General features: G+C 43.0%; 1 protein-coding gene across 2 annotated transcripts; it reads left to right on the top strand.

Moving 5' to 3' along the window:
- Positions 1-26,933: 26,933 nt before the first annotated feature.
- Positions 26,934-130,472, top strand: SLC66A2 (solute carrier family 66 member 2). 2 transcript variants are annotated; one of them, XM_044293429.1, is made up of 6 exons: positions 26,934-27,047; positions 29,349-29,676; positions 32,730-32,863; positions 48,768-48,821; positions 70,144-70,360; positions 127,706-130,472. In XM_044293429.1, the coding sequence occupies exons 2-6, from the start codon at positions 29,474-29,476 to the stop codon at positions 127,911-127,913; spliced, it is 816 nt and encodes a 271-aa protein (XP_044149364.1). In that variant the 5' UTR covers positions 26,934-27,047; positions 29,349-29,473; the 3' UTR covers positions 127,914-130,472. The 2 variants fall into 2 exon arrangements, with proteins under 2 accessions (XP_044149364.1, XP_044149365.1); XM_044293430.1 differs by lacking the exon at positions 48,768-48,821.
- Positions 130,473-131,626: the final 1,154 nt, after the last annotated feature.

Below are 131,626 nucleotides of genomic sequence, written 5' to 3'. Positions count from 1 at the left end.
AAACCTTTTAGGCTAGTTTCACACCTCCTTGGTGTGAAACTCCAGCTTGGCTGTTCCGGCAGACAAACGGCCAGACATGAACCACAGCATTCAGCAGTTTGTGTCTGGCTGGTTCTCTGCTTGTGTGCCGAAATGCCAACAAATCTCTGCCGGTGCCCATTCTGTCCGCATCCAGCAATGCCTGATCCGGTGAATTCAGGCTGTTCTCTGCCGGAATTCACACCGGAGGTGTGAAAGCAGCCTTAGGACTCATGCACACGGCTGTTGGTTGGCTGTTCCGTGCACTTTGTGGTCCCCAATGCACAGGCAATATCCATGCGGATTCTGCAGACTGATCCAGACCCATTCAAATTGATGGGTATTGATATTTTTTTGCGGAGCGGAGGCACAGAGAGAAACCCCATGGAAGCATGTCGTAGTGAATGGGTCCGCATCAGTGATGCAGGGTCTACACAGCCAATGCCAGTGTACTGCGGGCCACAATACGGGCATGGCCAGGCAACAGCCGTATGCATGAGCCCTTAAAGGGAACCTGTCACTGGGATTTTGTGTATAGAGCTGAGGACATGAGTTGCTAGATGGCCGCTAGCACATCTGCAATACCCAGTCCCCATAGCTCTGTGTGCTTTTATTGTGTAAAAATAAGGATTCAATACATATGCAAATTAACCTGAGATGAGTCCTGTATGTGAGATGAGTCGGGGACAGGACCCATCTCAGGTTAATTTGCATATGTATCAAATCGTTTTTTTCACACAATAAAAGCACACAGAGCTATGGGGACTGGATATTGCGGATGTGCTAGCAGCCATCTAGCAACTCATGTCCTCAGCTCTATACACTAAATTCTGGTGACAGGTTCCCTTTAAGCTCCGAATGTTCCTCCACAGAGGGAGTTTCCAGTTGCAACCATTGATAGGCAGGAGTTTAGTGAGCAAAATTGCCACCATTACACTTGATGACTGACCTATGACTTTAATGTGATTGTTACATTCTAAATCTCTGATGCAGGCTATCATTGCGTTCCAAAAAGAGACTGCATTACCTCATGCAGTGAAATGTGTCTTCCCTTACATCCTAACGAGCAGCACAATAATGGGGTATTTCTGCCCCTGTGTATTAGTAGGACAGATGGAATTTTTAACTTAGTCAAATTTAATTACCAATTAGAGACCGCCTGATCTAGCATATCTAGCCCCTCCTACCATGTGTTTTTTCGGTACTGTGTGGACCTGGACATATGGTTTGCGTATGGCATGGAGATTACACTACATGTTGAACTTACGGTTATCAGAAGAGACTGTTCTGTGGAAGTCTATTTTGAGTTCCACCACACGAGAGCCCTCCCTATGGGGATACTTCTTGTTAATTCCCTATTTTTGTGCTTCTGGTTAAGATGTAAGGGAATTGTTGATTTCTAATATTAATATGTTTTTCATTAGTCCTAACAGCAGCACAACCTCTATAGTACTCCACAGAAATGCCTCATTATTGTGCTGATGTTAAGACTAAGGGAAAACAGATTAACGTTAGAAATCAACAATTCTCCATGCTGGACACATTTGGGACAAACTATTAAGACAGTTTAGAGCCGGTTCATGTGGAGGAATATTAAAAGGTGTATATTGCACTATGAATATCTAGAAAATTAGATTGCCTCCACTGTTCATAAACGACTGCCTTTTTAATTTTCATGAGCCCTTCCAAAACCTTCTGAGGCATTTCTTTGTCACTCAGAATGGTATTCCTGGCCCTAAAAACGGAATGCGATACTGCCTCAGAAATACATTTCATGAGACCCCCATATAACACTGTTCTCTTTGCTTAAAAAGACACCATCAATAATTTTGTCACTCATATTAGTAGCCTATGACAATATTGTGTAAGCAAAGCACATAGGTCACATTTTGGGCCCATGCACACGGCTGTGTCCGTTTTTGTACCACCGATCAACAAAACACAGACCCTGGCTGTGTGCTTGAGCCCTAAGTGTGATATGATTTGCCCACAGTCTCAGTTCAGTCTTTAACGGGTATGTGATCTGCATGTTGCATGTCCTATCTTTTGCAACCCGGAAGCACTCGCAAAACGGACACTGTAGTGTGCATGGAGTCTTAGTGGCATCAATTCAAAATCCTGAAACTCGTCCAAAATTCTCCAATACCTGAAATCACATGATGTATTCTCCAAAAACAGAAGAATATCAGCAAAAAGTGTCAAGCGAACCCCAAGGCGGCTTTCACATCACCGTTTAGCTTTATTTTCTGATATGTCAGAAAAATAAATAAATCTGATCCTTTCATTTGAGCATCCGTTTATGGCCTCCATGCAGGACTTTTATTTCCATCTAAAATAGCGAATTTGTGACAAAAATAGATGCAAAATGACCACAATGGATGCTCAAATGAAAGGATCCGATTTCTATTTTCTGTTCTGACGTATCAGAAAAACGGAAAACTAAACTGGTGTGAACACGGCCTTACATGCACATCATTTGTAAAGACCAGAATACCCCTAAATATGTGTTCCGAAGCTAGCCTTTACTTGTCACATTGGTCATTTTTTAACTGCTGCAAAACAGGCACTATGGCTGGGTAAAAAAAAAAAAAAAAAAGCATCTTTTTAACAAATTCTGTTCTCCTCTAATGATAGTACCCTCTAGCTTTACATGGAAAAAAAAATAAAAAAATGGTAGACAAAATCAAGAAAAAGTGTATATTTTAATGAACAACAACCCAAAACAGAGGCACAAAACATTTGATAGAGGTAGCTGTATATTAAAATTCACTGCAGACAGCCAAAAATATACTGGAAACGTGTGCACAAAGCAGATTGCGCAATCTCTGTAAAGTGTGTAATATGTTGAAATAGCAGCATTTAAGAAAAATTGTATAAAACTTTTAAATACAATAAAAAATTAATTGCAAGTGAAATTCTTCTGATCTGTGTCAATGCTGGGGGAAAAAGAAAAAAAATAGGTAAATTAAAAAGGGACACTAAAGGCTGAAAATACTTAAATAACACAAACGCCTCAGCAGGTGGACAGGCGATTGCCGGGAGGGAACGCTTTCCTCCTGACAACAGTCTGAGTGATGGGGGTGTCTAATACACACTTAAAGGGGTCTCATCTCAGATAATGAGGGCATATCGCTATGATATGCCCCCATTGTCTTATAGGTGCGAGTCCCAGCGGAACGGAGCCCCGCAAGGTGGCAGCTGGAGGACTCCGGTCCGGCCACCACCAACTGGTCTCCCCATAGAAGTGAATGGGAGCGCACCTTGCATGACCGGCCAATGCTCCCATTCACTTCGCTTGGCTATTTTCGGCGGTCCCATAGAAAATGAATGGAGGGTGGCTGTGCAGTGCACCCTCCAACACTTTCGGGACTCCGTTCTCGATATAGGTGCGGGTCCTAGCGATATGTCCCCATCGTCTGTGAGGAGAATAACCCCTTTAAGGCTTTAGGCTGAGTTCACATCACTGTTTAGATTTTGAGCATCAGTTACGATCAGTTTGTGTCTCTTCCACCAGAGATCAGTTATTTTTGATGGGAGAAAGTCCTGCATGCAGGAAATCTGCCTCTGATAACAGCTCGTATTTGTTTGCATTAACGGCACCAAATACACTCCAGATAGTGTCTTACACATCAGTGTAGTTTCCCATTGACCTCCAATGGGGAACACGGCTAAAATACACTTCAAGTGACAAGCCCCTTCTAGAAAATTTTTTGAAAACATCCATGTCAAAAGTGCCCTAGTGCACCTACAGTATTTCTGATTGAAGTCAATGGGAAGCTGTTTGTAGGGACCGTTGACAGGTAACTTTTTTATTATGGGGTCCAGGTTAGGACTATAGAGGTTGTTGGCTCCAAAGCCGAACAACTGTTTTAATTTTACTCTGTGTAAAGAAAAGTTATACAAATACACTTTCTGTATCAATCTCTCAGATCTCTGCTTGGTGTCATTTCACCCTACAATGGATCTGTCCTGGTCATATGATGGTCACAAAGCAACTCTGTTCGATACAAGCCACTGATGCGATTACAGGAACGGGCCATGCTGCCTTGTGTCCATCACGTGATCACGAGGGATTTCCTTTCACTTTTGCTGCACATCTCTATGTTGGACACATAAGGCTACTTTCACACTCGAGTTTTGGCTTTCCGTTTGTGAGATCCGTTCAGGGCTCTCACAAGCGGTCCAAAACTGATCAGTTTTCATTCTGAATGGAAAAGGATCCGCTCAGAATGCATCAGTTCAGTCTCCATTCCGCTTTTGGTGTCTGTCTGATGAAACTGAGCCAAACGGATCCGTCCTGGCACACAATGTACGTCAATGGGGACGGATCCGTTTTCAATGACACAATCTGGCACAACAGAAACCGGATCCGTCCTCCATTGACTTTTAAATGGTGTTCAAGACGGATCTGTCTTGGCTATGTTAAAGATAATACAAACGGATCCGTTCTGAACGGATGCAGATGGTTGTATTATATGAACAGATCCGTCCATGACGGCTCCGCACAAACCGTGAGTGTGAAAGTAGCCTTACTTGTAAGCTAAAAATAAATAAATAGTTACCGCAACTTCATCCGTGTTTTCTATGCCTGCTTGAGTCATAAGGTCACTGACGTCCTTCTGTAGTTTTTCAATGTTAGAACCCATGTCATCCAGTGAGACGTTCAGGAAAATAACATTGAATATTGCATAACTAGTAGAAAATATATATCGAAGATAAAACTGGAAAGGAGAATGTGATACAAAATAAGCCTTTTCATTCTACCAACAAAGATATAGGTCAACTTGCCGTCCTGTATAATATTCCTATTGAAGAGATTCTCCAGTCAGATATCAATGAAGAACAGTGACACCAGTCATCTAAAAGTTAGAAAGTTAAAGAGGACCCATCACCGCTCCTGACATGCCTATCTTAATAGCTTCATGCATTCCCCATGTAATAACAATTCTGGAACATCTATTCTTATGTCTGTATGTTGTCCCATTCCTTTATGATTTTTACTAGAAGTTATGAATTAATTACTACCAGTCTGCAGTAAGGGTACAGAGGGGTGGTAACTAGTTAGAGGGTGTGCACAGTCTAAAAATGGCAGCACTGATTGGATACAGTGAGTCTGTGTAGGGACACCCCCCCAACTGGTTACCTCCCCTCTGTACCCTTACTGCAGACTGCTTACCATTCATTCATAACTTCTAGTAGAAATAAGAAAGGAATGGCACAACACAGAGCCATAAGAATAGATGCTGCAGAATTGTTATTACACAGGGAATGCATGAAGCTATTAAAACAGACATGTCAGGAGGGGCGACAGGTGCTCTTTAAATGGATTTTCTAGGATTAGAAAACAAATAGTCTTTTTTTCTGGAATCAGTGCCACATGAGCTAATACCAGGCAAAGCCTTTTATCATCATCTACGTGAAGGGGGTTAAACTGTAATACCAGACATAGCCCATGAACAGACGTGGTGTTATTTCTAGAATAAACAAAAAATATTATTTTTGCCAATTCTGTGAAAAAAACAACAACATTACAAATGTCAACATAAAAGGATATTCCTATGTGTTAGGTGATCGGACATCGATTGGAATCGTTCCTGGAGGTTCTTTAAAAGGTTCTCGGCCTGAAAGGTAAAAACAGAAATCACGGCCATGCCAATGATCGGCTGATGACACATTATAGTCTAGAAGTGAAGGTTCATGTATTGAGGACTTTCCAGATGGCAAGTTCTGTTTCTTTTGTAAAGATAAAGCGATTGTTCAGGCATAGGCACCTACTGGATGTGACATCGGGCATGGAGAGATACAACTAGGTTCCTTCAGCAACTGTCTGATGCCCAGCGTGTGGTTGACACTCTGCACACCCACCAGTCTCTTCTTACGCTGCCTTCCAATGTGTCAATGATTGTGATGGCAGGATCAGAAAAATGTTACATTGCTAATAGGCAACAGAATGAGTCCGCTCTCCATTTTGGATTTATTTAGGTGAATTAAAAATGACCCAATGCCTACTCGTTCGCTCTTTGCTGCCTTGGATCATAAAAATTACATATCAACCCCAAACTATCCTAGCATGCCATTTATATTACTATTGGCCAGGGGCGGACTGGGAACTGAAAGTGGATCTTTCACTAGTGTACAAACTAAAAACTAACTAGATCAGTGGGCAGAGCGGCGCCCAGGGGTCCCCCTGCACTTACTAGTATGCCTGGGCGCCGCTCCGTTTGCCCGGTATAGGCTCCGGTGTCCACAGCTCCGTCTGTTGTAGTGGACTGATTTTTTGTATGAGGCGTGTCCCTTGCTGCAGCGCTGGCCAGGTACATGATTCTCACACCGTTAATTACCACAGAGAGCTCATTATGTACCTGGCCAGCGGCAGAGAGAAGGGCTCGGGCGACCACCTGTGCATCGGCCCACCGGAAAATTTCCCTGTAGGATTTATGGCCAATCTGCCCCTTCACTAACCTAGATCACCAGTAACATGGCTTATGGCTGATCACATACATGTGCCGCGGGTGTCTGCTATTTTAAATAGCAGAAACCCGGCGGCTATAGCGCCCGCTGCACGTGTGCAAGCGGGCACCATGTTTAAAGACTGGACTTCCGCCGTACATGTACGGTGGAGGTCATGAAGGGGTTAAGAGGGATTGTCTCAGTTCAGCAAGTGGCATTTATCATGTAGACAAAGTTAATACAAGGCACTTACTACTGTATTGCGATTGTCCATATTGGTTACTTTGCTGGCTGGACTCATTTTACCATCACATTATACACTGCTAGTTTCCATGGTTACGACCTGCAATCCAGCAACAGTGGCCGTGCTGGCATATTATAGAAAAAAGCACTAGACTCTCTGGTGACTAAGACCATAGGAACCCACATAGGCCGGAGCTTTTTCCTATAGCGTGCAAGCGCGTCCAGCAATGCTGGATTGAAGGGTGGTCGTAACCATGGAAACGAGCAGTGTATAATGTGACTGAAAAATGAATCCAGCCAGCAAAGGAGGCAACATGGATAATAACAATACATTAGTAAACGCCTTATATTAACTATCTGTACATGATAAATGCCATTTGCTGAAGTGAGACTACCCCTTTAAGGTGCCCCAGTTTATAAATTCTGGGCAGGCACACAGAGCAGAGCCAGACTTAAAGGGGACTTGTCACCTCAAAAACACATATAAAACTGCCAGCATTACCCTATAGTAGATTGATCCGGTAGTCTGATGCTCAGTGGCTTAAAAAAAAAAAAATGATATTTTTAGCGCCATCAGCGCTATCTTGCCGGTCAGCTTCAAGTCAAGGTAAGCATTCCCCTAACCGTCCCCTCTCTTGTTTGATTGACTGCCTGAAGTGCGGCCGGGATCGCAGAAGTCTCATGCAGGTGCGGTGCGCTGCTGAAAGCCGGCAAACGCCGGCAGCCGGAGACGGGATCACGCCATACCAAGAAGACTTCTGGCTGTCAATCCAACAAGAGAAGGGACGGTTAGGGGCATGCTTACCTTGACTTGAAGCTGACCGGCAAGATAGCGCTGATGGCGCTACAAATATCAGGGTTTTTTTAAGCCACTGAGCATCAGACTACCGGATCAAACATATGATTATGAACAGACTGGGGGCTACTATAGGGTAATGCTGGCAGTTTTATATGCGTTTTTGAGGTGACCGGTTCCCTTTAAAACTGAGACAAAAACAACCTTAAAGGGGTTATCCCATCTTTGACAATGGGGGCATATCGCAAGGATATGCCCCCATTGTCTGATAGGTGCGGGTCCCACCGATGGGACCCGCACCTACAAGGAGAACTGAGCAGAGAAAGTGGAGGAGGGCGCACTGCGCATGCGCAGCCGCCCTCCATTCATTTCTACGGAGCCGCCGAAAATAGCCGAGCACTGGCTCGGCTATTTCCGTCGGCCCCATAGAAATGAATGGGAGCGTTGGTCGCGCATGTGCGGTGCGCTCCCATTCACTTCAATGGGAGAGGCGGGGAGCTGTGCCTGGTGGTGGTCGGACCCTGGGAAACCCGGGGTCCTCCAGCCACAACTCTCCCCGGCTCCGTTCTCGTTGTAGGTGCGGGTCCCAGAGGTGGGACCCGCACCTATCAGACAATGGGGGCATATCCTTGCGATATGCCCCCATTGTCTAAGATGGGATAACCCCTTTAAATGATAAATGACCCCCTATATGTATTTGGTGTCGCTGTACTCGTACTGAAGAATAAAGTTATCATGTTATTTATGACGAAAAAATGTATAACGTAAGAACTAGGGATGAGCGAACTTGTGATTTCAGGTTCAGGTTATCTAAGAATTCCGTTATGGATTCCGCTACCACAGAATATAACTTATGGTCCGTGGTAGCGAAATCAATAATGGAATTCTTAGATAACCCGAACCTTGGACGCCGAACTTAAAAACACAAGTTCGCTCAACACTAGTTCTTATGTAATAACGTAATTACGTATCGCTGTTTTTCCCCCCATCTCCCTCTCAGAAAGAATTAATACAGTTGATAGATAAGTTATGTGTAATGCCATTAAAAACTACAACTTGTCCTGCAAAAGGCAAGCCCTCATACGGCTACAATACTGTAACTGCACAAAACCGGGGGCACACTGGAAAATAAAGAATAGCAGAGTTGTTCAGGTGACATTTGCACATGTATTATGTCAGCCTGCTAACAGTGACAAGCGTGGTGACAGAAACCCTTTAAGTAGAAAAACACACATATCTTGCTGTGGCTGGAAGATAGTGTTACATTTCTATTGCTCCCAGGTTACATACTATTACAATGCACACATATCATTATACACAGTCACCCCACCTCCTGCCATATGGATTCCCCTGGACGAGCTCATGGACATTCTCCCACCCTGAGATCACATAGAATCCTAATACAAAGCTCCACAGACTGTCACAAGCAAACTTACAAACTCAGAGAGATCCTGGGGGGTTTTGGGGTCGTTGTCAGCCATGGTCTGGGTGAGCAGCAATGCCTGCAGTGACGCTGGACTCCCCCCTCCTTATCTGCTGGGAGGACGCGTCTACAAACAGCAGGAACAATAGCCGAGCAACTGCCATAGAAACTTCTGCACCAATGAGGAGCGCGCGGAAGACACGCCCCTACCTGTCAGGACGGCCACGCCCTCCCTGGAAGCCTGCACCCTGCACCCTGCGCGCTGTGGAATGTGAAGCCAACCGTCTGTGCAGAGTTTCCGGGGGATTCCTTTTCAGGACGTGGATGTAACATTATGCTGATAGTAATCCTAAAGTATAGTTATTCAAGGAATGGAATAGTAAGACTGTACTTCAAGGCGCATCAAATGCCAACCTAACTATTGATGAAGCCGATGACTGCTCACTGTGCTTTATTCCAATAATACTGGGTTGGCAATCGGTTATGAGCTGAAGTGGTTAAAGGGATTGTCTAGAATATTATGATTGATGGCTAATTATCCTCAAGGTTAGGCTGTCAATATCTGATCGGTGGGGTCTAACACTCTGCAACCCTGCCGATCGTCGCATCCACATCTCTATAGGATAAAAAGAGGTGACAGAATCCCTTTAAATAAATGGGCACAGAGTTACCGGCGTGGTAATGAAGACGAATGGAGTGCTGGACAACTGCAGGGGAGGCCGGACATCCAGTCTGACCGGCACTACAAGGTGACAATGCAGCAATATATCCATGTGTGTAATGTATGTAGTGCAGGGTGTGATCTACACACATCACGTACATCTCACACTGATGTATGTAGTGCAGGGTGTGATCTACACACATCACGTACATCTCACACTGATGTATGTAGTGCAGGGTGTGATCTACACACATCACGTACATCTCACACTCATGTATGTAGTGCAGGGTGTGATCTACACACATCACGTACATCTCACACTGATGTATGTAGTGCAGGGTGTGATTTACACACATCACGTACATCTCACACTGATGTATGTAGTGGGGGGTGTGATCTACACACATCACGTACATCTCACACTGATGTATGTAGTGCAGGGTGTGATCTACACACATCACGTACATCTCACACTGATGTATGTAGTGCAGGGTGAGATCTACACACATCACGTACATCTCACACTGATGTATGTAGTGCAGGGTGAGATCTACACACATCACGTACATCTCACACTGATGTATGTAGTGCAGGGTGAGATCTACACACATCACGTACATCTCACACTGATGTATGTAGTGCAGGGTGAGATCTACACACATCACGTACATCTCACACTGATGTATGTAGTGCAGGGTGTGATCTACACACATCACGTACATCTCACACTGATGTATGTAGTGCAGGGTGTGATCTACACACATCACGTACATCTCACACTGATGTATGTAGTGCAGGGTGTGATCTACACACATCACGTACATCTCACACTGATGTATGTAGTGCAGGGTGTGATCTACACACATCACGTACATCTCACACTGATGTATGTGCTGCAGGGTGAGATCTACACACATCACGTAAATCTCACACTGATGTATGTAGTGCAGGGTGTGATCTACACACATCACGTACATCTCACACTCATGTATGTAGTGCAGGGTGAGATCTACACACATCACGTACATCTCACACTGATGTATGTAGTGCAGGGTGAGATCTACACACATCACGTACATCTCACACTGATGTATGTAGTGCAGGGTGAGATCTACACACATCACATACATCTCACACTGATGTATGTAGTGCAGGGTGAGATCTACACACATCACGTACATCTCACACTGATGTATGTAGTGCAGGGTGTGATCTACACACATCACATACATCTCACACTGATGTATGTAGTGCAGGGTGAGATCTACACACATCACGTACATCTCACACTGATGTATGTAGTGCAGGGTGAGATCTACACACATCACGTACATCTCACACTGATGTATGTAGTGCAGGGTGAGATCTACACACATCACGTACATCTCACACTGATGTATGTAGTGCAGGGTGAGATCTACACACATCACGTACATCTCACACTGATGTATGTAGTGCAGGGTGTGATCTACACACATCACGTACATCTCACACTCATGTATGTAGTGCAGGGTGAGATCGACACACATCACGTACATCTCACACTGATGTATGTAGTGCAGGGTGAGATCTACACACATCACGTACATCTCACACTGATGTATGTAGTGCAGGGTGAGATCGACACACATCACGTACATCTCACACTCATGTATGTAGTGCAGGGTGAGATCTACACACATCACGTACATCTCACACTGATGTATGTAGTGCAGGGTGAGATCGACACACATCACGTACATCTCACACTGATGTATGTAGTGCAGGGAGAGATCTACACACATCACGTACATCTCACACTGATGTATGTAGTGCAGGGTGAGATCTACACACATCACGTACATCTCACACTGATGTATGTAGTGCAGGGTGAGATCTACACACATCACGTACATCTCACACTGATGTATGTAGTGCAGGGTGTGATCTACACACATCACGTACATCTCACACTGATGTATGTAGTGCAGGGTGTGATCTACACACATCACGTACATCTCACACTGATGTATGTAGTGCAGGGTGAGATCTACACACATCACGTACATCTCACACTGATGTATGTAGTGCAGGGTGAGATCTACACACATCACGTACATCTCACACTGATGTATGTAGTGCAGGGTGAGATCTACACACATCACGTACATCTCACACTGATGTATGTAGTGCAGGGTGTGATCTACACACATCACGTACATCTCACACTGATGTATGTAGTGCAGGGTGTGATCTACACACATCACGTACATCTCACACTGATGTATGTAGTGCAGGGTGTGATCTACACACATCACGTACATCTCACACTGATGTATGTAGTGCAGGGTGTGATCTACACACATCACGTACATCTCACACTCATGTATGTAGTGCAGGGTGAGATCTACACACATCACGTACATCTCACACTGATGTATGTAGTGCAGGGTGAGATCTACACACATCACGTACATCTCACACTGATGTATGTAGTGCAGGGTGAGATCTACACACATCACATACATCTCACACTGATGTATGTAGTGCAGGGTGAGATGGGTCGCATCCGCTATTTGCGGTTCGCAGCACAGGCACTGAGCCAGTCTGATTGTGTGCATAAAAAAATTGGAAGATTATGGAAAACGCCATACGTGCGCCATAGTTTTCAACTTTTGAAGCTTCTGACCACTTTTCTAAAGTGGCAAGAGGCGGGGCTTAGCAGGAGGGGTTGCTTAGCACGGCCCGGCAGATTTACTACTATACCTTATGCTAGAAACTGGCGGAAACTATAGCTGAAGTCTACTTCGGCTTACCAAGGACCAGAGGTCGCGTTACATTTTTTCCGGAAGAGTAAAAATACTCCTCTTACCATTTTTGAGGAGTATTTTTAGCCGAGGAGGAGTACGAAAGTTGAAGTCATTTTATTGTTTTAAAACTTTTTTTATTGTTTTATCAGCAATAAAAACATACTCATTGACACTCGGATGTAAATGACATAAGTCTGAGACACAGATACAAGATGTCGTAATGCGTATTAGAAATAATGGACATTCTCCACATTCCGGTAACATATCCAAGTATAAGAAATAGGTCATCACGTAAATTCAGAACATTCAGTGAACATCCACATACAAAACAAGTAGTAGTGGACAAACACAGGTAAGCGGGGTGAGGTAAGATAAAGGGAAAAGTAGCGGGGGGTAAAACAAGTACCGTATACAGACGTGGACAAAATTGTTGGTACCCTTTGGTCAATGAAAGAAAAAGTCACAATGGTCACAGAAATAACTTTAATCTGACAAAAGTAATAATAAATTAAAATTCTATAAATGTTAACCAATGAAAGTCAGACATTGTTTTTCAACCATGCTTCAACAGAATTATGTAAAAAAATAAACTCATGAAACAGGCATGGACAAAAATGATGGTACCCCTAACTTAATATTTTGTTGCGCAACCTTTTGAGGCAATCACTGCAATCAAACGCTTCCTGTAACTGTCAATGAGACATCTGCACCTCTCAGCAGGTATTTTGGCCCACTCCTCATGAGCAAACTGCTCCAGTTGTGTCCGGTTTGAAGGGTGCCTTTTCCAGACTGCATGTTTCAGCTCCTTCCAAAGATGCTCAATAGGATTGAGGTCAGGGCTCATAGAAGGCCACTTTAGAATAGTCCAATTTTTTCCTCTTAGCCATTCTTGGGTGTTTTTAGCGGTGTGTTTTGGGTCATTGTCCTGTTGCAAGACCCATGACCTGCGACTGAGACCAAGCTTTCTGACACTGGCTAGTACATTTCTCTCTAGAATTCCTTGATAGTCTTGAGATTTCATTGTACCCTGCACAGATTCAAGACACCCTGTGCCAGACGCAGCAAAGCAGCCCCAGAACATAACAGAGCCTCCTCCATGTTTCACAGTAGGGACAGTGTTCTTTTCTTGATATGCTTCATTTTTTCGTCTGTGAACATACAGCTGATGTGCCTTGGCAAAAACTTCGATTTTTGTCTCATCTGTCCACAGGACATTCTCCCAGAAGCTTTGTGGCTTGTCAACATGTAGTTTGGCATATTCCAGTCTTGCTTTTTTATGATTCGTTTTCAACAATGGTGTCCTCCTTGGTCGTCTCCCATGTAGTCCACTTTGGCTCAAACAACGACGGATGGTGCGATCTGACACTGATGTTCCTTGAGCATGAAGTTCACCTTGAATCTCTTTAGAAGTCTTTCTAGGCTCTTTTGTTACCATTCGGATTATCCGTCTCTTAGATTTGTCATCAATTTTCCTCCTGCGGCCACGTCCAGGGAGGTTGGCTACAGTCCCATGGATCTTAAACTTATGAATAATATGTGCAACTGTACTCACAGGAACATCTAGTTGCTTGGAGATGGTCTTATAGCCTTTACCTTTAACATGCTTGTCTATAATTTTCTTTCTGATCTCTTGAGACAGCTCTTTCCTTTGCTTCCTCTGGTCCATGTCGAGTGTGGTACACACCATATCACCAAACAACACAGTGATTACCTGGAGCCATATATATAGGCCCAATGGCTGATTACAAGGTTGTAGACACCTGTGATGCTAATTAGTGGACACACCTTGAATTAACATGTCCCTTTGGTCACATTATGTTCTGTGTTTTCTAGGGGTACCATCATTTTTGTCCATGCCTGTTTCATGAGTTTATTTTTTTACATAATTCTGTTGAAGCATGGTTGAAAAACAATGTCTGACTTTCATTGGTTAACATTTATAGAATTTTAATTTATTATTACTTTTGTCAGATTAAAGTTATTTCTGTGACCATTGTGACTTTTTCTTTCATTGACCAAAGGGTACCAACAATTTTGTCCACGTCTGTATACTCGAGTATAAGACGAGTTTTTGGGCACATATTTTTGTGCTCAAAAAGCCCCCTCGTCTTATACTCGAGTCTATCTTACTTTGTCTTTGCTCCGGTAATAGCAGGCAGTGCGGGGGGCGGCGCTCACTCACTGACGTCACGCGCCTGCGCTGCCTAGTGGGAGCAGGCGCGTGACGTCAGTGAGTGAGCGCCGCTCCCCGCACTGCCTGCTATTACCGGAGCAACGATAAAGTAAGATAACCAAAGAATACTGATAAAGAATACATCAGTGTGAGATGTACGTGATGTGTGTAGATCTCACCCTGCACTACATACATCAGTGTGAGATGTACGTGATGTGTGTAGATCTCACCCTGCACTACATACATCAGTGTGAGATGTACGTGATGTGTGTAGATCTCACCCTGCACTACATACATCAGTGTGAGATGTACGTGATGTGTGTAGATCTCACCCTGCACTACATACATCAGTGTGAGATGTACGTGATGTGTGTCGATCTCACCCTGCACTACATACATCAGTGTGAGATGTACGTGATGTGTGTAGATCTCACCCTGCACTACATACATGAGTGTGAGATGTACGTGATGTGTGTAGATCTCACCCTGCACTACATACATCAGTGTGAGATGTACGTGATGTGTGTAGATCACACCCTGCACTACATACATCAGTGTGAGATGTACGTGATGTGTGTCGATCTCACCCTGCACTACATACATCAGTGTGAGATGTACGTGATGTGTGTCGATCTCACCCTGCACTACATACATCAGTGTGAGATGTACGTGATGTGTGTAGATCTCACCCTGCACTACATACATCAGTGTGAGATGTACGTGATGTGTGTAGATCTCACCCTGCACTACATACATCAGTGTGAGATGTATGTGATGTGTGTAGATCTCACCCTGCACTACATACATCAGTGTGAGATGTACGTGATGTGTGTAGATCTCACCCTGCACTACATACATCAGTGTGAGATGTACGTGATGTGTGTCGATCTCACCCTGCACTACATACATCAGTGTGAGATGTACGTGATGTGTGTAGATCTCACCCTGCACTACATACATCAGTGTGAGATGTATGTGATGTGTGTAGATCACACCCTGCACTACATACATCAGTGTGAGATGTACGTGAAATCCATCACTGCTGGATTTCAGGGTGGTCGTAACCATGGAAACGAGCAGTGCATAATGTTATGGAAAAATGAATCCAGCCAGCAGAGGGGGCAATATGGACAATCACAATACACTAGTAAGTGCCTTGTATTAACTTTCTCTACATGATAAATGCTATTTGCTGAAGTAAGACGACCCCTTTAAAGAGATGTTCCTTTTGTTACAAGTTATCCTCTTTCCACAGGATATGGGGATAACAATTACCTTCAGTTTGGGGCTAGTTGACTAGCTTTAAGGATCAGAACTTTGATCGAGCAGCCGATAAATAATGTGAAAAGAATGACGGCTAGGGTTCAGCTTTATTCATGTAAAAAAATTGTGCAGTATGTAACAGATATTTTGTATCTTTATGTCAAACCTTGTAAATTTTTCATGACTCAGTAACATGCTTTTGGAATGAAAATTGATAAAAGTTAATAAAGATTATATTATAAAAAAAAAAAAAAAAAGTAAGTACGGAGGCTCTGTACCCCTGCAGCCCACATTGCTCGGCCATCTCTAGAACTCCAATAGAAATGAATGGAGCAGGCCACGCACATGTGCGTCCGACTAATCTGTTCTTTTCAGATGGGCTGCAGGGGGTACGGGGCGACCATTCTCGTGATCGGTGGAAGTCCCAGCGGAAGGATAGGGGATAACTTGTAACAACCCTTTAAGGTTCCATTCACATGACTGTATATTTGGTCCCCATCCGATCCTAATTTTTTGCAGATCGCACATGGACCCATTAATTTCTAGGGGTCCGCAAAAATAATTGACAGCACACCATGTACTCTCCCTACCCGTATGTCTGTTCCACAGTCCCGCAAAAAATATAGAACATGTTCTGTTCTTGTCCGTTTTGTGGACGAGAATAGGCACTATGAAAATGGGTCCGCAAAAAAAACTGATGCAACACAGACCTCATCCATATTTTTTAGGGATCCGTGTTTTGCAAAACGTTACACGGACACCATCCGCATGTATTTTGCACAACACAAATCCGCAAAAAATACGGGTGATAGACCCATTGTAACAATGCCTATTCTTGTCCGCAAAACAAACAAGAATAGGACATATCTGTAAAGAATAAATCAAGGCAACTGGACGTACTGTAGATTTCTTGAAAACCTTTCACTCGTTCTTCCAACGAGCTTTCTCAATTCTGAGCGACTGTACAAGAACTATCTGGGAATAAATATGTAATTGAAGTTTACATCAGTTACATATTTATTCCCAGATAATTCTTGTACAGTCACTCAGAATTGAGAAAGCTCGTTGGAAGAACGAGTGAAACGTTTTCAAGAAATCTACAGTACGTCCAGTTGCCTTGATTTATTCTTTACAGATATATACCATGACCTGGATAAATGAGAACCTTCACAGACAAGAATAGGACATGTTCTATATTTTTAGCGGGACCGCAGAAAAGACATATAGATGTGGACCCTTAGAAATGAATGGGTCTGCATCCACTCTGCAAAAAATGTACCGTATTTTTCGCCCTATAAGACGCACCAGCCCATAAGACGCACCTAGGTTTTTGGGGAGGAAAATAAGAGAAAAAATATTTTTACCAAAAGGTGTGCTTTTGGTGGGTTTGGAACTAATGGTGGTCCGTGGATGGCACTGTTATGGGGGATCTGTGAAGGACACTTATGGGGGGATCTGTGGATGACGCACTGTTATGGGGGGATCTGTGGATGACAGACACTGTTATGGGGGGTTCTGTGGATGACGGACACTGTTATGGGGGATCTGTGGATGACGGACACTGTTATGGGGGGATCTGTGGATGACGGACACTTTTATGGGGGGTTCTGTGGATGACGGACACTGTTATGGGGGATCTGTGGCTTGCACTGTTACAGGGGGATCTGTGGCTGGCACTGTTACAGGGGGGATCTGTGGCTGGCACTGTTACAGGGGGGATCCACAGACCCCCCCCACCCCATAACAGTGCCATCCACAGACCCCCCAGCCCATAACAGTGCCATCCACAGACCCCCACCCCTAAACTGTGCTATCCACGGATGTTCCCCATAAAACTGTCATCCACAGACCCCCCCCCGCCGCTCCAGTATACAAATATAAAATGTCTTATTCAATTAAAAGTGATTAAACATGCCCCCTCACTCCTAATATTACCGTACACCGCTATTGCCGGCCCCCAGCTCCTCCTGCCAGTCCCTCCCCGCTCGCTCGTACATCGCAGCCAGCGATGTAAAAATGTCAGCATTCGCCCCATAAGACAAGGGGGTGCGTCTTATGGGGCGAAGAATATGGTAGATCGGATGCGGAACAAAAATACGGCCTTAGGCCTCTTTTACACAAACAATACGGATTGGCTCCTGATGCGTTCAGTGAAACTCCACATCAGTTTTATTCTGCGGGCGATTGCGTTCAGTTTTTTCCATGCGGGTGCAAGTCAAAATTAAATTTGGCAGAAGCAGCACTTATTGTTTACCCACATCCCTTTGATGCATTTTATTTTTTCCAATTTGTGACACATCGGAAAATAAGGGTGGGTTCACATCACGTCTTTCCCATCGTATACGTTAAATGGATGCCTCAGACTGATCCAATACAGAGGCATCAGCTCACCATAGAGTTCTATTGGGAAAAAAAAAAGTATATGTTTTTGTTACTGGACTGTGCAGGATACAAGAACGTGGTGCGCTGCGTTTTTGTATCCTATGTTTTGGAACTTATACGTTAAACGGAGGCATAAAACGTGATGTGAACCCACCCTAAGGCCTTGTTCACATTTCTGCTTTTCACTGACGTGTGCTGTCCGCATTTTCTGCGGACAGCACATGTACCTATTGATTTAAATGTGTCTTTTCTCATTTCAGTACTTTATTACTGACCGTGGATCAATTAAAAAATCACGGGGACATGCACTACTTTGATCCGTGATGCAGACCAAGCATGCCCATTAAAGTATATGGGTCCGTGAAAATCACTGACACATATCCGTGTGTCTAATAGGAGATTCTTTGTAAATTAATTTTAAGCTGAGCAACCTCAGTGAGCTACGGATGACACACGGATGGTAAAAACGGACTCACGGACCAACCACGGATCCTTCACAGACATCTTTACAGATGAAAGACACTTTTTTTCATGGACATGACACCGACACAGAAATGTGAACGAGGCCTAAGGGCTCATGTATACAGCCGTTGCTCGGCCGTTCTGTCCATTGGCGACCGCAATTTGTGGTCCCCAGTGTACGGACACTACTGTCCGGCTGCCACAATGGATCCAGACCCATTCAACTTGAATGGGTCCGTAAGCCGTCCGCACAGCAAAAAAATAGAACAAGTTCTATTTTATTTGCAGTGCGGAGCCACGGAGAGGAACCCCACAGAAGCATACCATAGTGCTTTGCCTCCGTTCCGCACTGCACCTTGGGATTCAAGTGAATGGGTCTGCATCCGTGATGAGGTGAGCACACGGCCGGTGCCGCTATATGGGCCTCGGCCGATGAGGCCTAAGGCTCCTTTCACACCTGCGTTCAGGTGTCCGCTCGTGAGCTCCGTTTGAAGGGGCTCACAAGCGGCCCTGAGCGCAGCCGTCTGGCCCTAATGCATTCTCAGTGGAGGCGGATCCACTGAGAATGCATCCGCCTGCCAGCGCTCAGCCTCCGCTCCGCTCAGTGAGAGGACACCTGAACGCTGCAAGCAGCGTTCGGGTGTCCGTCTGGCCGTGCGGAGGCGAGCGGATCCGTTCCGACTTATAATGGAAGACAATGGGGACGGATCCGCTTGAAGATGACACCATATGGCTCAATCTTCAAGCGGATCCGTCCCCCATTGACTTTCAATGTAAAGTCTGAACGGATCCGCTCAGGCTACTTTCACACTTAGAAAATTTTTCTAAGTTATAATGCAGACGGATCCGTTCTGAACGGAGCCACCGTCTGCATTAATATGAGCGGATCCGTTCAGAACGGATCCGATCGAACGCTAGTGTGACAGTAGCCTAAGAAGTAAAAATGGCACAAGTCACTTTTTTTTTAACCTGTGCCCCAATGTGAAGTTTTTTTTTCTTTAATAAACCAACTACTGTATTTTCCTGCGTATAAGACTACTTTTTAACACATTAAAATCTTCTCAAAAGTCAGGGGTCATCTTATAGGCCGGGTGTCGTCTTATATGCCTGTATACGGTGTGCTGAAACTTACTTCCTAGCCAGACTGGAGAAGCTGTCCTTCTCCAGCTTCAGGGACAGGCGCCCTCTAGCTGAGCCACCGTGCGCTGCATCCTGGCCAGCCGCTCCTGAAACAGCCCCCTCTTCCTGCTCTCAATGGTTTTCTCATGCCAGCAGTATCACATTGCGTACTACCGCTCAGATCGTCTTGAAGACAGGGAGAGCTGACCCACCCAATCCAAGCAGGCTTTGTATGCAGTGTGCACAAAAAATACCGGTACATCGCTTGCCGTGATTGGCTGGTTGTTGTATACTGGGTTGGATTGGCGATTCTGGGGGAAGGCAGGGGGGGAGCAGGAGCATCTGCACTTCAGCCAATTCTAATGTTGGAACGGCGGATCTCTAATGAAGTTTGGTGTGCATCTTCTCTGTGGTGCGAAAGGGGAGCAGATACATGTGGTGGTGAATACAGTACAGCACCAGTACAGTATACAAATGGCTAACAGTCAAGACCCCATCATGGCTCTACCAGCAAGAAGAAAGAAATATGAAGCCAGTTTCAAACTTGAAGTTGTAAACTTTGCCATGGAACATAATAACTGCGCTGCTGCAAGACAATATGGAGTAACAGAAAAGATGGTTCGGGACTGGAAAGCAAATGAAAAAGCATTAATGAGTATGCCAAGGGGTAAGTGTGCATTAAGAAGAGGCAGAACTCGAAAAACATGTAGCAGACATGGTGAATGTCCATCACCAAAACGGTTGTGTAGTGACACGAAATAAAATACGTTTGTTTGCACTTCAGTGGCCAAATCTAACCCAGATCACAGCGACAGATTTAAGGCCACTGTATCCTGGTGTACTAGATTCTTGGAAAGGCATAATATGGTACTGAGGCAAAAGACGAAAATTGCACAACAATTACCTGCAGATCTTGATGCCAAAGTAAATAGTGTTGGAGGGGTAGTCTTAGGCCTTGTTCACACGTCAGTGTTTAGTCAGTGATTTCCATCAGTGATTTGTGAGCCAAAACCAGGTGCAACTCTAAACACAGAACAGGAGCAGATCTTTCCCTTCTACCTCATGTCTGTGGAGGCTCCACTTCTGGTTTTGGCTCACAAATCACTGATGGAAATCACTGACCAAACACTGAAGTGTGAACGAGGCCTTAGGGCTCTTTCACACCTGCGTTATAGTCTTCCGGCATAGAGTTCCGTCGTCGGGGCTCTATGCCGGAAGAATACTGATCAGGATTTTCCTAATGCATTCTGAATGGACAGTCCGTCCTTCAGGATGTCTTCCGTTCCGGAACGGAACGTTTTTTGGCCGCAGCAAATAGCGCAGCATGCTGCGCTTTTTGCTCCGGCCAAAAATCCGGAACACTTGCCGCAAAGCCGGATCCGGAATGAATGCCCATTGAAAGGCATTGATCCGGATCCGGCCTTAAGCTAAACGTCGTTTCGGCGCATTGCCGGATGCGACGTTTAGCTTTTTCTCAATGGTTACCATGGCTGCCGGGACACTAAAGTCCTGGCAGCCATGGTAAAGTGTAGTGGGGAGCGGGGGAGCAGCATACTTACCGTCCGTGCGGCTCCCGGGGCGCTCCAGAGTGACGTCAGGGCGCCCCAAGCGCATGGATCACGTGATCGCATGGACACGTCACCCATGCGCATGGGGCGCTCTGACGTCATTCTGGAGCGCCCCGGGAGCCGCACGGATGGTAAGTATGCTGCTCCCCCGGTCCCCACTACTACTATGGCAACCAGGACTTTAATAGCGTCCTGGGTGCCATAGTAACACTGAAAACATTTTGAAGACGGATCCGTCTTCAAATGCTTTCAGTACACTTGCGTTTTTCCGGATCCGGCGTGTAATTCCGGCAAGTGGAGTACACGCCGGATCCGGACAACACAAGTGTGAAAGAGGCCTTATACGGCGAGTATACCCCAACCCCTATATTTTAACTGGAAAAGTTGGGGGTCGTCTTATACGCCGGAAAATACGATAACACTGCTCAAAAGTGGATATCAAATATTTTCCTAGAAAAAAATAAAAATACACCAACATTTTGTATAGAATGTGAATTCCCCCTGAAGATGGACATTGCATTGCTATATAGATCTGTTTTGCTGAAGCTGCCATTACTTGGTATGACTTCTGTGGTAGCCATGGAGATATTTTGTGCTCCTGAAGAACATCCAAGCTTTGATGATGACACACCTCAGTAGAGCAGGATGAACCTGCTCAGTAATAATCCAGGAGTGACCCATATCGCATTTTACTAATGAGCCAATGAGAATGTCCTATAAATATTAAGCATTAGGCGACGTTCACAGTAGAGTTAGAAAATCCGGCAGAGGAACAGGCAATTCTTAGTAAGGCACGTGTCACCAAATAATTGCAGTTAGCCCAGGAGACGAGCCAAAGCAGAGCATGGGAGTGGTAGTGGCTTTCGCTGTTACAGTAAATCACAGTGGCTTTCTTCACACCGTTGCTCCCTAGGGCCGTACAGTGACCGGAGGAGACACCCTTTCTCCCCGTGGGGTACAACCTGGTTTTGGGGCTCCTGTCTGATCGTAGTTGGGATGCCTGTGATGATAGGTGCAAGGCAGAGCGCAATGGCCACGATATGCCAAGCCAAGCCAGAGGTAGGATAAATGTCTCTCTTTACAAGAGTGCAAAATGGGAGTTGTAGTACATCCAATTATAGCAGACACAGTTCCTACAATATACAGTACAATTCTTCCCAGATAATGATGTATGGATTTAGGCAAGGGTGGGAGTCATGGCCCTCTTTCCTCTTCATCCCGCTAAAGCCTCCTCCAACAGAAACGATGGTGGGCAGTAGTACTTGAGGAATGGTTGCTCTAATATCCACTACAAGATGCAGGGTTTTGAATGTACCTCTGTCCAGGTCTGAAGGGTGTCTTAACAGTGTCTCTCACGGTAGTAAAGTCTTAACAGCTTTTGGTAGCAGGTTACCTTACCGACTCCAATGCTCAGCCATGCAGATTCTAAGTTCTCCAATTCTCTCCTCACCAGTATCTGTACCGGTTCATACAGTACAGCACCAGTACATACAGTACAGTATACTCCTTTGTTTTTCTCAGTCTCCCCTTCTGTAGATCTTGCCGAGATCTATTAGTCTCTGTAGATTTTGGTCCTGAGAAGAGGAAGCACAAGGCAACAGCCTCCTCTCTCTCTGAACTCTCCCTAGAACTACTCTTAGGCCTCTTTCACACGGGCGCCATGTTTTTGGCCCGGATAAGATGCGAGTGCATTGCGGGAAAATGCACGATTTATCCGCGCGAGTGCAAAACATTGTAATGCGTTTTGCACACGCGTGAGAAAATTTGGCATCTTTGGTACCCAAACCCGAACCCGGACTTCTTCACAGAAGTTCAGTTTTGGGTTAAGTGTTGGGTAGATTATATTATTTTCCCTTATAACATAGTTATAAGGGAAAATAATAGCATTCTTAATACAGAATGCATAGTACAATAGGGCTGGAGGGGTTAAAAAAATAAATATTTTAACTCACCTTAATCCACTTGCTCGCTGCCTGGCTTCTCTTCTGTCTTCTTCTTTGCTGTGCACAGGAATAGGACCTTTGATGACGTCGCTGCGCTCATCACATGGTCCATCACATGATCCATCACCATGGTGCGATTTTCACGCAGCCCCATTCACTTCTATGGGGCCTGCATTGCGTGGAAAACGCACAAAGAGGAGCATGCTGCGATTTTCACGCAACGCACAAGTGATGCGTGAAAATCACCACTCATGTGCACAGGCCCATAGAAATGAATGGGTCTGGATTCAGTGCGGGTGCAATGCGTTCACCTCACGCATTGCACCCGCGCGGAAATCTTGCCCGTGTAAAGGGGACCTTAACCTAAGGGTACAGCAGCCACCACCTATCTTCTTACAATGGCTGAGATAGGATGACCTCCCCAATGCCCGTGCCCCTTATATAGGTTACACTTAACCTGTTCCCCGGCACTCGCGTCGCTCCTGATCCACGCACGGCCGCTGCAGAGATGCAGAGGCAGCCGTGCAGGGATCAGAAGCAACGCGGGTACCAGGGAACGAGGTAAGTATGACCCATATGAGGGGCATTAGGGGGGTCATTATAGGGGTTGGATAACCCCTTTAACCCTGGCCATGCCATCCATACCACTTTTCCACATTTTTTCCACGTTACACCTACAATCAAATGTATTTTATTAGGATTTTATGTGATAGACCAACACAAAGTAGCAAGTAATTGTGAAGTGTAAAGAACATGATACATGGTTTTCAAAACATTTTAAAAATACAAATCTGGAAAGTGTGGTGTGCATTTGTGCTCACCCTGAGTCAATACTTTGTAGGACCACCTTTCGCTGCCATTACAGCTGCAAGTCTTTTGGAGTATGAATCTACCAGCTTTGCACAGCTAGAGGCTGAAAGTTTTGCCCATAATTCTTAAAAAAAAATAGCTCAAGCTCCACCAGGTTGGACGGAGAGCGTCCGTGAACAGCAATTTTCAAGTCTTTCCACAGATTCTCAATGGGATTCAGGTCTGGACTTTGACTGGGCCATTCTAACACATAAATATGCTTTGATCTAAACCCCTCCATTGTAACTCTGGTTGTACCCCTGCCAATCAGCTGTTTGAAGAGGACATGGCATTTCAGTGAGTGGTGCAACCTCCTCACAGCGTACCAACCACAGTGCTGTACATTGTGTACTGGCTGTGATTGGTATTACAACTTAGCCCCATTCACTTGAATGTGACGTCACTGGCCTACGGAGAGGTTGCGGTGCCTAATGGAGAGCTGCTGAATCTTCTGGTGGGGATTCCGACCCCCACTGATCTGATATTGATGGCCCTTCCTGAGGGCAGACCATCAATACTGAACTATTTTATTATGGTCAGTGGCCAAAAGCCCCTATTTTTAAGGACTGTTTGAGATTTTATGGTCTGGCAACCAGTATACTGGTCAATAACATCAGCAGATGCAGATTACGTGCTGTGCTATTTTGGCCATCAAATGTAACAGCACAGTGGCTCAGTGGCTAGCTCCTCCGGGTACTCTGCTTTCCTCCCACACTCCAAAGACATACTGGTAGGGAACTTAGATTGTGAGCCCCATTGGGGACAGTGTGATGCCAATGTGGTCTCTGTAGCAGTGTGAACGGAGCCTCTGATTACGTGACCAGTGGTTTGCCATTGCAATAAATTCAGGACATTGCCTTGCACTCATAGTATTGTTAGGGGGGAATAAGCTTCCAATTTCACGAATGCTGACATCATCAAAGCTCACAAGACAATTGCAGCAAGCTATCGAGAATGGGAAGAACTGAGTGAGGGCACATTTTTTTTGCAGCCCGTACGTGGAACATTCACTTCAATGGGGCCGCAGAAACAACGGAAATGACTCCGTGTCCGTTTTGCAAAAAAATAAAACATGTCCTATTATTGTCCACATTACAGACAAGGATAGGACTGTATTATTAGGGGCCGGACGTCCGGCAAAATGTGAAATAAACACGGCCGGTATCCATTTTTTTTTTTTTTTCAGATCAGCAATTTGTGGACCGCAAAACACCAACGGTCATGTGCATGATCCCTGATTCAATGCAAAACTAAGGGAAGAATTTACCATTCCTCCCACACTGGCGTAAAAAAGTTGCAAATAGTGTGTTTGCAACTGTTTACATGCCACTTGTGAAAATTTGGTCGCAAGTGGCATTTCTCCACTGCCCTTGCCACTTTGACGAAAAGGTGGTGTGATTGCTAGAATGAGAAGGGCTCACATATCAGGCTCTCTCCTCGCTGCAAGAGAGGAGGCGAGACAGACTCAATAGAAAGGCCATGCGAGCGCTTCTCTCTCCTCGTTCTAGCGACCAGTGGAGGTCTCAGCACTCAGACCCCCATTGATGTCTCTGAAAACTCAGTGAACTTAAACAGGGTTTTCCGAGACGTAAATACTGATGATAGGTCATCAGTATCTGATCGTGGGGTCAGACACTCGGGACCCCCGTTGATTAGCTGGTTGAGAAGGCACCAATACTCCTGTGTCCCGGTCTTCTCTGCGCTCAGCAAGAACGGCGTTGTACATTGTATAGCAGCTGTGCTTGGTATCGCACTCATCCCCATTCACTTCTATGGGACTGACCGATGAACGTGACGTCACTGGTGCCTTCTGAAACAGCTGATCGGTGGGGGTGCCGGTGTAATGTTATACTTCCCTACTTCGTGATATTTCCCTACCCTCGTCACTTCCGGTTGCAGCGGAAATGACGTGAGGAGGTGTGCAGTGCCGCGCAGGCGCACAACGACGGGTTAGGGAAATTTCACAGCAGAGTGCGCATGCACCGGGAGCCTCGCCAGCGGTTAGGGTAGGGAAAAATTATGGGCCAGTGCGCAGGCGCGGTGATCGGATGGATGTTCTCAGCTGGACACCAGCTGACACTGAGCCTCACCAGCAGTTAGGGAAGGGAAAAATTACGTACAGGCCAGTGCTTTTTCCCTACCCTAACTGCTGGTGAGGCTGCCCACGCATGCGTAGTGTCGGCCGGTGTCCAGCTGAGAACATCCATCCGATCACCGCGCCTGTGCACTGGTCCATAATTTTTCCCTACCCTAACCAGCGGCGAGCCTCCCGGCGCATGCGCACTCCGCTGTGAAAATTCCCTAACCCATCGTTGCGCAACTGTGCGGCGCTGCAGGCATGCGCACTCTGCTGTGAAATTTCCCTAACCTGTCGTTGTGCGCCTGCGCGGCGCTGAACACCTCCTCACGTCATGTCCGGTGCGACCAGAAGTGACGAGGGTAGGGAAATCTCACGAAGTAGGGAAGTATAACGTTACACCGGGTATTGGACCCCGAACCGATCACATACTGATGACCTATCCTGAGGAAATGTCTCAGAAAGCTCCCCTGCATGTAATAAGCTTTATTTACATAACTATGAAGCTCCCCTCTAATTTAAAGTTACAAATCCAGTTACCCTGCATAATTATTTAAAGGACAAGAAAACAAGCAGTTACCATGGCCACCTTATCAGACTGGCGAGCCGCCCCCCGCCCCGACACCCAGCTATGTAGCCACGTGTGACTGCCACACGTCACCCCAGCACACACACCTAAACTGCCCACTTCCTCTGTTTACCGGCGCTGGTTGTGACGTCACAGCTGCGCGGCCACGCCCTCCCCCCGGGGTTCCAATCAATGTGCTGGCTGCTGGGTCGCTGGGACAGATACAGTGTTAGTGCTGCCCGGAGGATGACAGCTCGCACCAGGTAAACGGCGGGCTGGGGAGCGGGTGTCAGCTGGAGGAGGGCCCCCCCCCGGCTGAGTGAGTGTTGTGGTGGGACATGCGCAGGGTCCTGTGACAGCAGTGTTTGGGATACATGGGCTCCTCTGAGGTTTAGGTCACGTGATATCTGGGCTTTGTGGTAACCCCTGTCATATCACATAGGTATTGTAATAGGCTTAAAGGGGGGTTCTGCCCAGGACTCAGAACAAGTAATAATCTAGCAGGCATGCTCAACCTGCGGCCCTCCAGCTGTTGCAAAACTACAACTCCCAGCATGAGCATGGTGGGAGTTGTAGTTTTACACAGCTGGAGGGCCGCAGGTTGAGCATGCCTGAATGGGGACACCTAGGCAGCACGGGCGCAGCTGTGGGGGGCTTGATTCGGCTTTGCTGTCTAGAGCCATGCTCTACCCATGGGCAGTGTTATCTTACCAACAACTTGAGGTTCTTGCCACTTTTCTTCCCTAAAAAGGACAGGAAGCTGAATATTAGATAAGTGACCGCTTCTCCTGCTCTTAGGGGTACATGAGCTACTGGGAGGAGGCCCCGTTTTGATTTCTGCTCTGAGGCCTCACACCTGATACAATGTTTCCCCACTGCAGACACGGATGGCTTATTTCTAACATACACAGTCAGTGTTTCATTGATGGGGCCCCTTCCAATTCCTAAAACAAAGGGGCCGTAGGGTCTTCTTGCCGGGTGCCTGTCACAGCACAGCCCCCATGTAAGTGTATGGAGAAATGTCCAGTTCATATGCAGCGCTGGTATAGTGGCGGTGCCATGCAGGACCTATGGCAGACATGTCATTATTGCTTATGGCGCATTAACCTCTTAATTGTCGCAGTTCAGGCGATTTTCTATGGGTTGGATGTCCTCATTTCAGCAGATTATCTGTGTGGAAGTGACAGGATTATCTGTCTATTGGGCAAGTCAGCAGGAAATCTATACATCTGTGCCCTCCCTGTACAGTGCAATGTTCAGTGTGACGGGTTAGTCGGTAATACTTGTCCGCTGTAGATAAGGTCCAGCTTTCCTGACGTCTGTTTTAGTAAATACTTGTGTTTCTCATGAAAAAAATCAAATAAAAACAATACTGGAGCATCTTTTCTTCTAACTTTGCTTTGTGTCGGTCCTCTGTTATTCCTCTTAGAAATTGCTGAATGCATTGATTGCTTCCAGTTGTCCACAGTCGGTGCTGACAGTTGCAGACTGTGTAAAGACACATTTATATGGGTCCAAAAACCATGGCCTATGCTTGGGATTTTTTTTTGTTATGTCCTCGACAGGGCTGACATGTCAGTTTTAGTAACTACGGTACTTGCATTCTCCATGTAATATCAATTCTGGAGCATCTATTGTTTTTACTCCAAGTTGTACCGTTCCTGATTTATCCTGCTAGAAGTTTACAAGTCTATTGCCAGCAGTCTGCAGTAAAGGTACTGCTGGGTGTTACTAGTAGTGGGTGTGTCTGACTCAATGAGTGCTGCTGGTGTCAGACTGCGGGGACACCTCCCCAACTGGTAACACCCATCTGTACCTTTAGTCAGCAGCTTGCAGTATTCATAAACTTCTAGTAGAAATAACAGAAGACTGGCACATCATTGAGTCATGAGAAAAGATGCTCCAGAAGTGTTGTTACTTGGGGAATACAAGTAGTTATTACAATAGACATGTCAGAAGAAGTAACCGCTCCTCTTTAGACTTTGTCTTCTATGTTTCAGCAACATTAGGCCTATTGCACACACGACCGTAGGTGGCCCGTGCTGTGGACCGCATATACGGATCCGTAATATACATGGGCGCCGTTCTGTGGGTATTCCGCATCACGGATGCAGACCCATTCACTTCAATGGGTCTGGAGATGCGAAATGGTGCTTCCGTGGGGTTTCGTCCCGTACTTCTGTTCCGCAAAAAGATAGAACATGTCCCATCTTTTTGCAGAATGAGCGGATCGCGGACCCATTAAAGTGAATGGGTCCTCGATCCGCTGCGGCTGCCCCACAGTTGGTGTTCGTGCAGCACGGCCACGGGGCCCACACGTTTGTGTGTAGGAGGTGGCCAGTGACCGTCATTTTAAGTAGGTCAGTGGCCCCAGTGAGCTAATCTTTGCTGTAAATCTGGAGCAGCAGATGGTGTTATCTCCCCCATGACTGAGATTATATCAATATAAAGGATAATTGACTTAGTTATTGATTAACTGAGCGGTTAGTCTAAAAAACGGATCACCGTGTCATCTATGTGAATGCAATGCTGAGTGTAAAATATTTATTGTTTCTTCTCCCTAGGTATCATCATGGGGTGTAGCATTTGGAAGCAGTTTGGACGTCTCCAGTAATCTTGGCTTATAACCTCTGCTGGCCAGGGAGAAGCCAGATAAAGTTGAAGGAGTGATAGACGCACCTCAGGCACGATGGAGGAGGAAGGGACAGAATGGCTTGTATTCGCTGTGCATAGGCTCGTCTCTTGGGGGGCATCAGCTGCCATGATATTTGGCGGAATCGTGCCATATATACCCCAGTATAGAGACATAAGAAGAACCCAGAACGCAGATGGCTTCTCAGTTTACGTTTGTCTCATGCTCTTAGTAGCGAACATCTTGAGGATATTGTTTTGGTAAGTGACCTAAAGGCATCGGACAGGTAAATACTGCCATTATCAAGGTGAAGAAATCCTTACCTGCAGGGGTGGACTGGCCATAAACCCTACAGGGAAATGTCCTAGTGGACCAATGCCCGGGGGGCACCTGAGCCCTCTTCACTACCGCTGGCCAGGTTGATATCAATCTGATGCTCTTAGCATTAATTAATGCTGGTAGCATCAGATACTTATGCATGAGACCAACAACAGCGGGTGTCCTCCTGTACTCACCTGTATCGCTGTCCTCAGAACGGTACCACAATACTGTGGTGAGGGCAGCAGTATTTTATGCTTCACTGTGGTATTTGGTTCTGCTGGGGCGGTATTTTGTGCTGCACTACTGTATTACAGGCTCCGTCTAAGTCTGTTGGCCCTGCCTACTTGTGCTGCCCTGTCTTCTATCAATTTGGCCCACCTACAACATGGAGACACTTTTAGTTTTTTTTTCCAGGGCCTCTTTAAGTTCCCAGTTATTTAATTTTTATTTCACTGTGTACTGATCAGGGGCAAGCACCCCGAAACAGCTGTCTACGGATGGATATTTGGCTTGGCTATTTTCCCTTGGCATGTTCCAAGGCTTTTTTTTTTAAAGTCGGTGGGTGGAGATTAGCTGCCATTCACTTCACACACAGAAAGTAGAGGAGAATTTGCTTCATAACTTTCATAGTCACTCAGAATCAGCTCCAGGATCATGGAGGACATTACAGGGAAGTACTGACCTGTATGGATGTGAATATAGCAGACTGAGATAGTAACTGTGTATTTAGCTGTGCAGTCTCTCTAACTGTGTGTCTCTCACTAATTTCCTGCTCACTCCACCTCTCCTTTTTCCATAGACTTGTATGGGGTGATCTAATCTGATCCTTAGTGAGAAAGCAGCCATTCTTGACTTGCCAAAATTGATTATTTATTAATTTCAGAGACCATACGGGGCATTTATCAAAGCTATTACGGCACTATTATGGCATATAAAAGTTTGTGTTTATTGCCACTAAAGGAGCAGCGGGGCCTATTGCAGCCAATGATTTGCTATACCTAGAGTTATAGCTCAAGTCTATGCCAACTAGGGGCATGGTCTGCCAGAAATGCCCTAATAGGCATCTGCCTCTTAATAAAGTAGACACACCTTAAACCAGGGCAGGGGAACAAGAGCAGCATATGGGAATGCCAATCTTGATAACTCTCCCCCAAAGTAATTTTACAAATGGGGGGGCAGCTGATAACTCTAGAACAAGACAAGGCACTTTTCTCTGATAAGATATATTACAAAGTTTTTTTTATGTCCTCTTGCATTATTGATTTCTGCAAAGTTGTGTGAAAAGTTGGTGACCATTTAATGCTGTTCTCATTAAATAAATAAATCTCTGTCACACAACCGTAGGCTGTGTTCGTACATGGCAGAATTGTGTTGCAAGCATGCCAGCGATTTTTCTTTATTTTAATTTTTTTAAGCTTGCTCATTCTTGTGTGGAATTGTTGCAGATTGACATCTGAACTTCAGGGGTTATACCCATCACACTGGTGGCATATCGTTAGGACCCACGTCTTGGACCCTATCTGACATTGGTGCCGTATCCTAGTGATATGCCACCAAAGTCAAATAAATGAGCAATTCCCTTTACCTACTGCCCTGATATAAAGGTGAAGGCCTGGCTTCTCATGCATGTACATGTATATCTGGTCTGCGTCTTGATGTTTGCACAACGGCCTGTTGTGTCCTTGCATGGAAAAGGGTCACAGTGACCTGTTGAAAATACCTGTATTTTGGACGTGATTTGGTATTATTAGCTGTGTTGTGTTCTCTCTTTTTTACGGATCACATGTAGACATAATCTGCTTGACAGGTTGAGTTAGGCTTTGTAGCACATAATGTTTCTATCTTCTGTCGCAGTGTATATGACGGAGGCCTGTGATGGGTGCTGTACAGACTCGTCAGACATAGGCTCCTCTTTCAAAGAACATATACTGTATGGTATAATTTTTGTTGAGTTGGCCCTGGTGTAGGAAAAATACAGTCTGCTGCGCTTTCCTATAGGCTACATTCACACGACCGTCAGTGTTTTGTGGTCCGCAAATTGTGGATCCACAAAACATGGCCGTCGCCATATAGAAAATGCCTATTCTTGTCCACAATTGCAGCCAAGAATAGGACATGCTCTATCTTTCTTGCGGGGCCGAGGAGCTGAATTACGGATGCGGACAGCACACGGTGTGCTGTTCGCATCTTTTGCGGCCCCGTTGAAATGAACGGGTCCGCACCCGTTCTGCAATTTTGCAGACCCATTAATACGGTCGTGTGAATGATGGGGTTAGAAAATTGACCTGTCGTGTTTTTTTATCCTCCACTGGGTGAATGGGATCAACAGATATGTGTTATGCATTCATGGGGAACTTTTCCCAAATTGGCCCCTCACCCAGTCACTAGAACTGGGGCCGTGTTCCCAGTTTAAATGAAGCGGCAGACCCCTTAAATAATTATAATGTAATTGTGAGTAATAGATCCCCATTGGTTTATGTTTTGTCTAAGACATGTTTTATTGTCAAATCCGTTTTTTGGATGGAAAAAAAAGTCAAACAGGACTTTTTCTGTCCAAAAAAGCTACATTTTATATAACTTCTGAATGGTCTAGAGAGGAACAGAGAACTGATGTGAACTCAGCTTTACAGATACTATAAACTTGAATGACCTTGAACATTTCCCTGGTACATCACGGACACTATTTTTGGGCTGGATTACGATCACATTAGTTAAAAAGGTTTTGCCTGCTTAGCCAGTCTGTGGCCATGGCGGGGACCTGTATCAGCCAGTGATTGTCTGAGAGGGAGCTTCATATGTGTCGAGAAGGGACCAGAAAGTAGAGACCAGCGGGCACCGGCTAAGCATTGGAAAAAGAGCAGTGAGATAAGTATCAATTCTTTTGCATTGACCCGCCGGGCAACCCCTTTGAATTTGACATCTGGTTTTTAGAATTAATTGCATGACTTCCAATCCTTAATAAAAAAAACATCTTTTTTTTCCCCCCCATTAGGTTTGGACGTCATTTTGAGTCCCCTCTCCTTTGGCAGAGCATCATTATGATTGTTACTATGCTGCTGATGCTGCAACTGTGTACAGAAGTCCGAGTGGCAAATGATCTGACCACAAAGCGTCGCTTATTCACAGGTTGGTGATTCGGCCTGCACACTTGGGTATACTGGGAATTGTGTTGGATCACTTGATAACCTGAACATATCTTGTTTGTCTTATAAGAAATTTGGCAATTCATTTTATATTGTTGAATGGTCCATATTTTAGGTTTTTATGTGCATGTATAAAATACCTTTTTCAGGAGTATAGAGTGCTCTGTAGGCTTGCATTCAACCTTTTCTTTATCAGTCCACAGTATGCGTCTTCTTTTTGTTGACGGTTGTTTAATCTGTGTTTTTAGGTGACAAAAAAATGTATTTTATATTTGACAGTGGGCAGGAAAAGCTACCCTGCTATGTGTCATGTCAGAGGCAGGGGAAAAGTAAGAAGACATTGAGCCACCTTTGGAGACATTTTTTATTCTCTGGCAGAAAAAGTGCAAAAAGATAGGAGCCTTGGCTGCCTGGCTTCTGGGATTTAGTAGTGTCCCCTGATAATGACTACACAAGTTCTATAAGACTCGTTATACCGATCCCAGTATATGATTGTTACCATCTTGTTGCTGAGAAGGAAAAATGATATATTCTCCATTTAGCATTCCAATTTTTGAGAAAACTCAGTGTTGTGCCGTTACCTGGTAGATCCCTGTAATGGCTGTGGGGGTATTTATGATGAGGCAGTACATTAAAGTGAAACTGTCTAATTTTTTATTTTTTTTTCTTCTAATGTGCAGGGGCAGTGATGCTGAACACTTTTGTAATATACTTTAATTACTGAAATCATAAATTTCTATTAGGGCTCATTCACACGACTGTATGAAAGGGTCCGCACCCATTCCGCAAAATTGCGGACCTATTTGTTTCAATGGGGCCGCAAAAGATGTGAACAGCACACCGTGTGCTGTCCGCATTCGTAATTCCGTTCCGCGGCCCTGCAAAAAAATATAGAGCTTGTCCACAACTGCGGACAAGAATAGTCATTTTCTATGATGGTGGAGGTAATGTGCGGAACGCACCCCATCCCCTTGACATGGACCTCCATAGGGGCCCGCCCGCTTAACAGTGACCTCAACAGCACCCGCCCCCTAGCACTGACCATAGGTTACAGTCTCTAACTGTGACCTCCACCATTCCCAGCCTCCTTAACAGTGACCTCCACAGTACCCAGTCTCTTTAACAGTGATTTCCACAACACCCCGTCCCCTTAACACTGACCTCTATAGCGGACCGTCTCCTTAACCGTGACCTCCCCAGCAGCCTGCCCCTAGGGTTGCCAGAGGTCGGGTTTTAGGCCAGACAGTCCGGCTTTCAGACTCCCTGTCCTCCATCTGGTGCAGGGCCTGGATGGACACAGGGATGTTCTTTTGAACAGCTCACCCTGACAGCAGCACTGTGCTGTCTGAGCGTAAGCTATAGGGAGAAAGTCACCCTCCCACCCCTGCAGCTGACAGAAGTTGATTTTTACCTTAATTTTTTTCAATCCCCGTTGGCCGCAAAGTGGGCGTGGCTTAGTGTGACCTTGGGCGGGGTTTTTAAGTCCGTCTTTTGAGGGTGGCCTGAATAGCCACTACGGATCGACCGATATTGATATATATTATTTTTTTGAGCCGATAATCTGTGAACTTTCAGGCCGATAGCCCATAATTTATACCAATATATTACTTGGTAGTCACTGAGGTGGTGGAAATTTGCATTTGGCACTAGTATATTATAAATGTACGGTAAATTATAAATGAATAAAGCATACACACACACACACACACACACACACACTCGGCTTTATATATTAGATATGTGGATAGAGGCAGTGAGGGCAGCAGCAGTCAGTGTGGAGCAGGGAGTGTTGCTAAGGCACAAAATAGGCTACTTTAGAGCTAATTTCTAATAGAAATGTACAATTTCAGTAATCAAAATATATTACAAAAAATGCTCAGTATCACTGCCTCTACACATTACAGAAAAAAGAAAAAAAAAAAATGACATTTACACTTTAAATCTACGGGCCAAATTGCTAAAAGACTACGTTAGAAATTGTAAATACATCTTCCTGTACCTAAATTACCCATCGAAAACCAAGATGTATCTACTGATTAATGCAGGAGGGGTCATTCTCTCTTGCTGACTGAATTTTGTACCTCTTGATGGATTTAGTAAAACAATTTAACGACTTATTAGTGTCAAAAATAATGTCCTATGACACCTAATAGTTGATGTCATAGAATCTATCTGTTAAAGTAGTTTCTTCATAATGTTTGTACTCTGTATAGCACAGTGGTACTATGCGTCACACAGTCTTATTCTACGTTGCACAGTGGCCACCTACGTCGCACATAGTAATAATAACTGCATACTGCATCACACATTACCATTTTGTCACATAGTAAGTGTACAGTATTTTGTCACACTTACTAACAGTGCGTCATACAATTACATTTTTGGCACACAAGAAGTGTATTCATGTTGTGATACAATAACAGTCAGCAGTATATTATGTGTCACACACTAGTGTTCTGTGTCACCCATTAAAAACAGTGTATGGAGCCATTAGATCAGGGATGTCAAACTCGTGGCCCTCCAGCTGTTGCAAAACTACAACTCCCATCATGCCTGGGCATACTACAGCTATCAGGGAATGATGGGAGTTGTAGTTTTGCAACATCTGGAGGGCCATGAGTTTGACATCCATGCATTAGATGGTAGTCACACCATACCTGTGTCACACAGCCAGACAGAATCCCTTTTCAGGATACTGGAATCCCTTTCTGTAAGACATTCCACGAGAGAGAAAGCATCGCATTCCGTAAGACTGAAATCCCTTTTTGTGCAGCGGCAGAATGCGCTTTTGTGAGAAATTCTGTGTGACTGAATCACCTTCTGTGTGACAAAATCCCCTTTTGTGATACATTTTGTGCGACTGAATCTGCTTATGTGAGACATTCCATGGATCAGAATCCGCTTTTGTGAGACATTTTGTGTGATGGAATCGGCTTTTGTGAGTCATTCCTGTTTGATGGAAACTGCTGATGTAGGCTGGTTTCACACGGGCGTTGCAGGAAAATGTGCGGGTGCGTTGCGGGAACACACGCGATTGCAAAACATTGTAATGCGTTTTGCACTCGCATGAGAAAAATCGCACATGTTTGGTACCCAAACATGTACCTTGGGATCGGTGTTCTGTAGATTGCTATTATTTTCCCTTATAACCATGTTATAAGGGAAAATAATACATTCTGAATACAGAATGCATAGTAAAATAGCGTTGGAGGGGTTAAAATAAATAATTTAACTCACCTTAATCCACTTGATCGCGCAGCCGACATCTCCTTCTGTCTTCATCTTAGCTGTGTGCAGTAACAGGACCTGTGGTGACGTCACTACGGTCATCACATGATCCATCACATGATCTTTTACCATGGTGATGGATCATGTGATGACCGGAGTGACGTCACCACAGGTCCTGGTTACTGCACACAGCTAAGATAAAGACAGAAGGAGATGCCGGCTGCGCGATCAAGTGGATTAAGGTGAGTTAAAAAATATTTTTTTTTAACCCCTCCAGCGCTATTTTACTATACATTCTGTATTTAGAATGCTATTATTTTCCCTTATAACCATGTTATAAGAGAAAATAATAATGATCGGGTCTCCATCCCGATCGTCTCCTAGCAACCGTGCGTGAAAATCGCACCGCTTCCGCACTTGCTTGCGGATGCTTGCGATTTTCACGCAACCCCATTCATTTCTATGGGGCCTGCGTTACGTAAAAAACGCAGAATATAGAGCATGCTGCGATTTTCACGCAACGCACAAGTGATGCGTGAAAATCACCGCTCATGTGAACAGCCCCATAGAAATGAATGGGTCGGGTTTCAGTGCGTGTGCAATGCGTTCATCTCGTGCATCGCGTCCGCGCGGAATACTCGCCCGTGTGAAAGGGGTCTAAGACATTCCATGTGACAGAATCCGCTTTTGTAAGACATTTTCTGTGACAGAATTCCTTTTTGTGCGACAAAATCCCCTTTTGTGAGAATTTCTTTTGCAATGGAATCCCCTTTGTATTGAAGAAGATGGGTTTGCACTGCGGTTTGCACATGGTGCACGCATCCAGGGAAGGCGTCCCACTTGTATATAGTGAAGAAGGACCGACACTCACTTTCTTGATGATATGAAGAGACGTTTATTCAAGGCATAATAGCATCATCAGTGACTAGTTTCGGCTCAAGACTTGAATAAACATCTCTTCATATCATCAAGAAAGTGAGTGCCGGTTCTTCTTCGCTATATACTAGTGGAATCCCTTTTCTGAGACGTTCCGTGCGACAGAATCCACTTTTGTGAGACATTCCATGTGATGGAATCCCCTTCTGTGCAATGGAATATCCTTTTGTGAGACATTTCCTGTCATGGAATCCCCTTTTATTAGATATTTTGTGTGATGGAATCCGCTTTTGTGAGACTTTCCTTTGCAATGGAAAACCCTTTTGTGAGACATTCCATGCAACAGATTTCTTTTTTGTGAGACATTTCGTGTGACAGAATCCCCTTCTGTCTGACAAAATACCCTTTTGTGAGATATCCTTGTGGGACACAAGCTGTTTTTGGGAGACATTCCTTGCAACAGAATCCACTTTTGGTAGACAATATGTGCAAACAAATCTGTTTTTGTGAGACATTTCATGTGATGGAATCCCTCTCTGTGTGAAAATATCAGCTTTTTTTGAGACTTTTCGCACGATGGAATCTGCGTTTGTGAGCCATTTCGTTTGATGGAATCCTCTTCTGTGACATGGAATCTCTTTTTGTGAGACGTGTGCAAAAAAAATTCCCTTTTTGTAAGACATTTCTTGTGACTGAATCCTTAGTGCATCAAAATTCCCATTTAGTGAGACATTCCTGTGCAAAGGAACCCTCCTTTGTGTGAGACATTCCATGCAACGGAATCTGCTTTTGTGAGACATTCCATGCAGTGGAATCTCCTTTTGTGAGACATTTTGTGCAACTGAATTCAACCTTTGTGAGACATTCCTGTGGAACTGCACTCCCTTCTTTTTAGACTGAATCCCATGCCCCAAAATGGAATTGCGTGCTGTGGGGCATTCTGTGAACATGCATGATATTTTGTGAGATGGAATCCCATTTTGTGATGTAATCTGTTTTTGTGAATTCCATTTCATGAGGCAATGCATTCTGTAAGAGAGGATCTCATTTTGTGAAGAAATAACATTTGGTGAGACAATGCCTTTGGGATTCACTTATGGAAGAAAAAGAAGGCATTGTCTCATGGAGTGTGAGATGGATTTCCATGCTGTGCGATATTCTTTGAGATGCAGTCTTTTTTGGTGAGATTGGGTCCCTTTCCGTGAGGAAAAAAAGTATTGTGATCTGTGAGATCACATGCTGCTGAAAATTCCATGAAAGAGCATCCCTGAGGTAGTATATTTTTATTTTGTTTTTAATTTTTTTACATGAGACGATATCTTTCTGTGACCCCTTACATGAAAAGTTATGTTTTTCCATGAGGTGGAATCCCATTCCTTGAGAGATTATTACTTGAGAAATTCTGTGAGAGGGAATCCCTTTCTGGAATGGGGGCATTTTGTGTGTCAGAATCCCTGTCACTCTGACGGAATCCCATTCTGTGAAATTGGATCCCTTTTTTTGGGGCAATCTATTTTTGCGAATTCTGTGATTTCCTCTCATGACATAACAGTGGATCCTCATGGGATCCCAATTCATCGGATGGTATTGCTTTCTGTCAGGTAATCTGAGAACTGTGAGAGGGAATCACTTTCTGAGGGGCAATCTGTTTTTGTGAAGGATTATGTGAGAGATGGTCTCCGTTCCGTGAGACTGCCTTTTTGTGAAACATTACATGAGAGAATTTTTTATTTTGTGAGGAAGAATCCCATTCCATAAAGCAGTCCCTTTTGTGAAACATACCATTTCACTGAAGCACTTTTTGTTAAATGTTCAGAGAGAATCCTATTTTGACTGGTGCAATCCAATTCTTGAGTAAGAGAGATTCCCATTCCATGTGATTAAATCTTTTGTTGAGAAACATTTCCAGAGAGAATTGGATTCTCTCATGGAATGTTTCACATAAAGGCAGAGCGTCACGGAACGGGTGCCTCTCGTGAAATCCCAATTCATCAGACGATCTCACTTGTCAGGCAGTCTCTTTTTGCAAAACATTCTGTGAGAGGGAATCCCATTCCATGAGAGGTATTCCCATTCACTGGGATGGAATCACTTTCCATGGGACAATCTGTTTTTGTGAAACATTTCAGGAATTCTGTCAGCAGGTGGAAACTGGTTCTTGAGAGAGAATCCTGTTCTGTGTGACAGAATCTCTTGTTGAGAAACATTTACTGAGAGAGTATCCCATCCTGTGAGAGAGAAGCCTGTTCTATCTGATGAAATCCCTTTTTGTCAGAATGCCTTGAGGCAGAATACTTTTCCGTGAAACATTCTATGAGACTGAATTCCATTTTGTGAGACCTAATTCCTTTCCATGAGATATTCCGTGGCACAGAATCCCATTTGGTGAGAGAATCCCTTTCTGTGAAAGATTCCGTGAGAGGCAATTCCATGCCTTGTTGCGAAATCCCGTTCTGTCAAGCATTCCGTGAGATAGGGGGCCCCTGCATAAGACAATCCAGTTTAATGAATGTGCATTCCATTCCGTCAGAGAATAAGAATCTAATTTCATGAGACGGAATGCTTTTCTGTGATGCATTCTGTAAAATGGAACCCCTATGCCCAAGACATAACCATTTTTTTGGAGACAAATTCTGCTTTTATGAGAATTCTTATAAGGCTGGGTGCCCTTTTCACCAGACAGACAGTGGTGCGCCCAGCCTTTCTGCTGCCTGAGGCAAAAACTGAAACAATGGGGGACGGATCCGTTTGAAATTGAGCCATATTGTGTCAACTTCAAACGGATCCATCCCCATTGACTTACATTGTAAGTCTGGACGGATCTGTTTGGCTCCGCACGGCCAGGCGGACACCCGAACGCTGCAAGCAGCTTTCGGGTGTCCGCCTGCTGAGCGGAGGCCAAACGGTGCCGTACGGATGCATTTGGGGCCGCTTGTGAGAGCCTTCAAACGGAACTCGCAAGCGGAGCCCGAACGCTAGTGTGAAAGTATTAAAACAATATTTGGTTTTACTAATATTTTCTTTATATTTTGAGGCAGAATATACAGACCTGTCAACTAGATGTTCATTTTATATATAATATATTCTATATTATATAAAATAGCTTGTGTAATTTTGTGACAGGCTATCATTTTTTTTACAGCAAACATCGTTGTCACAGAATAGCGTTTTCGGACACAAATTCGATTTTGTTACACTAAGTACAATTTTGTCAAACAGAATCCACTTGTGACTGTGGCACAGAATCCTCTGCTTTTGTACTTCACAGTATTGCATCAGCTGTACCACACAAGTATATTGTTAGAGATCTATCAGGACAGGCATGTTCTTCGCTGGTCTCGATATCCCCAGCTCTGCCAGAAGATGCGCCCTATTTATGACAAGGTGCACGCCTCGTCCCAAATTAGGTGCATCCTCTGGCAGTCCATGTGCCTAAACAGAAATCAACGACCGCTCAGAGCTGCCGTAGATTTCTAGTTTCATTTGTGCCTGAAAACTGTCAAAAATGAATATAAATGGTGGACCTTCCCACCCTTGTCACGCCCCTTTTAGAGAAATTGGCGAGGGCAGCAAAATGAGATGCAACTATTTCTTTTAAAACCCGAGTTGAAGAACCCCAGTATATTTCGGAATTGTAGAGGTTAATAGATAAGGGCTATATGATCCTGTTTCTGGGGAAAAGAAATATAGAATATTCTAATAATAGCTGGGAGGGCTTGTCTGTTTTAACCATTGGTTTGAGGGCACTTTAAACAATCCAATAAAGGTTATATTTTAAAGATTAACGGCCAGAAACAGGATCATAATTTTTTTTTTACGTCGCAAACACATAGTTTGTGACTTTTTAAAGCCACCTTTTAGGCAGAAGGGAGATGATAAATCTCCCCTGTATATTTATAAAGGTATAAAGCTATAAAGAGGACCCATCACCCCTCCTGACATGCCTATTTTAATAGCTTCATGCATTCCCCATGTAATAACAATTCTGGAGCATCTATTCTTATGGCTCTATGTTGTGCCGTTCCTATTATTTCTACTAGAAGTTATATATGAATTGCTAGCAGTCTGCAGTAAGGGTACAGAGGGGAGGTAACCAGTTGGGGGTGTGTCCCTGCACAGTCTCACTTTATCCAATCAGTGCTGCCATTGTCGGGCTGTGCAGGTACACCACCCCAACTGGTTACCACCCCTCTGCACCCTTACTGAATGCTAAGGCTTCGTTCACATCACCGTTCAGCCTTTCCGTTCTCTTGCGCCGTTTAGGAGCAGGAGAACGGAAAGGACGGATTCAGCACATAACTGAGCCGAACGGAGCCTAAGGACCCCATAGACTATAATGGGGTCCGTTATGTTTCCACTCAGAAGATGATTTTGAAGCGGAGACAAAAGTCCTGCACACACTACTTTTGTCTCCGCTCCAAAATCATCTTCTGAACGGAAACATAATGGACCCCATTATAGTCTGTGGGGCCCTAACGGCTCTGTTGGGCGTCAGTTATGTGCCTTCTCTGTCCTTTCCGTTCTCCTGCTCCTAAACGGCGCAAGAGAACGGAAAGGCTGAACGGTGATGTGAACGAAGCCTAATGGCAATTCATATATAACTTCTAGTAGAAATAATAAAGGAATGGCACAACATAGAGCCATAAGAATAGATGTTCCAGAATTGTTATTACATGGGGAATGCATGGAGCTATTACAACAGACATGTCAGGAGCGGTGACAGGTCCTCTTTAATTAGACATGCTTATTGTGTATTTACAAAATGTACTTTTTAGTACCAAATGATTTGTAAAGAAATTGTCCTGTCTACATAACATGGATTTTGCAGTCTGTGATTGTAAACCATAGGCATGATCTGTTTGTAGAAAAGATGGTGCTGCATCTTCTATAGCAGAGATCAGCAACCTTAGGCACTCCAGCTGCTAAGAAACTACAACTCCCAGCATGCTCACTTACTTGGCTGTTCTTGTAACGCCCATAGTTGTGAAAGGAGGATTCTGGAGTTGTAGTTTCAGAACAGCTGGATTGCCGGAGTTTGCTGATACCTTATAGAGCATGCGAGGGAGCATCTGGATCGGCCTACACATGGATTTGTTTATCATCTTCTTCCATGGAAATGCATAGGTTTGCTTAGTAGAAAATATGAAATACTTTGAGATGCACTGTCCTTTGTGTTTAACAGCCTGAATTTGGGTGGACAGAGGTCATCATTGTCACTTTGCATAAACATCCACACACAGAGTAGAAAAGGAAAGCTTCTTTTATTATAGTTCAAGCTTATAGACAAAAGGTGTGATGGTTTTTTGTCAAACAGACCTTCTTAAGACCTTCTGATTACCAAGAGTCTGGTACATGAGAGTCCAGGAGATATGAAATGGCAGCAATGTAATCGCCAGTATTGGCCTGATTGCGGGATCAGACTACACAGGCTTCGCTTGTAGTCTGTACCCATGGAGACACAGAATTGTAATCTCTGAAGGACAAAATGTTTCCTGTCTTGGCTGTATTAACCCCTTGACGACCCAGGATGAGAATGCTCGTCCTCAATCGCCGGCACTTATCGATCGAGGGCGGGCGCTCTCGTTCTGCAGTCCTCCCCCGATCAGTAGTAGAGATCCGGCGGTTACTGACAGCCGGATCCCTGCTGCATCCACCAGCATCGGCGATAACGCCGATGCCGGTGGATTAACTCCTCATATGCCACGGTCAGCGCTGACCGCGGCATATGGGAGGTTTGTGCTCCCTCACCTCATGCATCGAATCCCCGCTCTGCTGTGGCGGGGACTCGATGGTTGCCATGGCAGCCCCAAGCCATTACAAGGCTTGGGGCCTGTCATGTACGGAAGCCTAAGAGGCCCAGCCCCCAGGCTGGGTCTCTTAGGCAACTGTTAGCATCTTACAGTGTAAGACACTAACAGTTCAATGCAACACAATACAGATGTATTGTGCTGTATTGAAACAAGGATCAGACCCTGTCCCATAGTGGTACAAAAAAAAAAGTTTAATTAAAATTAAAGTTTTACAAAAAAATAGTTTCAAGTAAAAAAAAAAAAGCGTCATTTTCCAAAACAATTGTAAAACAAAAATTGTCAAGAAAATAGAGAAAAGACATATAGACATATTAGGTATCGACGCGTCCGTATCGACCAGCTCTATAAACATATCACATGACCTAATCCCTCAGATGAACACCGTAAAAAATAAAAACTGTGCTAAATACCTTTGTCACCTTCCATCACAAAAAGTACAACAGCAAGCGATCAAAAAGGCGTACGCCCACCAAAATAGTACCAATCTAACCGTCACCTCATCCTGTAAAAAATGAGCCCCTACCTGAGACAATCGCCCAAAAAATAAAAAAACTATGGTTTAGAATATGTAGACACTAAAACGCTGTTATTGTGTAAAACTTACATAAATAAAAACATAAATAAAAAAAGTATACATATTAGGTATCGCCGCGTCCGTATCGACCAGCTCTATAAAAATATCACATGACCTAACCCCTCCGATGAACACTGTAAAAAATAAAAAATGAAAACTGTGCTAAATAAACCATTTTTTGTCACCTTACATCACAAAAAGTGTAATAGCAAGCGATCAAAAAGTCATATGCATCCCAAAATAGTGCCAATAAAACCGTCATCTCATCCCGCAAAAATCATACCCTACCCAAGATAATCGCCCAAAAAAAGGAAAAAAATATGTCTCTCAGACTATGGAGACACTAAAACATGATATATATTTTTTTTTAATCATTGTGTAAAACTTACATAAATAAATTGTATACATATTAGGTATCGCCGCATCCGTGATGACCTGCTCTATAAAAATACCACATGATCTAACCTGTCAGATGAATGTTGTAAATAAAAAAAATTAAAAAAGCTATTTCTTGTTACCTTGCCTCACAAAAAGTGTAATATAGAGCAACCAAAAATCATATGTACCCTAAACTAGTACCAACAAAACTTCCACCCTATCCCGTAGTTTCTAAAATGGGGTCACTTTTTTGGAGTTTCTACTCTAGGGGTGCATCAGGTGGGCTTCAAATGGGACATGGTGTAAAAAAAAAACCCCCCCCAAAAAAAAAGTCTAGCAAAATCTGCCTTCCAAAAACCGTATGGCATTCCTTTCCTTCTGCGCCCTGCCGGGTGCCTGTACAGCAGTTTACGACCACATATGGGGTGTTTCTGTAAACTGCAGAATCAGGGCCATAAACATTGAGTTTTGTTTGGCTGTTAATCCTTGCTTTGTTACTGGAAAAAATGGATTAAAAATTTGAAATTGTATCTCTATTTTCCATTAATTCTTGTGTAATTCATTTGTAAAATCTGTTTTGAGTACCTTGAGGGGTGTAGTTTCTTAGATGTGGTCGCTTTTATGGTATTTCTACTCTAGGGGTGCATCAGGGGTTCTTCAAATGTGACAGGGTGTCATAAATAAAGGCTATCAAAATCTGCCTTCCAGAAACCATATGGCGTTCCTTTTTCTTGTGCGCCCTGTTGTTTGGTCATACAGCGGTTTACAACCACATATGGGCTGTTTCTGTAAACTACAGAATCAGGGCCATAAATATTGAGTTTTGTTTGGCTGTTAACCCTTGCTTTGTAAGTAAATTTTGAAATTGTATCTCTATTTTCCATTAATTCTTGTAGAACAGCTAAAGGGTTAACAACGTTTGTAAAAATCGGTTTTGAATACCTTGAGGGGTGTCGTTTCTAGAATGGGGTCATTTTTGGGTGGTTTCTATCATGTAAGCTTCACAAATTGACTTCAGACCTGAACTGGTCCTTAAAAAGTTGGTTTTAGAAAGTTTCTGAGAAATTTTAAGATTTACTTCTAAGCCTTGTAACGTCCCCCAAAAATAAAATGTCATTCCCAAAATGATCCTAACATGAAGAAGACATATAGGAAATGTAAAGTACCGTATTTTTCGCCGTATAAGACGCACCGGCGTATAAGACGCACCTAGGTTTTTGGGGAGGAAAATAAGAAAAAAAATATTTTGAACTAATTGTGGTCTGTGGGTGATGCACTGTTATGGGGATCTGTGGATGACGCACTGTTATGGGGGATCTGTGGGTGACACTTATAGGGGATCCTCTCTGGATGGCGCTGTTATGAGGATCTGTGTATGACAGTTATGGAGGGGATCTGTGGATGACACATATATAGCATCTTATGCTATGTGTCATCCACAGATCCCCTCCATAAGTGTGGGGGTCGCATTTGCTTTTATAATGGGGGTGGGGGTCGCATCTGCATTTATAATGACAGCGGGGCCCGTGCAGTGACTGTATTCTACTACACGGGCCCCGCTTACTGTACAATCATATCCCTAATACCGTAGTTAATTCTTGTGTGCACTGCATGTAAAAGCATAATGAGCGATGATGAGCGCTATTACTTACAATTAGAAGCGCTTGCCGTTCGGAGCAGGGAGGAGGGAGGAGGGAGGAGGCAGGCCGGGAGGACGGGCGCTGGCAGTGTGAGTCATACGTCACGCGCCTGCGCCGCCTGCTTCATGAATGAAGCAGGCGGCGTGGGCGCATGACGGATGACTCACACTGCCAGCGCCCGTCCTCCCGGCCTGCCTCCTCCCTCCTCCCTCCTCCCTGCTCCGAACGGCAAGCGCTTCTAATTGTAAGTAATAGCGCTCATCATCGCTCATTATGCTTTTACATGCAGTGCACACAAGAATTAACTACGGTATTAGGGATATGATTGTACAGTAAGCGGGGCCCGTGTAGTAGAATACAGTCACTGCACGGGCCCCGCTGTCATTATAAATGCAGACGCCGGCCCCCAGCCCCTCCTCCCTCACAGCTGATATACCCGCCGCACGGCATCGCGGCGGGTGTATCATTGAAAACTAAGCAAAATCGGCTACATTCGCCGTATAAGACGCACTGCTATTTCCCCCCCACTTTTGGGGGGGAAAAAGTGCGTCTTATACGGCGAAAAATACGGTAATAACTATTTTTTGTATTATAGAAGTAGAGAAATTGAAACTTGGAAATTTGCTAATTTTTCCAAATTTTTGGCAAATTTGGTATTTTTGACTCCATTTTACCAGTGTCATGAAGTACAATATGTGACGAAAAAACAATCTCAGAATGGCCTGGAAAAGTCAAAGCGTTTTAAAGTTATCACCACATAAAGTGACACTGGTCAGAATTGAAAAAAAAAAAATGGCCTGGTCCTGAAGGTGAAAATGAGCCCGGTCCTTAAGGGGTTAAAATATGGAAGCATCTTTTTTGTGCTGGTTGTCATTTGTATATAAATTTGTATTTTCCACAACTCCCTGGCCTACAGTTGATGTAGACCTTGGCAGCTCTTCTTTATCCAAATGCACCCTATACTCTGGACTTTTTTCTCCAATAAAAAAAAAGACTTGCAATCGGGAACAGAATGGACCATTAGAGTCATTGAGATCTGTTTGGCTCTGTTCTGGTCAGTTATGTGGCAAATCCAGCACTTTTCGTTGTGTTCCTATAAGCAGAACAACAGAAATCAGTAGTACAAGTGTGAAAGAGGCCTAAAATTGTACTTGCTTTTGCAGCTGCTGCTTGGCACTGATTACTGCTGCTTAGCTTACTGATAAGGCTACTTTCACACTCGCGTTTTGGCTTTCCGTTTGAGATCTGTTTCAGGGCTCTCACAAGCGGTCAAAAACGGATCAGTTTTGCCCTAATGCATTCTGAATGGAAAAGGATCTGCTCAGAATGCATCAGTTTGTCTCCGTTCAGTCACCAGCTTATGAAGGTCTGTTTGCTGTCCGCCTGACGAAGCGGAGCCAAACTGATCCGTCCTGGCACACAATGTAAGTCAATGGGGACGGATCTGTCTTCTCTGGCACAATAGAAAACGGATCCGTCAGTTATTTACTTTTAATGGTGTTCAAGACTGATCCGTCATGGCTATAGAAGACATAATACAACTGTATCCGTTCATGACGGATGCATGTGGTTGTATTATTTTAACTGAAGCGTTTTTGCAGATCCATGACGGATCCGCAAAAAACTGTAGTGTGAAAGTAGCCTAAGCCGTGTAACCAAGCTATGTTTAGAATCCTGTTTTCAGCAAAGTTGTATGGAATACGAGTCCGCGTGAGATCATTGAAGTGAATGGGGCTGAGCTGCGATATCAAGCACTGCCACTATACAATGTATGGTGCTGTGCTTGGTTTGCTGAAGAGAAGGCCGCAGCACTACTGTGAGCGCCAGTGCCTTCTCAAACAGCTGATCGGCAGGGGTCCTGACCCCCACCAATCGGTTACTGATGACCTATTTAGAGGATAGCAATAAACAAAGTGTAGAAGCAGCACCACTTGGTCCTTGTTGATGTATCCTAATAGATGCAACAGCCTCACCAAAGGCCGGAAATATATGGATAAATGCAGGCGGTATCAGCAGCATCTCACATCATCGACTTTAATTTGGACTTCAAAGCAACAATACACATAGCAACGTTTCGGCTGATATACAGCCTTTGTCAAGCCTATTCACATTGTGTTACATCCATATATTCATGGTAAAAACAAGTGCGCCACCCCATCCAGATTATCCAATAACAGGTAATGGTATATTTAGAGGATAGGTCATCAGTATAAGGGCTCATTCACACGACCGTGCCGTGTTTTGCGGTCTACAAATTGCGCATCTGCAAAACACGGATGATGCTCGTGTGCCTTCCACAAATTGCGGAAAAGAACAGATGGCCCTTTTTAGAAATGCCTATTATTGTCTGCAAAAGGGACAAGAATAGGACATGATCTATAATTTTTGCGGGGCCACGGAATGGAGAAACGGATACGGACAGCACACTGTCTGCATCTTTTGCGGCCCCATTGAAGTAAATGGGTCCGCACCCGAGCCACAAAAAATGCGTCTCAAATGCGGAACCAAAGCACAGTCGTGTGAATGAGCCCTAAAACTCCGGGAAGCCCCTTTTAATTCAAGAAATATGGCTTCAAAAATATATTCTAATGTCAATCTTATTTTCATTTTTATTTGTACTTGATTGAGGCCCATCTAGTGGCTTCATATGCAATATCTTTTTATCATTCGTAGTTTTAATATGTGATCAAGAATGAAGTGCTATCTCTGTTTTTTCGGAAATATTCTTAAAAGTCTGAGAAGCAGGGCTTACATGATGATTGCTGAACTGCCTGCTGTTCTAACACACTGAAATATTCTAGTAGAAAAAAACTGATTATATCACATCAGTCAGCTCAATGGTTGATCGGTCATGTGGCGTAGACATAATGACCACGAGGAATTGCAGTAAGCTGCCACTTGTGCCACCTGCTGTGAAACTTTCCACCTAGCTACAGCTCAGCGGTGACCCTTACAAGGTCAGGGTACAAGCTGTGAAGAGCGCCATGTGAAGGTGATTATATATTGCTCTCGGCTTGTTTGTTTTCTCCAGAAGGTTTGACACTTGTCTTGTAACCCATTAACGCACATTCCTAAGTGCATCTACATTACAATGGCCTATAATGATCTTTGATGGTCAGCGTGGAGTGTCTACCTCCTCATCAACTGTATTAATTACAGTAATAAATGTGATTGTGGATGAGGTGCCACAATAATGGGCATTACAGTTCTTCTGCTCCATGAAGATCAATCTTTGCTTCCAATTCCGTGGTCCTCGTGTAGAGTTATATTGAGTCATGAACCTTGACTAGAGCAATGAAGAAGCCGCTAGTTGTTTCTAAACACTGTATCAATGCTTTGTTTTTCTTCTTCTTTCTTTTCCTTTTCTTTTGCTGTTTTTAGCTTCAGATAGTAAGGATGAAGAATTCAAAACTCATCCCAAGAGATGCTTTCTGGGTATGTACTCTCAGCACCCACCTTGCATGAGAATGTACCCACCCTTCTGCCTTTCTGTAAACTGTGTTAACACAGTTGTCACATTGTCACTTTTCATTTATTACGTTCATCTTTCTCCTACCTAATAATTTTCACTTGCTCATGAGTAATTAATGAATTAAATTGGTGTTCCTGGGAGATTTTTGCAAAATATAACAATGAATCAGTCCTCACCTGCCCCAACCCCCTGCTGCTGCTGTTCTGCCACTGCATCCGTCCCCACTGCTCTGCGCTTCCTGGACGCGCAAGGAAAGAGTCAGCTTAGCCAATCAAAAGGGGTTGACTAGAACCCGCACCTATCTCTAGAACGGAGCCCGTGAAATGAAGTGGAGCATAATGCACATGCACAGCCACCCTCCATTCATTTCTGTGGGACTGGCTTGACTATTTTCTTCAGCCCCAAAGAAGTGAACGGAGCGATGGCTGTGCTTGTGCGGTGCACTTTCCATTCATTTCTATGGGACTTCAATTTTCAGCACTCCCATAGAAATGAATGGAGAGAAGCCACGTATGCCCTGTCCACTCTCCTTTACTTTGCGGGTCCGTTCTAGAGATAGTTTTGGGATCCGCACCTGTTAGATATTGGGAGCATATCCAACGGGCTAAGCAGGCCTTCCTAGTGATTTTAGCGCTGTCTGGTCGGGACAGGAAGTGCAAAGCAGTTAGAAATCATTGGAGGCGAGTTCATTTTAATTTTCAGGGCTTGTTTATTGCTTTAGGAATATATCTTCTTTGTGTGTATTTGTTATCCGTGAATTGGCCATCTGGTTGCAACAGCTTTTGAATTGACATCTGGATATTGACAAGTGGGGGCAGGATGATGATGTTGGATTTGGTAAAAAAAAATTGTCAGGTATCTAAAATGCAGATAGACTGGATACTGTTTACATCAATTGTAACATGGTTTGTAATAGCATTTTGAGCATTAACCCTTCATCCAGCAGTATCATCTATCACATGTTGACATATATAGACACTTCTACTGCACACCTTGATGAACAACTAATGCCAAAAATGTTGCCACAATTGATGTACCACAGATGTGTTATGTGTGCCATGGAATAGCAAAGTATACTGTACATCTAGAAGTTCACCTTCACACCCTACTAAATGTAAATGTCATCGGCCTCTGTGATTGATATAATAATTGATAACTTGAAATGTTAGGATTGTCTTGTGGATTCCAACCTACATGACCATTGATTTACCTGTCCTTCCAGAAGGTGCAGAAGCTTATGTATTAGAAGGTATTGACAGCCCAATAAACTTAAGTCACCCCAGGTGTCCTCAAACTTCCACCCAAAGGATAGTTAATTTGCTGTTAGTCCATTACCGGTAAGTTCAGCATGGAGACAACACAAGGATCAGCGTTGTGACACTACTGTCTACTGCGACATGTCTGAGGAACAGCTTCCTTTCTCAAGCTTCAAATTACATTTCAAGCAATTAGTAGTACAGGTCAAAAAAGAGATTGAACAGTCAAGAATAGCAACAATCTGGCTGTGTTTTGTCTTTGCATGCTCAGTTTGGGATAGGATTGTGTTCCTCTGAAACGTTACAACAGTAGCTTGCTATGATGCTCTCTCCACTCTTCATGGCTTCTCAATATTGTACTTGGATGCAAGTTTGATGACACTAGGGCCGACTATTACATTTATTGAGCTGCCAATGCCATGTTTGTGTTAGAGGAATTTTCCGATCCTTAGATACTGAGGATCAGCCATCAATATCAGAATAGTGGGAGTCTGACATCCCGTGCCCCACCGAATAGCTGCTTCAGGCAGCTGCTTGTGCAGCAAACTATACAGTTGGTGGAGCAGAAGGTTCTTTCCACTGTGTAGTGGTCATGCTGGGTACTTCAAGATAATAGGAGCTGAGCTGCAGTATGCCCACGTCGGAAACCGGAGAGCGGATGGAGTCAGAAGACTATGTCCAGTGTGCAGTGATCATACCAGGGTCCTGAAGCTCAGTTGCCATTCAGGTTAAAGGGCATCTATCAGCAGAGTTATACCTACAAAACTGTCTGACCTTTTGAATATGCACTTGGCAGCTGAAGGCATTTGTGTTGGTCCCATGTTCATATGTGTCCGCATTGCTGAGAAACATGAAGTTCTAAGATATGCAAATGAGTCTATAGGAGCAACGGGGGCGTTGTCATTACACCTAGAGGCTCAGCTCTTTGCAACTGCAACGCCCTTTGCACTTTGACAGGGCCAGGCAGTGTAAACATGATCACGCCTGCCTGGCCCTGTCAATCAAAGTGGAGAGGGCACGGCAGTAACGGCAAGCCCCCCCTAAAGGCTCATTTCCATATATTAAAACATAGTTTTTCTCAGCAATGCAGGCACATATGAACATGGGACCAACACAGATGATGCCCTTTAATCAGAGCTGAGCTGCAGTGCGCAGGCAACTGCATGGTAGTCGGAGCCTTCTGGCGCCAGGGGCTGCCCAGAACAGCTGATCAGTGGGAGTGCTGGGTGTCAGGCCCCCACATTTCTAATATTGGTGACCTATCCTGTATAGCAATCCCATAGCAATCTGCACCTGCTAGGGGTTGTGCGGGCTGAAATTTCCATATTTTTCTCTTTGTAGTACGTATTAGAGGCGTGGCGATCTCCAAGCAGTCAAGCACACCTGTCCAGTTAATCTGCCCCCTGGAGGCTGGTTTTAAAGTCAGTATAAAACCGAGTCCGCTTATACAGCACCTACCAGTAGCCATTAGGCTCCAGGAGAAGTATAAAGTGGGCTCAGCATGCATGTGAGTACTTGCATCCCTGGATCCGATGAAAGCTGTAATGGCACCGGACGGGGTTAAAAGCAGAGTGTGCTTGGCGTGCATGCTGTGCCTGCGCTCCCTGGACTTTATGTGGCTGTCATGGCCCATAAAAGGTAGGGACTAGTGTTAGGGACCACTCATGAAGGCGACCTTGACGTGGTGAGTGGCTTATTATGCTTTGGCCAAAATGTACACCAATGCCTTATTCAACATCCAGCATAAAGGCAGGGCAGAGTGCTGGTTGCAGTGTGCGATTGCATTTTGTGTTTTTACATTTATATCCTGTATATAAGTCATCAATAATCTAATATCTAAGGACTGGAAAACCCCTTTATTGAAGTTAGGATAATATATATTGCAAGAAAAAAACATTGCTTGTATTTTGCATCTTTATTGGTGTACAGTCCAGCTTGTTGCTATTTTTTAGCTGGAATTTTCTGTTTAAAATGCCATTTGAATGCCTCATGTTTCTCTTTTTTTTTTGTGGGTCTGATTGTATGTGTGTCATATATAATGGAGGAATATTATGCCAAGTAGATTATGTGCATTATGTTTTATTTAGCTCTTCTTAATATTAAACTTAAAACTCGGGAGTTATCGCTTTAGAACTCAATGTCGCTGTTTAATTATTACCATACAATTAATTGGCGACTTGCTAATTAGGGAGTGAGGTAGCGGGATGTTACAGGATATGGCATTTAATTTCATATCCAGATCACAGGTCATAATTGATAATATGACTTGGTTAAGGGCTTTCTATGCTTGACAGAACTTTGCGAGCGGAGCATTGTGTTACTGATTCGACATTCTGCAGTTAGCAGATGGTTGGAGTCAGAGGGCTATATATTAAACTGAGTTCTCCTGCCATTATGTCTGCCAGCGGCACATGCTCAGGATAGATTTTCTGTAGTTTCGATTTTTCTAGAGTCTTTTCTAATCTATTGCACCTGAAGGTTTCACTAAACTCCAACAAAGGCCTTAAAGTTGCCAAGTGTAATGCAGTGCAGTTAGCACTTTGTCATTGCATAAATCTTGAAGGCTGTATCCTTGTTTGTTTTGCTGTACGCCAACACTTTTGCATGTTTCAGGGCTGTGATATTTATCTATGGAAGAAAAAAAATAACACAGGTTTACCTTAACACTATCATACCATGACTTGCTTGCAGGCACTTGTTTTAGGCTACTTTCACACTAGCGTTTTTACTGGATCCGGCAGGGTTCAGCAAAAACACTTCTGTTACTGATAATACAACCATCTGCATCTGTTATCAATGGATCTGGTTGTATTATCTTTAACATAGCCAATTCGGATCCGTCATGAACTCCATTGAAAGTCAATGGAGGACGGATCTGTTCCCATTTACTTGCATTGGGGGTCATGCCGGATCCGTCTTGCTCTGCATCCCTTGACGAAAAGTAAACTACAACATGTTGCGGTTTGCTCTCCGGTATGGGAATGCACCTAAACGGATCGTTTCCTTGGGGAAACTTCTTGTCACTAGAGCTGTGATGGCTAGCTTCCGGCACTCCTGCTGTGGTTAAACTCCAACTCCCAAAATGCAATGAATGGGGACAAAACTGAAGCTTTTTTTTCTCCAGTATTGAGCCTCTATGAAGGACCACAATAACGGAAAACTAAAACTCTGGTGTGAAAGTAGCCTTAGACGAGTATTTCTCCAATGTTTTAGGCCAAGTACCCTGTAGTGCAGTGATTGCTTACCTCCGGAATTCCAGCTGTGGGGAAACTACAACTCCCAGCATGCTCCATTTATTTCTATGGATTTCTGAGAACAGCCAAGCAAGTGTGCATCTGGGGAGTTGTAGTTTAACCACAGCAGGAGTGCCGGAAGCTAGCCATCATAGCTCTAGTGACAAAAAGTTTATCGAGGAAACGGTCTGTTATAAATGTTAATGCAATTTGGGGTCTCATTTGGCAGTTCCTTGAGATTTGAAGGGAAGAATAGCACAGCACGGCAGTGGAACCCCAATCGACTCCATAGGTCAATGATGTCTGTTGGAGTGCCGTTGGTGTCCATTGTGTGATGGATCTGGCACTGTATCCATATGCCGGAGACTTGGCTTCCGGTGATGTGGACAGTATATTTTAATACACAATATTTAGACTACATTTATACTATATTTAAAGGGGTTATCTGTTAAATGGGTTATCCAAGGTCAGCAAATGTTGTACCTGCTGGTTTTAGCCCTTGCTCAGTGAGTAAAATAAGAGTAAAAAATGTACCGAAGAAGTAAGATCTTTGATCAAGAAGTTGATCGGAGAGGGGAAAACGTGCTGAAAATAATTGGCTGCTCAGTGAAAATGATATCCAATGCTTTAAAATGGCAAACAAAACCCGAAAAACATGTGGTAGGAAAATAAATACTACCATCCGTGTAGATCATGGGTGTCAAACATGCGGCCCGCAATAAATATCTTTGCGGCCCGGCAGTCTAGTATCTCTGAACATGAGCGCGCTGCTATCGGCGCGCTCATGTTCTCTCAGCAGCACAGGGAGAAGGAAGCTGTCCCGCCTCCCCCTGTGCTGCTGCCGCTGCCACCAATAAGAAGAGAGGGGGGGGAGGAGGGGCGGGCGCACTGCGCCACCAATGAGGAGAGAGGGGCGGAGGAGGGGCGGGCGCACTGAGCCACCAATGATAGGACTATTCCCATTTCCCACACAGAGCGGCGCCCAGCGATGTCTCAGCACTCACCATTAGTCCTGGGCGCCGCTCCGTTCGCCCGCAGTACCCCATTACTGTCTCCTCTCCTGCTCCACATGCTGCTGATTACTATCAGAGCGATGGGAGAAGACATCAGCTTTACTAGTGGGCGTTCCTTCTCCCTGCGCTGCGATTAGACAGCGCTACAGCCAGGAAGAAGGAACGCCCACTAGTGAAGCTGATGTCTCCTCCCATCGCTCCGATAGTAATCAGCAGCATGTGGAGCAGGAGAGGAGACAGTAATGGAGCACTGCAGGCGAACGGAGCGGCGCCCAGGACTAATGGTGAGTGCTGAGACATCGCTGGGCGCCGCTCTGTGTGGCCTGATAGTGAAAGTCAGTCTTTAACACAATAGCGGGTGCCGGCAGCAGAATCGCATTGCCGGCACCCTGCCGCTGACAGGGAGCTGCGATCAGAGGCAGTTAACCCCTTAGGTGCCGCACCTGAGGGGTTAACTGCTGATCTGCCAGTACCAGCCTCCTGTATAAAGGGGTAATTTATCATTGGTGGTGCAGTGTGCCCCCCCCCCTCAACCCCCCATCCCATTAAAATCATTGGTGGCACAGTGCGCCAGCCCCTCTCAACCCCCCCAGTATTAAAATCATTGGTGGCAGTGGCCACAGGGACCTCTCCCCTCCCCCTCATTGGTGGTGCAGTGGCAGCTTCTGTTCGGAGCCCCAGCTGTGTAAGCCTGGGGCTCCGATCAGTTACCATGGCAGCCAGGACGCTACAGAAGCCCTGGTTGCCATGGTAACATCCCTGATGCTGTGTGCACAAGGCACAGAGCAGCAGGGACAGTGTGAAGTCCTATTCACCCTGATAGAGCTAAATAGGACAAGGGATGAAAGATCCCAGGTTCTCGCCCCTAAGGCTACTTTCACACTTGCGTTCAGAACGGATCCGTCTGCATTATATTGTAAAAAAAAAAATTTTTTTTTTTTATGCGCCCCACATAAACTTAAATTTTGTTTTTTTGGCCCATGTTAGCCTTTGAGTTTGACATGCTTGGTGTAGATCATAGAATAACAATCATCCAGTGATCAGCTCTAGGGAAATCAAAGAAGATCTTCAGTTACCTGCGAGTACTGCAAGAATCAGAAGAAGCCTATGTGAAGCCAAACTATTTGCAAGAAAGCCTTGTAAAGTACCATTGTAGAGAAAAGACGTGTTGAAAAGGTTACAATTTCCCAAGAACACATTGACTGGCCTAAAGAGAATTGGCACAATTCTATGGACAGATGAGAACAAGTCTTATTGGGTCTAGCAGACAGTTTGTAAGACAACCCCAAAACACTGAATTCAAGTTACAGTACACTGTAAAGATTGTAAACCATGGAGGTGTAAGCAATTAGGATTACCATAATTATTATTGTATGCCAAATGCCAAAATAATGAGAGAGAGAATGTTGTAAGGCATTTTTATTACTTTCTGCAATGTCAAAAAACAGTTGTGGACTGCCCATAAGATGGTCATGTTTCGGATGCGGATCAGTCTCACAAATGCATTGCAAGAACGGATCCGTCTCTCAGTTTGTCATACAGACAAACTGATCCGTTTCTATTTATTTTCAATTTTTTTTCACATTTATAACATGGTTATAAGGGAAAATTTATAGAATTCTTAATACAGAAAAAAAAATTATAATAATTTAAGTCGCCTCATCCACTTGTTTGCGCAGCTCGGCTTCTCTTCTTTCTTCTTATTTGAGGAAAAGGACCTTTGGTGACGTCACTGTGCTCATCACATGGTCAGTCACATGATCCATCTCCATGGTGATAGATAATGTGATGAGCGCAGTGACGTCATCAAAGGTCCTTTTCCTCAAAGAAGAAGAAAGAAGAGAAGCCGAGCTGCGCGAACAAGTGGATGAGGCGAGTTAAATTATTTTTTTTTTTAGAAGAAATCGTTTTTATTGGCATTTTCTGTAAATTGGCAAGATGAGCCATAATTTGCAATATTTCAAAGTATAACAATACGTAGGCAGTAGGCTTGCTCATAAGACAATAGTATACAAGTATAAATTGCATATTTGGTGAGGTCTGTAACAAATAGACCATAACATTGAGGGGTAAGGGGGGGGGGACACAGGGAGGAAAGAAGGGGTTTGGGATGATCCCTATCGCAGTCTACCCAAGAGAGACCTGTGTCCACCAGGCGTTCCCTACCGTCTTCACTCTCAATGTAGGAACGTCTCGGTAATTCAGAGGGAATAATTGGAGTTATGGAACCATGGATCCCAAGTGAGTAGCCTGGATTTAAGGGAGATAACAGTGGGAGGCAGTAAACTCTCATATCTACATGACTTGTTAATCTCCTGTATAACCTCTGCTATAGTCGGTGAAATGGATTGCTTCCAATAACGTGTAATAATCAGTTTAGCGCTAAGTAGGACATGACCTACCAAGTTCCTACAATCTGGGGGGATGGTGTGTATACCCAAGAACAAGAGAGCCAGCTCAGGGCAAGGATCCACAGCCCGAGCTAGTATCCCAGAGATCAGGTCAAAAACACTGTGCCAGTAAGGGGTAATTACGGGGCATGCCCATAGGATATGGAGTAAAGAACCTCTAGCACCGCATTCTCTCCAGCAATTGGGGGAGGATGCAGGGTAGATTGTATTTAGTCTCTGTGGGGTGAAATACCAGTGTAGGAGGGTCTTCAACCCCGCTTCGTAGTGGGTAACGCATTTGAAATTAGAAACCAGAAATCTAAATTATTATTTTTTTCAACCCCTCCAGCCCTATTTTACTAAGCATTCTGTATTAAGAATGCTATTATTTTCCCTTTATAACCAAGTTATAAGGGAAAATAATTACATCTACACAACCTTGAACCCAAACCTGAAATTCAGTGAAGAAGTTCGGGTCTGGGTACCACATTTCAGTTTTTTATCACGTGCGTGCAAAACTCATTGCACCCGCACGATAAAAACAACGCAATCGCGGTCCAAACTGACTGAAATTGCGTAGCTACTCGCGCGGGTATGCCGCAATGCACCCGGGACGCATCCTGAGCCAAAACGTGACGCCCGTGTGAAAAAGGCCTAATACTGTTCCGTTGTTTCACCTTCTGTACCGGTGCACCTACTCGCCTGACGTCTCGGTGGTCCTTCGCGGGATCCCTGGCACGTGACAGTCCCTTGGCGTTTCAGTGATAGGGATGTGTCTATGTAACTGGCAGGGTGGGAGATGCTATAAACTAGGTGGGTGTTAGAGGTGGCGCTGGAGCTGTGGTAGAGAAAGGAGAAATGCATCATGGGTTTGGTTAGATGCAACAAGCAACAACAGGAAGTGCTGTATACAGGAAGGAAGCAAACCAGAGAGATTGGTTTACATGGTGAAAACTGATCAGGAGAGTCCAAATGGAAAAAGAAAGACTTGGGGAAGATGTACATGAGGTGAGCAACTACATATTTGTTAAAAAAAACATAGTAATCCTAGAAAACCCCTCTACAATAAATCAATAGCTAAGGCTACTTTCACACTGGCGTTTGTGGGTCCGCTTGTGAGATCTGTTTCAGGGCTCTCATAAGCTGCCCAAAACGGATCAGTTCAGCCTCAATGCATTCTGAATGGATAAGGATCCGTTCAGAATGCATCAGTTTGCCTCTGTTCGGTCTCCGTTCCGCTTTTGAGGCGGACACCAAAACGCAGCTTGCAGCGTTTTTGTGTCCGCCTGACGATGCGGAGCCAAGCGGATCCGTCCTGACTTACAATGTAAGTCAATGGGGACGGATGCGTTTTCACCGACACAATATGGTGCAATTGAAAACTGATTCGTCCCCCATTGACTTTCAATGTAAGTCAGGACGGATCCGTTTTGACTTAGACTTTTTTTTTTCAAAATAATGCAAACGGATCCATTCTGAACGGATACAAGCGTTTGCATTATCGGTGTGGATCCGTCTGTGCAGATACAAGACGGATCCGCTCCGAACGCAGGTGTGAAAGTAGCCTAACTTATTCGCCTAATCAGTGCTTCACATTATCGTCCCAAAGCCTGCATCTGCTCTACCCCTCCTCTTCATCACAACTCTTCTTGCTTGTGCTCTGGTGTCGTTTGGCATGAGCTTAGTCGTACAGACCTTGGTACTTTTCCCAACTTAAACACAGACAAAAGTTAAAAATGACATAGCGTTTGTGCTTTTTGTTGATGTTGTAAAAGTTTTGAACGCTATGCATGTTACGGCATGTGGCATGTTCTATTTTTTCCACATCTGTTATCGGCCATATCTTGGTTACCTTTCCTAGGTGGCACTTGGCAGACACACCGTCATCTAAGCCATTAGAGATTTAATCGTATCCATATATCAGATGCATCAAGTAACATTAAAGAGGTTGTCTCATCATGGACAATGGGGGCATATCGCTAGGATATGCCCCCATTGTCTTATAGGTGCAGTACCCACCGCTGGTACCTGCACCTATATTGAGAACGGAGCCCCACAAGTGAAGGAGGGCGAAAATAGGACCCTGATTCGGCTATTTCCGTTGGCCCCGTAGAAATTAATGGGAGCGGGGGCCGCACATGCGCAGTACGCTCCCATTCACTTCTATGGGGAGCCAGCTTGGTGTGGCCGTCCGGAGTCCTCCAGCCACCACCTTGCGGGACTCCGTTCTCAATATAGGTGCGGGTCCCAGCGGTGGGACCCACACCTATAAGACAATGTGGGCATATCCTAGCTATATGCCGCCATTGTCCATGATGAGACAACCCCTTTAAGTAAAACCGTATTTATGCATTGCTTCTAGTCTACAATGAGGTTTTCCACTAGAGGGCAGCACTGTCATCCTCTAGTTTTGCAGGGTTTTCCTTGTACATCCATAAAATGTGCTTTGACTACAGGATTTTAATCCTGTGCTTTTAGTTCTCGCAATAAATAAGAAAATCCTTACTTGCTTTTAGTAGTTCGGTGTCTAAAGCCATAAAATACATCATTGCCTCCCTTCTTTCTTATTCTAATGGCGTTGAATTCTATCTAAATAGCAGCCGAAAGCATCCTTGTCTCTTTGATGTGGATTTTGGGGAAGGCCTGCCTCCAGTGCAACACTTCTATATAAAGTGGTGTATTAGCAGATTTACTTTGAGATGTATTACAAGCCTCCAAGCAGTTATGTACAGTAAGAGAGAGACTGAGCGATCAGCTCTTGTAGAATATCCCAGGACAAGCGCAGCAGAGCTCCCCACGTCTTTCCACTCGCTGCTCTCAGAAGAAAATTGCCCAGTCTGCTTTTTCTGCATCACATAGCAGGGCTTGTGATCTGACATCTATATTCACTGAGAAGTCGGCAAGAGCCCAGCTGGATATCTGCGCAGCTATCAAAGTCGGGAAAATACATGGTTCCTTGGGAAGTAGCATTAGTTAAATAATTAGGCAGAAAAGAATCCCAACTTTACACACACAACAAGCTGCACTATATAGCCATACTAGGCATTGTACGTGGGCTGCTAAGATGTGTAGTTTTCATTTGTGACCTTTTTATAGCATGTTTCACACACCGCTTTTTTTTCCCCCAAAAAAAAAATTGCATTAAAAAGGAATGGTTAATATAAAGGAAGGACTACTGCACTTCTTCCTGCTAGATCCACTGCTGAATTTGGCTTAAAAACGGCAATGGTGTTTTTCCCAAAAAATTGGTGCCAATTGGCATCACGGGGAGAACATAAACTGTCATTGTGTTGCTCCCTGAGCAATCATTTTCCCGACCGCTCTATCTGTATGTTGAGTGTACTGCCGATGGTCCTTTCACTCTGGATGCTCGTGTTCGTAATTAGTGTTGGTTTCCCAGCAGTCGGATACCCACTATCAGATACTTACGCTCTGCATCTAGAAATGTAGATTTTGGGACAGCCCCTTACTGAGCCAATAGAGCACATGGCAAAGTAGCGCAAAATGTAATCTATACACCCGCACATCATAATGTATGTATGTAAAACGTCCAAAAAGTCACATTTGTAGATGACACACCAGCTCCGTACATAGTGATACTCCATTTCTGTACCAAGTGACCAGAGTAGTGCAAAGGCCACACTATTTCACTGCAGATTTCACATTTAGAAGAGAAAGGAAAAGGGCTCAAGATGGTCCATCAAAAATACTGTCCATCCAGAGAGCTGATGGATCTTTGGTCATGGCAGACTCTGATATTCTGGTGGTATTCCACATGTATTATAAAACTCTATATAAGTTAACGGTGGGCCCCAAAAATATGGTAGATTACCTTGCTGGGATCTCTACCCCACGGCTCTCAGCAGAGCATGCGGCCTACTAAGATTAACCTCTGTCATTGACGGAATTAGAAGTGGCGCTTAAATCATTCCCGAATGAAAAAGCTGCCGGGTTAGATGGACTACCCGCTGAGTTAAAAATAAATAAAATATATAGCACCCTTTTACTACCTCAGTTGCTATCCATGTTCATCGACTCCCTTCAAAAAGGAGAACTACCTGCTTCTCTGAAGGAGGCGATAATCGTTGTATTGCCCGACTCTTCCTGATTCGTATAGACCAATCTATCCGTTAACATCTGATGTTAAGATTCTGGCGAAGCCGTAATCTCGACAATTATACCTAGTGATCAAGCTGGTTTTATGCCTGATAGATCTACTTCAATTAACCTTTGGCTATTTCTTAATATCCAGGGGCGGTCGGAATCGGCAGGAAGTCGGGTTATACTATCCGTTGATGCCGCCAAAGCCTTCGATAAGTTTATTTTATTTTGTGTTACATCTGAAAGGGTATATTTTTGTTTCTTTTGCTTTCACTGTATCTTAAATACTTTTTTTAAAAATAAAACCATCTGATTTAAAAAAAAAAAAGAGAAATGAAAAGAACGAGAAATGTGCACTGAAGGCCGCAGCTCATAAGTCAGATAGTTATCTAGATGCAGAATAGCACTTTACATAACATTTTTAATTAAAGGGGTTGTGCAACAATGAAGGGGGGGGGGGCAAACCAACCCACTTGGCCGGATCTGGCCCGGCCTGCAATACTCTGCTGGACTCCCTCGCCGTAAACATACAGTTTGACAAAAAAAAATGCGGATCCAAATTACAGTTGTGTTAAATGTGGCCTGTCATTCACAAATTTCACATGACGTATTTATAATGTATTTGGGTAGATTTGTCTGAACATTACTAAGCATATCTTGTAATGAACTGTCTTGGCCACTAGATGGAGCTCTAAATATTTCTATTTAGGCAGTCAGTGGACCTATAGTGGTCTTGGCCAAAAAAGATAAGACTATTCCAAAGCTCTTAGGAAAAATGACTTGCCAACCAAAGCATGGAGTTTCCTGGAGACATATTTGCTTTTGCATTTTAAACAAAATATATTTTTGTGTTCGTGTTAATTACTCAGATCGTTGTTTTCTTATTGTTCTTGCTGGTTTAATGAAAACCTTGAGTTGTTCACACATACAGCTTTTCTTTTTTCTTTTTGTTTGTTGTGGTAATTTTACATCTGCAAACAAAAATATTACTGTAGTAAAAGGGATTTTTAAAAATGTTTGCAGTTTTTTTCCACATTAACACCAGTTTTAAATGAGCGTGTTCACCCTGGGAAATACGCTCCATGTGGACACTGCTCATATGAATATGTGAAATGGTTTATGTGAATTCCTTTCATTTTTTTTCTAAATCAAATTTTTACTTAAAAGAAGGAAAACTAAGAATCTCTCTCTGTTTATCTGTAGTGTTGGGTGACTTCCTCATCCCATTGGGCTAGGACCCAATAAAGATGTGGCACTGTTTGCACGTTTCATTGACTTCCCGTGACAAAATATTACTGTACTTCCTTATGTTAATCTGAAAACTGCTCATCTCCATCTCTCCTGCATATCCGTTATCAAGACATCATTGGGGTCATTTATCAAACTGGTGTAAAGTAGAACTGGCTTAGTTGCCCATAGCAGCCAATCGGATTTCACCTTTTTTTTTTTTTTTTTACTGATCTTTGGAAAATGAAAGGTGGTATCTGATTGGTTGCTGTGGGCAACTCAACCAGTTCTACTTTACACTAGTTTGATAAATGACCCCACATATCTCTATTTAAGAATATATTCACACGGCTGTGTCCATTTTGTGGTCTGCAAAACATGGACACCGGCCGTGTGTACCCTGCATCGCCGCGTGGTCGTGTTGACTTCAATGGGTCTGTGATCTGCATGTTGCAGCCAATGATTGGACCTGGAAGCACTTGCAGCCAATGATTGGACCTGGAAGCACACGGAAGCTGCGCCACCAAAGATACGCTATGTGCTTTCTTTGGCCACAACATAGAGATTGCGGACCAATTGAAGTCACTGGGTCCGTACCATGATGCGGGATGCACATGTACGGTTTCCGAGTTTTGCGGTCCACAAAAAGGACACAGCCGTGTGAGTACACCCTGAGGCTTCATTCACACGTCCACAATTGTGGTCCGCATCCGTTCCGCAATTGTGCGGACTCATTCATTCTCTATAGGGACGGAATGGATGCGGACAACACACAGTGTGCTGTTCGCATCCGCATTTCCGGAGCGCGCCGCCGATCTTCCGGTCTGTGGCTCCGGAAAAAAATAGAACATGTCCTATTCTTGTCCGCAATTGCGGACCAGAATAGGCATTTCTATGGGGGTGCCTGCCGGGTGTATTGCAGACAAGAATAGTCATTTCTATTATGGGGGTGCCACAATGCACTACGGACGTGTGAATGGACCCTGACACTGGTACTGAAAGGTATCTTTGGATAATGGAAAACGTTGCTCATCTGAATGTACATATTGGTATCCTAAAGGTGTTAAGAGTTAAAGGCTATGGGCATTTTTGCAATGCATTATTTTATTGTTGCACTGTTCTGTTCTCCTTACAGTGAAATCTATCAGCGGAACTGATGGATTTTTACTTTGAAGGAGGAAGCGCAGCAGGAAAACGTGTAAGATGTGCAAGCTGCAGATGAAAAAATGGTTTTAAAAATTGACATGGAGCAAAATTTTTTTTGCCTAAAATAATGCGATGCAATAATCAATAAAATGTATTCACATGTGTCCATAGCACTAATACATTCCTATGAAAAAAAATGCTGGATTTGGAATTCCGGCAAGTGTTCAGGAGATAAAACCGTAGCATGCTGCAGTATTATCTCCGTCCTGAACAGTCAAAAAGACTGAGCTGAAGACATCCTGATGCATCCTGAACGGATTACTCTCCATTCAGAATGCATTGGGGATAAAACTGATCAGTTCATTTCCAGTATAGAGCCCCTAGGACGGAACTCTATGCCGGAAAAGAAAAACGCAAGTGTGAAAGTACCCTTAAACAGGAGGTCTGACGGGAATGATTAAAGTAGAAAATATATATTTGTACTGTGTTAATTGCTAGTTTACAAGGCTACTTGGGCCTCTTCATCAGGCGTCTCTTAAGACCGTGTATGAAGATTCACTTATTTATACACCATCCTATGTACTTTGTATAAATATGAGGAACCACTGAGGAATCTGTCTTTTTTTCATGTAATATTAGCGGTCATGCTGCTGCTTCTTTAGTCTCCCGGATAGAAGGTTCTTTTCCTTCCCTCTCTAGCGTGTCACTGGTCCTCGGCAAAATGTTTCATACCTTCCTCCTCCCATCAAAGAGAGAGTCTGTTTGGTATCTCAGACAGATTAGACAGCTTGACTACAATACCAGACCCAACCTATGGACCAATGTGAGGCTGTTTCTGGAGGAAAGCAGACACATTTTTCTACTCATAGCTTGACATGATATTTAAGGGACCTCGTTGAATGTTTTCATGGCTTACTTCCAATCATCTCTGCATTGTGATGCCATAAATTTACATAGTTTTTACTTATGCTATAACAAGGGGTGGGTGGCCTTAGGCTTCATGCACATGGCATTTTTAGCACAAATAAAAGTCTATGGGGCTATTCACATGGCCGTTCTTTTAACGGCCAGTGAATAGCGTCCATCCAAAGATAGGACTTGTTTCCAATGCCAAACGGACCCCATTAAAATCAATGGGACCGTTTTTTAACTGCTGATTGACAGGAGTGTACCCGTCTAATGGACGTTAAAAACGGGTACACTTTATCTATATGGACACTATGGGCATTATTAAAGCTGGGAGCAGCAAAAAAATAAATAAAAATGGGGACATTATTTTAGCTGGGGGCCTACCATCCTGTAGGTATTCTCAGAAATAACTGGCAATCAAATTCATCAATTTTTCATGTCTGTTTTTCATGTCAGCACACACTGATGCAAAATGGCCACGGAAAACTGACAGTGTCCCCGTTTTTAACAGACTTTTTTTTTGTCATGTGCATGTAACCTTAGAGCAGGCCTGCCCAACCTGCGGCCCTCCAGCTGTTTCAAAGCTGCAACTCCCAGCATGCCTGGGTAGCCTACAGCTATTAGGGAATGCTGGGAGTTGTAGTTTTGCAACAGCTGGAGGGCCGCAGGTTGAGCATGCCTACCTTAGAGTGATCTTTAAAGATCTTCTCTTTTAAATTTGTAAGAGCCTCCAGATCTACTTGGTACAAGTTGTGATAGGACTGGCGTGGGTGGGTGGATGGATGGTGTGTAAGCTATCAAGTGTTAAAAAGACACAGTCCCAGAATGTTTATTACTTTTTAAATTACATTCAGCACTACATGGCATACAGGAGAAGCACTACACCCATTTACATCCAGTGCCTCCCATGTAACGTCTTCTCTGATTACAGCAGACCACCATGACTACTTGCAGTATTTCCTGTCTAGGCATCTTAGATTCCCCCATCCTGATACCTAGTGTATCTGTGCTGCTACCACTAATACAGTGTCCGCTGTGCTGCCCAGTGCCCCCAAATGTTTTACTGCAGAGATAAGTGACTATAGTCACCACAAAAATAATAATGGACCTCAACTTAGAACTGCAGATGGGGGCAGGATGCAAATCACAGAACTGTAAGGAACCCTCAGTTCAAAAGTGTTTCTAGAATTGTTAAAACCTAGAATTTATTTAGCCAGAGTATTAAACTACTTCATCCAGCCCACTAAGGGTACTATTATACCAACTATTACTGTTAGACCAATGACTGCAGCTGTAACGTGTCAGTATACCACATGTGACCTCTACAGCCAATCACTGGCCTCAGCAGTCTCATGTTCCCTTATCACATGCAGTATCCAGGCATGTAACCACTACAGCTGAAACGTGAAGGGGGAAGGTGTCCAATAGGTTTACATGCATTCTTGGATCAAATTGATATTAACACTTATGTATATGTATTAAATTCTTGTTGGAATGTTGATTTTGTTGTTTCACAACTTTGGGGTCAGAAATGATTTTTTTAGATCATATAGTCTGTTACCTTCTGGGCCTTTAGCCTTTTTCTGAGTTTATAAGGGAATAAAATTGTCTGAGGAAGTCGTGAACCATCATGATTCATCTGATTCTGTTGCCCTAACGCTAACCAACTAACTCAGTACAGCTGAGGTGAATATAAGAAACTTTGTAATATATCTTATCAGAGAAAAAATTATTTTTCTCCCTCTAGCAGATCATTCCTCCTCCCCTTACTCTAGACCTCCTCACCCCTCCCTTCCTTATAGACGTCTATGGGCAGCACATAATCTAATCCTTTAGTAAGTCAGTTTCCTTTCTCAAAATGGATTCAGCAGAGAATCTAGTTTAGGAGGGGAAAAAGATACATTACAAAGTTTCTTATATTCACCTGTACTATTGATTTATGGAACGTTTGTTGAAAGGTTAGTGACCATTTATAAAGTAGATAAAATGAGTGGTGGATGTGCTCACATTTTCTAATTCTGTGCATTAAAGGTATTTTCCAAGACTTGCATATTGATGGCCTGTCCTTAGGATACTGGTGACTTACAGCTATCATTAAGTCCTGGGAAAAAAAACGTAATTTGCTCACCAAGTGTGAGTTACGGAGATGCTAAGTACAAACTATACTGTTTATCTAATGTACCGAACTCTTTGAAGATAACACCCGGACAGATCTGCTTTCATATATCACAATATGTGAATACAGTTTGTGAGTATTCTTAATTTATATGCCACGCCTCTACGGCACCCTTTAAAGGGGTCATTCACGGTTGTTTCTCCCCAGAAACAGCAGCCAATGTTGTCCATGGGCTAGTTCTGGTATTGAAGGAAATGTGTCTGAACTATAATATACCAAGCATAGCCCATAAACAATTTTTTGTTCTTTTAGTTATGTTATTTTCAGGTGACATGTTCCTGCTTTGCAAAACTGAGATGTACTCGCCAAACATCTGGTGGAACCAAATGTGTCAGATTATTGGGCTGAGAAGAACAAGCTCCACCAAGAACCTGAAATACAGCTGTCTTAGTCCATCCATTTTTCTGTTCTAGGGAAAATGCACAGTTGCTCCTCACTGTTGATGGTGGGACATGTGCTGGAAAGTTTGAAATCTGTTTTGTCACATACCTCCTATCTTCTATGTCTCATTTTGTATCCCCGATCCACTGTGGCTCAGTAATACTCTTTATTGACGACAAGCAGAGCTGCAGTGTAAATCATGGGTGGCAAACACTGCTTTACAGGAGGTGTAGAATTATACGGCAGCCACACAGTTAAATGCAAAGTAAAGAACTTTTATTTAACGGCAATACGTTGTGAAATAAACGCCACTCTTACGCTTTTGTTAAGATTTTATGTGATTGAATGTGCTAAACTCCACTGAGCCATATTGTTTGTGATCAAGATAGAGGATTGAAAAGTTCTGTCTGTGGGAGTTAAGGTGATAGATGAATGGGTGTAATTTTACATTCAATTACAGTCATTATAACATTTTCATTATGTAAAAAATGCCATATTTTTTTTCTCCTCTTGAAAACGAAGATAATTCACACATTTACACAAGGGTCAAAAGCTTTTGTATTCATACAGATACATAGTCTTTCCGAAAAGATTACGCTCACCATTGTGTCTCCGCTCTGCTCTCAATTAGCTTTTCTTTATGAGACGACAATTATCTGAGCTTGTACATCTGGGTAGTTGACTCCCTATTGGGCTGCACTGATTGATGGGGACTAGACTTCACTGAGGGGGTAGTAGTGCACCCCGCACCTGAAACAAATACATAGGTATTAATATAAAGAATTTAACCTAAATCTTGTAGGAAATAGAAACGGAGGGGATAGACGAGTGTCTTATTAAGACTTAGGCACACGACCGTATGTGTTTTTTGCGGTCTGCAAAAAAACAAACGGATGACATCCGCATGCCATCCGTTTTTTTTACAGATCAATTTTAACAATGCCTAAACAAGAATAGGACATGTGTTGTTTTTTTTTTTTTTTGCAGGGCTACAGAACGGACATAAGGATGCGGATAGCACATGGTGTGCTGTCTGCATTTTTTGCGGACCCATTGAAATGAATGAGTCTGCATCCTATCCGCAAAAAAACCCCCAAAAAACGGAATGGACACAGAAACAAACAACGTTCGTGTGCATGTAGCCTAAAACTGGCCATTAGCAGGGTTTTCTGAGATTTGCTAGAGGATAGGTCATCAGTATTTGATCATGGGTGTCTGACACCTGGGATCTCCACCGATCAGCTATTTAAGAAGGCACCGGCGCTCCAGTGAGCATTGCGGCCATCACCAAGCACAGTGCCTTAGATTGTATAGCGGCTGTGCCTGGTATCTCGCTCAGCCCCATTCACTTGAATGGGGCTGAGTTGCTCCTAGGCCACGTGACTGATGAACGTGTTGTCACTGGCCTAGGAAAAACTGTGAGAAGAGCCGGTGCTGATTGGCGGAGGTCCCAGGTGTTGGACCCCCCAACAAGCAGATACTCATCACCTATCCTGAGGATAGGTCATCAGAAATTTTAGAAAACCCCTTTAACTTCTGAACTCGCCACTATCAGGAGACTGGCCTCTCATACATGTGTATTGGACCCTCCAAACATTCCACTAGTGGCAGATGTCAGGGGAGAGAAAGATCAGGCAGTTGCTCAATTCTTTTGTTCTCGAGTGTGTAAATCGCCCTGAGAGGTTTGTGCAGGAGCAACGTGCCCCCCCTCTCCCCAGTCAGAACACATGCACACACTGCCAGTCCAAGCATGCATGTAAATGAGGGGTTGGGGGAGAAGACCTTTTGGCCGGCGATTGTTGTCAGCTATCTAATATGTATGGCCAGCTCAACTCTTTGAACTGTGAGTGCTTTTCACAAGAATTCTCTATCCAGCCGGGACACATAAGACCTGAGATAAATTCTGTTGTAATCAATGTTTTCTATGAAACTGATGAGAACATGGTCAATGGAGTCACTATACAAACCTCCCTTCTGTAACCCGCGGGACCCAGCAGGAGGCAAATAATTGACATGACATTATTTGCTGAAATGCCACAAGATATTTTCGAAATCTGATTCATCTTCTCTTTTAATTAACAGTGGTGTCCTTTAACGAATGGATTGTCAGTAGTTTTTTTTTATCAAAGTAAATGACACTCCTCACGTCTTGTGTTTATCAGTCAATTATGAGAGGTGACCCCGTCCATTGTCAGTTTTCAGGATATTGCATTCTGAGACACAATCTCCAGTTATTAAATAATAGCTCATACAACAAATCTTGCCAAGCTAGGTATAAATGGAGACTGCAGCTGTAGAAGCAGTCCACTGACGTGAAGGCCCGGCTTTCATATTTGTTCTATGGTTTTTATAGGAGAAGCCAGTCGTGACTGCAGAGACAAAAGCGTGATGTCTGGCAGCGTGCGTGATCTTTTTAGACTCTACTTTCCTTTATTCAAATTGCATCTTCTAATATTTACTACCTATATACAGAATTGCATGTGTTTTGATATCAGAATTACTGTTACTGGTTTTGGGGACTCAGGAGAATGAAATTAATGTGCGTCCCTTGAGTTGAGGGCCTTCAACAGAGGCCTTTATAATCTACTAGGTGATGTGTGTCCTACACGGGTTGTCCTAAGAAAAATATTCTACATTTTTCAAACCAGCACCTAGGTTTAAATAGTTGTGTAATTGCATGTAATTTAAAAATTTAGTATAGCCATTGAATTATTCAATCAAATCCATCTGTATGGCGCCACCTGCTGTTTATTCTTTTCCTTATTTCTCCATACATCTCATTAACATCACTGAGGTGGACGCACATGCTCAGTTCCATCCTTAAACTGCCAACATGCCGATCTTCTGTTGTGAGCTGTGACAGGTATAGGGAGAGAGCTGTAGCGTAAAAGACACACCCCCTGAGCTGTGATAGGCAGAGAGCTGCAGCAGAAAGGACACACCGCCAGGGCTGTGATGGTGAGAGAGTTGTAGCATGAAGAACATGCATCCTGAACTGTGATAGGCAGAAAGCTATAGCAGAAAGAACACAGCCCCTGAGCTGTGATCGGGAGAAAGCTGTACCAGAAAGGATACGTCCCTGAGCTGCCAACTTGAAATAAATCTAACAGAACAATTAGACCCATGAATGAGGGAGCTCTGGGTCCATGTGAGCTACAGGGCTGGGTCTAGCTTTGTTAGAGATTGTTATGTACTATACAATGTCTGATATTAATTTTTACGTAACGCAAATTGGGCTGGACATGTGCTATATCTGCATTCTCATTGTGCTTGCATATTGCACTTTTTCTGTTAGTCTAAAAAGTGTCTGCACTTTTTCTCGTATTGCTGATTTAGTCTTTTGATGGTTTATTCTGCTAGCCTTTAGTAATAGTGCCATACTGTTCTAATACCTGCCATATTACATATAACATGGGGATTTAGAAGAATCTAATGGGTTTTGTGTTTTTGTAGACTTCGACATGAACTACTTCTGGTACTGGAGCAGATTCACGGACTATGTGCAGTGTGTGCTGGCATTCACTGCTGTGACTGGGTACATCACCTATCTGTCTCTGGACTCTGTGCTCTATGTAGAGACCCTGGGCTTCCTTGCAGTATTTACTGAGGCTATGCTTGGCATTCCACAGCTTTATCGGAATCACCAGAATAACTCCACAGAAGGAATGAGGTACGTGTCATTTTATCTGCTCAGTATAGATTGTTTGTTGCGTTATTGTAGTATTAAAGGGGTTGCCTCATCATTAGGGAGATGACACACCAGGAGACAGGCGACTTTGCCACGGAGCAAGCCAGGTGTTAGTTCTGCTGTATAGTATTACATGGTGGTCAATAGAAGAATGACCTTATATTTAAAGGGGTTATCCCAGGTCCATAATGCCCCCCCATATACCCACATCGCACCGGATCCCTGCACCGCCGCCGCCTCATGAAAGCATCTGGCGTTGGGATGGGAGGGGAGGGGAGGGGAGGGGATGGTTGTGTGTTGTATTTAAAAAAATAAAAAATAAAAAAAATAAAAAAAAATTCCATGCAAAATAAGTTGAGGTGCCTATCGGACTTTAGAATCCGTACTCCCATACAGCTCTGATGCACTATTTTAGTATGTTTTCTGTGTGCTTTTATGTATGTTCAGTTTTTTTTCCACTGATCTATTGCATAGAAAATTTATGTGAGTTGGTAAAAAAAAAAAACAACTTTGAATAAGTCCTGAATATTTTGATGAATGATGCAAAACTGATCCGTCCCGTTTCCATTATGCAGAAGAGGACTCCCCTGCATAACGGAAACAGGACAGATCCGTTTTGCAGCCCATAGACTTCTATTATGACGGAATGAATAATGGAACGCCTGTATGCGTTCCGTCATAGAATTGTGTTATGGTCCGTGGTTATGGTCCTTTTACCACCAAACGAAGCGTGAACGAATTTCATAAGCAGAAATTTGCTCTAGTCAGGAGGGGACCTCGTTGACTTCTATGGAAGAGTTTTATAGGCATGATCTGTGACCTGTGCAGAGGTCAGACAATCGCCTATTGTGAATGTATAGATAAGACAGGATCCACCACAGCGGGATATCATTACAGTAAGGATTAGAATGGCAGATAAGTAGATACATGCATTAAAGCGATCTGTAGAGATCAATAAATGGCTCCTGTTATTAGGCTTAGTGGCCAGTGCGAAAACCGCTGGATTTTATGGGGGGCAGCGTTGGGTGTTGAACCCACCGATCAGATATTGATGACCTGTCCTGAGGATAGGTCATCAATATTTTACTCCATTAAAACCTCATTAAGGGATAAGGATGGAATTTATTTAAAGATCTTTGAAAATTGTGATTTTCATTGAAATACTTTTGCATAATGAGTAATAAGTGGCAGAACAAACATTTAGTTTTGCCTTTGATGAATGCTTTATTGGATTGTCTAGTAATGCCCTCAGTTATATCTCAGCTGTGTTCAAAGTGAATTTAAAATATTTGCATAATTTGCATATAGGAGCAAATCCATAACCAGACACATTAAGAGGCAGACTTTATAACACTACAGGGTGGCATTAATCCTTCATCTGCCCTTCCCTCTTTCATGTCACTTGTGCTTTGTCTAATAACAGTAATTAGCCAGTATCTAGAAGAAAAGGTGACTCTAATAGAGAGGTTTCTTTTATTAAATACACAGTGGGTCTTGAGTCTCACAGTCATTGGCCTCTTAGAGAAACTTGGGTCTCCCTGCAATGCTGTGTTCATCCAGCCGATGCTACCAAGTTAAAAGGGGTTATCTAATTTCTCACCCCCCCATGTGCCGGGCCCCTCACCGGTAATATACTTACCCCGGTGCTGCTCCTGGTTCCTGCACCGCCACTGCTGCTTCTCCCTGCACAAGGATGAAAACATCCGGTGGTGGTGGTGGTGGTGGGGGGGGGGGGGGAGAGAGCAGCCAATGGCGAACGGGGACGAGCCTCCCTAGTGTCTGTGCAGGGAGAAGCAGCAGCGGCGGTGCCGTGGCAGGGTAAGTTTATTACCGGTGAAGGGCCTGTCATATGTTGGGGGGGGGTTCAGACATTGAATACCCCCTTTAACCTTAACTAATGGGGACTTTATTTATTCTGTCACTAGTAAACCGACATAATTGTGTGTCAGACCGCAGTTTCAAAGCAAAGTGTTGTCATTACTTACAAACTATAAAGGCATCTATTTTGGTGGCTCTTTCACAGAAGGTTTTGCAATGTATATGTAAACGGAGACAGTAGATTAGCATTCCCTGGGAATTACTAAAGGTCCATTCACAGAACCGTATTTTTGGGGTCTGCATCTGAACCTCATTTTGTGTGGATCCGTTCATTTCAAATAGGCAACAAAAGATGCAGACAGCACATTGTATGCTATCCGCATTCTTATGTCCATTCCGCGGCCCCGCAAAAAAAATAAAAAGATGTCCTATTCTTGTCCATTTTGTGGAAAAGACTAGCCAGTTTTTAACAAATGATGTGCTGAGCCACAAAACGCTGAATGCACAAGGCTTCTATCCGTGTTCTGCAGAGTGCAAAATGTAGGCGGTCGTGTGAATGCCTCCTTACCCTTTTAAATAAAGGGGTTGTCTCATCTGAGACAATGGGTGCATATCGCTACGATATGCCCCTGTTGTCTGATAAGTGCAGGTCCCAAATTTCTAGCTCGCTGCTACCTTTCCAGAGGTCGCGCTACATTTTTTCTGAAAGAGTATAAATACTCCTCTTACCATTTTTGAGGAGTATTTTTAGCCGATGAGGAGTATGAAAGTTACAGTAATTCAAATAGTTAATACGAAGGCCTACATACCATTAAGGGGTTGCTATTTATGCAGGGAAACCATTACTAATACTCTAGAACTGTCTTCCATTCATAAATAGCAAATTTAGCTGACATCATATACTAAACATAAGACCACTGCCACCTAAACAGTGCCACCAGTTTTTGCCAGTCATTCCTTACTGTAAAGAGCTTTGTTATTGGTTATCTTGGCGCTGCCTGTGCCGTTCACAGCGCTCACTGTGCTGATGAATGGCAGGGGAAAGTCTAAGGTGTACTGGTACAGCTTAGGCTACTTTCACACTAGCGTTCGGGCGGATCCGTTCTGAACGGATCCGCTCATATTAATGCAGACGGAGGCTCCGTTCAGTACGGATCCGTCTGCATTAATAACTTTAAAAAAATTCGCAAGTGCGCAAGTGCGAAAGTAGCCTGCGCGGATCCGTTCAGACTTTCAATGTAAAGTCAATGGGGGACGGATCCGCTTGAAGATTGAGCCACATTGTGGCATCTTCAAACGGATCCGTCCCCATTGACTTACATTGAAAGTCTGGACGGATCCGCACGGATCCGCACGCCTCCGAACGGCCAGGCGGACACCCGAACGCTGCAAGCAGCGTTCAGCTGTCCGCCTGTCCGTGCGGAGGCGAGCGGAGCGGAGGCTGAACGCCGCCAGACTGATGCAGTCTGAGCGGATCCGCCTCCATTCAGACTGCATCAGGGCTGGACGGCTGCGTTCGGGTCCGCTCGTGAGCTCCTTCAAACGGAGCTCACGAACGGAAACCCGAACGCTAGTGTGAAAGTAGCCTTAGATTTTTTCCAGGGAGTAAAATGGCCTGAACACTTGTACTGTCGTTATTGCGACCTCTGACTGAGGTCACTGTTGCGCTGAGGGGTCGGTACCACCGAGGTCATTGTTGCTCTGAGGAGGTCGGTACCACTGAGGTCACTGTTGCTCTGAGGAGGTCGGTACCACTGAGGTCACTGTTGCTCTGAGGGGGTCGGTACCACTGAGGTCACTGTTGCTCTGAGAGGGTCGGTACCACTGAGGACACTGTTGCTCTGAGGGGGTCGGTACCACTGAGGTCACTGTTGCTCTGAGGGGGTCGGTACCACTGAGGTCACTGTTGCTCTGAGGGGTCGGTACCACTGAGGTCACTGTTGCGCTGAGGGGTCGACACCACTGAGGACACTGTTGCTCTGAGGGGGTCGGTACCACTGAGGTCACTGTTGCTCTGAGAGGGTCGGTACCACTGAGGTCACTGTTGCTCTGAGGGGTCGGTACCACTGAGGTCACTGTTGCTCTGAGAGGGTCGGTACCACTGAGGACACTGTTGCTCTGAGGGGGTCGGTACCACTGAGGTCACTGTTGCTCTGAGAGGGTCGGTACCACTGAGGTCACTGTTGCTCTGAGGGGTCAGTACCACTGAGGTCACTGTTGCGCTGAGGGCTTTGGTACCACTGAGGTCACTGTTGCGCTGAGGGCTTTGGTACCACTGAGGACACTTGCAGTGATTTTATGAGGCTTAAAGGGTTTGTCCTAAGATCAATATTTATAATCTGTCGTTAAAGATAACCCCTCACCTCTCCTGACCTGTCTGTTTTGGTAACTACTTGCACCACTCCCTGTAATAACAATCCTGTAGCATCTGTTCTTATGACCTTATGTTGCACAATTCCTCTGTTATTCCTGTTATTAGTTATGAATGACTTGCTAGCAGTTTGCAGTGAAGGTCCAGATGGCGGTGTCCCTGCACAGCCTGACATTATGCAATCAGTGATGTCAACTGGTAACACCCAGCTGGTCCTTTATTGCAGACTACTAGCAATTTGTTGATAAGTTCTAGTAGGAATAATAAAGGAATGGTACAATATAGAGTCACAAGAATTGACTCCCCAGAATTGTTATTGCATGGGAAATGCAAGTCGTTACTAAAACAGACATGTCAGTGCTCCAGACTAAAAAAAGTGTGCCCCCTCAATATAATAAACATTGGTGGCGTAGTGCGCCCCCCCCCCCCCCAACACCCCAGTTTGATAAACATTGGTGGCGCAGTGCGCCCCCCCAATATAAGAAACATTGGTGGCGCAGTGCGCACCCAACACCCCAGTATAATAAACATTGGTGGCGCAGTGCACCCCCTCAATATAATGAACATTGGTGGTGCACTGGGCAGTGCCAATGAGGGTTAAAAAATTAAAAAAATAATTAACTCACCTCCTCCAATTGATCGTCTCCTGTTCTTTCTTCAGGACCTGTCAAAGGACCTGTGGTGACATCACTGTGCTCATCACATGATAGATCACATGATTCATCACCATGGTAATGGACCATGTGATGAGCTCAGTGACGTCACCACAGGTCCTGAAGAAAGAACAGGAGACCGGCAGCTATGCGATCAACTGGAGGAGGTGAGTTAATTTTTTTAAATTATTTTTTAACCCTCATTGGCACTTCCCACTGAGCCACCTATGTTTCTTATACTGGGGTGTTGGGGGGGGGGGGGGGCACACTGTGCCACCAATGTTTCTTATACTGGGGTGTTGGGGGGGGCACACTGTGCCACCAATGTTACTTATACTGGGGTGTTCGGGGGGGGGGGGGCGGCACACTGTACAGGGAGTCTAAGAAAGAATCGAATGAGTCACTAACTAAGTCGGATCTTTAGTTCTTTTCACCTGTGACTCATTCGATTCTTTCTCCCTGTACTTGTCAGTGACTCAGAGCTGCTAGTGCTCGCCTTGCCTCAGCTCTGATTGGTTAGTGGGCGGGGAGGGGAGGGGCTGGCAGAAGCAGCTTCCACTCTAGGATCAGATTACACTCCTCCCCTCCCTGCTGCCAGCGTCTCTGCTATTGTGTGCTGTGACCGAGCTCAGACTGAGGAGAACATGGGCGGCGGCGGGGCAGAGAACTATCAGCTCCTGTGCCCGTCGCTGTTCGACTGCAGAGCTGCCGCGGAGGTTCTAGTCGCAAATGGCGACAAGACTAAAAAGTCTTGTCGCCATTTGTAAATTCTAAGTCGCATTGGCGACCATTTTGGTTGCCATCTGGAGCCCTGCATGTCCCCTTCAAGTACATGATCGCTGGGGGTCCCACCTTGGTTACAGTGTTCTCTGGGTCAAGTATGGATAGGTAAATAGTGTTGATCTTGGGACAATACCTTTTCATTTTTGCTGCTGTTTCTGTGCCGCTGGTCACTGGGGTATGCCATCCATCAGGTGGCCATTGCTGCCCACCAAAGTTACGTCCTTGTAGATGAGCTTTCAGGTGAGTATGTCGTGCCACCGGGGCTGTTGGTAGACTCTGAAGAGACCTGAGGCACTGGCGGAGAAGGACACGGGCACAATGGATGGTGGTGCATGCTGGTGCCAAGGGCACAAGCGAAAGACCCGGGCACATACCTCTTGTGCCAGGTGCTCACACCGCCACAGTCACATGTTGTGGATCTGGATGACGTAATCACGCAGTGATAATCCCTGATCTAGGGTGCAGAAACCGTTGGCACTCCAGCTGCTGTGAAACTACAACTCCCAGCATGCACACTTGCTCAGTTGTTCTTGTAACTCCCAAAGAAGTGAAAGGAGGGTACCGGGAGTTGTAGTTTCAGAACAGCTGGAGTGCAGGAGGCTGTAAATGGCAACATGCAGTCCTTGTAGCACCACGTGCCGCCATGCGGCGCCGCATTACAGAAGAAATCCTTGTAGCAAACAATATCTCTAGTTCAGCGTCTGATGGAACATGCTGCAATGAATTATCCTTGATGGATTCATAGGAAAGCTGACAGGTGACATAGAGGTCTACGGGTGACAGGTCTGTCCATTATGGAGGTTGTATTGAGGTCTCCTGTTGGCGTATCCAGCGCTGAGACCCTTGCTGACTCAGCTCTTTTAATCTACCATCTGCAAGGACACCCAAATCCTTCTCTATAAGTGACTCTCCCAGTGTTACATCCCCTAGGACAGGGATGGGCAAACTTGATCTGATTTTTTGAGGTTTCATATGGTAAAAAGCCTTGCTTTCAATCAGGCTTTTATCCCCCTCCCACGTGCCACAGAATGTGGTCATCTGCAGATCTTAGTATTGTAGTTTCAATGTTGAGGAGGACAGATAGATATATAGATATTTCTCTATAGCTTGGCAGGGGAAGGTTGTTCCAAACATCTTGGAGAACTAACCAGAGATTTTATGTGGATATATAATTTTGGAGTGAAGGTATAATAAATCAGGGCCTAAGTTTCCTTGGCCAACCACTGCGTCTATGGTCCTCAACATTTTCCAATTGTTTGTGCTTCTTCATACAAGTGTGAACATTACATCTTGAAACCCCAGTCTGCTTTGAAATCTTTGCCTGGGAGAGACTCGGGTGATGCAGTATTTTGGCTGTTCCTCAGCCTCCTACACAGCTGATTCTGTTTTATTTAATGACTGTGTTTCAACCTCCATATGGAAATGAAGATCATTATGACCTGTTTGGTATAATTGGTTAATCATACACCTGATTATAATCCTACAAAATCACTGACTTTGTACAAGTATACCTAGAAACCTAGAAGAATTGATGCTGTTCTGAAGGCAAAGGGTGGACTAAGTTGATTCGATTTAGATTTCTCTTTTGTTCATTCATTTTGCATTGTAAATTTATAAAAATAAACTTTTTTTTTCACGCCCGCCTACAACATTTGCACAGTACTGTTTGTGTGTGTGTGTGTGTGTGTATATATGTATATATATATCAGTACAGACCAAAAGTTTGGACACACCTTCTCATTCAAAGAGTTTTCTTTATTTTCATGACTATGAAAATTGTAGATTCACACTGAAGGCATCAAAACTATGAATTAACACATGTGGAATTATATACATAACAAAAAAGTGTGAAACAACTCAAAATATGTCAAATTCTAGGTTCTTCAAAGTAGCCACCTTTTGCTTTGATTACTGCTTTGCACACTCTTTGCATTCTCTTGATGAGCTTCAAGAGGTAGTCACCTGAAATGGTTTTCACTTCACAGGTGTGCCCTGTCAGGTTTAATAAGTGGGATTTCTTGCCTTATAAATGGGGTTGTGGAGAAGTCAGGTGGATACACAGTCCCACTGATTAGACTGTTAGCTGCTTTTTTCTTGCCATAATAAAAATTCGAAGTAAAGAAAAACGAGTGGCCATTATTACTTTAAGAAATGAAGGTCAGTCAGTCCGAAAAATTGGGAAAACTTTGAAAGTGTCCCAGAGTGCAGTCACGAAAACCATCAAGCGCTACAAAGAAACTGGCTCACATGCGGACCGCCCCAGGAAAGGAAGACCAAGAGTCACCTCTGCTGCAGAGGATAAGTTCATCCGAGTCACCAGCCTCAGAAATCGCAGGTTAACAGCAGCTCAGATTAGAGACCAGGTCAATGCCACACAGAGCTCTAGCAGCAGACACATCTCTAGAACAACTGTTAAGAGGAGACTGTGTGAATCAGGCCTTCATGGTAGAATATCTGCTAGGAAACCACTGCTAAGGACGGGCAACAAGCAGAAGAGACTTGTTTGGGCTAAAGAACACAAGGAATGGACATTAGACCAGTGGAAATCTGTGCTTTGGTCTGATGAGTTCAAATTTGAGATCTTTGGTTCCAACCACCGTGTCTTTGTGCGATGCAGGAAAGGTGAACGGATGGACTCTACATGCCTGGTTCCCACCGTGAAGCATAGAGGACGAGGTGTGATGGTGTGGGGGTGCTTTGCTGGTGACACTGTTGGGGATTTATTCAAAATTGAAGGCATACTGAATCGGCATGGCTACCACAGCATCTTGCAGCGGCATACTATTCCATCCGGTTTGCGTTTAGCTGGACCATCATTTATTTTTCAACAGGACAATGACCCCAAACACACCTCCAGGCTGTGTAAGGGCTATTTGACCATGAAGGAGAGTGAAGGGGTGCTGCGCCAGATGACCTGGCCTCCACAGTCACAGGACCTGAACCCAATCAAGATGGTTTGGGGTGAGCTGGACCGCAGAGTGAAGGCAAAAAGGCCAACAAGTGCTAAGCATCTCTGGGAACTCCTTCAAGACTGTTGGAAGACCATTTAAGGTGACTACCTCTTGAAGCTCATCAAGAGAATGCCAAGAGTGTGCAAAGCAGTAATCAAAGCAAAAGGTGGCTACTTTGAAGAACCTAGAATATGACATATTTTCAGTTGTTTCACACTTTATGTATATAATTCCACATGTGTTAATTCATAGTTTTGATGCCTTCAGTGTGAATCTACAATTTTCATAGTCATGAAAATAAAGAAAACTCTTTGAATGAGAAGGTGTGTCCAAACTTTTGGTCTGTACTGTGTGTGTGTGTGTGTGTGTGTGTGTAGGTGTGTGTGTGTGTATATATATATATATATATATATATATATATATATGTATGTATCAGGTCCATAAATCTTGGGACATCAACACAATTCTAACATTTTTGGCTCTATACACTACAACAATGGATTTGAAATGAAACGACCAAGATGTGCTTTAACTGCAGACTGTCAGCTTTAATTTGAGGGTATTTACATCAAAATCAGGTGAATGGTGTAAGAATTACAACAGTTTGCATATGTGCCTGGGACAGAATAATAATCATAAATCAAACTTTCACTTTTTTACTACTCCGTTGCAAATCCTTTGCAGTCAATTACAGTCTAAGGTCTGGAACGCATAGACATCACCAGATGCTGGGTTTCATCCCTGGGGATGCTCAGCCAGGCCTCTACTGCAACTGTCTTCACTTCCTGCTTGTTCTTGGGGCATTTTCCCTTCACTTTTGTCTTCAGCAAGTGAAATGCATGCTCCAATCGGATTCAGGTCAAGTGATTGACTTGGCCATTGCATAACATTCCACTTCTTTCCCTTAAAAAACTCTTTGGTTGCTTTTGGTCATTGTCTATCTGCACTGTGAAGCGCCGTCCAATGAGTTCTGAAGCATTTGGCTGAATATGAGCAGATAAAATTGCCCGAAACACTTCAAAATTCATCCTGCTGCTTTTGTCAGCATTCACATCATCAATAAATACAAGAGAACCAGTTCCCTTGGCAGCCATACATGCCCACGCCATGACAATACCACCACCATGCTTCACTGATGAGGTGGAATGCTTAGGATCATGAGCAGTTAATTTCCTTCTCCATACTCAAACAAATTATGTTTCATTAACTTCAAAGCCTGAGGAAGTTCAAGACGAAAGGCTACCGGGTTTATAATGGCAGTGATCTTATATGGACCAATAAACCTTGATGTGATCTGACAGCCTCTTTGGTTTCAGTGTGGTTGCTGGTAATGACCACACCTCTAGTCTCAGGTGTAGCTTAGTGGTCATTCCAACTCCCCTATTTAGTCTGGCTCCACCCGTTATGCTATGTGGTTGATAGCTTCAGTTTTGTATTGGAAAAGCCTGTGTGTGGTCCTCTTCTGAGTTCCTGCTCGTCCATTTACTTCAGAAGTTGTGTTACTTCCCTTTTTATATTTTGTTTTTTGCCCTCTTTCTTTTGATACTAGGGAGATGCTTGTTCTTTCATATTGGAAGGAACAGGCTGTGAGGCTATGGATTCTATCACTGCACTGGCTAGACAATTGCAGGGTCTGTCTTTGGAGGTACCCGACCTCCGCACACAGGCTGCTGGTGGCAGTAGGTGTTCGAGGAACATCACTGTGTAAAAAAAAATGTCACAAAAAGTGTGATAGCAAGTGATCAAAAAGTCATATGCACCCCAAAATAGGGCTAATCAAACCGTCATCTCATCCCGCAAAAATCATACCATGCCTAAAACAATCGCCCAAAAACTGAAAAAACTATGGCTCTCAGAATATGGAAAAACTAAAACATGATTTATTTTTTGTTACTAAAAAGTAGACCTATTAGGTATCGCCCTGTCTGTAATAACCTGCTCTATAAAAATATCACATGACCTAACCCTTCAGGTGAATACTGTTAAAAAAAAAAAAAAAAAAAGTAAAAAAATGACATTTTATGTCACCTTACATCACAAAAAGTGTGATAGCAAGCGATCTAAAAGTCATATATATAATAGTACCAATCAAACCGTCATCTCATCCTGAAAAAAATGAGACCCTACAGAAGACAGTTGCCCAAAAAATAAGTAAAACTACGGCTTTACGAATGTGGAGACACTAAAAAATCTTTTTTTTTTTTTATGCTTTTGTTATGTAAAACTGAAACAAACAACCACAAAAAGTAGTCAGATTTGGTATTGTCGCATACGTAACAACCTGCTCTATAAAAATACCACATGATCTAACCTTTCAGATGAATGTTGTAAATATCAAAAAATAAAAACGGTGCCAAAACAGCTATTTCTTGTTACCTTACCTCACAAAAAGTGTAATATAGAGTAACCAAAAATCATATGTACCCTAATATAGTACCAACAAACCTGTCACCTTATCCCGTAGTTTCACTACGTAGGGTCACTTTTTTGTAGTTTCTACTCTAGGGGTGCATCAGGGGGGCTTCAAATGGGACATGGTGTCCAAAAAAACAGTCCAGCAAAATCTGCCTTCCAAAAATCATATGGGGTTCCTTTCCTTCTGCACAATACCCTGTGCCCGTACAGCAGTTTACGACCGCATATGGGATGTTTCTGTAAACTACCCAATCAGGGCCATAAATATTAAGTTTTGTTTGGCTGTTAATCCTTGCTTTGTTAGTGGAAAAAAATTGATTAAAACAATCTGCCCAAAAAGTTAAATTATGAAATTTCATCTCCATTTTCCATCAGTTCTTGTGGACCACTTAAAGGGTTAACAAAGTTTGTAAAATAAGTTTTGTATACCTTTTTAGGGGTGTAGTTTCTTAAATGGGGTCATTTTTGGGTAGTTTCTATTATGTAAGCCTCACAAAGTGACTTCAGACCTGAACTGGTCTTTAAAAAGTGGGTTTTGGAAATTTTCTGAAAAATTTCAAGATTTACTTCTAAGCCTTCTAACGTCCCCAAAAAATAAAATGACATTCACAGAATGATCCAAACACGAAGTAGACATATGGGGAATGTAAAGTAATAACTATTTTTAGAGGTATTATTATCTTTTTATAAAAGTAGAGAAATTGAAATTTGCTAATTTTTTAAAAATTTTGGTATATTTTTTTTTTAAAATAAATAAATTTTTTTTTTAACTCAATTTTACCACTGTCATGAAGTACAATATGTGATGAGAAAACATTCTCAGAATGGCTTGGATAAGTAAAAGCATTTTAATAGGGCTGCAGCTAACGATTATTTGAATAATCGATTAGTTGCCGATTAATTTCTACGATTAATCGATTAATCGGCAAAAACGACAAAATTACAAAACAGAGGTTTATATGATCTTACTTGAAAAAATATGTTCAAAGGCCATATTAAAACAAATTGTGGACGACACTATTATGGGGGATCTGTGGACGACACTATTATGGGGGATCTGTGGACGACACTATTATGGGGGATCTGTGGACGACACTATTATGGGGGATCTGTGGACGACACTATTATGGGGGATCTGTGGACGACACTATTATGGGGGATCTGTGGACGACACTATTATGGGGGATCTGTGGACGACACTATTATGGGGGATCTGTGGACGGCGTAGTTATGGAGAGGGGGATCTGTGGATGGCGTAGTTATGGAGAGGGGGATCTGTGGGTGGCGTAGTTATGGAGAGGGGGATCTGTGGGTGGCGCAGTTATGGAGAGGGGGATCTGTGGGTGGCGCAGTTATGGAGAGGGGGATCTGTGGGTGGCGCAGTTATGGAGAGGGGGATCTGTGGGTGGCGCAGTTATGGAGAGGGGGATCTGTGGGTGGCGCAGTTATGGAGAGGGGGATCTGTGGGTGGCGCAGTTATGGAGAGGGGGATCTGTGGGTGGTGCAGTTATGGAGAGGGGGATCTGTGGGTGGCGAAGTTATGGAGAGGGGGATCTGTGGGTGGCGCAGTTATGGAGAGGGGGATCTGTGGGCGGCGCAGTTATGGAGAGGGGGATCTGTGGGCGGCGCAGTTATGGAGAGGGGGATCTGTGGGCGGCGCAGTTATGGAGAGGGGGATCTGTGGGCGGCGCAGTTATGGAGAGGGGGATCTGTGGGCGGCGCAGTTATGGAGAGGGGGATCTGTGGGTGGCGTAGTTATGGAGAGGGGGATATGTGCACTGTTATGGGCATAACAGTGCACAGATCCCTTTCCTCATAACAGTGCACAGATCCCCCTTCCCATAGCAGTGCCATACACAGACCCCCCCTCCCCATAGCAGTGCCATACACAGACCCCCCCTCCCCATAGCAGTGCCATACACAGACCCCCCCTCCCCATAGCAGTGCCATAGACAGATCCTCCCCCCTCCCCATAGCAGTGCTATACACAGACCCCCCTCCCCATAGCAGTGCCATAGACAGATCCTCCCCCCTCCCCATAACAGCCCCGGCCCCGATGCTTATAAGTCGGACTAATCACGTCTGCATCTTTATTTTACCTTTTTACAATGACGCTCCTGTAACAGCCAGGCAGAGCGGACGGCGGCGTAACGTCACTCACTCACGTGACGCACCTGCTCCGCCCACCTCATGAATGAAGGAGGCGGAGCAGGCGTGTCACGTGAGTGACGTTACGCCGCCGTCCGCTCTGCCTGGCTGTTACAGGAGCGTCATTGTAAAAAGGTAAAATAAAGATGCAGCGACCGCCCGCCCGCCCGCATAGCAACGAATCGGCGATTATTCGATAACTGGATTCGTCGACAACGAATCCAGTTATCGAATATAATCGATTACATCGATTAATCGTTGCAGCCCTACATTTTAAAGTTATCACCACATAAAGTGACACATGTCAGATTTGCAATAAATGGCCTGGTCCTTAAGGTGAAAAATGGCAGGGTTCTGAAGGGGTTAATGTACACTTTCTTTGTATACGTTAAATAGATGGCAAAAACGTGATGTGAACCCAGCCTGTTCGGTTAATTTTATAGGTTAGCAAATTGGGAATGTATAATTTATGTTTCAGTGCTTTTAAAAAAAAAAAAAAAAAGTTTTATTAAAAGTTGACTGCAACAAAAAGATATTTTTTTTGCTAACTGTTACTTGTGTAGACAGGTTTTTAATTTATCATACTGAATTGAAGAGGTTAATTTTTGGTGTACCAGTCACTACAATTTTTTTTTTTTTTGTGTGTACAGGGGAAGTAATTTATTAGCTGATTTTGTACACGTTTATAAAAAAAAAAAGGGAAATCTGTCAGATGGCTGTGTGTAACATACAGAGGCAGTCTCCTATGCTTGCCTCTGATCTCTCTGCTGCTGCCTATATGTAAGTATCCCTATGTACAGAAAAACACTTTCTCCTTGTTTCCTATACTGTACCTTTCAGCGACCTAGCAAACTAACCACCAAGAAGAGTAAGGTGAGCTGCCTTGTCAACGATTAGCACTGAATGTCCGTGTCGGAGACAGAAAAAGCATTTTATGTGACATAGGGACGGTGATGTATATCTGTATAGACAACAGAGGTGAGACCAGAGGCAGGCTGAGGAGACTTGGCATGTAATATTGCGTGTATAATAGGGCTGAGCTCATAACGAATCAGGTTTGTTACAAACTTTGCAAAATTTCGAACAGCAGGGAACTGAATTTACTTTGTGGATGCAGAACTCTTGTAAACATCAGGCAGGTCAAGGTTGGTGCCTTGTGAAAGGTTATTGCAACACATTTTTTATTTTGACAATGTATACAATAAAAAATGAATTAACTTTGAACATTTTTCTTGATTAGACAATACCCTACAACTCTTATACAAGACCGTTGGGCATCCTTTGGAACGGACTGACCCTGTATGTAGTCTGATCATGTTGTCTTGTGTAACTGTTTCATTCCAGCCTCGCTCCCTTCCATCTTCTCCCTGCTTCTGTCTAACCTACAGAAAGTACAAATGGGCATTGTTTGCAGACCGTAACCATGGAGTTGCATTGGTCGGCATAGAAACAGCAAAACGGAATAGCATATTTAAGCAAGATTATTTGAAAAGTTATTTTTGCTGCACTGTAGCAATAATAAAATGAATACTGTTTTTCTAGTGTTTGTAGCCAGTATACGGTATATCACACCTTTACGGGTAGGCTTTTTTTATGTGTGTACACTTTTTATCCACCCAACACATGGGCTTACTTAAAGGCAACAATTCAGAATAAACTGTTGTGTGTGTGTGTGTGTGTGTGTGTACATGGGATATAACAATATATTTGAACACTGTATGACTTGTATTCTGCATTTTTCCACTATTACCCTCTTTACAGCCTCCAGGGCAGATTGGGAATTAAAAGTGGCCCTGGAAAAAAAACTAAAAAACTGTGGTCCTATGTTATGAGCGGGCCCAGATTGAGAGAAATACCATAGAGGGTGCAGTATATCATGCCACAATTGCTAAAAATAATAATGCACTCTATAGTGCCCCCTGTGACAATAATACCAGCTCCCAGCAACATAAAAGTGCCGCCTATAATTCCCCCAGTAATAATAATAATGCCCCCAGTAATACCAATGTCCCAACTGTGCCCCCAGTGTTAAAAATGCTACTTCATGTTATAATAATGCCTCAGTATTAATATTATTTATTTTATTGTGTTCCCCGTAAAAACAATGCCCCATATTGTGCCCCCTGCCCCAGTAATATCCCTATAGCGGCCACAGTAATGTCCCCCCTGCTCCTAGTAATGTCCCTATAGAGCCCCCAGTAATTCCCCCCCTCTGACCCCAGTAATGCGCCCCTCCCCCCAGTAATGTAACTATAGAGCCCCCACTAAGGTCACTATAGCTCTTCCAGTAATGCCCCCCGCCCCAAGTAATGTCCCTATAGAGCCTCCAGTAATTTCCACCCTGCCCCCAGTAATGTAACTATAGGGCCCCCAGTAATGTACTTATAGTGGTCACCTTAATGCGCTCTGCCCCCAAACCCCCTTATTGTCAAATGGCTGGCAAAAAAAAAAAAAAAAAAAAAACCTCCTGAGTGCCGTTTCCCACATACATGCGGCAGCCTATTCTGGCCTATGTCCTAGAGCGGTAGGGAGGACGACACAGCGTCAGTCACGCTGATGCTGGGAGTGGGAGGAGCCACAGGTCCTTCGGAGGGCAGAGTAGTGATCTCTGTCCTGCTGTCGGGTATCAAAGGACCTGACAGCAGGAGGTACAGGGTCGGGCACATTATCAGAGGCAGGGGCGGGCACAATGGGGCATAATAATATTACAGCAGGGCCAGCGGCAGCCGTCGCTACTAATATACACATTGCGCCCACCAGCAGCCCTGCTGTGATTTAATTATCATGACAGTGGCATAATAATGAGATCACAGAAGAGTTGCTGGTGGCCGTAATGTGTATTGTAGTGAGGGCGATGGCCGCCACTCGCCCTGCTGTAATCTAATCTTCCTGACACATGTGTAATGATGCAGGCCCTCAGCATACTTTAGGCAAGTTTCCTGGTGGGTACATTGCCAATCCGCCACTGACAGCCTCCATCTCTTATCTGAGCTCAGCTCAGGAGAGGCAGAGAATTGCTGCTATGATGTCTCCTGTACACAGCACACATGGAGGAGAAGAAGAGACTGCACCTCTGTCTTTCTGCAGCACATCTTCGAAGCAGCTTGTACAGTGCATTAGATAAGTCTTCAGACCCCTTCACATTTTGTTACGTTGTGCCCTTGTGCTAATATAAAACAAAAATTCAAGTTTTCCCCATAAGTCTGCACTCAATACCCCATAATGAGAAAAACTTTTCCTGGACATAAGTATTCAGACCCTTTAGTATGACACGTGAAATTTATCTCTGGGGGCCTCCCATTTCTCTTGATCATCTTTCATTTTTAACTTCAGCTGATTGGACATTATTTGTATCGGGGAGAAAGGGACCTTGGTAAGAGAGGTGACCAAGAACCCAATGGTCACACTTACTGAGCTCAAAAGGTCCTGTGTGCAGATGGGAAAATCTTCCAGAAGGCCAAGCAAGACAATACAGGGAGCGGCTTAGAGACCACTTCTGTGGAATCTGTCACCTAGTTTGAGCATATTAAACTGTTAACATAGCAATGGTCAATAAAGTACCTTCATTCCAGCAAGGGTCTTCTTTCTTTTATTAAAGTTTTCATTTTGATCAAAAAGCAATTTTTCTAATATGCTAATTAAGCTTCAAGGTGCCCAGAGGGGCGTTATTCCTCTCAAGTGCCCAGTAACGCCCCCCTGCAGTGCCCAGCCCGCCTTTATTTCAAGCCCAGCACGCCTCCTCATAAATTATTTACTCCCACATCGAAGCCGAACGGCGCCGCCCCCTCCGCTACGTCATGTCATTTATTCATCACACGATCCTTGCATCCTCCTTTCTTTCCCGCGTTGTAATTGATTCATAGCGATCCTTGATGAATCAAAAGGATCGCATTTGTTTATGTTTTTCATCGAGACTAGATGTCCGTATACAATTTTGACGTCCGAATCACATGACTTGAAGGCTTCTATCATGTGATTTGGGGGCAGGCTATTTAAACATATGCTTATGTTCATTTCAATGCCACTTGCTGTTTGTTTGAGTTTGACAAAGGCACTTTTATCCATGAGTGGCGAATAAAATACGACTATATCGCAAGGAGTGCCGGTTCTTTCTTTGTGATAGGGGAGTGTCTATGTACCTAGCTGTGTGGTAGGCAGCTGTAAACTAGCTGGGTGTTCTAACTACCAGAAAAAGTAGTGGAATTAATTATTAAATTATGTCATCCGCGGTGCTCGAACCAATGTTTGTCTATATAACCCTAAGGGCTCATGCACACGGCTGTTGTTCGTCCGTGCCCGTATTGTGGCCCTGCAAACAGTGGGTCCGCAGTACACAGGCACTGGCCGTGTGCACCCTGCATCACGGATGAGGACCCAATCACTTAAATGGGTCCGCAATCCAGAAGGTCCGTGCGGAACTGAGGCGCGGAAGCACTACGGTATGCTTCCGTGGGGTTTCTCTCCGTGCCTCCGCACTGCAAAAAAAATAGAACATTTTTTAGTAGTGTGGACTGATCATGGACTTATTCAAGTTGAATGGGTCTTGATCTGTTGCGGCATCTGCTCAGATGTTGCCCGTGCATTGGGGACTGTAAATTGCGGCCCCCCGCAATGCACGGTAACGGCCGAATAATGGTCGTGCGAATGCTAAGACTGGCTGATTTTCTGCCACATGATTGCTAGTTAGCGTTCGTGGTAACGATGACATAACGATCGCTCCTCCCTATACTGGGGAGGAGACGGCTGCATGTACTAGCAGAGGTCTCCTCCACTAGCACGCAGGCGATTAGCGAGAAGGAACACTTCCTTTCCTCCCCGACAATCACCAGCAGGATCGGGCTGTCTAATAAAGCCTTTAGTTACAGAATATTCCACAAGAACTATTCATCACTGTTCTTATCAGAAGTTTTGCACAGACATTTTCTAAAAAGAAAAGCTTGTGAGATCTCATTTCTGTGTTCTTGATTTCTCTCATGTATAGGATATTATTATTGTACATCAATTACAGTAAGTGATGTTGTGGGAGAGCTTTCATTTACAAATCAGTGTTAAAATTATTATTAACCTGGGAATGTGCGGTGAGTTATTGCCTATAGATTCCATTTCATGCTTAGCCTATGTAATGAATGTGTTTAATATAATCTATGACATTCGGTGCAGAAAAATGATGTCCAAAGTGAGGCTTTTGCAAGGACACAAACACAGTCTGTTAAACCCTTGTGTTTTAAAACCTGATCCTCAACGCAAATAATGTGCAACTGCGGCACTTTTTTTTTTTTTTTTTTTTGCTGTTTCACAGTAATTGTCCTATTGGGATTTAGAAAGTGATATCCTTCTTGCCAACACAGGATTGACAGACCACTGAAATTGGCACGTCTGTCATTACACTATACTGCCCTCAGTGAGGGCTGCATAGAGTAGCTGACGGGTTCCCTTTAAAGAGATTGTATGGCTATATTTTATTTTTATGGTGTGCACAGAAGACCCGTCAGCCTAATCACATACCAGCTTGAAAAAGGGCACTAAATTGAAAATGCCCGAAACGTTGCACTGATGTAAAAATAATTACCACTGGTGTCTGAATACCAATGAATTAATTAAAGAAGCTTTATTCAAAATTCCTGGTGCACTGTCTCCTCAATAAGTATACAGTTGTATCCAGTGATCCAGATGGAGGGAAACCATATTGGGGACGTGCACCATCCGAAAGTCTTCTGGGAGAGTGCTGTGGTCATCCTCGTGCTTACTATCGCCTATATTTTTAGTAATTAAAACCTGATATTGAAATACATTCTTTTTTTTTCTCATCAGTTTTTTTTTTGTGATTTGTAGATTTTTTTATTTTTATTCTATTTTTATTTTCTGTACATGATTTTGGGGGCTACCATCTTGGCTGAGCTGTTAACAGCGTTTAGCGATCTGCTTTACAGCAGCCACATAGACCATAGACAAAATAAACTTGGGGGAGGGACTCATTGACTTCTTTGCAAGAGTTTTCTATACATGCTATGTGAGCTGTGCAGGGAGGGAGAATTGATAAGCTGTGACTATCGCCTATTGTGAATGATGGATTCTGTATACATACGTCTTATCTGTCATTGTACCCTGCCTGTGATAATGAGATGACTGCTGAAAAGTCATTTTGTACAGAATATACATGGTCAGCCTCTTATTAGACTTGGTGAGCAGTGTGAAAACTGCAGAATTTTAGATTTATTTTAAAACTATAGATAGTGACATGGAAAATACAAAATAACATCACTGTACGGAGATTCGTCTCTGTACAGTATTAAAATGTATAGGCTCTGATGAGCCGAAGTCTGTCATTCACAAAGTTGTGTGAACTTCGGTAATTGATTATTACAGTGAAAAACCTTGAAACTAAACTCAGTTTAGATTCTAAGGTACCACTTGGAACCGAAGCCAAGTTCGGTTCCAAGTTTTAAAGTGGGTTTTCCCTGTAATAATCAATAACCGAAGTTAATCAACGAAGTCTCGCGCTACTTTGTGAATAACTTACTTCAGCTCGTCGGAGCCCATACATTCTAGTACTGTACGGAGACGAATCTCCGTACAGTATTATAACTAATTTTTTAGCGAAGCAGCTTTGGATGTTGCATTCGAAGCTCACTTTACTCATCTCTAAATATCACCAAAAATGCAATATAAAAACTTGATCTAAACAATAGGTCATTTTCTGTCTCAATAGTTTATTTTGATTAAAGAGAATACAATACTGAAAGCAAGTGTCATCAATAGACATAACATTCACATTTAAAAATATTGTAAGACTAAAAACACATTTTTAGTAAAATACTGAGGCGATCAAAGTGTATTCAGTTACCAGCAACAAGAAACACAGCTGCCCTGTAGCTGTGTTACCAAGTAAGCCTTAAAGGGGTTGTCCGGGTTCAGAGCTCTGAACCTGGACAACCCCTTTAACAAACAGCCTTTCGTCCATGCGTGTAAACTTCTGGCTTGGATGGGTTTGCGTGTACCACTGATCCCAATGACCAATCAGATTGAAGACGTGCCCAAGTGGCACATCACTGCTTGGTCATGTACCACTTAGGAACTCCTCACCGCTGCTGTGCACCGCTGGTTGCAGAGCATTGCATCATCCATGCTAGTACTTTACATGTGGGGAGTGAAGGAAACAGAAGACAGCTGTAGCCCCAAGGAGTCCGAGCCGAGCGTCAGGGATCAGGTAATTATACTTCCCTCGATAGGTCCTGCTGGGTTGGGAGGAGAGTACTGTACTTAAAAACTAGACAAAGAATGGGATGGGATGGGAAGGGATAAAAATGGGGGATCATAATGGAGGATGTTATTGCTCAATTATGTATTTGTTATATTTTTGTTTCTTAAATAAAAAATATTATAATAATAAAATATACGAAGTTGGATATCCCCTTTAACCTCTGGTTCAAAGATGCCAGCTATCAGCCAGATATGTGCTTATTCACATTAGGGCTTTATAATTGAATCTGACAGAATTGTTGCATTACGGCCACATTAAGATCTTGAGAGAGCCCATTTAAACATCACCCATAGTGTCCATTATAGTGACTAAAATATAGATTTTTTTTTTTTGTAGTATTGTTTCTTTGGGTGTTTTTTTTCCCCCCAGCTACCATCTACTATATGGTTCTGTATCTTTTTTTCTCCTTATTTTATGCACACTGGAATCTTATTTTTAAACAAAAATATTATGTATGAACAGAACTTTGACATTTAATTAAGAATGGAAAAAAAAAGATTCAATGTGTATTCTGTAATGTTTTCACATATTGGGTAATTTTTGTAATTTATGATTTTCACTTTAAAATTTTCTATTAAAAGCATGCATTTTATCACGTGGGCAATCTAATATTGGTGCAGCAGAACAATGTCTTAGTTTCACTTGGAAAATTTCCACGCAGGCAGAAAGTCATCTCTGCCTGGATTGATGCTGATTTTGCAAAAGAACAAGAAAAGATTTTTTTGATCCTGTCATTTCACATTCCGGTGTCTTAATATAGCCGCCGAGATATGGATTGCATTTTTGTTCTCTACATAGAGATATTTACAAATTGCAAATGGAACAAAGACAAATGACAGAGTTAATCATGGAAAAGACTTTTGAACTGGGGTAGCACAATATCATTTGTCTGTGTAAAATTGAATTACAGAACCCTTAATTGCAGAAATATAATTTCAGAAATATAAATGGCCAAAAAAAATAAAAAAAATCTTAGTCTCCCTACTGCCTTACTGGTTTAACAAAGTACATATTCATTTTATAGACAGGCATATACATGGCACCATCTTGATCGTTTTAGGTTTTAAAGATGTAGATACTTGAAATGACATGATTTCATTTTGTTAGATTGCAGTTAGATTAGATTAGAATGGTTGAAAATACATAGATCAGGTACAGAAGGAAACAGCTGTGCAAAAAGTCCTATATGGTATATTAGGAATAAAAAATAAAAAAACAATACCATCGCCCAGTGGAGGCGAACCTATTGCCCTCTCTGTGAACACCCGCGCCCAATATGCCTTAGACTTTTCCTGCCATTCATCAGCGCAGGGCGCACTATGAACAGCACAGGCAGCGCACTTAATGTAGGCAGGCTATTGTAGCTAAATGATAAAGTTCATGGAAGATATACTGGACTGTAGTATTCTGGTTAAATCGCCGTGTTGGGTTTTGGTTTGCAGTTTGGGCATTCAGTCTCTAAAAGGTTCACCATCACTGCCAAGGCCTGTCCAAAAATGCTCTAAACTATAGAAATGATAAGACAAGACATTGGCAACATTTTTTTGAATTGTAAATATTAAAAGGAAGCTCCAGCCTAATTAATATTCTTATGTACTTATGAGCCCAAAGCGTAAACATGCTACAGTTCCTTACAGATGCTTCATTTCCTCTCAACCTCTTCCTCTCCATGTCTGTTAGTAACTAGTAACAGTTTGTAAAGCTGAAAAAAGAAATCTGTCCATCCTGCTCAGCCTGTTATCCTGCAAGTTGTTGTTAAGACAATTGTCTCATTCACTGAAACGTGCACTCCGTGTCTCCTATATTCCATGGAAATAAAATGTGTCACCAAATCAGGGGCAGAATAACCTCATCATAGGCTTCTTACAGAAATCCCTTCAACTCCTGGGTGCCCATCCACAGGTTATGCCTCATGAGACATGAATTAATGTGCAGATTTTGTAAGGACATGACGTTGAGCACTATACTACCGCTAACTGTGATGGCTCTGTTTTATTTGAAAAACTGATGGCTCTCCCGAAGAATAATTTTCTAAATAATAATTCAAAAACTGCTTTAAAGATGCAAATGCAGATGGACCCAACAGGAGTTTGGTCTGAACTTTGGGACTAAGGGCCTACAATATGTCCAGTGATGCTTCCATATACTCCCCTCCCCCAGCAGTGTCATAGCCACGAGATCTAGCTAATCATGCTCCCAACTAAAAGGGCACTGCCTAAAGAATTTATAACTGTCTAGCAGTTTGATTTGATTCAACTTTATTTTCATTACACATGTATTAATACAGGGTAACGAAATACAGTTTGCATCCAATCAGAAGTGCAAAGAGCAGCAAGTGCAATAAAAAACAAACAAGTTATATACAGATTAGGAGAGTGTAGAAAGTAGGAATAGTTATGTACAGATAAATTATACAAATAGACAGATGTACTATGAACAAATATACAGATGTACTGATGTATACATATATACAGATGAACTGTTTTTATATTGCTATACAGATGGCAAATATACAGATGTACTATGAACAAGTATACAGATGTGCTATGTATATACAAATTTACAGATGTATAGTAAACAGATCTGCAGAATGCTTTGAATATAGCTCCAGAAGTGGAAGAGTAGCGCTATGGACAGACTATAATAGTGAACAGTGTAAGTGTAAATACGTACTACAACAGAGACTGATGCTATGACAGTGTCCCAACTATAGCAGTAACCAATGTGAACATACCGTGAATGTTGAGAATAAAGGACTGTCATGATTATGGTCATTGGGAAGAATGGAGGGGAGGAAGAGTGTGGATGAAAAGGTTCAGCGGGGGACTGAGTTCGGTAGGGCAACAGCTGTGGGAAAGAAACTGTTCCTAAACCTGCTGGTTTTACTCTGAAGGGTCCTGTAGCGCCTTCTGGAAAAAAAGGAGCTGGAAGTTTATTGGCAGGATGAGAGGAGTCCCTAAGAATGATGTGTGCCCGACGTAGACATCTCTTCTTGTGAACATCCTCAATAGCAGGAAATGGAGTCCCTATCATGCATTGGGCAGTTTTCAACACCCGCTGCAGTGCCTTGCGGTCAGCAACCAAGCAATTCCCATACCAGACTGTAACACAGTTGGTCAGGATGCTCTCTATCGCACAGCAATAGACGTTACCCAGTATGTCAGTAGACAGGTGGGTTTTCTTCAGTGTCCTAAAAAAAAAAGGGGGCGCCGATATGCCTTCTTCACCAGGCTGGAGATGTTGGTTGACCAGGACAGATTCTCAGAGATGTAGGTTCCCAGGAACTTAAAGCTAGAAACCCATTCAACAGCCGTGCCATTTATGTGGATGGAGTCATGGGTGTCTCCCTTCTCCTTCCTGAAGTCCACAATGAGCTCTTTTGTTTTGCTGGTATTCAGGAGCAGGTTATTGTCAGTGCACCACACAGCTAGGTGCTTTACCTCTTCTCTATAGTCAGACTCATCGTTGTCGGTGATGAGACCAATCACTGTGGTGTCATCTGCAAACTTAATCATGGAATTGGATCCATACCTAGGCCTGCAGTCATAGGTGAAAAGGGAGTGGAGGAACAGGCGTGGCACACAGTCCTGTGGAATGGGAGTGTTGTGTGATGGTGGTGGAACAGTTATTTCCTGACCTAACATTCTGGGTCTGTTGGTCAAAAAGTCCATGATTCAGTTACAGATAGCGTTGCTGATTCCAAGATCCTGGTTTTTGTGGACCGGTGTGTAGGATGTACGGTAAAAGCGAAGCTGCTCTGATCAAACAGACGCGAAATGAGCAGGAATAACACTGCTAACTTGCAAAATCTGAGGAGATACTGGGCCAGTTATCAGTGTACCTGCTATAAAAATGCTCTAAAAATGTTTCTCAACGATATCATGCCAAGTACCCCTAGTGACAAGAAGACAACGATAAATGTTCAGAAAATAAGGCTATTCTTATGCTGCTGTCAAAAACTCTGTTCTGATCTTCTGTCAGCTGTTATCTCTGACTTCATAGAACAACATACAGCACTACTATCACATCTAGTGATGTCTCCATCGTCTCCATTTTGATCAGACAGCCATGATTACTTTTTCAGCCATGTCTTATCTCGGGAGTTTGCCATACAGACTTCTTAGGTTTCTGACTTTTCCATCATCCTCCCCACCTTACATAAACCCCCTATCCTAGTGCCCCCAAATTGCTGCCAAATACTGTACTGCAGAAACAGATTCCCCCAGAAAATACTACTACCACAAAAATTGTCCCCTTTAATAGTTTTTGCCATAAAGTGCCCTAAAAATGATTGTGCCCAGAAAATAGTGCCACAAACATAGTGTGCCAAGCTGATCATGTGTCAGGGTGCCCAAAGATTTCCAAAAGTCCCACCAATAGTAATAATTTTCTGCCAGAGTATTCTTACTAGAAATAGTGCCCGAATAGTAATAATGCTACTCCAGAGTGCCTCTGTCGGTAGTTATTCCCTCCATAGTGTGCTCAAAAATAATGGCCCCATAGTAGTAGTAATGTTCTCCATAGTCCCTCAGTAGTAATAATTTCCCCCTATAGTACCCTCTTTTTGGCCTATATAATCATGCCGTCGATCAGCCAATAAACTAGCAAACGCTCGCTAGTAGGCTAATTTGCATATTTTATCAGGATGAAAGATGCACGATTATTGGCAACACATCTCCCTGTGAAAAAGTCCTGTTAATCCATATTCAAATTCAAAGCAGTTAAGTGCATCGAGGGCAAGTCCAAGCCACTCTGTGCACACTGCCTCCTGCTTCCTTTGCCATCCCTCTCCTTGTTTGGGAGTGCCATGCAAAATGGCTATGCAGGAACCTGGTCCTGTCATTGAAGGAGAGGAAGAGACTGGCAGGAGGAACGAGGGTGCACAGATTGAATTGGGACTGCTGTCAGTGCACTTAACTGCTCACCTGCATATGGATCAAATATTATTATTTTTTCTCCAGAATGAAGTGAAAGCTGTCATTACATTCAGCTGAGTTTTCCTTAGAGGTATTGTGCCTGGTTTAAAAGTGAAAAATTCTATTTGCCAATTAGCTTAATTTTTCATCATAGTTGTATTGGAGCAAAATAAGATGGACATAGCCTGTAACCCTTTCATTTGACCTATACAGTCCAGATCAAAAGTTTAAGACCACTTGAAAATGGCCAAAAATCATATTTAGCATGGCTGGATCTTAACAAAGTTACAAGTAGAGCTTCAACATGCAACAAGAATAAATGGGAGTGAGACAAAACATTTTTTGAGCATTCAATTTAATGAAAACAACGAAAAAACTGAAACAGGCTGTTTTTCAGCTGATCAAAAGTTTAAGGAAGTTTAGGAAAACTAAACCCCCCAAAACAGAATTCCAACTTCCAAACATGAACTCTGTAATGAGTAGCTCTGCCATTATTGTATATCACTTCAAAAATTAGTTTCGGCATGCTTAATGCAAGCGTTTCCATGAGTTGAGTGGGAACATTTCTCCAGGTGGTGAAGACGGCCGCACGAAGGCCTTCTGTCTGGAACTGTTGTCCATTTTTGTAAACTTCCCTTGCCATCCATCCACAAAGGTTCTCAATTAGATTTAGATCAGGGGAACACGCAGGATGGGCCAAAAGACTGATGTTATTCTCCTGGAGTCCCTTGTCCTGCGGGCATTGTGTACTGAAGCGTTGTCCTGTTGAAAAACCCAGTCGTTATCACACAGACGAGGGCCCTCAGTCATGAGGAATGCTCTCTGCAACATCTGGACATAGCCAGCGGCCGTTTGACGCCCCTGCACTTCCTGAAGCTCCATTATTCCACTGAAGGAAAAAGCACCCCAGACCATTATGGCGCCCCCTCCACTGTGGCGCGTAGAAAACATCTCAGATGGGATTTGCTTGTCATGCCAGTAACGTTGGAAATCATCAGGACCATCAAGGTTAAATTTTTTTCTCATCAGAGAATAAAACTTTCTTCCACCTTTTGAATGTACCATGTTTGGTGCTCTCTTGCAAAGTTCAAACGAGCAGTTCTGTGGCGTTCAAGGAGACGAGGTCTTTGAAGACGTTTTTTGTTTTTAAAGCCCTTCAGTCTCAGATGCCGTCTGATGGTTATGAGGCTTCAGTCAGCACCAGTAAGGGCCTTAATTTGTGTCGAGGATCGTCCAATGTCTTGACGCACAGCCAATTGGATCCTCCGGCTCAGTGCTGGTGAAATTTTTTGGGGTCTTCCACTTGACTTTTTTTTGTTCCATAACCCTCAGGATCATTTAAGAAATTCCAAATGACTGTCTTACTGCGTCCCTCCTCAGCAGCGATGGCGCGCTGTGAGAGACCCTGCTTATGCAGTTCAACAACCCGACCACGTTCAAAAAGGGAGGTTTTTTTTGCCTTTGCCATCACAACGTGTGACTACCTGACAGAAAATGACAATTAATCCACATCTTTGCACAGATTTGGCCTTTTAACCCCTTAGGGACGCATGACGTACTGGTACGGCATGTTTCCTGAGTCCTTAAGGACCCATGACGTAACGGTACGTCATGAGTTTAAATCGAGATTGCGGAGCTGCGGGGGTTAATCGGAACAGGATGCCCGCTCAAACTTTAAAATGCCCCAAATAAAGTGTTTTTGCCCCCCCCCCCCCCCGTACGGACCGCTGTATGGAAAAGGTTAACAGTAAGAGGGGCTCCCTCCCTCTCCCATCGGGGGGCTGCTGTGCCTTTGCAGCCCCCCGACAGGATGGGGTCACAGAGGGAGGGAGCCCCCCTCCTTACCCTTCCCAGTCTGCTCAGTTGTGGCCACAACTGAGCAGACGGGGAAGGTTCTCATGGCAACAGGATGCCTTCTCAGGCATCCTGCTGTCCATGGTTCTGAACAGATCTGTGCTAAAGGCATAGATCTGTTCAGACAAAGTGTAAGTAAAATACAGTACAATACACTATATAGTGTACTGTATTATACAGACATCAGACCCGCTGGATCTTCAAGAACCAAGTGGGTCTGGGTCAAAAAATGTAAAAAAAAAGTGAAATAAGATAAATAAAAAAAACACATCATTAAATAAAAATAAAAAAATTTAATACACTACACATATTAAGTATCGCCTCGTCCGTAACGACCTGTTCTATAAAACGGTTATGTTACTTTCCCCATACGGTGAGCGCCATAAAAATAAAAAAATAAAAACTATGAGGAAATTGAAATTTTGCCCACCTTACTTCCCAAAAAAGGTAAAAGTGATCAAAAAAGTCGCATGTACGCCAAAATAGTACCAATCAAACCGTCATCTCATCCCGCAAAAATCATACCCTACCCAAGATAATCGCTGAAAAAACTGAAAAAAACTTTGGCTCTTAGACTATGGAAACACTAAAACATGATTTATTTATTTTTGTTTCAAAAATGAAATCGTTGTGTAAAACTTACATAAATAAAAAAAAGTATACATATTGGGTATCTCCGCGTCCGTATCGACCGGCTATATAAAAATATCACATGACCTAACCCCTCAGATGAACACCGTTAAAAAAAAAAAAAAGCAATTTTTGATAATCTTATGTCACAAAAAGTGTAATAGCAATCGATCAAAAAGTCATATGCACCCCAAAATAGTGCCAATCAAACCGTCATCTCATCCCACAAAAAATGAGACCCTACCTAAGATAATCGCCCAAAAACTGAAAAAACTATGGCTCTTGGACTATGGAAACACTAAAACATGACTTTTTTTTTTGTTTCAAAAATGAAATCATTGTGTAAAACTTACATAAATAAAAAAAATTGTATACATATTAGGTATCCGTCAGGTCCGTGACAACCTGCTCTATAAAAATACCACATGATCTAACCTGAATGTTGTTACTAACAAAAAAGGTGCCAAAAAAGCTATTTCTTGTTACCTTGCCTCACAAAAAGTGTAATATAGAGCAACCAAAAATCATATGTACCCTAAACTAGTACAAACAAAACTTCCACCCTATCCCGTAGTTTCTAAAATGGGGTCACTTTTTGGAGTTTCTACTCTAGCGGTGCATCAGGGGGGCTTCAAATGGGACATGGTGTCCAAAAAAACAAAACAAAAAACAGTCTAGCAAAATCTGCCTTCCAAAAACCCTATGGCATTCCTTTCCTTCTGCGCCCTGCCGTGTGCCCGTACAGCAGTTTACGACCACATATGGGGTGTTTCTGTAAACTACAGAATCAGGGGCATAAATAATGTGTTTTGTTTGGCTGTTAACCCTTGCTTTGTAACTGAAAAAAAAATATTAAAATGGAAAATCTGCCCAAAAATGTGAAATTTTAAAATTGTTTCTCTATTTTCCATTAAAGGGATTCTGTCATGAGAAATTGGTCCTATAAGCTAAACATATGGCGATGTCCCTTTATAAAAAACTGAATCCTAAAGTGAGTTTATCAAATGCCCCTGTGGCTCTATATTCATAAAAAAAGAGGTTTATATCACCTGCCAATCACTTTAAAATGTGTCTCATGGTGAAAGGTGCCCAGCTGCATCCATCTCGTTTAGGTGCCCAGTGCCGCCTTCAATGCTGAAATCGCCGCCTTTCTTTCTTTCGATCCGCCTACCTCAGTTCAACGCCTCCTCTCGTACGTCTGCTCGATCCAGCCAGATCCCGCGCGTGCGCACTAGGTATAACCTCATGTGCCCGTGCGGACTACTGGCAGCAGGCCTCGTTTAGTGAAGTGTGCATGCGCTGGCCGGCGCACTTCGCTCAAACTTCCACTGACTGCCCTATTGCAGCCTGGACACATTTCAAAGTGATTGACAAATGATATAAACCTCTTTTTTATGAATATAGAGCCACAGGGGCATTTGATAAACTCACTTTAGGATTTAGTGTTTTACAAGGGACATCGCCATATGTTTAGCTTATAGGACCAATTCCTCATAACAGAATCCCTTTAAATCTTGTGCAACACCTAAAGGGTTAACAAAGTTTGTAAAATCAGTTTTGAATACCTTGAGGGGTGTAGTTTCTTAGATGGGGTCACTTTTATGAAGTTTCTACTCTAGGGGTGCATCAGGGGGGCTTCAAATGGGACATGGTGTAAAAACAGTCCAGCAAAATCTGCCTTCCAAAAACCATACGGCGCACCTTTCCCTCTATGCCCTACTGTGTGCCCGTACAGTAGTTTACGGCCAAATATGGGGTGTTTCTGCAAACTACAGAATCGGGGCAATAAATATAGCATTTTATTTGACTGTTAACCCTTGCTTTGTTACTGGAAAAAATGGATTACAATGGAAAATTTGCCAAAAAATAAAAATTCTTTAATTTCATCTCCATTTGCCAATAACTCTTGTGCAACACCTAAAGGTTTAACAAAGTTTGTAAAATCAGTTTTGAATACCTTGAGGGGTGTAGTTTCTAAAATGGGGTCATTTTTGGGTGGTTTCTATTATGTAAGCCTCACAAAGTGACTTCAGACCTGAACTGGTCCCAAAAAAGTGGGTTTTTGAAAATTTCTGAAAAATTTTAAGATTTTCTTCTAAACTTCTAAGCCTTGTAACATCCCCCAAAAATAAAATATAATTCCTAAATTGATCCAAACATGAAGTAGACATATGGGGAATGTAAAGTAATAACTATTTTTGGAGGTATTACTATGTATTATAAAAGAGAAATTGAAACTTGGAAATTTAGTATTTTTCACAAATTTTTGGCAAATTTGGTATTTTTTTTATAAATAAAAATGATTTTTTTTTACTTCATTTTACTAGTGTCATGAAGTACAATATGTGACGAAAAAAAAAATCTCAGAATGGCCTGGATAAGTCAAAGCGTTTTAAAGTTATCAGCACTTAAAGTGACACTGGTCAGATTTGCAAAAAATGGCCAAGTCCTTAAGGTGAAATAGGGCTGAGTCCTTAAGGGGTTAAAGGCATGTGGTCCTAAAATTTGGGTCAGCTGAAAAACAGCCTGTTTCAGTTTAATCGTTATTTTCAATTTATTGAATGCTCAAAAAATGTTTGGTCTCGAACTTCCCATTTAAATGGGCTCGGTCATCTCTAAAATATCTAGGGATTTTACTTACCCCCACACTCTCGGAACTATATCAGGTCAACTACCCGCCTCTTCTCCGGAATATAAAATCAGATCTAGACAGGTGGAATATTGGAACGTTCTCATGGTTTGGAAGGATATCTATTTTTAAAATGAATGTCCTGCCAAAAATTCTATTTTTCTTCCAAGCCCTACCGATATACATCCCCAGACTCTTCTTCCATACTCTTCTGAAAATGTTGACACATTTCATATGGGCAGGTAAACCATCCAGGATAGCTAGGTCAATACTCTTCCGTCCCAAGCTTGAGGGTGGTCTTGGGCTCCTGGACTTCCTCTCATACCATAGGGCTTAAAACCTTCTTAGGGTAGTAGATTGGTGTCGTCACCAAGCCTATAAACAATGGGTTTCAGTTGAGCAATCCTTTCTGATTGCTCCATTGTCAGCCATCCCTTGGTTGTCCACCCAGACCCCATTGGAAGCACGCCTGCACCCGACTATAGGCCCCTCCTTGAAAGCCTTTGCCAGCATTCAAAATCACCCGGGTATCTCTCCATCCCCCTCCCCTATGTTTCCTATTCTGGGCAATCCTCAATTCCCTCCAGGACTAGAGCGCGGTCCCTTTAAGGAATTAATAAGGTGTAACAAATTTAGGGCCCATCATCTGACTGCCTCAAACCAATGGCTTACCCCTCAACAGATCTAGGAGTTATCAGGAACGTCTACTCTCAATCCTTGGCAATCTAGATAACTCACACACTTCATGTCTATACTCCCTCCTGCGTCTACGTACGCTCATGAAAAGACTGACTTTGAGTTCATCTGCGAGCAGTCTGGAGTAACTAAACATACCCTCTCCCGCGCATATGGCTTACTAATATCTCCCCCAGACCAACCTCCTCCCAACTTTGTCTCTCAATGGGAAGCTGACTTGGATATCACACTCTCTTCGGACCAACGGCTAAGACTTTTCACGTGCATCCACAAAACATCTATGGCCAGCAATATTCAGGAATCGGGTTTCAAACTCATGTCACGCTGGTATAGAGTCCCCACTAGACTTAACTCCATATTCCCATCTACCTCACCCCTATGCTGGCGCTGCGGCTCTGAGAGGGGTACGATACTGCATATATTCTGGTCTTGTCCCCTTCTATCGGCATTTTGGAACTCTGTATGGGAAATTACTTCTAAGTTCACTACATATACCCTCCCTAAGACACCTGCTTTTTTCCTGCTCCATCAGTGCGAGATTCCTTTGTCATCCTACAACAAGTCTGTGGTAAGGCACTTGGTAAATGCGGCCAGAGCCTGCATCCCAGGCCTATGGAGGCAATCATCTGCTCCCTCCATATCAATGTGGATCAATAGAGTTCAGGAGATTATGAGAATGGAGGACCTCACTTCATCAATGAGACATACTGAAAAAAGGTTCACCAAGACCTGGAGTCATTGGTTGGACTTCTTTGAATCTGTGGAAGGAAAAGCACTTCTAGCATCTGAGTGAGAGTGCAGGTTCGGGTATGTTGTCCCCCTTCCCTTTTCCCTTCCCTTCGCCCTTCCTCTTTCCTTCCCTGTCCCCCCCTTTCCGTGTCTACTCAGTGATTTTGGATTCAATTTGCTTTTTATTGTGGTATTCCTGAGTAGGGCTTTGTAATTTTTGACTTGTCATTTGTCATTTACTGTACTCATGCTTTATTAATGAGTTGTATTCATTATCAGTCCCATTGCCCATCATGCTTTGGGTTGTTAAAAATTGAAAAATCTTAAATAAAGAATTTACAAAAAAAATTAAAAATGTTTGGTCTCACTCTCATTTCTTCTTGTTGCATGTTGAAGCTTTACGTGGAACCTTGTTAAGATCCAACAATGTAAAATATGATTTTTTTTGCCATTTTTCAAGTGGTCTTAAACTTTTGATCAGGACTGTACACTGAAAGAAACAATGCCCAAAGATAGAAATGTCGGATTGCTGCCTGAGACGTAACTTTGCATAGATGGCATAACATTGATTCCCCCACTGCCCTATAAAAAGGCTCTCGGAGGCTACTTTTGGGTAGTGTACTTCTTGGTGAGAGATCATTGACTGGTAGACATGCTTTTACAACGCACTCCAAGGCATTTTTCCCAGTTGACAGACTTTGAGAAAAGGGCACATAGTTGGACTGACAGAAACGGGATGGTCATTTAAACTAATTTCCTGCCATCTAGGCCATTTTGACCTAGCTGACAGCCTTCTCCTGCAGTGGTGGTGTCATGAATGAGAAATCTGGACTACTAAGGACTGTAACTTTATCGTCTTTAGTGAAGCATCCAGGTTCTGTTTGGGATCCAGTGATGGGTATAATAATTATTGAACACACACAGCAAGGGTTTCCCAGAAATGTCTCCATCAGATTGCAACTAGTTCTTGGCCTGTCCAGTCGCCAGATTTATTGACAATCAAGCATTTATTTGACCAGCTGGGATGTTGGCTTTGGCAACCTACAAGTATACAGAATTTAGAGGCTCAGATGCATCATCTGTGGTAGGGCTGCAACAAGTACTCGATTAAATCGAGTAATTCGACAAAAAATCTGATGCAAATTTTTAGCATCGAGGATTCGTTTGTGTCTCCCGCTGGCCTGCAATTCGCTTAGAATACTCGCCTTTCCAGCAGGGGGCCTCCGGACACTCTACAGCACGTCCATAGTCCCACGCTACACTGACCTCCTGACGTACGCACGCCGTGACCTGACGCGCTGTTTGACATTAGGCCCAGAGCAGCACAGAACGATGGCGTGTCAGCGGCAACTATGACTGGGTGCCCGGAGTGCACAGCGTCATAGCAACCAATGACGCTGTGCACTCCGGGTGTCAGACGGAGGGGTAGGAGGGCACAAGGGGATCAGAGACTATGACACAATGGGGATCGGAAACTATGACACAACGGGGATCGGAGACTATGACACAGGGGTGGGGAAGAGCTGATGGCACTAGGTTGGGAGAGAGCTGATGGCACTGAGGTGGGGGAGAGCTGAAGGCACTTGCGGTACGGAGCTGATGGCACTGGGGGATAGTGGAGCTGATGGCACTGGGGAGAACGGAGCTCATGCACTTGGGCTGATCGCACAAGAGGGGAATGAAGGGTGTTGGGGACTGATGGCAGGGAGTCTGGGTTTTTATAAAGGAAAACAGTCTATTAATTAATTTTTTCTTATTAGAGTACTCAATCGTAAAAATAACCGGTAGAATACTCGATTGCTAAAATAATCATTTGCTGCAGCCCTAATCTGTGGACAAATGTGCCACAGTATACTATGCGGAATCTGTAAGCCTCCATGCTCAACCATATCTCATCTTGTATTCAGGCCATAGGTGGCCCAACAAGGTACTAGAGCCTCCTTTCAGTTGTACAGTTTTCCCCAATAAACATATCCTTTTGCTCTAACACTCAGTTTCGTTCAATTCCAAAAACTCCCTCTTAGTGCATTATTTTTTTGTCAATTAGTATATGACGGCATGACTTAAAATGCTTCTCACAGCTAGAGTATAAGCTGAGAATCTTAGCTTTCAAATAGTACCAGCCTTAATAATCTAGGTGCAATATTTGGAAGGGGAAGCAGTTGTTTGAAGTCCAGAAGTAACATTAAAGTGCATCTTAAAAGGAGGCTTAGGCTGGAGGGAGGCTTCAAATGACATCACTAATAAAGGCCACAATCGGTTCTATCATTTCCCCCCCTTTACAGCCTCCAGTGACAGCGGGGAAAGGGGTAGAGGAACCTTCATTCATGTTATCACCCCCCCCCCCCCCTCCCTTATAAAGCAGGAAGTACATGTGTCCTCTTACTGTCACATTTAGGGTGGGACCTTTTATGTATTTCTACAAAATAAAAAACTCTCTACAAAACCTTACACTTAGATTCAAAATTGCATGAAGACGTCATGTTGGGTGATATTTTTACAATGTGCCAGGTGTCTAATTTTAGAAAATATTGGCATAGTTATTTATTGTATAATTTTAGATTTTAATTGTTTTTGTCAAAACTGCAAAAATTGGTGTGTCATCGAAAAAAGATCATTCAGACCACAAGTAAAGATCAACAGTACTATGCCAAGGATCTAGTGAGGGGAATTTGGGATTTTAAATATGACTAGTGTCTGTATTTGAAATTAGAAATTTGTCATGACTATGTACAATACAGTAGCACTTAAAACAATTAACTGCAGTGGCTGTACATGTGAGGTGCCTGTTGGCCAAATGCTTGTTCAGCTGAAAACTATCTTTCCCGATCCTCCCATACATATTCATATACGGCTTGGCCAAGCATGCGTATGTATTGAAAGGGGAGAAAGCTGCTGTCAGCCAGAATTACAGCTTGACAACAACATCTCATGCTGTTCACAAGTCGACTTATCTGCTGAGGCATGGCATCCCACTCTTTTTGAAGAGCGACCCTCAGGTCTTTGAGGTTCTGGGGTACAAAGTTACAAGCTTCTACACAGCGACTCGGCTGATCTTATATGTTTTCAATGGGATTCAGGTCTGGAGAAAGTGCAGGCCACTCCATTTGAGGTACCCCATTAGTTACCTAATGATGTGACCTTGATGAGCTGGCACATTGTTGTCTATGAAGTTGAAATTAGGCCTGTGTTGTTCATGCAGAGGCACAATGACTAGATGAATGATGTTATTCAAGTAGTATGGGCTTGTCACTGTACTATTCACATAGTGTAGGGAAGTTCTGTATTGACTAGAAACACTTGTCCACAGTGTAACACCACTAGGGCTGAAATGATTACTCGAATTAATCGATTAACTTGACACAAAAAAATTCCCCGAATCAAATCGATGATTCGTTTGTCCCATGTGACCACAGAGTGCGAGTGAAGAGCTTGCTATGACTCATGCTCCGTGGTCACCCGCCTGCTTGCACAACGCTGCTTTGGATCCTGACGTACACACATCGTCAGGACATTTTAGTTCACTGGCGCTGCGGCTGGGCACTGATGGCTAGGAGGGGGAGTGGGGGAGCTGGTGGCATTGGGAGAGGAGCTGATGGCAGTAGGAGGGGGAGCAACTGATGACATGGGGGAGCTGGTAGCATTGGACGGGGAGCTCATGGCACTGTGTGGGGGAGTGGAGCTGATGGGACTGGGGTGGGGGAGAGCTGAATGCACTAGGGGAACGGAGCTGACGGAACTGGGGGATAGTGGAGCTGATGGCACTGGGGGAACTGATGCAAATGGGCTGATCACACAGCGGGAAACAAAGGGTGTTGGAGACTGATGGCAGGGGGTCTGATGAGTTTTTATAAAGGAAAATAGTCCATTAATTTTTTCTTATTAGAGTACTCTATTAATCGTAAAAATAATCGGTAGAATTCTCGATTACTAAAATAATCGTTTACTGCAGCCCTAAACACCACCAACAATGGCTGATGCATAGCGCTCTCCTTGATGTTTTCAACATCGTTGGCAGTCATCATTTCTGCTCAGCGTGAATTGACTTTAATCAGTGAACAGCACTGAGGCCCACTGGTCCCTTGTACAGCGTAGATGCCCCTTGGTCCATGCAAGACGATGACACCTGTGCCTGGTGGTGTGTTCAGGTCGTCTAGCACGCTGATGTAAACGGTTTTGAATGGTCTGACGTGACACTTGGATGCCTCTCTCCTCCTTTAAATGTGCTTGGAGTTGTGTAACATTCATAATCCAGTTTCGCAGGTCATTGTTCACAATGAAATGGTCATCAGTGTGGATTGTGGCCAAAGGACATCCACTTCTATGCCATTCTGTGACTCTTCCAGTCTCTCTATCTCTGTTACAACCTGCTGATGACACTATATGAAACTTTAAGCTCACCTCTGTCTGACAACATCCTGCTCGAAACCTCGCAATAGGGAGGTACTGTTGATAAATTGTTAGGTGTCGTCTTGGTCTCATGATGTCAAAATGTGAACCGCATGATGAGCAGGACTGTATAAATACCAATTTTAATTGAACCATGAATTTTACTCAATAGTTATTCAATATAATGTATCTGTATAGCGTCACCTGTTTTTGTTTTTTGTTATTTTTATTGTCCAACTTAGGCTACTTTCACACTTGCGTTCAGGGCGGATCCGTCTGGTGTCTGCACAGATGGATCCGCACCTATAATGCAAACGCTTAGATCCGTTCAGAACGGATCCGTTTGCATTACCATGAACAAAACAAAAACAAAAAAATAATAATAATTTTTATTTTTTGTTCATGATAGTGCAAACGGATCCGTTTTGAATTTACATTGAAAGTCAATGGGGGACGGATCCGTTTGAAAATTGAGCCATACTGTGTCAACTTCAAACGGATCCGTCGCCATTGACTTACATTGTAAGTCTGGACGGATCCGTTTGCCTCCGCACGGCCAGGCGGACACCCGAACGCTGCAAGCAGCGTTCAGGTGTCCGCCTGCTGAGCGGAGCGGAGGACAGACGGAGCCATACTGATGCATTCTGAGCGGATCCGCATCCACTCAGAATGCATTAGGGCTGGACGGATCAGTTCGGGGCCGCTTGTGAGAGCTTTCAAACGGAACTCACAAGCGGAGCCCCGAACGCAAGTGTGAAAGTAGCCTTACTGAGATGTCCGCACATGCTCAGTTTCATCCTTCAACTGCCTCCTCAGTTGCGATAGGGAGAGTGCTAAGCATAATGACATTCCCCCTGAGCTGCAGCAGAAAAAACACTTCCCTTAAGCTGGCAGCTTGATATAAATCTAGCAGAGCAGTGAATAGGGTATCTCTGGATCCATGTGAGGTAAGGGGCCGATTCTAGCTTTGTTTGAAAGAGAATGTCATGTACTAAATAAACCTCTTTAACATATGGACCGCCATTGTCTTGCGATATGGGTGTGAGACAAGCTGTTTCAATGTATATAATAATAAAAATGGATTAGGATGCACCTAATCTAAGGGGAGTTCACATCACAGTTTAATTTTCTGTTCTTCTAATCCATCAGATCGTAATATGTCTCTAGTCGATAAAAATGTAAAGCTAAAACAAAGTTAAGCTTAAATGGAAAACGGACGATAGATACTGAGAATAAGGTGTGGTTCTGAATGACTTCTCAGAAAACATAATTATACAAATGAAATGTTGAGGGATTCAGGAAACCTTTCCCCTAATGTATTTCCTGTAACCCTTTTGTTAGTAATGACCACAATGGTTCCGTTTACATTCATTTTTAAATATGGGAATTAGAAATCTTAGAAGCTGTCAAATTATGACATCATCTGGCGCTGGTTAGACTTTTTATTGTAACCTCTGGATTTTCCAATTACTATTTGAAGTCAGGGCGTTGCTTCTTGGTACTTATGCAAAAGTTAGGTATTCTTTTGTTTGCACGGTCTTATTACACTTCTGTGTTCTACCAAATCCGTAATATAGCATCTGAAGACTATTGTGGTCCTATACTGTACTTCTCTGTGCATTCCATTTTGTACAGCGGCACAAGGAGATTTATTTATTTTTTAAGAATTATGACTTGAAACTTGTGCTTTAAAAGTATTGTTTCAAGGAAATAAAGGTTCACAGAGGCAGGCATGGCCTTTAAATAATGCATAGGTTTGCCTTCAGTTACTGAGTTTTGGCTCACTTGGACTTCCCAACATGTTACATGTTTTTGAACTAGGACATGTTGTTTTGGATGAGCTATTTGAATATGTGAGCCTTCCAGAATGTTATACCAATAGGCAGTTCTATTCAGGTTGTCAACATCTCAGAAAACTACTAAAGGCTAAATTCACACAAAGCATGTTGATGCATTTCTGGGGAATTTTGAATGACATTTATTTCTTTTTTTTTTTTTGGGGTTGAAAACACAGCACCAAAATGCTACTTTAAAAGTGTTTTCTTGGAATTAAATATTGAATACTTATCCTCTGGATAGGTCAATATCTGGTTGATGGGAACTCAACACCCTCTCCGATCAGCTGTTTGACTGGGGCCACAGCATTTGGATGAGCGCCGTGGCCCCTTCCTACAGCTGATTGGCAGGGGCACGAGATAAGTCACACAACCACCAATCTGGTATTCATTAATTCAGTCCCAGTAAACCCCTTTAAAGGCTATGGACACAATTGAGGGTCTTTTGTTATAATTACATTCTACTAATTTTGCGCTAAAAATCTAGATTTCTTTTTCAGTTGATCTTTATAACATTTTCAACAGTTTTTACTCTACAACTTTTACTTTCAGTGTATCTGCAGACTGTTGCTTTCTACTTTACAGAGAATCAGTCCTAGCCCTTATCTGTGCTTTCCTAACAGCTAATAAACACTTTTAGCTAAATTCTCATCCATTTGATAAGAATTTAACTGGAATTAATGTTCAAGAGCTGTCCGGAGTTTAGAGAGAAGTTCTATAGATTTGCCAAAGAACAGCTCTTTCAGTGAGAAGGGCAGATCAGTAGTCTGCACATACATTGTGAATGTGAAAGCTGTAGAGGAAAAACTGTTGAAAATTAAAAGAAAATGAATTTTAGCCCAAAATGAGTAGAATGCAATAATAAAAAATGCTGCCAAAGGTGTACATAGCACAGGGATCGGCAACCCCTGACACTCTAGCTGTTATGGAACTACAACGCCTAGAATCCTCCTTTCACTTCTATGGGAGTTATAAGAACATCAGAGTAAAGCTACATGCACACGACCGTATATGTTTTGCGGTCCACAAAAAAAACGGATGACGTTCTGTATGGCATCCGTATTTTTTTTTTGCGGATCAGTTTTTTTGCGGATCCATTGTAATAATGCCTATCCTCGTCCGCAAACTAGAAAAAAATAGGACATGCATGGGTATGCTTTTTACTGGAGTTTTTTCCATAGTATTTTGTATGGGACTTAAAGTGTCTGAAAAAACACTTGTAGAGAACAAAATTGAAAACGCTGGATCAATCATCTTTTAAAAAACATTTTAAAACTGATAAAATTGAGTATCAGAGCTGGTGAAAGTTCATGTAGTAATATATTTCATGTTCAGTATTTTTTCATTGGGTCATCATGACATTTAATGCCAGCAGCAAATCAGGATTCACACAGAGAGGTTGACTCTTTTTCATAGCAGGATGTTCAGTACAAGTTTGACGTATCCTGTCTCTTAACCATATATTTTCTTACTAATAATCCCTCAAATATTGCGTTATCACATTCTGCCAAATTGATTGCTTCGCTTGCTTGTATATTATAGTTACCTTGTAAAGCAAGAGCACATCAGACGTAGAATAAAGCTAAAAGGAAAATTGTAACCTTGACTTTAATGATTCTCAGGGTCCGAAAAAAAACCTCTAGGATGCTCTGAAGTATGAAGCATTCATGGCTTTCTTATTTCAGTCATCTTATCATTCATGATGTTGGAACCTTTTCTACTTTTTTTTTTTCTTTTTTCATTGGCCTTTGAACAAGGCTTTTTTTTGTGCTCTTACCTTTTTGCTTAAATAAAGTCTACAGTGTAAATTATACGTCTTGTCAAAAAATATTTTCTGAAAATGACAAGAATGATTGGATCAAATGTATTTTGTACACAGAAGTAGCTTGGAATGTGGTTAGTATTCCACTTAACATTTGCATTTCAGTATATCAGATTCTGCTTATCTCTACATTTGGATCTTTTTTGACTGGATTATAGCAATGTTTGCTACATGGTTATATGTACACCCAGACTTTTTTTTAAAGGGTACTTTGAAATTGCTTCTCAGAACAGACCTGTCCAGAGGACCTTAAACCGCCCATAGTTACATAGGTAAAACGGTTGAAAAAAGACAAACGTCCATCAAGTTCAACCAAGGGATAGGTGGGGACGCGAATCCCAGAAGGAAGTGAGACTTCTACACGTTTTCATAAGTATTTATATTTTTTACTTTTAAGAATTCGTCTAAACCCTTTTTGAAACTGTCCACTGCTCTTGCTGTGACCCTTTCTTGAGGAAGTCTATTCCACAGATTCACAGTTCTCACAGTAAAGAAGCTTTGACGCTTCTGGAGACTGAACTCAAGTCGGAGGCAGTGCCCCCTTGTCTTTTGAGCACATTTTACATGGAACAGCTTTTCGCCATATTTTTTGCATGGCCCATTTATATACTTGTACATGTTAATCATGTCCCCCCTTAGACATCTCTTCTCAAGACCAAATAAATTCAATTCTTTTAATATTTCTTCATAACGAAGACCCTCCATATCCCTTATCATTTTAGTCGCTCTCATCTGTACTTGTTCCAGCTGCAGTGCATCCTTTCTATGTAATGGTGCCCTGAACTGGACTGCATATTCCAGATGAGGCCGCACCAGCGCTTTGTAAAGTGGTAATATTACATCCCTGCCCCGGGAGTCCATGCCTTGTTTAATGCATGACAATATCCTGGTGGCCTTAGAAGCAGCTGATTGACATTGTATACTATAATTTAATCTACCATCTACCAAGGACACCCAAATCCTTCTCTATAAGTGACACCCCCAGTTTTACATCACCTAGGACATATGAAGCACAGAGATTATTACTACCAAGATGCATAACTTTACATTTGTCGACATTGAACCTCATTTGCCTAGTTGATGCCCAATCACTCAGAGTGTTCAAGTCAGCTTATAGTTTGTGGACATCATACATAGACCGTACAGTTCCCACACAGCTTAGTGTCATCTGCAAAAATAGATATGGTGCTATTGATCCCATCCTCAATATCATTAATAAATAAATTTAATAATAAAGGGCCCAGCACTGAACCGTGGGGTACACCACTTATAATCTGGGGCCATTCTGAATAGGAATCATTGACCACAACTCACTGGACATGGTCCTTCAGCCAGTTTTCAATCCAATTACAAACAATTCTTTACAAGCCAATAGACCTTACTTTACTTATTAAGCGTCTGAGGGACAGTATCTAAAGCCTTTGCAAAATCCAGAAACACTACATCCACAGCCGCCCCTCTGTCCAGGTTACTACTCACCTCCTCATAAAAACAAATCGGGTTAGTCTGATAACTTCTGTCCTTGGTAAACCTATGCTGGTTATCACTTATAATATTATTTATAGTTACATACTCCTGTATAAAGTCCCTTAAGAGTCCTTCAAACATCTTTCCCACAACAGAAGTTAAACTGGTCTATAATTGCCTGTTGAGGACCTTGATCCTTTTTTGAATATGGGCACAGCGTTTGCCTTGCGCCAATCACTTGGCACTGTACCAGTCCCTAGAGAATCCTTAATTATAAACAGGGTCACAGCAATGACTGAACAGAGCTCTTTAACAGTGGCGTAACTAGAGTGTTATGGGCCCCAGTGCAAACTTTGGATCGGGCCCCCCCCCCCCCATTTATACAAAGAAGCGGCAGAATTTCTTACTAAGGGCTCTTTCCCGTGCGGCTAGTCCGCTGCGTGAATGAGAGCCAAGCCCCATTCCGGACAGCAGAGACAGCTCCGTGCCTCTCTGTGACCTTTTTACTACAAAATCACAATGAGATAAAGTTGTCACCGTGATTTTGTAGCAAAACGATCACAGAGAGGCAAAGAGCATTATCAATCATGTTACTACTCAGTGTCTCTGCTGTCCGGAGCGGGGCTTGGCTTTCTTTCACACAGCAGTTTAGCCACACGGGATCCGCTCGTGTTAAAGAGCCCTAAGCCCAATGCATGGCTACACTCACCCAGTCCTAATAAAATCTGGTCCTACCTCATCCAGGGTGTCTCTGGCGTCGGCGTGATGTCCGCTGGATCCAGAACAAGGTTCCTGTGGTGATAGAGAAAAAAAGAATAATCACATAAGGAAGGGATGGTGACTGCCCCTATGAAACTACCAGCAGGGGGCGCTGTGCTGGCCTGGTAGACTGAGCTATGCCAATGTATAGCAGGGTAATTTAGGACATTTCCCCTAAGTGCAACCACACAGTACTAATGTCTACATTGTGGCCCCTCACAGTACTAATGCCCACCTTGTGGCCTTTCACAGTAATTAAGCCCACCTTGTGGTCCCTTCACAAAAGTTATGTCCTTCTTGTGGCCCCTCACAGCAGTTATGCCTACCTTTGTTCCTGTCACAGTAGTTATGCCCAGATATGTGTCCCTCACAGTAGTTATGCCAAATATGTGCCCCCTAACAGTAGTTATGCCAAATATGTGCCCCCTCACGGTATTTATGCCAGATATGTGCCCCCTCAAAGTAGTTATGCCCAGATAAGTTCCCCCTCACAGTGGATATGCCCAGATATGTGCCCGCTCACAGGGGTTTGCCCAGATATGTGCCCGCTTCACAGTGGTTATGCCCAGATATGTGCCCCTCACAGTGGATATGGCCAGATATGTTACCCCTCACAGTAGTTATGCCAGATTATGTGCCCCTCACAGTAGTTATGACCAGATATGTGCCCCCCTACAGTGGTTATGCCAGATTATGTGCCCCTCACATTAAATATGCCCACATATGTGCCCCTCACAGTGGTTATGCTAGATTATGTGCCCCCCTCACAGTAGTTGATATATGTGCCCCCTCATAGTTATGCCTTTATATGTGCCCCCCTCACAGTAGTTATGACATATTAGGTGCCCCCTCAGTAGAGATGCCCACTTTTGTGCCCCCTCACTCTAGTTGTGCCCATCAACCCCCTTCCCCTTTGCCCCCAGTCTGCAGTGTTAGGAAAAGAAAATAAAAAAACACATACTTACCCTCTTCCCTGGTGTTGCGCTGCCACACTCACATGGCACTGCTGGCTGTGCTGAAGGCAGTTTCCCGGGCCTTCAGAGCTCCTCCCACAGCCAGCAGCGCGATGTGCGGCCAGCAGAGGGAGCTCTAGAGCTCCTGCTTCACTGATGATCTGGATACAGCCTGGCAGTGACAAGAAATGCCGGGCGGACTGTATGTGAGTGAGTGAGTGCGCGCGTCCCCCCTCTTCCTCCTCCCCCCCTCTGCGCAAACCTCCCCCACCTTGCTTCGTATTAAACATGTAATGGAGCGCCCTGATGGGGGCCCGGCATTGTCACTGTACTTCATGCTGGGCCCCGTCACAGCGCTTCATTACATGTTAGTACAGCGGGCCCCTCCCCCCGCCGGGCCCGGTCGCAGTCGCACTCCCTGCGACCGCGATCGTTACGCCCCTGCTCTTTAAGCACTCTTGGGTGTAATCCATCTGGACCTGGAGTTTTGTTCACATTTACCCTATTTAACTTCTTTTGGACCATATCTACAGTTGAGTATATCACTGGATGTACTAACAACCCCGGCGCCACAGATATCATCTCCTTTCTCTTCTTTTGTTTATACAGAGCAAAAAAAAACAATTTAGGAACTCTGCCTTTTCCTTATCTTCAGTGACTAACCCCCCTTTACCATTATTTAGGGACCCTACCTGCTCAGACCTAGGTTTTTTAGCATTTATATAGTTAAAAAACTTTTTGGGATTTGTTTTGCTTTCTTTTGCTACCTGCTGTTCGTTTTGTATCTTTGCTAATTTTATCTCCTTTTTGTAGATTTTATTAAGCCCTTTGTAATCTTCAAACGCTACAGCTGACCCCTCAGATTTGTATTTTTTAAATGCCCTCTTTTTGTCTTTTATATTGCTCTTTTTACAGTAGCTGTAAGCCATGGGGGGTTTAATTTAAGCTGTTTATACTTGTTACATAAAGGGATAAAAAAAATTGTGCAATTACTCAATGTGGATTTGAAGCTCTCCCATTTATCCTCTGTATTATTATGTGACAGTAGCTGCTCCCAGTCTATGCCCTGAAATTCTGCCCTCAACCCAGGGAAATTGGCCTTTTTGAAATTCAGTGTCTTTACTCTGCCCAACATGGTTTGCTTCTTATAGTTTAGGGGGAATATAATTCTATTGTGGTCACTATTACCTAGTGGTTCTCGAACAGTAACATTACCAACAAGCTCTGCATCATTAGAAATTACTAGATCAAACAGAGCATCGCCCCTAGTGGGAGCTTCTACAAACTGGCCCATAAAGTGATCCTGCAGCAAGTTGAGGAATTTTCTCCCCTTTGCAGTTGAGGCAGAACCATGACCCCAGTCAATGTCTGGGAAGTTAAAATCTCCCATTATGACTACTGTACCAGCCTGTGCCGCCCGCTCTATTTGGTTATACAGTTGAGTTTCTATCTCTTCTGTGATGTTAGGGTGTCTATAGATTACACCAAGTATTATTTTTTCAGTGTTTATATCCCTTTGAACTTCCACCCATAAGGTTTCCTCATCCTCACCGTCCTCGCGCACAATTGCCTCTTTCACACTTTTCTTCAGATCACTCCTCACATACAGGCACACGCCACCACCTTTTCTATTGACCCGGTCTTTCCTAAATAGTGTAAAACCCTCAATATTAACAGTCCAGTCATGCGAAGAGTCCAACCATGTTTCAGCCACACCATAGGCATCTGTTAGTTGCCAGCAGAATGACCTTTCATCCAACACTTAGAACTCTGTTTCCATTCTCGTTCATTTACATATACGGTCAATTCAGCCTAACATACCCAGTGGAGTCACAATATTATGACCACCAGCTAATATCCAGGCTGTCTGTGGTGAGCAGCATGGACAGCAGCTAGACAGGCTTGGAGAGACTTAATAACCTAATGGTAGGTTGTCATTGCTGACTGCAGTGCATCCCACATCTGCTGAAAGGTGTGTGGGGGAGGGTCCATGGAGTGAACACAACAATCAAGGTGGTCCCACAGATGCCTAATTGGATTAGAGTCTGGGGAATTAGGGGGCCAGAGTGGTACATGGAAGTCTTTGTCATGCTCTTTCAACCAGTGTCGGATATTTCTAGACATGTGACATGTTGCATTGTCTGCTGAAAGATCCCATCTACCCCAGGAAAGACTATCTGCATGCATGGGTGTATGTTATCTACAAGGATGGATTCATACTGAAATCGGTTGTGAGTGCCTTCCACATAGATGAGTGGGCCCAGAGGATGCCAAAAACACATTCCCCAGACCATAATGCTGCCACTACCAGCTTTTGATCTTCCAGCAGTGTTTTGTTATCTGATGTTTCTTGCCTGACACACACCAATGTCTATCCGTTCAATGAAGTAGAAAACGTAACTTGTCGGAGAAGGCAACTCAAGGTCCAGTTCCAAAACTTGCATAAATTGAAGCCTATTCTGCCAGTGCAACTTCTTTAGCAGAGGTGCAGTGACCATCTACCTGCTTTGGAGCTCCATATGCAGTAGGGTTTGCCGAACTGTTGTTTTAGACACGTCTAGTAGCCCTCTGGTGCTGTTCATTGCGTTGTTCAACTGTATTGGGTTGGTCACACACTTTTGTAGACAATTTTCACCTATCCCTGCTATGGTACTTAGTACTCCATAGTTTCCATATTGCTTTATTCATAATCGTGCCCTTTATCCACTAATGATACATTTCATCACGGCAGCACACATACAGTTCAAAAACTACATTGTTTCAGAAATACTGCCACCCATGGCCCAAAACCCAATAATCATCCCTTTTTGTAACTCTGATAAATTGACCCTTGTACCCATGACAGCAACAATGGATATGCATGCAGACAGCCCATTGCACAATATATACCAACCAAACGAGCGCACACATTGCTTCCTTCATGAAGTATGTGTTGCTGATGTTGAAAGTAGGAAGTGGTCATTATAATGTGACTTGACTGTCTAAAAGTTGGTTTAATAAATAAAAAAATGCCACTGCCAGAAAACTTTTGAGACTCATCACCAGATTAGACATGTTAAAATACAGCCTATAGTATCTTTGTTTTCCTTAATAGTTATAGTTAGTTTTGTAAGTCCATTAAGTTCAACCGGGAGATGGATGGGGAGCGAGAATCAGACTTTGACACATTTACATAAGCGTTAATGTTATTTTTTTTCCACTAATTCATCTAAGCCCTTTTACTGTTCCTGCTGTGACCACATACTGAGGTAGATTATTCCACAGATTTACAGTACTTATGGTAAAGAAGGCATTGCGCCTCTGGAGACTGATTGATTTATTAATTTTTTCTTTTCCAGATGGAGGCATTGCTTTTTTAAATGCTTTTACACAGAACAGCTTTTCACCATATTTTTTGTACAGGCCAATGAAATATTTACATAAGTTAGTTAATTTCCTCGTTAGACACCTCTTAAGACTAAATCTAATTACCATATTTTTCGCTTTTTAAGACGCACCCAATGATAAGACTCACCCCAGGTTTAAGAGGAGGAAAATATATATTTTTTCTTTTTTATCAGACCCTCAGATCAGACCCCCATAAATATCAGGACATCAGATCAGACCCCCATAAATATCAGGACATCAGATCAGACCCCCATAAATATCAGGACATCAGATCAGACCCTCTTATCAGGACATCACATCTGACCCTCTTATCAGGACATCACATCTGACCTCCGATCAGCCCACATAGTGAGATCCCCCATCAGACCTTATGTCATCCCACATAGTAAGACCCCCATTAGACCTCAGATCAGATTAAAATAAAAACAATCTTACGCTCCCCTGTCTTCCTGGCCTGCGCTGCTCTGTCATCTCACTGCGTGCAGCCAGCGTCAGGTCATAGTGTGCGCACTTCGTCCTGATGCTGTACGCGGTCAGGACAGTGCAGCGCTGGCCCCAGCAAGAATGACCAGAAAGGGTGAGTACTATAAGCGCTCCTGGCACCTAATTCATACTAATGAGCACTTCCATAATGGAAGCACTCACTAGTATTCGCTTTATTAGATGGACGGACATTTTTGCCCTACTTTTGGGGAAGGGGGGGGGGGGGGGGAGTGTGTCTTATGAAGTGAAAAATACGGTATGTTAATCATTCCTCACAACTCCCTCCATGCCCCTTATCAGTTAAGTAGCTTAAGAAGTTGCACCTCCACTGATCAGATATTGATGACCTGTCCTGACGTTTAAAGTAACATCTTGCTGCTGACATAAAAGAATTCCCTGGCATGTTCAAGGATTGGTGAACACTTTTGAAAAAATAAACAATCCGCCAACAAAAATGAAATGTCGATTACCAGATTTTCTTACTTAACCAAGGAAATATGGAAGGGGAAGAAGTCACAAATTCGGCCGCAAATCTGTGACAGATATATGGCAATAAGTGGTGCATATCTATTCATAAATGGCCCCTTATATGTTGTTTACTGTTAGAAATCACAATTTCTCTAATATATCTTCATTGACAGAGGACCCACATTAATTAACTTGGGCTTTTGTAGTAGGAAAATAAGCTTTGTAAACTATCAGTTTACTAAAATGTACTGGTGATTTTAGTTATGTGGAGACCCTGGTAATTAAGAAAATAACTCCCTTGTTTAAACATTAATTCTGAGATCCAGGAATAACATACGCTTACACAGGCTAGGTGAATTAAAAGATTTACTAAGTGTGATTAAATATATAAAACAAACAGTTCACATACATAGTAAAAAAACAATCATTGCGACTTGTGTTCACTGAGTAGGCTCCTGTCAGCAGTCCTGGCAGGTGCAGTAGCCTAGCCATTACTGTTGTCAACCTTCCTAGCAGTGCATAGGCCCATAGCCAACACCCAGTCATGGTAGGATACAAGAGGGGAAGTCTTCTGACATCATTTTCTCATTACATTAAAATAAAATATAACTAAAGGGGAAAGAATCAATCAGTACTTAATAAAAAAATTCCAACCCTGGTTCTTCCACTTTAATTCATTTCAACCCATCTCAAAATATAGTATTCTACATAAACTGTCAACCCTATTTATTAAAGAATACTGCCCCTAATCATTTAACAGAAAACCACTTTGGAACCATTGGGCTTTTCAAAAAAAAAAAAAAACTGTTGGACTAAAAAGAGGCCTTTTTCGCTACTGATTTAAAAAATGTTTTTTTTTTCTGGGGGGATCCTAAACTTACACAGTCTCTAGTGCTGTAAAACATGGGATCTTGGCTTGGCTTTGAAATCCTTCTCTTTTGGACCCTGCAACTCCAGCCGTTCTTTTCAGCTATGGCATTGATGCCTGTTTCATTAAAGGGTTCTCCCAAGATTCCCGAGCATAAGTCAATTCTCCATTTCTTGTTATTCTGTACACCAGACTGCATGGCATTCTGTGCTGGGACATAGATGTAGTTTCCATCTGATCTCTTTACAACTTTGTCTAGCTCAGTCTCTTGCTTATTCTTTGTCTTGCTATGTGAGTGGGCTGCAGTTGTACCTAAATCAGGTTTCAAAGCCTTTCTCCTGTGGTAGCTATTACTTCAGGACCATAGGTCCATAACCTTTGATACTCTGACCTCCTCCCCTCACAGGTCTACAGATCGTTGTCATCCGCCCTGCTGGTTGGTTTACTGCAGAATCTAGATGATTACCTTTTGGGTTCCACCCCCATTCACCCCAAGATGGCAGACCGGTCACTAAAGTTTTTTTTCTTGTTGGGTGGCACAGGCCACCATAATTTTGTGTCTTGCCACACCTGCTGCTGTTAACTTTAGCAGCACCTGGGCACTGACGGATTTGTCAGTCCTAGCTTTTTTTTTAAGCCTCACAAACATGAACTGCTCCACATATTCTAGTCAAAATAAATTCACTTGAGTTTAGTTCAGCCCATAAATATCAACTCAGACCAGAATAGCCCAGTCTACAGCAGTATGAGCTATTAATGGGGTGGTTAAGTTTTAAAACTTAATTTACTTTCCACCACCCCAGCATCAGATGGATTAAACTAAATAAATTAATGTCCATAGAACTTCTTGTCGGTCTAACGCTGTATTTAAATAACATTGCCCAATGGAAGCATAGAGTTCCTCTGCCAAAGCAGAATAAACTTAGCTAAATCCTATACCTCATCTAATTGCCCCTTTATCGAAAAATAAATACAAATATATGCATCATTATCCTCTCAATTATTAATTCAATATTTGACTGTAATATCACTTCAGACAAAAAGTTACACAAATACCAATTTACATTTCATAGAGATCTTCATCTTCGCTCTATAACGTATTACAATAGCGATCAATATTGTTCAATGGTTTTCAACGGCCTTATTCACAAGATAACTCGTTATCTTTAGATAACCATTGTCTTTACTAACGGTGTAAAACAAAAAGTGTATATTAATTTTAATGTCTTTATTTGTGGGTAACTTCAATGTAAACCATTTATCAATAATTAGTTTGATCATATGCCTTTGATTATTGATAATAATACTCAACACCATTAATATCACATTTATTCAGGAATCTTCTCATGTTGTATTTTCTTATATACCCAATGTTGTATTTTGGTGTACCCTTCACTTCATACCTTTTGGTATTTTTGTTAGCAGATGTACTAACTAGGGCTGCAGCTATCGACTATTTTTGTAATCAGGTATTCTATCGATTAATCAAACGATTAATCGAGTACTCTAATAACAAAAAACTAATTAAAAGAACGTTTTTCTTTTTAAAAACGTATCAGCCCCCCTCCCCCCTCCATCAGGTGCCCCCCAGTGCCACCATCTCCCCCTCCTAGCTATGTCACCAGTGGCAGTGAAATAAAATACTTACCTTTCCTGTAGGGACGCCGCTCCACGGCTCCTCCATCTTCTTCTCCACATGTCGTCCTGATGTCAGGCAGCTTCAGGTCATAGTGTGCGCTTACATGCACTATGACCTGACTATGTGTGCAGTGCAGCGCTGTACGGGCCGGCGGGTGACCACATAGCGGTGAGTAATAGCAAGCACTTCACTCCCTCTCCGTGGTCACATGACGCAAATGAATTTTTTGCATCGAGGATGCAGTGTGTGCAAACCTGGTCAAGAACTACAGGAAACCTTTGACCTCTGTAATTGCAAACAAAGACTTCTGTGCCAAATATTAACACTGATTTTCTCAGGTGTTCAAATACATATGTTCAGCAGTGCAAGACAAATAGATTCTTCAAAAATCATACAATGTAATTTCCTTTTTTTCCCTGCTTTCACACACATAACACATTTTTAAAGCTGCTTGTAAGAGAAGAAAGAAAAATGAATTGGTCTTTACTCTTCTGTGTCTTCTATATAAGCAATATGTGGCAACAACAGGGAAAAATGAACATCTCTATTTCAAGTCACTTACTAATCACATTACTAACTTCAACAAACTTTGCATTAATCAATAGTTCTGCATTCTCTTTGTCTCCTCTGTCTGCTTCTCCTCCCTCTCCTCTAAATAGAGTTTAGAAAAGGGGGAACAAAGATATTCAGACTGGGGTATGGGTCTTATCTATGTATGTCTGTTGACCAAACCACAATCAAAATAACTTTTCCACACATCAACCTTCGCTTAACGGGATATGGCTAAAATAACCATTCTATACATATTTTCCTCAACCATCTAATTTCATAAATGTAATGCTTATAAGCTATTTAATTATCCAACAGTCCCTGATGTCTCCAATTTATTGCAAGTTTTCTACACGTTTATTCTTTACATCTTTTTCTGAACTATTTCAGAGCAGTCTTTTATGCTGGGCCATAAATCTCTTATATTTGACACACTCAGCAGTAGAGTAACAAAGACTTAAACAGGTTATCCGATCCTGTAAACACCCCCCTGAAATGCCCGGGTCCCTCATACAGAACATACTTTCCTGGTCCCTCCGGATTCCTGCACTGCCACCGCTATTGACTGCATCCCCTGTTGCCACATGTTCTGATTTGCATGATGGGGAGATGCAGCAGTGGCCATACAGGGATCCAGAGGGACTCTTGTGTCAGAGACCAGGTAAGTATGTTATGTATGAGGGATAACCCCTTTAAACAGTTCGTTTTTGTTCCTTTAACACAAATGCCATATGAACACCCTTCTCTTCTCAGGAGAAGCTCTCAGTTCTACAGACTGTTACTAGCAATTTTGTATTGCTCACAGAACCCTTCTCTGTTCTACAAACCTTCTACTACAGCCCCACTTGTAGCAGATTAGACAATGCAGTAATGAATAATCTGCCCTAATATTATTATCCTCGCACGAATGCCCAGGAGTTGCATGACCTCTTCTACCCTCTCTATGTATCACCCTATCAACACTGTGTATTTATTAACTTTGATCCCACCGCTGCCACCATCTGTTTTAACATGAATTCTGAGATCCAGGAATAAAATACGCTTACACAGGATAGGTGAATTAAAAGGTGTTCAAAGTGTGATTAAATGCAAGAAAGATGAAACAAACAACCCACATACATACACAAAAATCAGTGACTCTGACCTGTGTTCACTGGGTAGGCTCCTGTTGGCAGTGATGTCAAGGTGCGGTTGCATAGCAGATGCTCTTGTTGACCGTCCTAGCAGTACACAGGCCCATAGCAGACACCCACTTCATGGCAGGATACAAGAGAGGGAGTCTTCTGACATCCTTCGTTACAGATGTTTCATAGAAGCTTGAGGCTTTGTTTCAGATACATGGAAATGTATACCTTTCAGCCCCTCCTTCAAATGGGATGTCCAGTGTGCAGAAAGCATTTCCCTGAGGTAGTCACTTTGGAAAGTGACCTGTACTGGGACACAGAACAATGGTATTGTATAACCATCCCTAACTCACTACATTACAAAGCATGATATTACATATAACATGAAACAGTGATATTCTAATTTAAAGGAAAAAATCTAATCAGTACTCAAAAATACCCTTACAAAACACCCTTCAATGGGATTAATGAGATGTTAAATTGGTACATAATTAAAGGGGTATTCCAGTAGTTTCAGGTTATCCCCTATCCACAGGGTAAGGAATATGTATTAGATTGGTGGTGGTCCCACTAATTATGAGAACAGGGTGCTATGCCCTAAAGGGCTCCCAGAAATAAATTAAGTGGCATTTGAGCATGCACACTGCAACACCATTCATCTTTATGGGACTGTTGGATTTAGTCAAGTCTTATGCATATTCCCAATCCTGTGGATAGGGGATAACATGAAATTACTGTAATACCCCTTTGACAATATATTTTAAGGTAAAATATTTATGTTAAGGAAGACCAGGGAAGATGACCTTTATTGCTATATTTTGCCATTTTTTTTCATGACCCTTTCAAATTATGTTAGAGTCTAAATGAAAAATATGAGCATTTTTACCAGTTTGTTTATATTCTGCTGCAGAAAGTAAGTATCTTATTTGTACGTCTGCCAGTATTTCAGCATATGGTCTTATGCACCAAGGATCATCCATCATTGAAAAGAAAGAAACGCAATTAAAATACATTGCAAAAAATACTTATGGCTTAGCAGGGAATGTTAAATTTACTCCTGGGGCATATCATTCTTTTTATTCCTTTGCTTAATGTTGAAGCCAAAAAACAGGTATAAAGTTTTAAGACATTCTTTTTGTAGAAACTGACCATTGAGACCACTAACCACATTGCTTGAAAAGCCACAATGTTCAATAACTTTGTGTGCCTTCAAGTCAGAGAGCAAGTCTTGATAACAAATTTACTTCTAGTGTAGCCTATGTCAAGCCTTTATTATTTCTAGAATGCTTTATTTTTCACTCCCATATATCAGTATGCTATGGAATTATTCCTGGCATCAAAACTGCGGCAAGTATTGCAAAATAATATTTTTAGGTATGCTAAACATATATCGTATGTTTCGGAATATAAGGCACACTTTTCCCTTTTAAAAAGCAGCCATTAGCATGCGGGAGGCACGTGGTGCCGTGAAAGAAGCGCTGCATGGCTGTACTCCCTGATTTTCTTCCAAACCCCATGCTGCACTGTTTCTTGATGGTGTACCGTGTCAGTACGTAGTGCATGTAGGCACGTACTAAGACCTAAGTACTAAGCGAGGTAAGTTTATTTTTAACACCTGATTTAAGGTGGGCAGGGGGTTTGAGCTAAGGCTGATTGTGGGGGTCTGATCTAAGGCTGATTAGGGGTCTGATCTGAGGCTGATTAAGATTTTCTTTCCCTAACTGAGTAACAACATAGCTTGCGGTGCTATGCTATGCCCTCTCCTGCAATGGGAGCTACTGAAACAGTGAGCGCTGGAGCGCTCTGCTGTTTGCCAGCCGGCTGGTGGTCAGGACTGTGTTTCATCTAACCTTAGTAACGGTAGCTGTTGTTAACAATGCATATTTGTATGCCAAGCAGGAACTTGACAAGGTTGTCGACAACTTCTTGCTGGCCGTCGCCTTTGTAAACACAGGATTTGATAATCTGGCCATACACCTCATATGTGCATCGGCCAAACCTGCAGATTTTGGCTAGACCAGTTAACCATCTAATATTTAAGGGTAACACTAGATAAGTGTTACCACCTGAGGAGCCACCACCTGAGGAGTCTGCTAGTGGCTTTCTCCGCTTTTCCTATTAAGGACACATGCACACTCGGTCACATGAAGCTTGCCTGTATATGGGGGAATCAGGAGAGATAGCGGTCAGCCAAAATGATTTCAACTGACTGCTATCTTTTGGAAAATGGTCAGGCATAGAACCAAACAACTCAAACAGCATATTACTGTATAGCTTTAATAGACTTCACACAGCACAATTCAGGGACTTCTGTTTCTATTTGATGGGTAAAGACTGACTGATCATTTCAAATCCACAGTCTTATTGTATTCAAAAAGAGAATTTGTCCAGGATAGGATTTACACAAGTACTGCCCCTCAAATATTGGAGGGTCTGGGCACATTATACAGACCTCTCTAATGTGACTGAATATTCATGTTATCATTTTCTATGTATTGTTCCATCGATCATCTTTCCCTGCTTTTAATGCTGATATGTAGCATTAGGCCTAGAGGCTCTGTGCTGTTTATGCCCTATGTGTATTGCTATACCACTTGTGTTCAAAATAACAGCAGTGTGAGTAAAGCTCAAAATCCTTCTAATTGCTTTTATTTCCATACACACAAATGCATTGGGAACACTACACATTCTATTCCAAATCAAAACATGAAGAAAAAGATGTGTTCAAAAAAATAGCAGTGTTTGTATTCTTCTTTACAAATTCAAACATTCGCTACATAAACTGAAAAATGTTTGAAGGTTTTGCTTTCCTTTGAATCACTTTACTAATTAGTTGTATAACCAATGTTTCTGAGAACTGCTGTACATCTGTGTTGCATGGAGTCAACAAAATGATGGCCCCTGTGAACAGGTATTCCAGCTCAGGATGATTGGACTACATTCCACAGTTCTTATCCATTTCTTGGTTTTGCCTCAAACTGCATTTTTGATCGCACCCCATCTTGTTGCATGTTTACTGGTGTGTTTGGGGTCGTTGTCTTGTTGTAACACCCTTTTTCCATTTCCTCTTCAAGTATTCTGATGTATTCAAACTGATCCATGATCCCCAGTATGCGATAAATAACCCTAGTATGAGAAACATCCCCATATCATGATGCTTGTGCCACCATGTTTCACTGTCTTCACAGTGTACTGTGGCTCGAATTCAGTGTTTGGGGGTCGTCTGACAAACTGTCTCTGGCCACTAGACCCAAAAAGAACAATCTTACTTTCATCAGTCCACAACTTGTCTCTTTAGGCCAGTCAATGTGCAATTTGGCAAATTGTAACCTCTTCAGCACATGTCTATTTTTTCAACAGTGGGACTTTGCGGGGGCTTCTTGCAGATAACTTGGCTTCACATAGGTGTCTTCTAATTGTAACAGCACTCACAGGTAACTTTAGACCTTCTTTGATCTTCCTGGAGCTGATTGTTGGCTGAGTCCTTGCCATTTGGGCTATTCTTCTATCCATTTGAATGGTAGTTTTTCACTTTCTTCCACGTCTTTCAGGTTTTGGTTGCCTTTTTAAAGCATTTGCGATCATTTTAGCTGAGCAGCCTATCATTTTCTGCACTTCTTTATATGTTTTCCCCTCTACAATCAACTTTTTAATCAAGGTACGCTGTTCTTCTGAACAATGTCTGGAACGACCCATTTCCCCCAGAATTTCAGAGCGAAATGCACTGTAACCAGCATGTACAACATTTGATGCCTTCCTTCCTTAAATAAGGGCAATAATTGCCACCTGTTTTAAAATAATGAATGACCTCACTCATTGAACTCCACTCTGCTATTAATTTGAACATGCCCCTTTCAATAAGTGATTGAATTACAGAGAATCAGCAGCATGCATGTCATGACTATTAGGTCTGTTGGATTTCTATGACTCTACTACACCTGCTAGTCAATTATTTGCCATGTAGAAATATAATTTCTACCAAATACAGTGATTGATCATGTTAGTGATGTCTGACTGCTATTATTTTGAACACAACTGTATCTCCTTTATGGACCCCGTAAAGGTCCTTCTAATATCCACAATGGTTGATGCTGTAAAAGATATCACCAGACTATATTAAAGTGTACACGTGGGACACATCGACAGCATAACTCATGTCGACATACAAAAAGCTCATATACTGTAGGTTAAAATAACAAAACAAAAAATAGGAAGAAGAGCAAGATGCACACGACAACTCTTTTTGTTGAGAAATGATAGAGCTGCCCAGCTGTCATTGAACTTTTTATGCTTTTGGAAAGGTTGTGACCAGAGGACTGGAACACTTTAGGTAAGGTGTAGCGATATATGTGAGGGTTAAAATGAAAATGTTAGTGGACCTCAATTGAAGAGAGAACATCAATTTGAAATTTCTTATCCGATTTTTACGTAGTGCCTAAAAAAAAATTTCTTTTTTTTTTTTGTGATTTTTTTTTTTTTTTTCTTTGCCAGGATTTGATAATATTCTTTATGCTATATTTATTTGGCTGTATCCATATCTCCCATACTTTCATGACCATGTCACCGTAAGGAACAGGGATTAGGCAGCTTTAATTATTTAAGATCAGTGGGAGATGCGTTGAATGGATTACCAGAATTTCAGCTTCTGTGGCACATGCCGTGCCTCCCACTCACAAGTCCGTAGATGCTTAAGATTTTGTCTTTTAAGTTGGCAGTGTCTGTAATCACTATGAAATGTTTAGTCTTTGTGTGACTTGTATACCATGCCGCCAATAACAAACATATTTTTGTTCCTACCTTTTTTCTGTGTCTTAGATTTATACCTTTGTTAGGATAGGGTGACTGAAATGTTGGGTGGACAGTGTCTGGATGAATTGTTTCAGGCCACATTGTTTATCTTGCTAATTATGGGTTTGTAAGGTTCGGGGGAATTGGGGTTTATGTTTTTATGGTCTCCCTGGATAATAGTGTCCTGTTCTACATTACAAGTAGCGAGAAAACAAATACAGACTCAAATGAGAACTCAGAAGGGCTTTTACTGACTTTCTGCTTTAAAGTGACCCGGTCAACATTTTTATGCTGCCAAAAACAGCATGAAATACGGACCAGTCATGAAAAAGCACTAGGTTTTTCTCTGAAACATGATCTTGAAGTGTCTGCTGGGCAGCTTCCCTCCAGCTTGTCCCTGCCCAGCCAGGCTTGCTCGACAGGTCTGTCACTACTTGCATATAGGGATGGAACTGTCAGTCATACCGGGTGGGGAGAATCTGGAGGAGAACCATCCAGCAGAGACTATTGCCCAGGTCCACGTTTTAGAGTAAAGCATTTTGTAACTTTATGGAGCCATTTGGCATTTCATGGTGCTTTTGGTTCGGATAACATGAGCTGACAGATTCCCTTTTAAGATCCTTTAACATTTTAATTCTGGCTCAAAGTGGCTCAGAGATTAGCACTGGTGCCTTGCAGCTCTGGGGTCTTCGAATCCGACCAAGGAAAACATCTCCATGGAGTTTGTATGTTCCCCCTGTGTTTGCTTGGGTTTCCTCCTACACTCCAAAGACTTATTGATAAGGAACTTAGATTGTGAGCCCTATTAGTGATGCTAATGTCTTTAAAGCGCTGCAGAATATAGTAGCGCTATATAAATGCATAATATAAATAATACATTTGCATTTAATTAATGGTTATAATTGTAGTTCAGTTACTGATATTTTTATCAATTTTTTCCAGCATCAAAATGGTACTGATGTGGACAAGTGGAGATACCTTTAAGACTGCGTACTTTATTCTCAACCAGGCTCCCTTCCAGTTTACGGTCTGTGGCCTCCTGCAGGTTCTTGTAGACATTACCATTTTGCTGCAAGTGTATGTATACAGCGTATACCCTCAGAAGCCAGTGCCACACACCACATATGTTACTAGTGCCAAAGCTCTGTGATGAAGAAAATATGGACGGTCTGATCACGTGCTTCCCAATTACTAGAACTGCTTCTGCACCAAGAATGCACGTCTATTGTTTTTGTTCTTAGTGTTTTTGTCTCCAAAGATTTTCCACAGTGCTGTTACACTCATCCACTGTCAGCACCCCTGCTTTGTAAAAGTCTTCCCGTCATATCATAAGGAATTTATCAGCATAGTGTGAATTGAAATCTAACTCTAAAGTATTTGCTTACTTGTATGCTTGTATATTCATTTGAATGCAGAAAAAAAAATACAAGTATGTCAGACTAAATACATTTTATCAATGTTGGGCTAGGGCACATGCAGACTTTGCTGAATGTTACTTTGTTGGTTTGCATTCAAAGGCATCTGAACTATAGAGGGAGTCCACGTGCTACTGAAGGGCCCCACTGGTAGGGGAGAGGTTACCAGACTAGCGAAATCTTCACCCAACACACTTGCCGTCCATACACATCAGACAATGGCTGATTTTGGTCAACTGTTGTTTGAAAGACAATGTGATCACACAGTTTGGAAGATTTAGCCCGTGGATGGCCAAAACTACATTTGTATAGCATGATTGGCCTGGTTTGGCCGATCAGTTACCATTATACTCATTGACCAGGTAGTCAAAATTTTGAAAAACACGCTCCCTGCTTGGCCAGTTTAGTCTCTCAAGTTGCTGGTGAGATCTGCAATCATTGTCTCATGTGTATGGTCAGCCCAAGAATGGCCAAGCAGTGGACGATATTGATTTGAAATGGAGGGCATCTGATAAAATGAGCCAGCACATGGAACTGGTGCCATAAATTTTGTCAAAGGTCCCTGTCATGTATTCTGTATGCCCTTGTTTGCACTGGCAGCGGACTGAACAGACCACCTGCAAATTATGTCTACTGTTAGATAAAGGGATATTCCACAACGTTAAAAGGGTTTTCCAAGATTTATATACTGATGACATGATCATTGGGGGTCCGAAACCCAGGACTGCTGCCCGATCAGTTGTTTTTCAGATGGCATCGGGGCTTCTGTGAACGGTGTGGCTTCCTCCGTTCTTACCAAGTACAGCACCGTATATTGTATAGCGGCTGTGCTTGGTTGTGCAGCTCAGCCCCATTCACTTCTCTGGGGCTGAACTGCGACTAGGCCACGTGACCGATGAACGTGTTGTCACTTGGCCTGGGGAAAAATGCAAGAAGGCCACGGCACTACTGCGAGTGCCACAGCCTTCTTGAACAGCTGATTGGTGGGGGTCCTGGGTGTCAGATCCCCACCAGTCAGCTACTGATGACCGATCAAGAGGTTAGGCCATTTAATTCTCTGAAAACCCCTTTAAGGTCAGAAATACATACTGTATAGCCCTGCTCATTAGATGGCCTAGGAAATGACTACAAATGATATTGTATGTATAACCCTATGCCATATATTTGCTCCTCCTGTCCGGGTAGCCTGGAACACTGCGCTATGCAAGGTATTTTACAGGGATGGAGCTCATAACAATGTCAAAATCTCAAATCACTGTTTGACACTTGTTTTAGTACAGCTATATATAGTGTTTTTTTTCCTTTGCATGCTATAATGATTACATGTATCTGCAGGTTTTTTGTACATGGATGTATTTGCACTGAATTTGCACCATTGTGATACAAATGTAAGGAAACACATTTACAGATGAGGATTTCTAAATTGACACTGCAGTTTCACCTGTCAATAGGCGGTCACCACACTGTAGTAGCTTCCAACTATGGTTGGCACGTCTACCCTTTTCTACGGTCAAGGCCTTCGCTTAAATGTCAGTGTAACCATGTGATGGCTCTTCAAAAATGTTACTTACATTAGCCATAAGTTCTGTTCTTTGATAATTCAGTATAGTCATTGTTACAATGCCTTGCCAGACCGCAAAGATTGTCTTTTTATTGTTCATACTTTTTCTCAAATGGTAAGTGATTTTTATTTAAAAGGTGGCTTTTTTAAATTTTTAGTGATTAATGGTTTTTTCCTCATCAGTTGTAATATTTTATAATGGGATATTGATAATGTATTGTATATTAATGGAAGTAGACGGGTATGACTGCAAAGGCTCTGTTCAAACTAGTGTCATGACTTGGTGCCATGATGATTATTCTAATTCTGTTATGTAACGCATCCTAATGGCTCCTATTGAGCTGTCGAGAAACAGTGGCAACCTGAAGGAACAGACCCTTATGGCAGTGTGAACATAGCCTAAGATGTATACTTTTATATTACCACCACATGAATCTGATATTTTATTCTTAAGAATGATGTAAAAATTGTGTTAAAGCTGTACAGTGAATAAACCAGATGACCAGTTAGGCTAATGGATCTGTTACAATAATGCATCCGTCATGAACAGATCCATTTGTTTTATCTGTAACATAGCCAAGACTGATCCGCCATGAACTCCTTTGAAAGTTAATGGGAGACGGATCCGTTTTTTCTATTGTGTCAGAGAAAACAGATCCATCCCCATTGACTTACATTGTGTGCCAGGACGGATCCGTTTAGCTCGGTTTCATCAAGCGGACAGCAAAAAGCTGCAGGCAGCGTTTTGGTGTCCGCCTCTAGAGCGGAATGGAGACTGAACGGAGGCAAACTGATGCATTCTGAGCCGATCATTTTCCATTCAGAATGCATTAGGGCAAAACTGATCCGTTTTGGACCGCTTGGGAGAGCCCTGAATGGATCTCACAAACGGAAAGCCAAAACGCCAGTGTGAAAGTAGCCTTAGTAATTTTATGGGAACAAATTTCTGTGATAAAGTGGCAATAATCTTATAATAATCTGTAATATTAAACATATTGCCTTTTGGTCCAATATTGTGCTGTCAAAAAAAAGGCTTCAATTATTGTGCGCATCTTATTTTCTCAATAGTTTGTGACTTTTCTCATCCCTCACCAAACTGGATAGGGATAACTGGGAGGGACGGGCTCTCTCTCTGACAAATTGGGGGTTGTCCAGGTTGAGAGCTGAACCCGGATATCACTTCTTCTTAACTCCTTTACTATGTGTGAGTGCAGCATTGGAGCCTTTCCCCCCTTTGCCTTGTGTTGCATAGTGCAGTGCAAGGTCTGTCTGTTTACTGCCGGTGACGTACTGGGCTTTTCGTCACAAATGATCAGCACAAATGGGCGTCTATAGAGCTGCCCTAGGCTGTTTTACAAATTAGTATATGAAACTCCAGTCTTAATAAATCCCTCATAATTCAATTCAGGTTTGATTCTGGCCAAATCGGTCCATTGATTCAACTGTTGTCCAAATTTAATTTCTTCCAGTTTGCCAGGAAATTAGTATATAACACTTTGTCTCCTAGGACTCATATTTGTTCTCCTTTGTCTCTGCCTATTTTTAATGGTTAATCATTTGTTTCTTTCTCAATCACCCATTCCTCACCCTCCCCCCAAAATTTGCCCAAATCAAGTCACCAAAAATTAGGATTCTGATCACCTTGAATGATTCCAAAATGTAGGTCAAATCCAATTAGTTTACAAATGTTTCACTCATCTGTAATATCGCACAATATACCCATTTATTATTTTATAACGAGTCATGCTACATTTTTACTAAAAGGCACCTGACGTAGGCTTTCAGTAGGTCTCCAGTATTTGCCTAGGTTTTCTATAGTTGAAACAAGACCTATAAAAATGTGTACTGCCAAAGAAGGAAGTACCTACCCTAGTAAAGAGAAAAATC

The sequence above is a fragment of the Bufo gargarizans genome, chromosome 5, assembly GCF_014858855.1.
Source record: "Bufo gargarizans isolate SCDJY-AF-19 chromosome 5, ASM1485885v1, whole genome shotgun sequence".
In the NCBI taxonomy this organism is placed as follows: domain Eukaryota; kingdom Metazoa; phylum Chordata; class Amphibia; order Anura; family Bufonidae; genus Bufo; species Bufo gargarizans.
Note: the sequence above shows the minus strand (reverse complement) of the source record. Positions and strands in the feature narration are given on the sequence as shown.

Bases quoted from the DNA above. Each gene is read 5' to 3' on its own strand.
- SLC66A2 (XM_044293429.1), top strand. From the start codon at position 29,474: ATGGAGGAGGAAGGGACAGAATGGCTTGTATTCGCTGTGCATAGGCTC. The intron at 29,677-32,729 runs GTAAGTGACCTA...CCCCCCCATTAG, and splicing joins ATCTTGAGGATATTGTTTTG to GTTTGGACGTCATTTTGAGT. The intron at 70,361-127,705 runs GTACGTGTCATT...AATTTTTTCCAG, and splicing joins AACTCCACAGAAGGAATGAG to CATCAAAATGGTACTGATGT.